General features: G+C 38.2%; 1 protein-coding gene across 2 annotated transcripts in view; it reads left to right on the top strand.

Annotated features, from left to right (window-relative positions):
* Positions 1-8387, top strand: part of LOC149142489 (OBERON-like protein) — a 25975-nt gene extending 17588 nt beyond the window's left edge. For both annotated transcript variants that reach the window (XM_089449899.1, XM_089449900.1), the window contains one exon: positions 7566-8387. In XM_089449899.1, the coding sequence (XP_089306025.1) occupies positions 7566-8179 (614 nt within the window). In that variant the 3' untranslated portion in view covers positions 8180-8387. The remainder of the gene's footprint in view (positions 1-7565) is intronic.
* Positions 8388-144179: the final 135792 nt, after the last annotated feature.

Genomic DNA, 144179 nt, shown 5'->3' on the forward strand with positions numbered 1-144179 from the left:
AAGTGGTTACAACTTGTGACAAATCTTGGGTGATTTCATGCAATAGTGTATTGACGTTTTCAAATAGAATGCCCGTCAAGATCAAGGTAGGAGATTTTGAAGGGACATTTATTGTGAAGTTCATTTCTGGGTTATTCTTGCATTTAAAAAAGCAATTGGAACTATTCTATATTACTGCCTTGAAGCATGCCTTCTAGCTTGCTTCCAAAATAGATGTTAAGTTGCCCTAAACCAATATTATCAGTCAAAAAACGTCTGTTTTCTCTTCTCAACCCTTTACCGCTTCCAAGGGTGAACTGAATGCTAGTGGACAAAACTTGGAGTCTTCTTGTGTGATCCCTTTTGTTAGGACAGAAAACAGGAGGAACTCTCACCACAAAAAGTATGGGCATTTAAATTACGAGTGCAAGGTTTTCTAGGGAAAGATCACTGAGAAGGCTCAATCATTTCTCAGTGAATAACACCAATTCTCTAGAGACATAGATGTAGTGTTGATGGCCACAAATTACAGAACAATGATGAAGAGGCTCTGTTCACTCAAAACTGCCAGATCAAAGGTTGGTCAGTGTCCATCATCATGAACACTAGTAGTGAAAACATCCTGGTATCCCAAGAGTTGATTGTAGACCTAAAGATACAAACAACACCTTGTCCTATGTCATATTTGCTAGGGTGGGTTGAGGAGTGCAGACGACCTGGTCTTATCACTTGGAAGTGTTCCATCACTTTTGTTGTTGGATTTCTTTGTGGAATAACAGAGTTTAATGTCACTTCTCTTATTGGTTCTAACTTGATCCAGGGTAGGCCATATCATTCTGCCAGACATGCACAATATTATGGCTACTTCAACACTGATCGTTAACCTCTTCTGTTTTTGGATTCAAAAGACACTAAAAATGGGTTTTGTACATCCCTGCCAAGTTTCTTTCCATTCTAGGCTATAGATGTGCCACCTATGGGGATTGAAACTCCCAATATTCTATGGGCTTTAGTCCAGTGATAGAGTCCATCTAGCAGTCTACCTTGGTTAACCAGACACTCTTCCTTGACTACACTCTTCCTTGACTATGCAGTCCACAATGGCATTCTTTAGGAGCCCAACCACAACACGTTTGCCAGGGAATGATATGTGCACTGTCCGACTACTTAAGCAATGGTGACTCAGCAACTTCGGTAAAAAACCTATTTTACACCTCTTCTGTTTTTAGATTCACAAGACAGTAAAAATGGGCTTTGTACATCCCTGCTAAGGTTCTTTCCATTTTAGGCTTTAGATTTGCCGTCTATGGGGATTGAAAATCCCAGTATTTTACGGGCTTTATTCCAGTGATAGAGTCCATCCAGAAGTCTACCGTGGTTAACTAGACACTCTTCCTAGACTACACAGTCCACAGTGGCATTCTTTACAAGCTGAATCAGATGAGTGTTCTAGATGGATCATCTTGATTATTATCTTCTTATCAAGATTGTGCCCCTCATCTTATCGAGGGATTTTTGGTGTGCACAATACTCTCTTGCATTTGCAGAGGTACTTGTGTGGGCTTTTCACGTGGAAACAAGTGGAAAATTACATCCAAAAATGTTGACATTGAGGCTTAAGAATCCTTTGCCATGGATTTCGTCAGTGGTTTACCAACTATTCAATGGAAAGTTGGAAACATGATTGCATGTTTGTGGCAATATGCAGATTTTCCAGGATGATAGTTTTAACTTTTCATAGCATTCAACAAAACTATTGTTGCATCTACAACTGCAGTACTTCTCTTCCATTGTGTTTGGAACCATTTTGGATTACCATTGACCATCATTTTTTATTATGAATCCAGATTTTCAGTCACTTTTGGAAATCTTTGGGAAGCTTTTAGGTTGTTAGCTTTTGTTTTCCACTCCATTTTAACCATAGACTGATGGTCAAATCAAGGCAGTGAACAAAACCTTGGTTCATCCTCCTTACATCTACCACTAGCAGAAGAAAGAGTGGAATTATTACTTGCATATTTTGCAGCGCAACTACAACAAAAGCAATCATGTCTTTAACAAACTTTCTCATTAGCAGAACAGATAGTGGGATCAGTAGTTGGATATTTTTGCAGCACAACAACTATGCAGCCACCTATGCCTCTACAGGATACTCTCCTTTTGATCTATGTTTTGTCTTTTTCGGTCTTGTTCTTTCTGAGATTCAAGTTGTTGTCCCATTTCCAACCACATCCCGCCATCAGAATGAGTTAGTCGCATATTTTTTTTTGGTTTTCTTTTAATTAATTTATATTAATTTTCACGTAGAACTTGGCCACGATCCATAGCGAGGTTCATGCATCCTTCATTGGACACAGGCTAAGTATAATATACTTCATAATTGGCATTGAGTTGCTCCACCTTTTCAGGTTTGTGACTGAGTTATGCTGCATTTGAATAAGCACCAATATAAAAAATGAGCAGCGTCACAAGCTCAAGTCCATTCAGTGTGGTATATATGTCGTCATACAGTAAATGGGTCCTATTGCCTTCAAGTTGTATCTCCCACCTCAGCTTGGCATCCATGGTGTAGTGAATGTTAACAGGTTGAAGTTGTATGAACCACCTCACTCGGAGGAACCCGTTCCAAATTCAAATTGCACATTGGGAGGCCACAATTCTAGATTTTCAGTGTGCTCTATATAAAGATACACCTGTTGATGCCCACACCATACTTACTGGGTATTGTCAAATCACCACCCACTTGGTGGGCTGCAAAGACAGTTTGGCCACTTAAGCAAAGTGGGTTTACTAATCAGCATTTGAGCAGTACTTTCCTCATCTTCAGCAGAATTTGAGGACAGCATCTTCTCGGTAGGAATAAATTGGTGAGACTTAGTCCAGCAAACATGTACTGTGTTTGATTTTTTATACTATGTACTTGATCCTTATCTCTTTTGGGTGACTGAATCTTAATTGATCGCTCACCCACTTTATTGTATTTTATTAGAGATTTGGTGATCTCTGATTGCTTTCCTCACAAATTTGTATCCTGCATAAACACAAAGGAGTGTACAGCATGGGCATATTTCCAGCAATCTTCTCTCATGCTTGTGTACTAGCTCTCTTGTTTTTTTTACTGTGCAGGTGTCTTTCTTCTATTTCCGATATTGTGCTCAGATCAGGGTGGGTGGAAGTAACTTGTAGGTTTTAGTATACTACACATGAAATTAGAATTTTGACCTGAGAAGATTACTCATCCCTACTTTGAACAATGTGGTATATAACAAATAGGCTATGCAACAACAAGAAGCATGAAGTCTGATGAGTTTTGTCAAAGTAATATCCATAGACAACAGTGAATGCTTATAGATGCACATATCTTAATCAAGTTACTCGAACTCCAGTATCACTTCCTCTAATGCTGTTGTGAGAGATATTGAACCCCAAAGCTAATGCCAAACACATTCCTTTTTATGGTCGTGATTTCTTCTTCTACTTTGTTTCCCCTTGTGCTTAGTCTTTGGGATCTGAGCTGGGGCTGTGGATAAGGTGTTAACTCAGCTTTACCACTTAGTAAAACCTCTAATTGAACCACTTAGTCACAGAACAATTACCCGAGGCTCAAAAGGACAGATTGATTTTTACCCCGGTGAGAAAAGATATATCCTTTGCAGGTTCACATTGGACACTTCTTTGAAATTGGGAACACATGTACTTTCTGTTCTCAATACTTATATTAGATAAAATTGAATAAACTGTACATTTATTTTGGGACTGTCCTGCAAACAAAGTGTAACTTCATCCCAGAAGGTTTGTCAGAATATGCTAATAACTGTTGGTACTAGGAATTTGCCTTGTTAGCTAGTTTCTGTTTATGATTAGAAATAGAGATTTATGCAGGACATAATTTCCTGTATGTTTATCACCTTAGGTTGATTTCTACAGGTGAATGTTTTTGGATACTTGGACAATAAGAAACATGCCACCTTCCTGCAATTTCTTGTATGTACTTTTTTTAAAGGCAGTTGAGGGGTGTATATGGTTTTGTTGATCATGTAATCATTCTTCCAGGGTGGACTTGGGAATCTTCTTTCTGATGTCTTTCACTGTTTTGGTGTGAAACTGATTAAATCTATCTAGATATTGTTCAGAGCTATGACAGACTTGAGTCATTCATGCAAGGAAAAATTACAAAATGCCCTTGGTACCATGGCTCTATAGAAAGGAAAAATATACCCTGACCAATTTCACATGAGATAACTCCCTTTCGTGTAAATACTAAATACTAGTCAATTTTGCGAATTAAATTTAAACAATTCCCTGATACCATCTATATGTACTTGTGTTGCCAAGGTTGCATACTAAATACTAGTCAATTTTGCGAATTAAATTTAAACAATTCCCTGATACCATCTATATGTACTTGTGTTGCCAAGGTTGCATTCCCGTGATGATGTGATCTTGTGTCTTGCCATTTTGGGGAGACATATCTCCATCCCTCCTATGCCCAGGTGTGGCATGATGTCCTTGGAGAATCTCGAGGGATGCCCCCCTTAAAATAATCTGAAATTTGCATGGTCTAATCCCATGCCCAGTTTTTGTTTTTTAAGATTTGATTTGTGTTCTCCATGCCAAACAACCTGATTTAAGGTCTGATTTACATGTTCTATTCCCCGTGATCTGCTATGTGAATCCATCCAGTAAGCTAACCTAAGCACCTGACCTCCATATTTCATGCCTCTCTAGCTTATATAGAGGTTAATCTGTCTATTTTATTTCCAATAGCCATATAGAGGTTGGATATGTGTTTTCTTTTGCCTGGTAAACTGTTACAGAGACCTGACCATTGTGTCTAATGCCCAAATATACTTGTGAACACAAGCTAACATTCCTGAATATTTGTACTTCCCACAACTGTGTACCCTTGCCCTGTGTTTTGGCACAACCATATAAATTGCAATGTGCTGCTATTGCTGCCCAATGGTACAGAATTTGTTGTACAGTTTGGATCACAGCAGCTCATGTTTTAGCACTAGTAAATTTTCCTTTTTTTATTGGCTTTTTTCAATATTTATATGATTTTAATATTTTATATTTTGCATACACATGTATGTTATGTTGTCCTGTGCATCCCCACTCTCCCTAATTTCAAAAATGACAATCCCTGTTCCTGCATACATGAACCCTGATTACTTAGATATATTTGGAATGGGTCATTTAGATGACATATTAAGTGATTATCAGGAAAAACAGCAGACAGCTTTTGATTACTTCTGCCCTTTTCAGTTTCATTTGTTAACAGGCAAAGTAGACCTATGCCCTGCATGAGATTGGTATATTGTGACATGTACTGAGAGGATTAAAACAACTGCGGTTACAATCTTGGATCAAACTTTGGGGCTCCAGCTACTGAACTCCAAATAACAAGAATGGATACAAGTGGTTATTCTCAAAAAAATATCATCATGCTAAAAAATATGATCAGGTAATTGCAACTCATATATAGCATCTTGCAGTGTTGCTGGTTTTCAATGAGAGGGCACCATGCCTCAATAATGCCAATTTTTCAGTTCTTTACTAGACTATAGTATGCAGAGGAAACTTAACAGTAGTTGAAAGTGAAGAATTACTATGGTGTGACAATCATTTCCTCAGGAATCTACAAGAGTAATAATAATTTTATTAGGCCAGGTCAGCGCAGACTAGCTTCCTTAAATAAGTCTATGATAATCAAATCAGTGCCAAGTTGATATCTAGTGTGCTGAGTAGCATGAAACAAAGTTAGAAATTGCTTGCACGGCTTATATGGCATTAGGATTTATTTGGTGAATCTTCTTGTACACTATTATGCAGCATTCTTTGCCATTCTATGACGACCTCAAATTGTTGGTTATATCAGTAAGATTTTAGAACTTCATTGTGAATTTTAACATAAGATTACCTTAGCTGACCAAGAAGTCAAACCTATCTATCAAGGAATTGGCCAACTTGGTCCCTAGATTAGATGAAGTCAAGTTTGTGATAAATAAATTAGATTCACATTTACTTCAGCTGACAGTTTTAGAAGTCGAGGAAGAATTTTATATGATTGAAAGGGCACTTTTCACTTTGGCTGAGATGTTCCCTTAGTGCTTACCTCAGTTCTCACCTTTCGTATCATACTATAGTAGATTACTTGTGCACATTACTTTCAGACTTCTGTCACATACTAAAAAGTGAAATTGTCCCCATCTGCTGATCAGCATGAAAATATTCCTAGTTGGAATTTTGAAAACTTAAATCAAATAGACTGTGCAAGGTATAATGGATAATGATGATTTTTGCAAAAAACTAAGATTAAATCAATTTTAAGTATGATCTGTTGCAATGAAATAGCTTTTGATAAAGTTAGTCTGAATTTTTATTAAAATAATTTGAAGTATGAACCTATGCTATTTAAGTTGTCTTTACGAGTCTCCTTTTTGCATAATATATGACTTCCATGAGCAGAATATTGGGCATCATACTCGTGCAACAAGTTCCTTATATTCTTGATGGTGCTTTGAAGTCTCAGAATGTTGTAGTAGCCTTGGTGGCCTACTGAATCCTATCATATTTATAATTTCCAAGTACTGGGTTGGAGTGAATCAGAGGTTAACTCTGTAATTTTGGTTGATATGATTTATAGTCCACTTCCTAAATCCTGTAGTATTTATGATTTTCTAGTACTGGATTGGAGTGAAGCAAAGATGAACCCTGTAATGTTGGTGGATATGATTTGAAGCCCTAACTGATGTAGCTATTTGTCTTCTTGCTATCTTGCTTCCGTAGCTTAACAGTTGCACTGCCTCAGGCATTGACGCTTATAAATTGGTGATCGGAATTGGAACAAGTGAAGTTTTCTTTTATTCATCTTGAAAAGTGCGTAAGCCTGGCTAATCTGGCAAAAAATGTGATCTGGGCTGTTAGTATTGACGTATCATTTTCAAACTTTCACTTGCATATTGTCTTTATGAATATATCGTTTTTGCATAATACATGACTTCCACGAGCACAATATTGGGCATCATACTCATTCAACGAGTTCTTTGTTGGCAGTGCTTTGAAGTGTCCATGTCATTGTAGCCTTGGTGGCTTAATTATATCGCATTTATAATTTTCCAGTACTGGGTTGGAGTGAATCAGAGGTGAACTCTGTAATGTTGATTAATGCGATTTTCAACCCTTTTTCTTAATCCTATTTTATTTATGATTTTCTATTACTTGGTCGGAGTGAAGCAAAGATGAACCCTGTAATGTTGGTGAATATTATTTGAAGCCCTAACCAACTTATCTATATGACTTCTTGCTATCTTGCTTCCCGCAGCTTAGCAGTGCACTGCCTTTAAGGCATTGATAGGGCATTTATACTTATAAGCTGGTGATTGGCATTGAAACAAGTGAAGTTTTCTTTTATAATCTTGAAATGTGTGTACTTCTGGCTAACTGGCAAAAAATGTTGTCTGGGCTGTTAGTACAGACATTATATCAACTGTGAAACTCTCTCTTGCATATTTTCCACTTGTGGGCATGGTTCATTGGAGGAACCGACAGTTCTTTAATATTGTTTTGTGTTTTGGATGCAGAGTTAGAGACAGAGGTGGCTAAAAATGTTGAGGGGGAAGAGAGAAGGGTGGTAGCACCTCAAGAAGCTTGCAATCGTATTGCAGATGTGGTGCAGGAAGTTGTAAGGAAGATGGAAGCTGTTGCAGAGGAGAAAGCTCGTGTTTTCAAAAAGGCACGTCTTACATTAGATATGTGTGATAGGGAACTTGAAGACAAAAGCAGAGAGCTTGCAGAGTTGCAATTTGAGAGGCAACGTAAGAAGCAACAGATAGAGGAACTGGAGGCTATTGTTCGATTAAAACAGGCTGAGGCAGATATGTTCCAACTCAAGGCTGATGAAGCTAGACGAGAGGCAGACAGGCTGCAGCGCATTGCGCTTGCAAAATCAGAAAAAGCAGAGGAGGAATATGCTAGCAGATACCTGAAATTACGACTAAATGAGGCTGAAGCAGAGAGAAGATATCTATTTGAAAAAATTCAACTTCAGGAGCATTCACGATCACAGCCAGACCCCTCCCAAATGCTCATGCTGTGCAAAATACAAGATTTGCTCAAAACTGTATACAATGTTCCCAAGACAGAACCACAGAGTCAAACAGATCATTCTGGATCCATTGCTTATAGCAAGGAGTGATCTCTGGTGAAATGTTTATTTGAAAGAACATTTTAGTGGGATCTTGATAAGCGGGATCTCTGTAAAGTCCCTTTTCAGAGTTGCCCAGTTTTTTGAATGGAAGTTGGAACAGTATGTATCTTACACATGTTAAAAAAACATTTATTAATGATATTATGATGTAAACCGAAATCTATAATTAGATACCTATGTGGGATCTATAACCTTACTTGTGACTGTAACTTCACTTTTGGCATCTCTAAGTTCCAAATTGTTTAGAATTATAGAATGCATATAATCTTTGGTATACAAAGAAAGTTGTTGCTATCATTTGAATACAGGAACTGAAGATTTACAATTATATACAGTCCAGACATTTTTAGGGAGCTTTTACTTGAAATAGAACGTAGAACAAACTATTGAGAGTCTAGCATGAGCTCTAAGAGCCTTTGTACAGCATGGTTGGATAAATATAACAGCTTGCCGCGATCTAAGTGGGTGAACATAATTTTAAGCAGAAATATAGTTTTCTGGCCCTTGTTCCTTTTGTTGATCGTGATTGTAAGTTGCCTGGACCTATATATTGCGTATTGTCTTTGTGCCGAGAAATCTGTTTTCCAAATTTCAGAGATGCGATGGCAATATGCTGTATATGACTCATATGTAATAGTGTATGTTATGCTGTATATGACTGATATGTAATAGTGTATGTACAATCATTGTACAATGATACCGGTGCTGTTTACGTTTGCTTTTGTTTCTTTCTGGAATAAGTGAAAATGGATATTTCATATCGTCGGTGCTTTTTATGTTTGCTTTTGTTTCTTTATGGAATAAGTGAAAATGGATATTTCATATCGTCATTTGTTATTGCTGTAGTTTAAATCTTCCACATTTTGATTTTATATATATATATTTTTAATCAATTTTGCTTGAAATTGGGTAGATTTTTTTTGGAATTATAAATTTGAATTACGAAATTTAGATTTTTTTGTCATTGAATTCTTTTATGCATTCAAAACACATTTTAAATCACAAAAACTCACTATCTCAAAAAATAATTTATTCGTTAAATTCTAACCAAAAAAAATTCCCAAAACATAAAAAAGTGAAAACGGTACCTTTATTACTTTGTCAACCTTTCAAGTTATATTACTATAATGTACAAGTATTTTTATCAGTGTCTACTCAGATTGTGTTCGTATAATTTACAAGTAGTATTGTACCTGCATTGCATGTGATGAATACAATTCACATGCAGAAATGATGAGGATGGGGAGCTAGTATGGATTCGAGTATGAATGGCCTTGCAAATGTATTTAAAAGGTACCAGTTGTGTTTAAGGTGTTTGGAAGTTCATCTTTTCAATGAAAACAGGACGGGGAACTAGTATGGATTTAAGTATGAATGGCCTTGCAAATGTATTTAAAAGACACCAGTTGTGTTTAAGGTGTTTGGAATTTTGGAATATTTTCAATGAAAACAGCACAGCATAGCTGAAACCTTTGACAAAAGTCTCGATGTATGAAAGAAAGGTTGGTTTATTTATTCCTTTAATATATATATTTTCAATGTGTTGGGAGAGTAATTGAAATGTATGCTTGAATGGTTAGTATCGAGAACATTTCTTTTTTCCCCTTTATTTCTTTTTTCCCTTTTGATTACAGCAATTAAAGATGAATTTATTTATTTATTTATATTTTTTTTAATACTATAGTGAATTGGTAATTTATTTGAGTAATTTGGGTGAGGTCCATGATTAAGCCTAGCGGTTGCCACTATAACACGAAGGGTATATCCAACAGCCAATAAGCAAGATACCCCAGTTATTTATGATTTAGCAAGAGCCAAGACTCAAATCAGGTGGAGGGGATAACATCTTGTTATGCCAACCACTGTCATTCCACGAGCATGAATTCTTATTAAAAAATGCTTCATTGTTTGGTAGTTCATTAAAAAAATGTTCGCAACGAAAAAAACATGGATTTTATAAGAAAAATATTAGAAATTAAAATTACAATTTACATATTTGAAAATTAAATTTTAGTTATCTTATAAAATTAGATGTTTTGGAAAACAATGGAACATTTATTCTTGGATAACATTTTTGAACCTATGCGCAATCTTACTTGTGATTCACATGTTGGAAAAGTTGCTGATCCTATTTCATATAATTATGTAGATAATGCACACTGAGAAACTGACCCATCTTCTGAAAAAAATGTCCCCACCACTGACTTATCACGTACTGATCATTCACAAAACAACGCTTTTAATTGAACAACCCATCGTACCCATCATTACCATTATCACATGTACCCATCATACCCATACAGATTAATTAGCTTCTTACTTAATACTTATCTCACGTCTTGATAAGAGTGAAAATATCATGCCCCAATACGAGGTTATCACTCCATTGGGGCACATAAATAGATTTTCTTATTTAGGTGCTGCAAGGCCTAAATATCATAATGAATGAATGAATGATTTTAATGACATCCATGAGGCTGAGCAGCTTAAGGGACCTAGAGAATAACAATTTTAACTTGTTTTCATATTCATTTCGATGTCAAATCTTTTGCTATGAGCGTTGACTAGAATACTAGCAATCAGATTGATTCTTACCTTTGTCAAATAGATGGTGCATGTTGTCAACCTTTAGATTGTTTTCATATTGAATGCAAAAATCCTTATATGGCACACTCCATGACAAAGTGCCATTCTGTCTCCACCACACCCTTATCGCAGAAAATGCAAGTTCTCTCTTCCCAAACTTCCTTGGGGATCTTCCACCTGCCAATCTTACATCTAAGGTGATGTGACCTTGTCCTCAACTGTACCATTAGCACCCTTGCTTTTCCTTTAATAGTCGCTCCTAAATATCTTTTCTCACCATGGTCACAGGTTGGATTGCACTCTTTGATGTAGTGTGCTTTTTTATGTCCATTGTGATTGGTCCACATGGCAGTGTTAAATATTTTCATCATATTTTTTATTTATTTATTCGTTGGTGCTAGGGCATTCATGTAGCTTGATATTCCACTTACTCAACCACTTTTTGTTTTGCTTCATCCAAGTTTGCTTCCTACAATCTAATCCTTCTTCCATAGCTATATTGTGCCAACATTGGTTATCCATGTTTTTAGTCTTATTTAAATAGCTTAGTAACCTGGTTATCGATCTAATGGAAAAGTATCTGCTTCAGTCAAAAGGATTTCATACAACACTGTGGCTTTAACTTTGAGATTGCTAGTAATTAGATGTTTCTGTATTCTTTCTAACTGTCTCTAGGTGCAAGTTGACATGCTACTTCCCCATACTTCACAACTGTAGAGAACAACCAGAGTAACAAACAAAACAAAATGGGTTTTCTTGGTTTTTCCAATCCCAAAGTTTAGTGTTTCTGCACCTATTTTCAAGTAAGTATGAGGCTCTCCATCCTCCCTAAATTCTTTTCGTCCTACAAGTCTCCCAACTGAGCTTCTAATGGAATTCAATTCCAAGATATTTGTATTCTTTCACTATCTCCAGAGGATTACATTTGAAAAGAAAAGTGTTTGGTTTGTCTTTTCTACTTAAAGAGAAAAACATGATTTTGGTCTTGTTGATGTTCAGTTGCATCCCAACCTCCCGACAAAAGTGTTCGAAGGTCTTAATTGTTCTCTTAATCTATCCGTTGTTTTTGAGATTAGGATAAAATTTGTGTATAGAAGCAACTTTACCACATAGTTTGCTAGATGAACCCCTTCTCCATCCACTCTGCTTAACCAAGCTTCCAACTTATCAATATATAAACCGAACAAAGTGGGTGATAAAGGGCATCCTTGTTTAACACCAATATAGCTACAAAACATTCAGACATTCCTTCACTTGTTTTGATTTTAGCTCTAAGCTTCTCATAAAGTCTATGAATTGCTTCTCTATACTCATCTGGGATACCCAACTCTTCCATCCTGTTCCATAGTTTGCCTCTAGGCACAATGTCAACGCATTTCTTGATGACCACAAAACAACAATACATTGTTTCACCTTGCTTGTCCCAAACTTTCTCTATCACGTGTAAGGGTGACACAATGGTCAATGGTAGAGTGTCTAGGTCTAAAACCTGCTTGTCCTTTTGCCCTTTTTCCCTTACTTTCTGCCCAAATGTTGATTCTTCACTCTATCATGCTCCCAAAAAGCTTGCCCATGAGGGGGTTGACCATAATAATGCGATAGTTAGAGGGGTTATTGATATCTCCACTCTTAAAAGAGGAGTGACCACACTATTAGTCCACTCTCCTGGAAATCCATCCTGGATGATCCCATTGAAAACACCTTTTAAATGAGGAGCAAGGAGCTCAACTCCCCATTTTAGGAATTCAACTTTAAGCCCGCCTATGTCCTCTACTTCACTGCTCGCTAAATCATTTATTCTCTGCTTGATATCATTCTCTGTGAATAGTTCCACTTAAGTGTTCACTGTGGGGGGAGTATCTTTCTCGTGCACCCACTCATAGAGGAGCATCTTATACTCCAACCATTGGCCACCTGTAATATTGTTTTCGGTCTGCCTTCTCCTTTGCTGTAGTTCTTTCCCAAATCCCTTGGGATTGTGCTTTCCAAGAGAGATTAACTCTTTTCTTCTTATATATATATATATTTATTTTATTGTACTCATTTTTCATATTTCTTCTTGTTTTCTTTGCTCCACTTTCTCTCTTTTAGAGATCTCATGGCTACCTTGCATTCTTCATCACACCATAGATTTGCCATCAACCTTGGGAAAGAGATCAATCTTGTCGACCACTCTGTAGTATAAGATTAAATTTATAATTTCATGGTGATTAAAAATTGATAATTTAGAAACTTATATAATATGACTTGTATAATAATAAGGGATTATATGTATGTTATTGGTTCTTTTTTATTTACAAATTTGGATAAGTTCTCTATTACTTGTATTCTTGTTCAATATAACTAGACTACAAGTGTGAGGATCATATGGCAACTAATTATTTTATATGACAAATATGTCAAGTCATTGAAAAATGATGAAAGTTGATGAATTTTTAGAAGAAAATGGATTTTGGGTTGTTTTTATAGAATTGTTTTCGATAATGGTACTACCTTCCTAAGAGGGGTCATCAAAGAGGTTCAACTATCAAATAAATAATATTGGACTTCCCTAGTTTTAGTCCCAAAAGGGAATGTGTCATAGAATCTATACTAGGAGATTCAAATTTCTTTGCAATACGAATATTAATTATATGATGTTGAACGTGATTGTTAGCAAGTTTGGCACTATACATCGTATATAGATCTTTGATAGCCAAATTGTGCTTATTAAAGAAAAATAGTGTAAGACCATCAATGGTAGAAGAGCCATTGTACTCTCTACATATAATCATATGTTTTTGAAAGGGAGATTAACATACAATAGAGTAGAATGTGATGTTTAGAGACACAGAGTATGAAAGGAATTTAATGACATGAAATTTCATGGTTCAAAATATGGTATTGAGAGAATGTGACATTATAAAAAAATCCCAACGAGACAACCTTTTATGTTCAAAGTAGTTATATAAGGAAAGTGCTTCCATTTTAATCAATAACATCCCTACATAACCATTTAAAACTCTGAAGGATTAAGGAAGGATTTTATTGTATCCTCCTATCTTTTCAATTTATTGCATAATATGGTATGAATTTCTTAATTTCCTAACCCCCTTGGGTTGTTGTCATGAGCAAGGACATGCAACGGTTTGGTAGAAAATACTTAATTGTTTGGGGATGCTGCTTTAATACGAATTCAAAGAGATAATTTGTTGATTTTTCATACGCCCTCGAATATACCATGTGATTACTACACAAATGTCAATTTTGAAAAGTTGAATATAATGTTTGCTAATGTCCGAACAATAATAAATTGGAAAATTTCAGTTAGGCTCCAAGTGCAAGCACTTGAAATAGATGGAACTTTGAAATAATTGGAATTTCTTCAACAACCAAACCATCTTAGGTAAACTATTAGTTTCCTTTACTCCAAAATGAATAGGAAATTAGATGGCCCATCCCTTGGATTCAACTTTAATATGAAATCTGACAAAGTTTTTTGTTTTTTTTTTTTTTTTTTTGTGAGCTATTGTGAAGGATTTTCATTAATAAAAAGACTTTACTTGGAGTTCATACAACCGAACTTGGCAGAGTCTACATCATTACAACAAACATGAACATCATAGCCATCCATAACAGATGGAGGCTGCAAAACTGAGAGACGAAAACCAAGCCACCAAGAGATCCATTCGATGTCATACAACATAAACCAACACTAAGCATGCTATAAGATTGCAATAGTAGCTACACACAAAATACCATGATTTCCAGCACCGTGATGCCAAAAATGAATAAAGATCAACATGTACACTGCGCCAATCCTGCAGAAATAGGTCCTTTGCCATCCCACAAATGAACCAAGACTAATAGTTACACTATGTTGTCCTTGCAAAACAAGAGCTTCTGTGTGACACAATATACCATCTATCTGATCGTTCCAAACAAGAACCATTGGCTACCACAAGATACCATGAACCAAGGAACTAAACTGGGGGACTGGTGGAGACCAAAAGAAACGAGCCCAAGTTGAAGAGGTTTGAACAGGGGGTTGGGTTATGCCTAGGGCCATCCAATGCAACAAAGAGTGTGTCATCGTACCCAGGTACTAGCCAGAGTCCATGAGGGAAAAACACTAGGATCCAAAACAAATGTAGACCCAAAAAAAAATCTCCTTAGTTTTTCCATGTATCACCACAAAGAAGACCGCAAAAAGCAGTATAAGTCTAAAATCTTTGAAGCTCAAGAACATCAAAACTGTAAGCTGAGACCCTTTTCAATAAGAGGAAATAATTGTGAAGTCATGAGTATTATCAAGTGGACCCAAAGGATTTGCAGGAGGATCAATGAGACCTCCAGAGTCTGAGTCCGATGACAAAATATAATTTTCCACACGGTGTAAATGTGAATCAATGTCATCCGAGAAAAAAACATATATTCCTGGGCAGGCGTTTTGCATTCTCTTGACCAACAAAAAGCTTCTAGTTATCAACTTTCTGATATCCTAATATTATACGAAGGAGGGTATCCATTAACTAATGAACAAAGAGAGAACACAAAAAGTGTAGTCTCTGTTTCTTGAAATTACCTAGGTCAGGGAACCAATGGAGACCATCACCTCCCACTTCTGGATCAGAAAAGTAGGGACGGTCTCCAAACTCTTTCGATTCCAACTCTCTAATTTTTCGATGAACTTTCAGAGGAACAAAATCAAAGTAGGAAGCAACCGATTCCCATGCAAACAATCGATAGAGATAAACCCTAGAAAAACTAGGTCCACCACGACAAAAAGCCATGCATTGGCATGGAGGCATGGTGACTTGAAAAACAAAATAGGGACAAGAAGCACAAAAAAACCACAGTCGACAGGACCCACAATAAAACTGATCCAGGGGGATATTGGTGGCCACCCGCCTATTCCACTTGGACCCCCACCATTGTTTCTTTCAATTTTTTAGTTTCCTTATTTATAGCACAATATACTATTTTTGGCAGTTTTTCGGGTCCTGAACTTCCAGAGCCATTTTGAGGCCCTAAACGACGTTTTCTTGGGAAAACTGGGTCCGACATTGGACATTGATCAATGTTGGTCATTCAAAATTTGTAGTCCTCAGATAGATCTTTCTAACAAGGTATTGTGCGTGTCAAACGAAGATCGTACGCCAAAGTTACGACCTCGGGAAGTTGATGTACCAATTTACCCAAACGAGGCCCATAGTTTGGCGCTTCATCTCTTAGGGTTAGGTTTTTGGATGTTTAGGGTTTTCCATTGTTTCTAAATAACAAATAGGCCTTTGAGCTTCATTGTAACATAGTTTAGAGGCATTTAGCCACCACATCTCTTCTTAGAGATAAGCTACCATCGCCCAAGCTAGTCTTATTTCCATTATGTTTGTAAGCATATTTCAGTATTTGATATTAATGAAATGAAGTGTTATTTCTACTGCATCTTTATATTTATGGTTATATCTGTAATTTGTTGCATTCCTATTTAAATCTGGATCAAAAACTTACCATAGACCTATGAGGACCTGAATCGAGCACAATGTAATCATCCCCCAAACACCACACCCTGGGCTCAAATAGAAATAGGGATAGAGAATTGTAACAACAAAAAGGTAGATACCTTTGAAAACTCCCCACACCAGACATTGCAGTGAGACACTTTAGACAAACACTAGTTTTTGAAGCACCCCTAGAATGTGATACCAACATAGCCTTAGATAAAACAATAGTAATAGGAAAAAGATAAGGAACAACCCCAAGTAACAATGCCTTAGTTCATCAAAGGAGTGAATGGAAAAAACTTAGAGCAAAGACGAAACAAAAATGCCCAAATTTTACATGGCATTATTAGATGGAAAGGACAAAACCACACACTAAAACCAAAATGAGAAATTCCTAGGATACCAACAGCCATTAACCAATTGATTCGGATTTAAACATGAATGCAACAAATTATAGATATAACCATAAATACAAAGATGCAGTAGAAATAACACTTCATTTCATTAATATCAAATAATGAAATATGCTTACAAACATAATGGAAATAAGACTAGCTCGGGCGATGGTCGCTTATCTCTTAGAAGAGATGTGGCGGCTACATGCCTCTGAACTGTGTTAAAATGAGGCTCCAAGGCCTATTTATTATTGAGAAACAATGAAAAACCATAAAATTAAAAAAACCTAACCCTAGGAGATGAAGCGCCAGACTATGGGCCCCGTTTGGGTAAATTGGTACATCAACTTCCCGAGGTCGTAACTTTGGCATACGATCTCATTTGATCCTCTTTTTTCAGGTGTTCTTGATCTATGTGTCCATGATCTGATCAATTGTGGCTTGTTCCATGCAATCTGGATTTAACTTTGTAGGCGTGAGCTGTTCTGCAATGTTTGTTGTGTCTAGCAATGGTGGGAAGTATGGTTGAAGGCGGTCCACATTGAACACTGGGTGCAGTCCAAGGAATGGGGGAATGCTGAGATCAAATGCATTGTCTCCCACAACCTTAGTAATTGTGTAAGGACCATATCAAAGTGCTCTGACTTTCTGATAGGCTCCGATAAGGCGTTCCTTTTGCAAATGCAACCAGACTTTGTTGCCCACCTGAAACTTGTGTGGCACCCGATGTTGATCATGTCGTTGCTTGTACTTTGCATTTGATTTCTCCAAAATGTCATGGACTTGCTAGAGGATATGTTGGATGTGCTCAATGAAGTTGTTTTCCTTATCGATTTTGGACTAGACATGAGCTAATCTGCCGGAGTAGCTGCAAATGGCATGGCCACATCAATGGGACATAGTGGCTGGAATCCCAAGCCCACCTGAAAAGGGCTATGGCCAGTTGAGCTGTGAAGAGCCCGATTATAGCTGTGTTGGACATAGGGGAGGCTCTCATCTCATGCGCGTGGATGCTTTGAGTTGTACATGCGCATAATGTGTACGATCATCCTGTTGACGACCTCTATCTGGCCATCAGTTTGAGGATGGAAAGCTGTGGACTTAGTGAGCTTGGTGTCTAGCATCGACCAGAGACTGGACCAAAATGTATTGAGGAACTTTCTATCCCGATTTGAGATGATAGACTGTGGGATATCAAAGTGTACCCACACTCGTTCAAAGAAGAGTTTAGTAGTGGCTTCTGCTGTGATATTCTTCTTGCAGGCCGCCATAATGGCAATCTTCAAGAATCTGTCGAAGATTACAAAAACACAGTTGTTGCCATCCTTAGTAGAAGGAAGGCCCAACATGTAACCATGGAGATGGATTCCCAAGGTCAACTAGGGGTAGGCAGCGGAGTATAGAAGCCTTGCTTCTTGATGGTCGGTTTGGCAATGGTGCAGGCAGTGCAGGATCTGATGTACTTCCCGACATATTGTCAAATATTCGGCCAATAGAAATACCTCTATAGTACTGCCACCATTTTCTCGACCCTGAAATGTCCAGCGACCCGATTGTAGTGTGTTTCTCAAATCATTTTGGCACATTCGCTTGAAGGAACACAAAGGTGTCCCAGGTGGCATAATAGGGCATCTTGGAGGTGAAAATCTAGAACTTGCTGACCCTCCAAGAACGTCTGGTATGTGTGGCCAAATTCTGGGTCGCTTTTGTAGAGAATGTTGAAAATAGAAACAAGAAATGCTAAAAATAGAAGTGCTAAAAATGGCATTGCTATAAATAGCATTTCGGGATACATTCCAATTTTAGTTAGTCCCTGAACTAAAATTGAGAATTAAAATTCGAATTTGATCTTAGTAGCTGTTTGAAAAATAATTAATTAATTCATCTTGAGTTAATTAGTTGAAGAAAATCAAACATGAAGTCTATGTGAAGACATGCAACATTTTCCCCTTTGATTGAGGAAGTTATCACTTGATTAAGGTTATTAGGATGAGTTGTAATTTGAGTTGTAATTAGTTAGCTCAGTTAACTGAGTTAAGTCCAGTTAGATTAGTTTCAACAGTTTGTTGAACTAATTGTGAGTTCAGTTAGTTAATGCATGCATGTATGTAACTACTGCACTTCAGATAATTGAATATTCTCTCATAAATAACACATGCATGCCAGTTCAGTCAGAGACCCAGTTGAGATCAGATGATGGGACATTGTACTATCAGTTGCAGGAATATTCCATTGAGGATATCTCTTGCATGCAGAAGGAATTCCTTGGAGATTGCATAGTTACTTCTGAGTTTGGTGAGTTTTGTGGGAGGTGAATTCACACAAGTGGCAGCCAGAGGACCCAGGAGAAACTGCACAAGGAAATAGGAGGCTTGGAGGACTGAAGGAAGGCATATGTTGTGTCTATTTAGTCTATGAGCAACATTGAGGGATTGTACTGAGAGCTGGATAGCTTGTGAGCTAAAGCTTTGTGTAATCCGGACATATTTCCACTTGTATGATAATACAAAGATCAGGGTTTTTAGCTGAGGCTTTCCCTAGATTATTCTTCTGTGTTCATGTGTGATTGATTTCTCATTCTCTGTTATATGTGTTCTATCTGATCTTGCTCAAAATCGATTAAGCTTCCACAAGTTTGTTTGTAGAAGTAGATCAAGTATTTTGCATTATCAGGTGATCTACAGTGGGAATTCTACATGGTATTGGAGCAAAGGTGATCAAAGCAAAGAACAATATACAAAGAAGGAAGAAGTTCAAAGTTTGAAGTTCCTGATTATAGAATTCGAATTCTTATCACATCTCAAATTTCACCAATGGTGTTCAACGGTTTGAGACTCGAGTATGCCCTTGATGGCAGCTCGAATTATATAGCCTGGAGGAGGATGGAAGCGTATTATGGACAATGGTTTGAAGGACTTCATTGATCGAGAAGTCCCTAAGCCAGTAGCTGCTAATGCTGAAGAATTGGCGGAATGGAAGAAATGTGTGGCTAGAGTAAGGAGAATCCTTCTGGAGGGAGTTCGAGACCACATAGTCTCGAGTCTCCATGGGAAGGAGACACCATTTTCAATGTGGAAAACAATGAAGGATCTATATTAGAACAACAATGATCAGAGGAAGTTGGCGCTGAAAGACAAGCTTCGGAAAATCAAGTGTGAAAAGGGCGACATGATCTCTACATATCTGAACAAGCTCACCCCCTACAGGGATGAGCTTGGAAGTGTAGGGATCACGAAAACCGATGATGACATGGTGAGTCTTGCTCTCCTCGATCTTCCTAAGAGCTGGCATAGCTACTAAGACTCGGTAAATGGAAGAGAGAAACTGTCAGATTAGGAACGACTTTGGTTGGATCTGATGTAGGAGGAGATAAGGAGAAGCATTAGAGATGGATCTTCATCAAAACAAGATGATGAAGAAAATCTAGCTTTAGCGAGTAAGGCGAGGAAAGGGAAAGGGAAGGCGTCCCATTCCAAATCCAGTTCTTCCCATGGTGGGAAGAAGATTGACAAATCAAAAGTGAGATGCTTTCATTGTCATGAGGTGGGCCATTATGCTATGAATTGTCCACAGAAGAAATCCAAGAAGGGATCCTCGAAGGGATCAGATGGTGAGGCACTGGCCTCACAATTCGAATTGAATTTCACCCTCATCGTATGTGTGGTTTCATTGATGGTGGGGTGTGTTTGGTACCTAGACAGTGGAGCTTCATTCCATATAATTTGCGACAAGAATATTTTCAGTACCTTGGAGGAGAAGGATCTCCAGATGCAGATCGAGATGGGTGATGATGGAAAGTACCGTGTTTCAGGTGAAGGTACGGTTGTGTTTCAGAGGGAGCATGGAGCTCCTCTCACCCTGACTGATGTAAAGTATGTGCTAAGTCTGAAGAAGAATCTTGTGTTTGTCGCTACGCTGGAAGACAAAGGCTATGGTGTAGTCTTTAGTAAAGGAAAGGCATTCTTGAAGCATATCGACAATGGACAGACCAAGAGGATTGGGATTCGAGTAAAGAATCTCTACAAGCTGGAGGTAGACCACTGTGCTACATTGAGTTACAAAGCAGATTTGGCGCAGAGCCAAGATGTTGGTGAACTATGGCATAGAAGATTGGGCCACTTGCACCATGGGGCCTTGAAGATCATGCAACAGATTCTACCGGACTTCCCAAGGGAAAACTGAAGAAAATTGATACATGCAAAGGTTGTACCTTGGGTAAGTATGCAAAATCTTCCTTTCAAGATCGAGACAATAGAGTTGGAGAAATCCTGGAGAGAGTTCATACAGATGTGTGTGGACCATTCTCTACAGCCTCCATCGCTAAACAAAGGTACTATGTTATTTTTATTGATGATTTTTCTCGCAGATGTTGGATCTACTTTATGTAGAAGAAGGATCAAACCTTCTCAACATTTTGTGAGTTTAAAGGCTTGGCAGAGAAAGAATCTGGAAAGAAAATAAGGGCCTTGCGTAGCGACAACAGTGGAGAGTATGTCTCCTAACAGTTTAAGGACTTATGCACAACAAAAGGAATTAAATGAGAGTTGACGACACCCCATAACCCACAGTAGAATGGGGTGGCTGAAAGGAAGAACAGATCAATTGTGGGAGCAGCTTGAGCGATGTTGCATGAACAAAGCTGATCAGGGGCTCATGTCCCAAGTGTCGAAAAATTCTCAAAATGAAAGTGCTCAGAACTGGTTCAAACCTAAACGATCGGATAGTTCTCGACCTCCTGATTTCGGTGCCACAAACGGTTCAAAAAATGGTCTCTGTATGCAGAAGTTATGTCAATTTGAAAATCGCCCAATAACCTTCAATTTTGAATTAAAAAAAAATAAAAATAAAATTTAGAATAGAATATTCCAAAGAATATTCCAGGGAATATTCTTCAAAATATTCCCAAAATATTCTTGGAATATTCTATTTGGACAACCAATAAGAGAGTGCCACGTGGCAAGCCCAGAGGCCGCCATGTGGCCCCAAGGTGGCAACGAATTGGCATTTAAAATTTTTAGTGGTGGATCGGTGGGTCGAACCCACGACCTACCAGTCACAACTGCAGTGGCTTACCGTTTGGTCAAATGGGCGGGATTTGAAATGAAATGAGAAAAAGTTATATTTAATGTTGGTTCTGTGTATGGGCGGGCCCAAAAGGGGGCTAGCCCCCTCTCCGCATAAGACCTCAACCCCGAAACCAGGCGTCAGACCTCTGACAGTTAAGGCTGACGGTCCAGTTCCGGTCACATGTGGCAGTGGAGGAAACGATTAACTAGCTATTAAACCAACAGTCAGCACGCACACCGATGCCGCAAACCACGCCCCCAAATCCCGGTCACATGCGGAAATTTTACTAATAGTTAGCTCTGATGGTCACGGTTTAAATGGCCGTCGGTTTTGCGGTGGCGCCAATTTTGGCAGTCCTGCCAACTTTGGCAGAGCTAACTGGGCCATAAGTAAAGTTAGCTGGAGTCAATTCAGGGCCAACTGGCAGTTGGAGTAAATGAGCCATAACTTTGGCTAGGAAAGGCCTTTTGAGACAATTTTTTTTTTTTTTTTTTTGGATTTTGACTAATCAGATGATTCCAGAGCCATTGGGACATGTTAGAGAGCAATCAGAGGTCGTTTGCAGGTGATTTTGCTCCGTGGAAGTTCTAGGAGCCACCAGGGCCTAGCATTGTGAGAGCTGTATTGGGTTGCAGGTACCCATTGGATGAGAACCAGTAGTCATTCCTGACTGATTTGAGCGTTCTGAATCCATTTTTACAGTCCATTTCACCTGTTAAGGCTTGTATTCCAATGTACAATCATTTTGAGCTTTTAATCAAATCAAGGACATGCCCATTTGGGAGCCTTAGACCTAGCAGATGTAGCCCAGGAGGGGTGAACTGCTTCATCATATGTTGTTGTATCTGTGGTTGAGTTTTCTTTCAGAACAAATTTGTTTTAGTATGTTAAACAAAAAGATGAATTAATCCTATTACACATAAAAGGGTTAAAAACTGCATCAAAACTCATTTGTTTTTAATTGAAAGACCTGTACATCATTTGCACAAGTGTATTTACTGAATTGAATACCTTGCTAAGCATTTTCAAGTAGTTTCATATTCAGATCAAGTTGGTATCAGAGACGAGTTGTTGTTTCTCTGTATAAAAAGCAGTCAAATAAACTATAGACAGAGCCTGAAACGAGCCAGGAAGCCTTCGAAATGCTTTTGTTATACAATTGCAAAGTAGATAAACGCTCTTTCAGTCAATCTCTGGTTTAGTTTATCTTTTGATTGTTTTTTTTCAAAGATATTTTGACTGTCTTGCAAGTTTTGATGCTTACCAAGCTGAAACTTTAGAGAGGGGAAGGACAGTTGACTAGAGAACGAGAGAATCCTCAGTCAAGGAGGGCCAAGGTGCCATTATCTCCACCTTCTGAATCACCCTCAAGAGCTTCAACAGAAGCTGTAAGTTTGTCTCGAAGGGAAGAAGAATTCCCTGAAGAAACAGATCCAAGAGAAGAAGAAAGAGTCTTCAGAAAAGCTTTCTTGGACTTGACTGAAATGGTGAGGACATTGTACCAGGAAAGAAATGATACACTGGCTGGAGAAGGGTCTAAACATCTGAAGGAAGGAGAGGACTCTTCAGGAGGTAAGAAGGATGATGATCATTCAAAGAAAGGACATGGAGGAAATGGTGATCCACCACCCCCATTGTCACCTTCTTCCTCTACATCCTCATCTTCTTCTTCTTTAGTTCATAGGCATAAATCCTCTGCAAAAATTCCATTTTTGAAGCTTGATGTTAAATTCAAATTACCTATGTTTAATGGTGAAGTGAATGCAAAAACTTGACAACTGGATCAGACAGTTGGAAGTTTATTTGAGGATCCAGAACATGCAAGATGATGCCACAAAGATTCAGTTGGCTTCTTTGAGAATGGATGGAGCAGCATTGGTTTGGTGGGAGGCCAAGACCAAAGAGGAAATCAAGAAATTTGGTAAGGTTACCTTAACATGGGATGAATTTCTTTTAGCCATTAAGAAGCAATTTTATCCTCTTGCTCACATGTCGAAAGCCGTCATGAACTGGAAAATTTTTAGACAACTTAAGGGTCAAAATGTACAAGACTACACCCAGGAATTCAGGAGAAGAGCACTCTTGTTAGGGGTAGATTTATAGACCCAAGAAACATTGTTGAAATACATAGGTGGCTTGCATAGCTACCTTAGACATACTATCCTGATGTTCAATCCTACTAGCCTGGACGAGGTTTGTGTTCAAGCTACCCATTTAGAGGCTAGGGGAAAAAACACATTTGAAGAGGGTAGAAACAAGCCCTTCAAAGGGAAAAACAAAGAGAAAACCTCCAAAGGAAAAGGCAAAAAGAATGCATCTATCAAACAGGAGAGTGAGAAAGTGATTTGTAAACACTGTTCTAAAGCAGGCCATGAAGAGAAAAATTGTTGGAAGCTGCATCCTGAAAAAAGAAACCAATTTAACAAACCCAAATGGAAACAGAAAACTACAACTACTACATCTACACCACAAGATTTAGGGGACGATTCAGGTGATGAAACCAAAATTGCAACCATGGGTTTGAAAAACTTGAAGGGAAAAGAAATTGAAACTCAAGCCAGCACTAGTACCTCAAACTGTCATGTACAATCTCCTAATGAGGAAGAAAGAATTGAACTGTTTCATGTGAGGGTAGTTTCGAAACATACTAAGACTGACACACTTTTTGGTAGTGGGTCACAAGCAAATCTTATATGAGAAGACTTGGTCAAGCAACTCAAACTTGATACCATACCACATCCAAAGCCTTATCCACTTGGATGGATTTGTAAGGATGCAAATTTACAAGTTTCAAGAAAGTGCATATTGCGCTTTGCAATTATTGCACACTTTATTGACACAGTCAAGCTTGATGTAGTACCGCTTGATATTTCAGGTATTGTTTTGGGAACTCCTTACTTGTTTGACAGGAAAGTGATCTTCCATCGCCATGAAAACAAATATCATCTTTTCAAAGATGGCAAGGAGTTCATTGTTAGGGCTCTTCGCAAGAAGACAAATGTAGCGATGGTGAATGCAGGATAGGTAAAAAGGATAGTCAATTCAAGTAAGAATTTTGTTCTTCTTATGATCAAGCCTAAGGTTGATGTGAATCATGAATCATTTGACAATTGTGATCCCAAACTTAAATCAAATTTATATGATGTAGTTGATGCACATCATGAGATGTTTCAGGAACCAATAGGTTTGCCTCCTAAAAGGGAGATTCAACATGAAATCCATTTGCATCCAGATTATCCTCTTCCAAACATAGGCATGTATCGCATGTCTATCATGGAGAATGCTGAAATCAAAAAGAAAATCAAGGACTTATTGGACAAGGGTTTCATAAGGCCAAGTACTTCTCCATGTGGGTCACCGATTGTATTGATTCCAAAGAAAGATGGCACTTGGTGCATGTGTGTTGATTTCAGGGCTTTGAACAAGATAACGGTAAAGAATAGTTATCCACTCCCAAGGATAGATGATTTGCTAGATCAGCTGAAAGATGCTTGATATTTCACTAGTTAGACTTGTGCAGTGGATATCATCAAGTAAGAATTGAAGAAAGTGACATTTGGAAGATAGCCTTTAAAACCAAACAAGGACTCTTTGAGTGGCTTGTGATGCCACTTGGTTTATGCAATGCACGTGCAACTTTCATGCGGGTAATGGATGATGTCTTGCATCCTTTTCTTGATGATTTCGTTATTGTCTACTTAGATGACATCTTAATTTTCAGCAAGTCTAGAGAAGATCATGTCATGCATGTTAGGAAAGTACTTGATGTTTTGAAGAAGAATCAATTATTTATTAAAATGTCAAAGTGTGAATTTGGAAAGACTTCTTTGGTTTATTTGGGACACATAGTAGGAGGAGGTGCTTTGAGAATTGATCCTGCTAAGATTGAGGCTATTGTGAATTGGCCTACTCCCAAATCCATTACAGAGGTAAGAAGTTTTTTGGGTGCAGCTCAATATTGGAGGAAGTTCATCTCTAACTTCTCTTCTATAGCAACTCCTATGCATGCAGTGACAAGTGTGAAGTGTGCTTTCCAATGCGGAGGCAAGCAGTAGAAAGCTTTTGAATCTTTGAAAGAGAAGATTAGTTTAGCTTCGGTCCTTGCATTACTGGACTTGATACAACCATTTGAGATTCAAACCGATGCTAGTGATTATGCCATGGGTGTAGTTCTTCTACAACATGGTAAGCCTATTGCATTTCATTCTGAGACTTTTAATGGTGTTGTTGTAAATTATCCTACATATGATAAGGAGTTGTATGCGTTGGTACAAAGCGTCAAAAAGTGGAAACACTATTTGATGGGCAAAGAAACAATGATACATACCGACCATCAGCCCTTACAGTACTTGCAATCACAAAGCAAGTTACAACAGTCACGACACTTCAGATGGATGGGCTTCTTGCAACAGTTTCACTTGGTAATAAGGTACAAGAAAGGTGTTTTCAATAAAGTTGCTGATATGCTTTCAAGGCCTATTATTGGTGCTGTTACTTTACTTAAGAATGATTCCATTGTACATGAGAGTTACATAGAATAGTATGCATCTGATGATGATTTTAAAGATGTGTATGCTAACTTGAGTAAAGGGAATCATGTTGAGGAGAATGATTATCACTTGCATAACAATTTGCTGTTTCATTTGGGCAAGTTGTGTATACCACAGGGGGAGAGAATAAGTGTCATAAGAGAAGCTCATTCTTCTCTTATTGTTGGACATTTCGGTGTAAGCAAAACAGTTGCACATCTATAGAGGTATTGTTATTGGCCTCACATGGTAGATTCTGTTTCAAGGTTCATTAGAGGATGTTCATTATGTGCTACAAGCAAGCCTAGTAATAGGAAGCTTGGATTATATACACCATTGCTGGTACCTTCTAGACCATGGGAGAGTGTTTCTATGGATTTTGTAGGAGGTTTACCAAAGTCTAGAAAGCAACATGATTATCTTTTTGTAGTAGTTGATCATTTCAAAAAAATGTGTATACTTATGCCATGTAAGAAAACTATAACTGCTGAACAAACTGTTGAATTATTTTTTCAACATGTATGGGTTCATTATGGCTTGCCTACTTCCATTGTTAGTGACAGGGATTCTAGATTTGTTGGAAATTTTTGGTCCAATCTATGGAAGATGATGGACACCAAGTTGAAGAAGAGTACTGCTTTCCATTCGCAAATAGATGGCCAAACAGAAGTAGTGAACAGAACCATTGTGCACCTCTTGAGAGTTTATTGGAGCAAGCATCCCAAGCTTTGGGATGAACATTTGCACTACATACAACATGCTTACAACCGTGCCAAGCACTCTTCCACAAACACCTCACCATTTGAAGCTTGTTTTGGTTACTTGCCAAAGTCACCTCTTGATTTCATTCTTGAAAAGGATGTCACCATTGAGGGACATAGTGGCATTGACAAAGCTCATCTGTTCATTGAAAGAATTCAGCTAATACATCAGCAAATTCAAGAACAGCTTGAAAATAGTCAAGGCAAGTACAAGGAGAGACATGACAAGCATAGAGTCGATCACAAGTTTCAAGAAGGGGATGAGGTATGGCTGTACATTAGTAAGGAAAGAATGCAAGGAGAAGGTAAAAAGCTGAAGCCTATTCATTTCATTCAAAATCCTAAAACAAGTTGGAAATAATGCTTTTCAACTAGATTTGCCTTCATATATGCAAATGTATTCAGTTGTCAATGTGGAGAATTTACATTTGGATGAACCTCCTTTGATTACTGATCATGAAAGTGATATTCAGTTGCCATCTATAGATGATTTCTCGCCAGAATTTTTGGATGAGCTGAAAGAAGATGCTATCCTTGACAGAAGGACATGCACTTCAAGGAGGGGAAATGTTGATTATGTTCGGGTTGGTCTCAAAGGCAGCAAACCGAACAAGGCAAAGTGGATGGAGGTGGATAGAGTGAGGGAGCTGTACCCTCACCTTTTTAACAGGTAATTGAAGGCTTTTGGGGTCCAAAAGCTTCCCAATGGGGAGGTGTGATCAGGGGCTCATGTCCCAAGTGTCGAAAAATGTTCAAAAATGAAAGTGCTCAAAATTGGTTCAAACCTAAGCGACCGAATAGTTCTCGACCTCCTGATTCTGACGCCGTGAACGATTCGAAAATTGGTCTCCGTATGCAGAAGTTATGTCAATTTGAAAATCGCCCAATAACCTTCAATTTTGAATTTAGAAAAAGAAAAATTTTAAATAGAATATTCCAGAGAATATTCTTCAAAATATTCCCAGAATATTTTGTTTGGGCATCCAATAAGAGGGTGCCACATGGCAAGCTTGGAGGCTGCCACATGGCCCCAAGGTGGCAACGAATTGGCATTTAAAATTTTTGTTGGTGGATCAATGGGTCGAACCCACGACCTACTAGTCACAACTGCAGTGGCTTACCGTTCGGCCAAACGGGCGGGATTTGAAATGAAACGAGACAAAGTTATATTTAATGTTGGTTCTATGTATGGGAGGGCCCAAAAGGGGGCCAGCCTCCTCTCCGCATAAGACCTCAGCCCCGAAACCAGGCGCCATACCTCTGACAGTTAAGGCCGACGGTCCAGTTCTGGTCACATGCGGCGGCGGAGGAAACGGTTGATTGGCCGTTAAACCAACATTCAGCACACACTCCAATGTCGCAAGCCACGCCCCCAAAATCTCTGTCACATGTGGAAGTTTTACTAACAGTTAGCTCCGGCAGTCACGGCCTAAATGGAGGTTGGTTTGGTGGTGGCGCCAATTTTGGCGGTCCCGCCAACTTTGGTGGACCTAATTGGGCCATAACTAAAGTTAACTGGAGTCAATTCAGGGCCAACTGGCAGTTGGAGTAAATGAGCCATAACTTTGGCTAGGAAAGGCCTTTTGAGATGATTTTTTTTTTTTTTTTTTGATTTTGACTAATTAGATGATTCTTGAGCCATTGGGATAGGTTAGAGAGCAATCAGAGGTTGTTTGCATGTGATTTTGCTTTGTGGAAGTTCTAGGAGCCACCAGGGCCCAACATTGTGAGAGCTGTCTTGGGTTGCAGGTACCCATTGGATGAGAACCAGTAGTCATTCCTGACTGATTTGAGCATTTTGGATCCATTTTTATAGTCCATTTCGTCTATTAAGGCTTGTATTCCACTGTACAATCATTTTGAGCTTTTAATCAAATCAAGGACATGCCCATTTGGGAGCCTTGGACCCAGCAGACGTAGCCCAGGAGGAGTGAACTACTTCATTATATGCTGTTGTATCTGTGGTTGAGTTTTCTTTCAGAACAAATTTGTTTTAGTATGTTAAATAGAAAGATGAATTAATCCTATTACACATAAAAGGGTTAAAAACTGCATCAAAACTCACTTGTTTTTAACTGCAAGACATGTACATCATTTTCACAAGTATATTTACTGAATTGAATACCTTGCTAAGCATTTTCAAGTAGTTTCATATTCAGATCAAAAGCCTACCACTTCATTTGTGGGTTGTGGCATGCAATATAGCAGTATACTTGCAGAATAGAAGGCCGCCTCGTATACTGGGAATGAAGACACCATTGGAGACTTTTTCTTGGAAGATACTAGATGTGAGTCACTTCAGGATCTTTGGATCATCGGTTTATTTCCATGTGACCAAAGATGCCCGGAAGAAGCTAGATCCAACATCTGAGTTAGGGATACTTGTGGGGTACATTGATACACCCCACAACTATCAGGTGTTCTTGCCTACCAATCAGAGGACAGTGGTATGCAGAGATTTGAAGTTCGATGAGTAGAAAGCCATGTGAGTATCACTTGAGAGGGAGCTCAAGTTGCATGCAGAGGAGGAACTTTTAGTTCCTAAAGAGGAGGAACCTCAGACTGATGCAGAGGATCCGGGAGTGGAGACATCCACTCATGCTGAGTCTTCCAGAGATGGGCAAAAACGCTCAAGGGAAGCTGACAGGTTGATGCTGTATGCGAGAGAGAATGTGGGACAACCATCTTTTGAGTGCAGACAGAGGAGGTCACCTGAGCGGTACACTGGTTACATGGCCCTAGTTGGGGAGTGTGTAGAGATCGAACCTTCTTCATTCGAGGAAGCAGTGCAACAACCACTCTGGTGACTCCATCATTCAGAACTGTGTTTGGGATGTTGTCCCAAGACAGGAGGACAATTCAGTGGTGAGTTCCCGATGGCTTTACAAGGTAAAGCAAGTAGCTGATGGCAGTGTTGAGAAACATAAGACAAGGTTTGTTGCCCACTGTTTCTCACAGGTCGAGGAGATCGACTACAATGAGACTTTTTCTCTTGTAGCAAGGTACTCATCTATCAGATCGATGTTGGCACTATTAGCTCAGATGGGTTGGAAGATCCATCAGATGGATGTGAAGACTGCGTTCCTCAATGGGAAGATTGATGAAGAGGTGTACATTGAGCAGCTGAAAGGTTTTGAGACCTTCGATCGTGAGTCGCATGTGTGTCGACTCAAGAGGGATTTATACGGGTTGAAGCAAGCACCTCGTGCTTGGTACACCAGGATCGATAGCTATTTCACTAGGTTGGGCTTCACGAAGAGTGAAGCAGATGCGAACCTTTACCACATCATGGTAGAAGGTAAGCCATTGATCATTGTTCTTTATGTTGATGATCTGATACTGATAGGTGATGATCAGTTGATCAAGTCTTGCAAGGAAGACCTTGCAAGAGAGTTCGAGATGAAAGACATGGGTCTTATGCACTACTTTCTAGGCATGGAAGTGTGGCAGAAGGATGGAGAAGTGTTTGTGTCTCAAGGCAAGTATGCCAATGAGATACTCAGACAATTACACATGGAGAAGTGCAAGCCCATGCAGAGTCCTCTAGCTGGTAACTAGAGGAAGGAGGATGCTACTTCAGGTGAGGTAGTAGCTGCTACTGTTTATCGGTAGCTTTTGGGTTCATTGATATTTCTAGTGAACACATGACCAGATTTGTGCTTTGTGGTGAACCAATTGAGTCAAGCGATGGTTCAACCTACCAAGCTGTTTTGGAAGGCATCGAAGCATGTGCTGAGATACCTCAGAGGCACATCTCAGTATGGATTGTGGTACAAACGGATAGAGGAAGTGAAGCTTCAGGGCTTCACAAATGCAGATTGGGCAGGGATTCCACCAGACTGGAAGAGCACTTCAGGAGGAATATTCAACCTTGGTTCAACTGTAGTTTCTTGGTACAACATGACACATAGGTCAGTTGCACTTATCTCAACAGACGCTGAATACATGGCTGCCAGTCAGGCAGCATGTGAGGCCATTTGGGTGCAGAAGATTCTAGTTGGATTGTTTAGTTAGAGGATGGATCCAACTGTGATCTACTGTGATAATCAAAGTTGTAGCAAACTCTCTAAGAATCCAATATTTCATGACAAGGCCAAGCACATCGATATTCGGTATCATCATCTTCGAGACTATGGGGTGAAGAGGATCATGTTGTTGCTGTATGTTTCGACCGAGGGATAAAAATGTTTCGAGGAGTTCCACAGAGACAGGATTGGGTGGCTGATAATCCCTTTCTTTTTGAGAGGGAGTGTTGAAAATAGCAACAAGAAATGCTAAAAATAGCACTGCTATAAATAGCATTTCGAGATACATTCCAATTTTAGTTAGTCCCTGAACTAAAATTGAGAATTAAAATTCGAATTTGATCTTAGCAGATATTTGAAAAATAATTAATTAATTCATCTTAAGTTAATTAGTTGAAGAAAATCATACATGAAGTCTATGTGAAGAAATGCAACAGTTTCCGCTTTGATTGAGGAAGTTATCCCTTGATTAAGGAGATAAGGATGAGTTGTACTTTGAGTTGTAATTAGTTCACTCAGTTAACTAAGTTAAGTCCAGTTAGATTAGTTCCAACAGTTTGTTGAACTGATTGTGAGTTTAGTTAGTTAATGCATGCATGCATGTAACTACCACACTTCAGATAACTAAATATTCTCTCATAAATAACTCATGCATGTCAGTTCAGTCAGAGAGCGAGTTGAGATCAGATGATGGGACAGTGTACTATCAATTGTAGGAATATTCCATTGCGGATATCTCTTGCATGCAGAAGGAATTCATTCCTTGGATATTGCATAGTTACTTCTGAGTTTGGTGAGTTGTGTGAGAGGTGAATTCACACAGGTGGCAGCCAGAGGACCCAGGAGAAACTACGCAAGGAAATAGGAGGCTTGGAGGACTGAAGGAAGGCATATGTTGCGTCTATTCAGTCTATGAGCAACATTGAGGGATTGTAATGAGATCTGGATAGCTTGTGAGCTAAAGCTTTGTGTAATCCAGACATATTTCCACTTGTATGATAATACAAAGATTGGGGTTTTTAGCTGAGGTTTTCCCCAGAGTATTCTTCTGTGTTCATGTGTGATTGATTTCTCATTCTCTGTTATATGTGTTCTATTTGATCTTGCTCAAAATCAATTAAGCTTCTGCAATTTTGTTTGTAGAAGTAGATCAAGTATTTTGCTTTAGTATATTTCATTACCAGGTGATCTACAGGGGAAAATTCTACAGAGAAGTGGCCAATCAGAAGTCTCGTGCCCACAAGAGTTGATCACAGTGGTTAACGCCATGATTGGTGGTCACCTGAGGCAATCTGTGACATTATTGGTCCTGCCCTTATTATACTTGATATTCAAATGGAACTGTTGCAGGTATGTGGACCAATTCTAATGGCGATCATTCTGGAACTTCCCTTGCGTCTGAATGAACTGCAGTGGCTGGTGGTCTGTGTGGATGACCGTTTCCTTCCCCAAAATGTAATGCTTCCATTGTCGGCAGGTCTGCACAATAGAATACATCTCTTTGTCATAAGTGGGATACTTCCGAACTGTGTTTGAAAGTGTCTCATTGTGATATGCCACTGCATGCCCCTGTTGAGTAAGGACAGCCCCAATAGCATAGTCAGAGGCATCTGTCTTGATCTCAAATGGCTGTTGCAAGTCTGGTAATGTGAGAACTGGTACAGAGCAAAGGTGATGTTCAACTTTGTGAACACCTTCTGTTGAGATTCAGACCAAAATAATTTTGCTTTCGCTCCTCCCTTGGTGATATTTTGAATCAAGGGCCAAGTGAGATGAGAGAATCCCAACACGAACCTAAGGTAGAAATTGGCAAGACCCAAAAAGATGCGGAGCTCTGTCAGAGTGGTTGTAGTTGGCCAATCTCGAATGACTTGGATCTTGGCTGGATGCACATGCACCCCCTCGTTCATCAATAATGTATCCCAGATACTAAACCTGGGTCATGCCAAAAGTGCATTTCTCCAAATTGGCACATAGCTTGTGTTTCTGTAGTGTTTGGAGAACCTGTCGGATGTGGTGGAGGTGCTCTTTCCAACTCTGGCTGAAGATCAGGATGTCATCTAAGTATACCACTAAAATGAGTTGGTGAATGGCCACAAGATGTCATCCATCAGCCTCATGAAGGTTGCAGGAGCATTCATCAACTTGAAAGGCATAACCAACCGTTTGAAAAGGCCCTCCTTGGCTTTGAAGGTAGTCTTCCACACATCGAAGGGTTCGATTGTTACCAGGTGATATATTGATTTCAAGTCGATCTTGCTGAAATATTTTGCCCCCTTCAGTTGGTCCAGAAGGTCATCAATCCGCGGGATCGGGTACCTATTTCGGACAATGATCTTGTTCAATGCCCGATCCAAGTCCCATCCTTCTTCTATACCAACACGATCGAGATCCCACAAGGAGATGAACTCGGCCGGATGTGACCTTTTTGCAGCAGCTCTTGAATCTTCCTCTTGATTTCGTCATTCTCCAGAATGGAGCGCTGATATATTGATCCATTGGGCAACAAACACACTTGAGGTTAGATTGATGGAGTGCTTGACCTGATAGTGCAAAGGCACCCTTTCGGGGGAGGTGAATAGAATTTTGTAAGATTGGATAGAATTTTATATTTTTCAGCAAGATAAGTGATGCAGGTGTAAAAATAATGTTTGAAAAGGAAACTTGCAGGATGGTTCAAGGAGAAATGGTATTTATTAGGGGATTTTGGATTGAAACTTTATATAAGCTACTAGGAAGCAAGATTACTGACAGGTGAAGCATCATCCCCTCTCCTCCTCTCAAAAATATTTTCCTGATGATGGGACCTGTTTTGGACTCAGAACTTTGACTACAAATGACTACTGTGGATCAATTTATGGACTCAATTTATTCAAATTACATTGTTCTTAATAGCAGAGTTGAAGAAGGAAAACCTCCTACAATCTTTGGACAAAAGATTATGTTGTGACATCAAAGACTTGGACATATTATATAGAAGAGCCTTCGAGTACTATACAATAAACATGTGGTAGAAGGTATGTCTAATTTCACTATAGATTTTTTTTTTTTTATGATCATTGCTGATATGAGAAGTAGAATAGGGTAAGATACTCCTCTAGTTCCATGAGGGTGGAAGGAATATTAAATTTGGTGCAAAATGATGTGCTTGGACTTGTGCAGTTCCATCATTGGGTAAACATGTGTAATATGTCTCATTTATAGATGACTTCTTGAGGAATCCATGGATTTATTTCCTCTAAATAAATGAAGTCTGACAAATTTAAATAGTTTAAGTCTCTTGTGAAGAATCAAAGAGAGAAGAATATTAAGGTAATGAGAATGGATAATGGTGGAGAATTATGTGAGAATCAATTCAAGTAATTTTATAAGAAATGGGATATAGAAGGTAGAATACCATTCCATACACCTCTTAGAGAATGGAGTTGCAAAAGGGATGAACATGATGCTGATAGACAAAACAAGTAGCATGCTTAGTGGTGTCAAGTTAGGATAGGAATTTTGGGCAGAGGCAATGGGTACTACATGTTACCTAGTAAATCAACCATCCTTATCAGTGTTGGATGATAAAAATTCACACGAGGTATAAAATGGTAAGAAACCATCTTTTAAACATCCAGGGCATTTGGCTATGATTCTTATGTAAATATTCCAAAGGAAAATATGAGTAAGTTGGATTATAAAGCTAAAATATGTATCTTTATTAGATACAAAGATGTTATGAAAAGTTATAAGCTTTGGAGCCTATAAACTAATAAGGTTGTGTATAGTCGAGATGTGGTATTTACAAAAATCAAAGATGCTTTCAAACAAGAAGTCTTGCCAAGGGAGAAATAACTAGAAAAAAATGAGTTCGAATTGGAGGAAAATGATTTATAATATATAGAAGAATACGAATAAAAAGAAGAAGAACCTCATACTTCGATATTGAAGAGATTGATTTGGGAAAAAGGGCAACCATGAAGGTATACTCCACCTAATTTATGTTCCAATTTTTCTTTGGTTATTATTGATGATGATCCTAGAACAATTAGGGAGGCAGTGGATTTAGAAGATGACAAACTCTAGAAAAAGGCCATGGTTAAATAAATGACATCCTTAAACAAGAATGAGACTTGGGATCTAGTGGAGATGTTGCTGGAAGAAGTCCCATTGGTAGTGAATGGATGTTTAAGAAGAAGTCGAATGCAAGAGGCAAAGTGGAGAAATACAAGCTCACTCGATTAATGGCAAAAAGTTATTCCTAGATAGAGGAAATTGACTTTTTCTCCTGTTACCAAGTTAACTTCTATTAGATTTCTTTTATCTATTGTTGTTGCTTTTGATATTGAATTAGAACATATAGATGTGAATAAAACATTCCTATGTGGGGATTTGGAATAAGGAATCTACATGAAATATCTAGAGGGTTTTATAATGAAAGTAAGAAAGAATTGGTTTGCAAGCTAAAAAAGTCCTTGTATGGATTAAAACAATCTCCAAGGATGTGGTATAAAAAAATGATACTTATATATTGGGACTTGGATTTACAAGGAGAAAAGCTAATCACTGTGTATATTTCAATCTAGTAGGTGATCATTTTATTTATGTGGTATGGTATGGGGATGATATGTTGCTAATTGGAAACAACATGGAAATCATCAAGGAAGTGAAAACTTAGTTGTCCTCTAAATTTGACATGAAGGATCTTGGTGCTGAAAATTTCATTTTGGGCACAATGATTAAAAAAGATAGGCCAAATAGGAAACTTGAATTAAACTATAGGACTTATGTCAATACAATATTGCATAGATTTAACATGAAAGAATGTAAATTGGGAAAGGTCCCTATTTCTATAGTTGTAAATTTATCTGCATATGAATGTCCCAATACACTTGAAGAGGAAGAGGACATGTCTTGTGTTCCTTATGCCGATGTGGTCGGTAGTTTGATGTATGTAATGGTATATACTAGACAAATCATTACACATGCATAAGGAGTTTTAAGAAGGTATGTAAAAACCAGGGAAGGAGCATTAGGTAGAGGTAAAGAGGATTTTTATGTATTTGTGTGCTACCAAGGAAGACATGATAGGATGATTTTGGACATACATGGATGTATTTATGCAGAGTGGAATATAGATTTGTATCCCATAAGATATACGTCTAGGTATGTGTTTAATATATGTGAAGGAGAAATATGTTTGATTAGCAAGAGACAACATTTAGTGGCACTCTCAACTACATAAGTTGAATACATGGAAACCACTCATGTAAGCAAGGAAATAATATGGTCAAAAATATATTATCCAGGTATTGAGTTGGTACAACAAGTTGTAATGATAAATTTTGATAGTTAGAGTGCAATGTTCTTAGCCATGTACCCAACTTATCATTCTAAAACAAAGAATATTGATATTCATTATCCATTTTTGAGAGACATGGTTGAAGACAAGAAGGTGATGCTAGTAAGTATAGAATTTCCTGTAGATTCAAAGCTCATGCAATTTACTAAAGCATAGGACAAGAATCTACTTATACTTTCAACCAGCGGAAGCCAATAGATCAATGAAAATAATATGAACAAGAAGAAGACAAATCAATGGCACATAACACAATAAGTTTTCCTAGGGAAAGCCACTGCTCAAAACCCCACCTATATGTATTGCATTAAATAAAAAATACGAGTGAAGATACAAAGCTTGTTCTCACTAGAACAATTCCGCACAAGTATGCTTAACTCTCTACCTCACAAGCCTACTATTAGCCAACACTTAGCCAATTTACACTGTCTACCAAGCCCCTAATCTCCTGCGCAATTCATAGGATGAATAGCCCCTATTTAAAGGGAATTCATGCTTCCAAAATTGCACAATCCAAACATAGGTCCTTCTCTGATTGCATGCAAGATATTTACAACTGTCCCTACACTCTAGTCTCAACTGGGTATTTCTCTGAATTGACATGCATAAGTTTATCATGAGGGAATCTTCAATTAAATGGAGTAACACTTGTGGATGCACCAGTGCACCAACTGACTGTTAGTTCTCTATTAGTTCCACAAACAATTAGAACTAATTTAATTGACCATAACTCAGTAAACTGAGTTAATCTAATTACAACTCAAATAAACTCATCCCGTACCCCTAAAATTAGGGAGAACATATACATGACTACATAAATACTTCCATCTCAAAATTCCTATTCCAATTAATTTATTAAACTTAATTAACTATTTACAAGTTGTTATGATAATATAATTCGATTTTAATTCACAGTTTAATTCAAGGACAAATTAAACTAGAATTTCTTGTTGCCATTTCTCAACACTCCCTCCCAACAAGAAAGGGATTATATGCTACCTCGATCTTGTCTCTATGAAACTCAAATTTACATCTTGACAATGCATTTTTCAAAATGTCAGCATCTTTCTTCTCCGTGGGAATGTACTCTAACAACATAATCTTCCTCAATACACAATCACTAAGATGATGATATCGAATATCAATGTGCTTGGACCTATCATGAAAAACTAGATTTTCAGAGAGTTTAATACAACTCTAATTATCACAGTAAATCACTGTTAGATCCATCTACTAACCAAACAGACCAACTAGGATCTTCCTCATCCAGATGGCCTCACATGCTGCATGACTTGCAACCATGTACTCTGCCTCTGCCGAACTGAGTGCAACCGATCTTTGTTTCTTGCTGTACCAATAAACTACCACTAACCCAATACTGAAGATCCCTCTTGATATCCTCTTCCTGTTGGATGGACCCCCTGCCCATTCTGCATTGGTGAAGCCTTGAAAATTCACTCCCTCTGTCTATCTGTACCATAACCCGTATTGAGCAGTGACCCTGAGGTATCTATATACATTCTTTTCCGCCTTCTAATACAACTTGGTAGGCCTAACCATTTCTTGACCTAGATGGTTAATTGCATAATACATATTCGATCGTGTGTTCACCAAGTACACAAGTGAACCCACAATATACTTGTAAACATTAGCTTCCACTACCTCTCCTGAAGTAGCATCCTCCTTCCTCCAATTACTAGCTAGAGGAGTCTCCATAGGCTTGGAGCTCTCCATGTGGAACCTCTTGAGTATCTTGTTGGCATACTTGTATTGAGACACAAACAAATCCCCATCACCTTGCCATAATTCCATGCCCAAAAAGTAATGCATGAACCACAAGTACTTCATCTCAAACTCTCTTGCAAGGTCCTCCATGCAAGATCTGATCAACTGATCATCACATGTTAGTATGAGATCATCAACATAAAGTACAATGATCAACAATTTACCTTCCACCACTATGTGGTATAAGTTGGCATCCACTTTACTTTTCATGAAGCCAAACCTGGTGAAGTAGCTGTCTATCCTGGTGTACCAAGCACGAGGTGCTTGCTTCAGCCCATACAATGCTCTTGAGCTGGCACACATGCGACACATGGTCGAAGGTTTCAAAACCTTCAGGATGCTCTATGTACACCTCTTCCTCAATCGTGCCATTAATGAAGGTTGTCTTTACATCCATCTGATGTATCTTCCAACCCATATATGCTAATAGTGCTAATATAGATCTGATCGATGAGTACCTTGCAATAGGAGCAAAGGTTTGATCATAGTCAATCCCCTCTACCTATGAAAAACCACGGGCCACAATTATAGCCTTATGCTTCTCCACACTACCATATGCAGCTTTCTTTACCTTGTAAAGCCAACAATAGCTCATCACGGACTTCTCCTTCGGTCTCGGGACCACATCCCAAACACTATTACGAACTTTGGAGTCATACTCCTCCACCATGGAATCAACCCAAACCGGTTGTTGCATTTCTTCCTCAAAGAAAGATGGCTCTATCACAACACATTCACTCATAAGAGCCATGTATCTAATGTACCTTTTAGGTGAACTCCTCTGTATTTGCTGTGATGTGGGTGCCCCCACATTCTCTCTAGCATATGACAACAATCTATCCATCTCTTTGGTGCACTTTCTCCCATCTATGGAAGACTCTGCATGAGTGGATGTCTCCACTCCCGGATCCTTTGCATGTGGTTAATCCACATCAATATGAGGCTCCTCAACCTTAGGAGATAAAATCTCCTCAAATGCATGTAGCTTAATCTCCCTCTCAAGGGAAACTCACATGGCCTTCTCCTCATCAAATCTAACATCCCTGCGAACAAATTTCATCCTACTGGTCAGCAAGTACACCCGATAGTTGTGAGGTGTATCAGTGTACCCCACAAATATCCCCAACTGTGCTGTCAGCTCAAGATTCTTCCGTGCATCTTTGGTCACATGGTAACATACGATGACCCAAAAATATTGAAGTGAACAACATATGGACTCTTATCAGAATAAGCCTCCTCTGGTGTCTTCATCCCAAGTATCTGATGCGGGCTATGGTTCTGAACATAAACCATTGTATTGCATGCCTCAACCCACAAGCATAGTGGCAAAACCTGATCATGCAACATCTCCCTTGCTGCACCTACTATGCTTCTATTCTTCCTCTCAGCCACCCCATTATGCTGAAGGTTATGGGGTGTCGTCAACTCCCGTTTAATCCTGTCCGCTGCACATAAGTTATTAAACTCATTTGAGACACACTTACTACCATTATCACTCTGTAGAGCTTTAACCTTCTTTCCCGACTCTTTCTCCACCAATGATTTAAACTCACAAAAAATTGTGAAGGTTTGATCCTTTTTTCTGCATTAAAAATATCCAACATTTTCGAGAAAAATCATCAACAAATATAACATAATACCTATGTTTGGTCGTGGATGCTGTCAAGAATGGTCCGCACACATCTGAATGGAATCACTCTAGAATAGCCTCTACTCAGTTGTCTCTTTCGTGAAAGGAAGACTTATTGTATTTACCCAAAGTACACCCCTAGCATGTATCAACTTGCTCTAGCGTACCTTTGGGAAAACCGATGGATAGCTGCTACATGATCTTCAAATCCCCATGATGCAAGTGGCCCAATCCCCTATGCTGCAACTCGTCAATGTCTTGGCTCTGCACCATCTCTACTTTTGTGCTCAAAGTAACACAATCCTTTACCTCTAGCTTATGGATATTCTTCACCCGAATCCCTATCTTATTTACTTGAGTCATGGCTATGTGTTGAAGGAACACATTTCCTTTTGAGAAGATCACATCATAGACTCTATCCTTAAGCATGGCAATGGATACCAAGTTCTTCTTCAACCTTGGGAAAATACATAAAATTCTTCAAGGTGAGTGGAGCCCCATGCTCCCTCTAAAAAGTAACTGTGCCTAATCCAATAGCACTATACCTCCTGTCGTCACCCATCTCGATATGCATATGGAGATCTTTCTCCTACAAGTCATTTAATAACTCCTTGTCACTAGTCATGTGAAATGAAGCTCCACTATCTAAGTACCATACACTTCCCATCATTGATGACCCCATGCATGCAATTAGGGAAAAATCCAAGTCAAATTGAGGGTCCAGAGCCTCACCTACCATTGCTCCTGAGGAATTCTTCTTGGACTTCTTGAGTGGACAATTTGTAGCAAAATGGCCCAGTTCATGACAATGAAAGCATTTCACTTTCATCATGTCTTTCTTCTTGCTTCCATGACAAGAATCTGATTTGGAATGGGAATTTTTTCCTTTCCACTTCTTCGCCTTAATCGCTAAGGCACAATTCTCTTCATCATCAATCTTGATGAAGATCCATCCTTGGTGTTCCTCCTAATCTCCTCCTGCATCAAATTCGACCACAATCTTTCCCAATTTGGCAGCTTCTCCTGACCATTGACAGAGTCCTGAAAACTATGCCAACTCTTTGGGAGTCCCAGAAGAGAAATACTCCCCATATCGTCCTCGACAATCGTGATTCCAACACTTCCAAGTTCATCACGACATTGAGTGAACTTGGTCAAGTATTTTGGAATAGTCTCACCTTTCTCCATTTTGATTTTTTGAAGTTTTTCCTTGAGTGCCAATTTCTTTTGGTCACTGCTGTTTTGATACAAGTCTGTCAATGCTTTCGACATAGCATACGGATTTTCCTTGCCATGGAGACTCGAGACAATTTGGTCTCGAACTCCCTCCAAGATTATCCACCTCACCTTCGACACACACTTCTTTCATTCGTCCAGATTCTGTGCATCTGATGTTTCTAGCTTAGGAATGTCTTGATCAATGAATTCCTTCAATCCATTATCCTCCAACATAGCCTCCATCCTGTCCCTCTAGGCTATATAATTCGAGTTACCTTCCAAGTCTATATAACTCGAGCCGCAAACCATAGAACGTCATCTGTCGATCCTGAAGTATGTATTGCAAATTCGAATTTCACCTGTAACCCAAAACTCAAAACTTCACAATCTCCTCTAGTATATTGAAGTCAGCTCCGATACCATGTAGAATTTCTTGTAGATTCACAAGCTCATGAAATTTACTAAATCACAGGATAATAATCTACTAATACTTTCAACCAATGTAAGCCAATAGATCGATGAAAAAAATATGAACAAGAAGAAGACAAAAAAAATGGCAGATAACACAATAAGTTTTCTCGGGGAAAGCCACTGCTCAAAACCCAACCTATTTGTATTGAATTAAATCAGAAATATGAGTGAAGCTACAAAGCTTTTCCTCACTAGAACAATTCCAAACAAGTATGATTAACTCTCTACCTCACAAGCCCGCTATTAGCCAACACTTAGCCAATTTCCATTTCCTGCCAAGCCCCTAATCTCTTGCACAATTCCTATGACGAATAACTCGTATTTAAAGGGAAGTCATGCTTCCAAAACTGCGCAATCCAAACATAGGTCCTTCTTTGATTGCATGCATGATATTTACAACTCAGTAAATCATACAATTAATAGTACACTGTCCCTTCACTCTAGTCTCAACTGGGTCTTTCTTTGAACTAGCATGCATGAGTTTCTAATGAGGGAATCTTTAGTTAACTGGAGTAACACTTATGGATGCACCAATGCACCAACTGATTGTTAGTCCTCGATTAGTTCCACAAATAGTTAGAACTAGTTTAACTGACCATAACTTAGTAAACTGAATTAATTTAAATACAACGCAAATAAACGCATCCTGAACCCCTAAAATTTAGAGAGAACATATACATGAGTACAAAAGACTTCCAACTTGAAATTCCTAATCTAATAAAGTTAATTAAAATTAATTAAATATTTACAAGTTGTGGATATTAGAATGCCCCCTACGATTGTAAGTGGTCTGAAAAACCTAAGCAGGCCCTTCGACTCCATCTTGGCTGTTACCCTTGGTGTGCCGCGGGCTTTGCCTGTCAGCGCCCCCCACACCTCCCTCTCCCATGGCCAAGCAGAACGTTTACCCTGACTCTATTCTTTCAAAGATATGGTAACATGTCACCTGCCAGATCAAGAATCCTTCTTCACCAAGCTGGCTTCTAGTACAACCTTCCACTCCTCCAGAGCAAACCCCGAGAACAGAGCTAAGAGGCAAGAGAAAGGAAAAAAATGCTGAGAATCACTCAGCAAAAGGCACCACCTCTGCCATTCCCTCAGAAATGGAAGCTATCACTACAGAGGGTCAGGTGCAACAAGAAAGAACAAAATCAAGGAGTAACTGTAACCCAAAAGCCAAGAAAATTCCGGAGTTGGAAATCCAAGACCCAGGAGTAGCTGTTTATAGAGAATACATGCAAGAACATGCAATAATCTGCAAATTCATGGGCATTTGGCCCACAGAGAAAGCCCTGAACTGGTGGATCCAAACCAAATGGAAACCAAGGGGGGAAATCAGACTCCAACTTGGCTCAAAGGGGTTCTTCACAGTTATTTTCAACCTCCTAGAAGATAGAGACATGATATTTGAAGGAGGTCCCTACTTCTTCAACTCAGTAGGATTGTATATGAGATTCTGGAAAGAAAACTTCACCCCTAAGAAAGAGGACTTCACAAGAGTCCCGGTCTGGGTGCACCTCTATTCTTTGCCAACAGATTATTGGGTTCCTTCGGTCCTCAAAGGCATAGGAGACCAACTAGGAGAGTACATAAAAATGTTTGAAGGCACTCGAAGCGGACACTATGTCTCCTATGCCATAATATGTGTGTATATAGATGTCTCCAGAGCCCTCCCAAAAGCCATAAAACTAATTTTCATGGATGAAGTCTGGCTCCAGAGCATAGGCTATGAAAATATCCCCTTCTTGTTCAGGAAGTTTCATGAGCACGAAAACCTCTTCAATGGTTGTCAGCAAAACAAAATCCCTCAACACGTTGAGCATGCTAGCAAGAAAAAGGATAGCGAGGGATTCACCAGAGTCAACACAAGAAATAAAAATAGCAGGAAAAATAATACAAATAAGGAACAACAATAAGTAGTCACTTAGAACCAATTCGAGGCCCTAGTCAATCTGCAAGAACAATCATCTCCGAGTAACCCGACAGAGGATGAAGCAAGAGAAGACAAGAAAATTGGGGCAAACTAGGAACAAGAGGATAGAGGTTCAGATCACAGCAATAAGGAAGATGAGAACTCATAGGAGGACATAGAAATGGAATAGATATTGACGGATGAAACCCCAGAGGAAAGTTCTATAGAAGAAGCACTGGAAGGAGTAGACCTCGTATCAATAGCAGAGGAATGGAAGACAAATGGAATAGAGGCAATCCCAGAACACCAACTCCAGAAAATAGAAGGAGCCTATCTCCTCCAAGAGGAACTCAAGCACAACTTAGATCATCCACCATCTAACGGAAATGCATCTAAAGGCATCATGGAAAATATAACAGTGGGAAGGTTTAGCCTGAAAGGACCAAGCCGCAAAAGGGGTAGGAAAACCACCAACCAACTTCTTCAAGAACTAGGCACCAAACTCATCAATGAAGGAAAGGTAAAGGCCCTAGCACTAACCCCCTCTCTTTATTAATGAATTGCATTACTTGGAATATTAGAGGACTTAATGGTCTAGGAAAGAAAAGAATCCTGAAAAATAAAATCCTTGCTGATAAACTTGATATCCTCCTCATTCAAGAAACTAAACTTGAGTCAACTCACCTTCCTCTCTTGAAAAAATTGCTTCAAACATTACAGTTACATAGCCAATTCTTCCATAGGATCGACTGGAGGAATTATGACCATATGGAAAATCGCAGTATGATCTCATCTCCTTTGTTACTACTCATCACTCCATAACCACTGTCTTGAGAATTATCGATTCTAATGAAAGTATCTGTATCACCAATATTTATGCCCCCCATAAGGTTGATTGAATCAATATGCTTCAGTGTATCTCCAATCTGTTGGATTCCACCCATCTGCCTTTTAAAATCCTCGCAGGGGACTTCAACATGATAACGAATCTCGAGGAAAGAAGGGAGGAATAAGGAAACTTGACAAGGATTCAGAAGCCTTTCTATCCACCATAGAAAGCCTCAATCTCATAGATATCCCTACAAGTAATGACACCTTCACTTGGAATAATAGAAGAGGGGGAGAAAGACAAATAGCTTCCAGGCTAGATCATTTCCTCCTCTTAGAAGAAGTCTACCTCACCTCCTGGGAAACAGAGGCAAGAATTCTCCCTCAAGCTGGTTCTGATCATTGGTCGATTTCCTTGAAGCTTCACATCTCTCCTGGCCCAAAAAACAGGCCTTTCAGATTCGAATCCTTTTGGTTGGACCACCCAGATTTCTTGGGAAAGATGAGGGAATGGTGGGAAAACTTGAAGACAAGAACTAGAAATAAGATGTATACATTTCAACAGAAATTAAAATCCATCAAAGAGGAAATCAAAAAATGGAACAGGGAAACTTTTGGCAATATAATCACCGAAAAAAGGAACTCCTCCAACAAAAAATAATCAATGACGGCATCATAGATCAAAGAAAATAAGAAGATATTAAGCTACAACAAAGTTGGGAGGAAAGGGCTCTACAAGAAGAGAAACTTTGGCATAAAAAATCCAGAATAAACTGGCTAAAATGTGGGGAGAGGAACTCTTCTTTTTTCCATCGATCGATGATCCAACACAGAAGGAATAACAAAATTCTGGCTCTAAATAATAGAGAGGGAAACCTCATTCATTCTCATGAGGAAATGGAAGAGAATCTAAATCAATACTTCAACACTCTCCTTACGGAGCCAAGGAATGATCAGGCAGGGGACATACAAAAAATTACCAACCACATTCCTAAGATCCTCACTGAGGAACATAACAAGATTCTTCTGAGAAAGGTTTCACTGCAAGAGGTGGAGGAAGTAGTCATGAGTATGCCCAATGGGAAAGCACCTGGCCCAGATGGGTTCACCATTGACTTCTACAAAGCTTGTTGGCCTATCTTAAAAAATGAGGTCCATGCCCTGGTGGAGGAATCTAGAATCCAAAAATCTGTCTTAAAAGCTCTCAATGCCACCTTTCTCACTCTAATTCCTAAAGGTGATAGTGTAGACTCCCCAGACAAATTTTGTCCCATAGCCCTCTGCAATGTTATATACAAGATCATCTCCAAAGTTTTGGCTAACAGACTAAAAATCATCTTGCCTCTTTTGATCTCCCAACACCAAACCGGCTATGTGGAAGGTAGGAAAATTATGGATAGTATCATCCTCTCCCATGAATTAATCCACTCCCTCAAAATCCAAAGGAAACCTGATATGATGATACAATTGGACATGTCAAAGGCCTTCGACAAAATCAGTTGGGCTTACATGAGAGAAGTACCGGCAACTTTTGGATTTCACAAAGATTGCATAAAATGGATAATGGCGATGGTTTCAGGTGCTTTTTTTCTCAATCCTCCTGAATGGCTCCCCCTCTCTGCCCTTCAACCCCTCCAGAGGCATCAGGCAAGGGGATCTGATTTCACCCTTTCTTTTTGTCATAATGGCAGAAGGGCTCAACCGATCCATCATTGTTGCCTTGTCTTCTAATGCCATTTTTGGCCTCAAACTCTACACCTCTACTCCTCCTTCCACACACCAACAATTTGTGGATGATACTCTGCTCATGGGCCTCCCCACTGCAAAAGAAGCCTCATCCTTCAAGGCCATTCTCTCTGATTTCTCAGCTGCCTCTGGCACCTCCATCAATCAAGAAAAATCCAAGTTGTTCTTCTTCAATACCCCTCCGGTTATTCAAGGAAACATTGCTAGAATCCTTGAATTTCCAATAAGAAACCTCCCCTCCAGATACCTTGGTGTTCCCCTCACTAACAAGCCAATGGCTCGTTCTACTTGGGAAGCTCTAATAATCAAGTTAGAAAAGAGGTTGGCCAATTGGACCTTCAGATCACTAAATCTGGTAGGTTGCCTCGTTCTAGTGAAATCTGTTTTACAGGCTATTCCTCATTATTTATATTCGGCTTTGGCTACCCCTAAAGCGATCTCCAACTCAATTAGAAATTTGAAAAGGAACTTCCTATGGAGAGGTTCGGAAAAGAAACAGAAGTGGGCATTAGTTGCCTGGGAAAAAATGTGTAAGCCCAAAAAAGATGGTGGCCTTGGACTCAGGGACCCTGAGATCCTAGGAAAAGCCTTGGGAGCTAAACTCTGTGGTGATGGATAGTAAACCCCAACTCCCCCTGGGGAACCCTTTGGAAGGAAAAATATGCTCCCACCCACTCGTAGGAACAAATTATAAGGCTCAATGGGAGCATAAAAGGTTTAGTCATATGGAATCAGGCGTGGGAAAATCGGGAAATTATCCATAAACACAGTTTCTGGGAGGTGGGAAATGGGGACAAGGCCCTCTTTTGGGAAGATTCCTGGCAACAAAGGCCAGACCTTGATAAGGATCATTTCAGATAGATCAAGAATGGAATGCAAAACAATGGCAAAAGTAGGGTATGCCATTATTGGAAACCCAACACTGGAAGTGATCGGTGGAGAGAATGGATAGATGAGAAAGAGTGGGATCCCCCAATCAACCCTCAGGTGTGGCAGGAGCTCTCGAGTGAACTCCAAAAAAGACAAATTCTCTACGACACCTCAGAGGACAAGATCAGATGGGGGGAAAACCCATCTGGGCACTTCAACATAAAGGAAGCTTATAGATACATTTCTCTCCATGACCAACTTCAACCAGAGCTTAAATGGAAATCGTTGTGGGAAAGGAAACACTAGCAAAAAATATCTATCTTCCTATGGCTTATAATGCACAGGAAAATTCTTACTTGGGATAATCTCATAAAAAAGGGATTCATTGGACCCTCTAGATGCAACCTATGTCAGCAAAAAGAAGAAACTACAAATCATTTGTTGAATGAATTCCCCTACATGAACAGGCTTTGGAACTGGGTGTATCTGGTCTTTAGAGAAATAAATCGAGACCCCTCCTCAATTCTAAACACCATCAAAAACTGGCAATCCTCTTTTTCCCACAATCCTCTTGTTAATAGGGCATGGAATCTGGTCCCAGGTATCATTTGCTAGGCGCTCTGGAAGGAAAGAAACACCTGAATCTTCTGTGGAATCTCACTTCAGGAGGAAGTCACCCTCTCTATTGTCAAGAAAACTATTCAGGAATCTGTGGCCTCCTCTATTCTTCAGGGTCCCACCGACCCTCCTAGCAGCTCGGATATGAGCATTCTTTCCTTGTTGGATCTCCATCTCGCTCTTGCACCTATGGCCTCCTCTACTTCCAAAAATAGGGGACCTACTTGCACGTGGTCTCCCCCAGAGCCAGGGACCCTTAAACTCAACTACGATGGTGTAGCCAAAGGAAACCCGGGCTCAACGGGCTTTGGGGGGGTCTTCAGGAATGCTCAGGGGGAAATCTTGTGGATTTATGAGGGAAACATTGGCACCTCTACCAATAATGCTGCCGAACTTCACACTCTGGAACACGAGATCACCATCGTAAAACGCTATAATTTTAGCCCTTTGATCATCAAAGGTGATTTGACTTTGGCAACATAGGTCAGTAGGAAAATTCAACAAGGAATGGACACTGCCAAGGTGTCTGACAATTGGCGTTTAAACAAAATCTTACAGAGAATAAAAAATATATAGAAAGCATGGAAGGGCTTCACTTCTAGGCAATCAAAAGAGAAGGGAACAAGTTGGCAAATAGGTTGGCTAATGAAGGCACGACAGGTAACCTCCGGTTGTGATCAAGGTCATGGCATGACCTGGAATACGATGATCTTCGTCAACATTGTGAAGTCATAAATGCCAAGGACAACTGGAAAAATGAACATCAACCGTTCAAAGATCCCAAGTCACATCAATGATGGATTAAAAAGTTTGGAGGATTGTGGCTTTGACAAATATCTACCTTGGGTCACCCTCCTAATGATAATCGTGTCTTATAAACCTCCTGCGGCTCTATTATCCTATGGGGATGCCGTCCTTCTATCCAATCAGTCCTGCAAGGTACCCTCTTTACCATTTAACTTTGGTTCCTCCCACGCTCCAACTTAATTTCCCTTCCCTCTTCTCCTCGCCCCTCGAGGCTCTCCCACCCCTATGAATAACCCCCTCACTCTCTCCTCCTTGTCATCCTGTCTGCTATGGTCCCTTGGTTTTACTGCCTCCCCCTTGTGATCAGCCTGCTGTCTGCCCCTTCCCCTCCCATGAATCCCAAGAGAAGTTCCAGTCCCGCTCCTAGTTAGGGGCATAGTCGAGGTTTAGAATCCTCGCGCTAGAACTCCTTAGGTTCTCGTCCCACCACTTGTGCAAAGTTCTCGAAAAGGCCCATGACTCTCAATTACTCTGTCGCTGTGAACTCGGAAACCCAAGGAATAGTTGCAAACTTAGAGGCTCAAGACAAAGCTCTAAGAAGAGAAGTTTCCTTGGATGAAGTTGTTGCTGACTTCAACTAGATCACAGAACCTACTCTCACCAGAGCAAGGAAAAATCTTTATGCGTGCTCCATTGATCTTTGGTGGAAAATGAAGACCATCCTTGGCCTAGCTATGCAGGAGAAGGCATAGATCTCTAAGGTGGTGGAGAACAAGATTGACAACCTCACCAACAAATTTGTGGTTTATGTGCAGTCTGTCCATCACTGCCATTTTGTTACAAGAGACTCTCCTCACTACACAGTCTTAAAGAAAAGGGATACTACCAAGATGCATTCGCCTGCAGACTGCTCCCCAGTGTAAAAAAAGAAGCGGCAGGAGCCTCCTCCATGGCGCCAGAGAAGCCAATCAGCCTAGATGACGACTCGGTCATCGTCAACCCCTAATGCATGTAGCAATATCCCTTTTTTTTCTTCTCCCTTTCAGATCCGAGGTAACAGAAAAGAGCGCAATGATAATCTCGACGCAAAAAATAAAGGCCCTCGGAGCTGAGAGTTTCAGTTTGTCTCTGATTTCTGGTCTCTTTTTGGAGTCAACAACAATTTTGGACTTTGTTTGTCTATTTGGTCATGATCATTATAATTCTCATAGCATACAAAGCTTATTTTTTGTTAAGCTTCATTATAATTCTGTCAATTTGGTTGCCAGAATGGCCAGGGTCGTTGGATCTTGTGCTGGCAAGACAGTCTTGCACAAACCAAACTTTTTAAATACCTCTACTATACAGTAATATAGCTCATCTTATTTACAAAATAAAATAAAATTTACAAGTTGTTATGAGAAAACAATTTGATTTTAATTCACAGTTTAATTCAAGGACAAATTAAACTGGAATTTCTTGTTTCCATTTCTCAACAGTAAAGGTGGACACTTTGAAGAATGATGCGATTTAATTAGAAAAGTTTGTGAGCATTGAGAAGTTCACTTGGTGTAGAGAAACAATGTGCATTGTTTCCCTATATTGTTGATCATGTACTATTTTGACCCTTTGTATGCAAAGAAAAAAAGAAGTGGGAGAATGTTGGGTATGTGTTATATTATTTGCATGACTATCCCCACATGTGATTCACACACACCAGATGCAATGGGTGTTGGGTGTGGAGTCTGATTATCTTCTTGATTTAGAGGTCTCAGCTGCATTAGACCCCAGTTCCTAAACAGGGCGGAAACATCGCCTGTATGATAGTTGTTAGGGGGGTCTATGGCGGGGGGAACGATGACTTTTAATGAGCTCCCTTGACAGAGGTTCGAGAGTAGTGCCCTAGAAGCTAAAAATAGATGAAAAAATGCCTTATAAAATATTTTAATTTAGTAGTCAATCTAGGTCATTCATTAGGTGGATGATATGGCGGTAGAAGTTATGTTAATTTAAGGCTTCCCCCCTAGAAGACAACCCTCGATTTATATGAGGGAATTGTATTGCAGCTGTGTATTATTTTGAGTGAGAGAGAGAGAGGAGGCTGTGTGAGAGCGAAGAGCAAATTACAACGATTTTGTTGTAGGTTGTATCTCTTCATTTTGCTGGATAATATAAAAGGAAGGAATGACTGTTTCTACGTGGACATAACCCAAATTGGGTGAACCACGTATATCTATGTCTCTCTTGTTTTATAAGTTTCTGTATTTATGTTTCCGCAATATTTTATGTATTTCATTGCTTTTTTAATTAATTTCTAACAACTAGTATTAGAGCCCAAGGTCTATTTGGTTGATAAACTCACATGAAAGAAAGGTTCCTGGTTCGAGTGGGAGTAATGGCAGAAGATGGTAGGTTTAGGGTTGAGAAATTTAATGGCAAAAATTACCAGATGTGGAAGATGTAAATGGAAGATTATATGTATCATAAAGATTTGTACCTACCATTGAGTAGAAAATAAAACAATCCGACAAGTATGACAAACAAAGAATGGGATCTTCTCGACAGAAAGGCACTAGGAACAATACGACTATGTATGGCAACGTTAGTGGCATTCAATATTTCAAAGGAAACGACAACAAAATGTTTAATGACGACATTGACCAAACTATATGAAAAACCCTCGTCATCAAATAAGGTATTTATTATGAAGCGTCTATTTAATATGAAGATGTGAGATGGTGGATTTGTTGTTGATCATTTAAATTAATTTAACACTATTACTAGTCAGTTAAGTTCTAATGGGGTAAATTTTGATGATAAAGTTAGGGCTTTGTTATTTTTGTTCTCATTTCCAGAAGTTGTAATGGATTGGTTATGGCTATTAGTAAATTTATGTTTGGATCCAGTACTTTAAAGTTTTATGATGTTGTTGGTGCCATCCTTGGCAAGGAAATGCGATGGAAAAGCTCCAGTGAGACATCAAGTAATGCTTTGACTGTAGAGACTAGGGGAAGAAAAACGAAAAGAGGAAGCAACCTAGGAAATCATAATAAGTCAAGAAAAGGCAGATCCAAATCTAGATCAGGGTTAGTGGGTTGGAAATGTGGGAAGAAGGACACCTAAAGAAAGGCTGCAAAGCTCAGAAGGGAAAACAAAGAGATGGACATCAAGAGAATAATCATGAAGCAAATGTGATAGGCGATGTGTTGCAAGATGATTTGATTCTTTCACTAGAGAATATTATCAAAAAATAGGTGGTAGATTCAGTTGCCTCATTCCATGCCACACTTGATAGGAAACATTTTCATGACTATGTTCAAGGACATTTTGGACAAGTTCGTTTGGGTGATGATAAACCCTATAAAGTCATTGGAGTGGGTAAGGTTTTTATAAAAAAGCAAAATTGAAACCGATGGATATTGAATGAGGTGAGGCATGTTCCAGATCTAAATAAAAATCTGATTTCAACGATGTAGTCAGGTGGTGAAGTTCCTATAACTACAGTTACAGACAAAACCTAGAAGGTCACTAAAAGAGCCTTGGGAACAACAAAAGAAGAAAAGGTTGGTATGTTGTATTTATGTAATGGTATTTCTAATTATGTTAATGCATTAAAATCCATAGGATCAGATCCAACATTGTGACATTATAGGCTTGGGCACATGAGTGAGAAGGTAATGCAGATTATTCACTCAAGAAATTTGTTGCCAGATTTGAAGCATGTTGATTTGGATTTCTATGAAAATTGTGTTTATGGAAAGTAAAAGAGAGTTAAATTTATCAGAGTTTGGAAAGAAAAGAAGAGTGAAAAATTTAGAGCTTGTGCATATAAATGTATGTGGACATGCTCAGGTATCATCTCTCGGTGGCTATCGCTATTATGTTACTTTTATTGATGATGCAAATAGGAAAACCTAGATTTATTGTATTCATAATAAATATGATGTATTTGATACTTTCAATAAATGGAATGCTTTGGTTGAGAATGAGACAATAAAGAAATTGAAGTGTCTCAGATCAGACAATGGAGGTGAATACTGCAACAAAGAGTTTGATAACTATTGTTCATAGCATGGAATTCACAGAGAGAAGATAGTTCTAGGAACACCACAAGAAAATGGTGTGTCATAAAGGATGAATAGGACAATCATGGAGCATGCAAGGTGCATGAGATTGCATGCAAGATTTCCCTTACAATTTTGGGCATATGTTGTAGATATTGTTGTTTATCTAATAAACAGAGGGCCTTCAAGTTCCTTAAATGGTGGTATTCGAGAGGAGGCATGGACATGTAAAGAGGTAAGCTATTCATTTTTAAAGACTTTCGGTTGTGAAGCCTTTGTCCACATTAATAAATAAAATAGAATAAATCTTGAGGCAAAATCAAAGAAACGTACCTTTATTGGATATGGTGTTAATGATTTTGGTTATCGCTTATATGGCTATGAAAATCACAAAAATAATTAGGATAAAATACGTTATATCCAATGAAAATGCAGTGTATAAATATCAAATGCAGGAAAAGAAACACGAAAAGGAAAGTAAAGAATACACAATGCTTGATGAGATCACAAAAAAAGAAAACATTCCTGAAAATTATAATGATCAGCAGCCACAACAACAACAACCACAACAACCACAACAACCACAACAACAAAATGTTGGCATTATGATACAAGTGTTGTCCTTGATGGCAGCTCACTCACAAGTCAATTCAGTTGTGGTAAAAGGCAACTCACAGTACAACAGGTATATTCAGAGGTTACAGGGAAATGGTACAACAGAACAGGAAGATGGAACTAAGGTCTACTGGTCAGAATAAAGAAGGTAAAGGAAAAGGCTGATGAAAAGCAATTTAAGAAGTATACGTAGGTCCACTTAGTCAAAACAATGTATACACATTGGTCCATAGAAGAAAAAGGGCGTATACGTATACACGCACTCCCATAGGAAGAAAAGTGCGTACATGTTGGAAAATCAAGGTTTTGGTTCGAGGTATTTCGTCCATGGTATTGACCCTAGGTATTTGGTATGAAGTATTTGGTCCGTGGTATTGACCCTAAGTATTTGGTCCAAATTATTGGTCCTAAATGGTTTTGGTCCGAGGTATTGATAAAGGATCTAAGTATATAAGGAGGAGAATATCAAAGGGCTAAATACACAAGGAATGAATATCTTATGAAGTGTTATGTGCAAGTGCATGGGTTTCTAAGGAATACTTCTATATGAAGTGTATTTTATGTTGCAGAGGCTATGTTTGTGACTTGATCTAAAATACTTTGTGCACCTTGAATTCAATGTTGGATCAAGATAATGAGACCTAAAATGAATTATTATTGGATGATCTGATATTGGTTGGGCTAGATCTGACTGTGTATGCCTGTTTTATTCTTTAAATGTTGTGATCTGGGTTTGTCTAAATTTCAGAAGTGTACGCTGGTTCGTCTCTTCAAAAGCGCGTTTGCATGCAGGTTATACTCTTCGAAATAGCGCATACAAAAGAAAAGGTTCTTTTCCATATCTGACTCATCTATTTGATCAAATTCTGTTGTTTTATTGTTGTATGTTAATGAAGTCTTCTTAGATATAAATGTAAAACTGAATGCATAAGGAGGCTGGTATTTGATTGATTGATTGTATAAGTGAGAAGAAGTTATCTCTATTGCTTCCTATGTAAAGCTCTGTAAGTTGACAGTAGATGTTCATATATTACTGGTTGGTACAAACTTGATTCAAAAGTTTATGTTTGCAGTAGTTTTGAAGGTATACACATGTTTGATTAACGGAAGTAGCATATACACACAACTTGGGTTCAGCCAAGTGGCGTATACATTCTGACGCATGGTTTTTGAGGTTACAACTGGTTCTAAATGATGATCTAGGTTTCTAGGTTCAACACAGTGTTCTGCTGCCAGTGATCTGATTTTTCAGATTAAATGAATGTTGGTTGATGCAGTTTAAGTTTAAAAGTTTTTGATGGGTCCAATATGAAAGTTGGATGAAACGTGTTCTTCAGATTGAGGTGTTGTGATCCAAGAGTATCCAGTCTGAAAATTCATGAAACGTGGTCCCTGGAGGAAGAAAGAAGGTCGTAGCCTTCTGTAGGCCGACACCTACATACTAGTAAAATGAATTGGCTAGTACAAGAGTTAGGGGGTTGAAGCTCCCTTCTAGTAGACGCTGGAAAACGAGAGAAGGTTGTAGCCTTCTGCAGGTGGGTGCCTGTGTACTGGCATGAATCTACACCAATATACAATTGCAAACATATTTTCTTATTATTAAAAGAAGACAGAGACGACAGCAGCAAGTGGTTTTCACCCACATTGGGTTTCTACCTTAAATCTTGGTGTTCATGTGTGTTGCTTATGTGTGATGATTTATTCTGTTTTTACTGCACTATATAATAAGTTATTGATGTACTAGTTTAAGATCAACACATGATAAATTGTCTAAATCACAAGTTCTCTGTATATACGTTGGTTTCTATAATCACAGTTGCGTGTACACGCTAGTTCAATTCACTAAAGTAGCGTATATAAATCTGTTTGAGAAATAAAATTATCAATTTGATAATACTGATTCATCCCCCTCTCAGTATTATTTCCAACAATTGGTATTAGAGCAGGTCCTTCAGAAGAAGCTTGATCGCTTGAAGGTAGATCTTTCAAGATGAATAATCACGAAGGCATGGGATCCATCAGACCACCAATATTCAATGGGAGCAACTTAGTATATTGGAAAATAAGAACCATATCCTATCTACATTCACTTGGAACCAATGTTTGGGAAATTGTGGAAGGAGGATATCAATTTCCAGCAACAATTCCTGCAAACACTGCAGGTAAGAAGTTATATGAAATTAATGCCAAAGCTGTCAATACATTACTGAGAAGTCTGTGAGAGTCAAACTTTGTCAAGGTCATGCAGCTCAAGACAACCAAAGAAATATGGGACAAAATCATTCAGAGCTACAAAGAAGACTCTTAGGTAAAACGCGCTAAGCTTCAAACTCTGAGAATTCAGTATGAAACTCTTAAGATGCATAATGATGAGAGTGTAGCTAGTTACTTTTTACGTATAGATGAGATTGTTAATTGTATGAAGAATCTGGGTGAAGAAATAAAGGAAGTTACTTTAGTTGAGAAAATTTTGAGATCTTTGTCTTCCAAATTTGAATCAAAAGTGTCTGTCATAGAATAAAAAGAAGATCTTCAGACTATCACTGTGACTCAACTTCATGGAATCCTAACTGCCTTTGAAATGAGAAAAGGAGGTCCATCAGATATGAGAGAAGCCACACTTAAAGCATCAAAAAAGGAAAAATAAAAGGAAGAGAACAATGAATCATGACACATTTCTGAAGAAGATGAGGTAAATTTTGTCAAGAAGCTTCAACGGGGTTCTGGAAGGTTCAGAGGTAAGTTACCTTTCAAATGCTTTGCTTGTGGTAGAGTTGGTCATTGCGCTGCCAAATGTACTCATAAAGATAAATATGAAAAAGGGAAGGAATATGAAAAAGGAAATAGGAAACGGGTTATGAATAGAAGGAGTTACTATACGCATGAACATATTGATGGTTTATCTAATAGTGATGAAGATGAAACTGAACAAGATTATAGACTTCTCATGGCTTATGACAATGATGATTTTTTGGATGCATTAGAAGAGGAATACTTTCATGAAGAAATCACTAAACTCAAAATTTGTTTAGAAGAAAAGAATATAATCATAGATACTTTGACAAACCAACTTGTTGAAAGAGAAAAACACAATGAAAATCTAGAATGTGAAATTTTGGGTCAAAGAAAAGATGTTGAGAAGACAAAATTTCTCAATCTTATATTTGCTAAAAGATCATAAACTTTAAATGAAATGATCATAGTTCAACATTCTCCTCTGATAAAGACAGGTCTTGGATATACTAAAGAACCATATCAATCACATAAGTCATCAACCTTCACCAGAAGCTATCTTGATGTAGCAAAGACCAGTGAACAGTATGTCAATCGTCAACAAAGGCCTAAAACTAATTATCAGGTAAATCCTACTCAATTTACTCCAAGGATGAATATCAATAGAAGCTGCAACCAATAGGTAAACAATATCAAAAGATTAAATGGTCGCATAAACTTCTTTAATGGGCAATGTTTTTATTGTCATAACTTTGGGCACAAGGTTGCTCAATGTGTTGCTTACAAAACCATCATGACTAGAGAAGCACAAAATCAAAGGAGTGTAACAAGAATCAAGAAAATTTCCTATAATAAATTTTCTCCTCTTGAAAATGAAATAGAATACTTGATTTGTAACAACTTTGGTCCTGAAGAATCTAAATGCAGGAGAAAATTTCTTCCAACACATCAAAAGGAGCAAATGCCATTAAATCCAAAGATATGGAGAAGGAAGGAATCTCAATTAGAAAGATGTGGTATAGCCTTGTATGCAGAAGGACAAAAAAATCAGTGGTACATCGACAGTGGATGCTCCAAACACATGATAGGTGATAAAGAGAAACTTCACTCATATAATGCTTTAGAAAAAGAAAAGAATGTCTCATTTGGAAATGACACTCCAACTGTCATTAAAGGTAAAGGTTTTGCTTTCTTGAAAGAAAATGTTAAAGATGGAAATCTTATGTAGGTAGATGGTTTCAAGCATAACCTATTGAGTGTCAGTCAAATGTGTGGTCAAGGAAATGAAGTGGTGTTTCGATCAAACAGATGTGTTGTTCATGAGTTTGATACAGGAAAGACCATGATCAAAGGTACAAGAACTCCAAACAACTTATACATACTCAAAGGAGGACAAAAAAAATGCTATCTAAGCAAAACAAATGAAAACTGGCTGTGGCATAGAAGATTGGGACATCTAAGCTTTTCTAAAATAAGAAAAGCATGCAGATGTCAACATCCCAGTTTGTGATCTTTTAGATATCAACATCCCAGAAAATACCATATGCAAACCATGTCAAATCGGTAAGTAAACTAGAGTTCACTTCATTGAAAATGAATGGTCAGCAAGTTGTTAGAAAATTATATATTACAGAGTAATGGAACACATAAAATATATTGCAGAAATACAAACACAGAAAACACATAAAACATGAGAGACACAGATATACATGGTTCACCCAATTTGGGCTACGTCCACGGAGAAACAACCAATCCTACATTTTATATTATCCATCAAACTGAAGAGATACAACCTACAACATATCCAGTGTAATCGCCTATTTTCTCTCACACAATCTCCTCTCTCTTTCTCACTCAGAATACAGATCTAAATAGACGCAGTACAATTCCCTCATATATATCGAGGGGTTTCCTTCTAGGGCAAAAAACCCTAAATTAAACATAACTTATACTGTCAGATCTCCGCCTAATGAACGACTCAGATTGACTACGAAGTTACAACATTTACAAGGCAATTTTACATCTATTTTTAGCTTCAGGGGCGCTGCCCCCGATTCCGCCCCGGGACCCCCCCTGCAACGTAAATATTACGAACGGCGTTGTCGCCACGTTATGAACTAGATTCCAATGCGGTGATACCTCTGAATAAAGAAGATAATCAGGCTCCACACCCAACACAAGTAAGACTCTTGAACTTATCCATACTGATTTATGTGGACCAACAAGGAAAAAGTCACCTCGTGGAGAAGAATACTTTATTTTGTTTATTGATGATTTTTCCAGAATGTGTTGGATAGGTCTTCTAAAGCATAAATATGAAGCATTTGAAAAGTTTAAAGCCTTCAAAGCTTTGGTTGAAAATGAATCAGATCGAAAAATCAAATGTCTCAGATCTGATCGAGGGGGAGAATTCATATCAGATGAATTCTTTGACTTTTGTGAGAAACATGGAATAAAAAGGCAATTCTCCACCGCAAGAACTCCTCAGCAAAATGGTGTGGTAGAAAGGATGAACATAACAGTTCAACAAATGGCTCGAGCTATGCTAGATGAATCTGGAACTCCTGCAACCTTCTGGGGTGAAGCTGCATTTGCTGCCGTGACTATTCTAAACAAAGCAAATGTTCGGGTAAATAGAACTCAAACTCCACATGAACTTTGGTATGGTAAGCCTCCTATTGTAAAATACTCTAAAGTTTTTGGAAGCAAATGTTTTATCAAAAGGACTGATGAACAACTTGGTAAGTTTGAACCTAGAGCAGATGAAGGTATTCTTCTTGGTTATTCTTCTAGAAGTAAACGATACAAATGTTATAATAAAATACTTAGGAAAATTGTTGAAAGCATTGATGTTGTAGTTGATGAAGCATGTAGAAATCTAGAACAGATGAAATTAATAGAGGAATATGACAATGAAGAAGATGGGGATTAATTTCCCGCATCAAATCAAAATGGTATTGAAGAAGAAACCAATGAAGCACTAGAAGAAGATACACTAGATAGGGAAAATACTCCATCTAGGTATGTTCAGAAAAATCATCCAAAATCTCAAATTCTAGGAGAAAAAGGGTCTAGAGTACAGACAAGAAGAACTCTTATAGGAACCTCAAGTTATCTAGCATTACTATCCTCCACAAAACCTTAGAATGTAATTGAAGCCTACAAAGATGAATGTTGGGTCAAGGCCATTGATGAAGAATTAGATCAAATTGAAAATAATGATACTTGGGAGTTAGTTCCTAGACCTCATGATAAAAATATTATAGGAACAAAATGGATATTTAAGAATAAGTTGAATGAAAATGGAGAAGTTATTAGAAACAAGGCAAGACTTGTTTCCAAAGGGTATGCCCAATAAGAAGGTATGGATTTCGAAGAAACTTTTGCACCTGTTGCCAGATTTGAAGCCATAAGGATGTTTCTTGCTCTTTCTAGTTTTAGAAAATTCAAAGTATATCAAATGGATGTAAAATAAACCTTTCTTAATGGAGATTTAGAAGAAGAAGTTTATATTGAACATCGAGAAGGATTCATTCTCAGAAATGATGCAAAACTTGTATGCAGGCTCAGAAAGGCTCTCTATGGTTTGAAACAAGCTCCAAGGGCTTGGTAATACCACCTTGACAAATATCTACAACAACAAGGCTTTACAAAAGGTTCTACAGATATCAATTTATACACAAAGATTGAAAATGATAAATTTCTAATTATTGTTGTTTATGTTGATGATATCATTTTTGGTAGCAATGAAAAATCCATGAGTTAGAATTTTGCTTCAGTAATGCAGCAAGAATTTGAAATGTCCTTACTTGGTGAAATTACTTACTTTCTTGGTCTACAAGTTTAGAAAACAAAAGATGGTATCTTTATTTCACAAACCAAATATCTCAAGCAGATCTTGAAAAAGTACGGAATGGAAGATTCTAAACCAGTATGTACTCCAATGGTAATAGGATGCAGTCTCAACTCTAATGATGGATCACCAGCAGTAAGCCAACCAACTTATAGATCTATGATTGGAATTCTGATTTATCTAACAGGTACCAGACCTGACATCATGCATGCAGTAGGAATTGTTGGAAGGTTTCAGGCAAATCCAAAGGAATCACATCTCCAGGCAGTCAATTTTTTTTTCAAATATCTTCAAGGAACGCAGGACTTTGGACTATGGTATCCTAAAAATACAGACCTTACTCTTCATGCATATACAAATGCCAATTGGGCAGGAAGTGTTGATGATCGAAAGAGCACTAGTGGTGGTGCATTCTATATGGGTTCCCAGTTAGTGTCTTGGCTAAGCAAGAAACAAAGTTCGATTGCCTTATCTACAGCTGAAGCTGAATATGTGGCTGCTGCATCTTGCTGCACACAAATGCTTTGGATGATGCAAACTTTTCAATACATTCAGATCACATGTACTCCACCCATCTCCATTCTATGTGATAATACAAGTGCCATCAATATTTCAAAAAATACAGTCATGCACTCCAAGAACAATCACATACCCATCAAGTACCATTTTCTACGAGAACAAGTACTTGAAAAAAAGATCAAATTGGAGTATGTTCCCTCCAAAGAACAGGTTGCTGTTGGAAATAATACTGAGAGGGGGGGTGAATCAGTATTATCAGATCAATCAAACTTTTCAATGCTCAGAAACATATACGCTACTTCAGTTAAGTGAACCAGCGTGTACACGCTACTGTGACTAAGTAAAACAGCGTATAAGAAGAAAACTCACAATTTAGTTAGCTTATTCTTCAGTTAAGTGCATCAGGACATTATTCACCACATTAACAGTAAACATGTGCAGTATAACAGAACAGATCAAAAGCCACACACATGAACACCAAGATATAAGGTGGAAACCCAATGTGGGTGAAAACCACCTGCTGCAAGTTGTCTCTATCTTTCTTTAATATGAAACTTCAGTTTACAATCTTTTGTACTGGTGCAACCTTATACCAGTACGCAGGCTACAACCTGCAGAAGGCTACAACCTTCTCTCGTTCTCCAAACTTCCTTGGAAGGGAGCTCCAACCCCCTTTGCTCTTGTACTAGCCAAGATACTAGTACGTAGGTGCTGACCTACAATCTTCTTTCTTTCAGGTATCACTTTTCATACATTTTCAGACTTGGATATTCCTGAAGCACAACATTACAATCTGAAGACCACAATTCATTCAATTTCCACAACAGATCATTGAAGCATAAAACAACCAAACTTTGAATCACTGAACCACTGAACCCTGTCAATCACCAGTTACCAGAACACAGAGCAGACTACAGAACTCTGCAATAACAGTCAGACCCCACTGTAAACCCAAAATCAAGCTTCAAAAGATATACGCTACTTCAATGAGCAAAACCCGCGTATACACGCGCTTTTACCGAAGCCAACCTGCGTACAGATCTAAAAATAAACTTTCTCAATTTGCAGCTGTACCAGACATTAGTTAGACCCAGAACATAATATTGCGACAATATGCAGATCTAGAAATACGCATAATCAACCATATCATGATAGTGCATTTCAAACCATTAGATCCCGATCTATCCTTAGATCTAGTCTTCCATCAACCGATGTGATCTCTCCTTGGCTTAGATCAAGCAACCCAGAACCTGCATATCAGATCTCTTTCTCTCTTAGATATTCAAGCCTTGTCAAAAGATGATTTTGCCTAATGATCTTCTTCTCCTTATATAGTCTTAGGCCTAGCTCAATACCAAGAGCCAAAACCATAGTAACACAATACCATCAACTTCAAAACTAGGGATCGACACGCCCGTCGAGACACAATGGTCCGAAATCATAGGCACAACTTCCAAGGACTAACCACCATGGACCAAAGATGCTTTTCCACATACACGCGCTTTTTATGAATCCAACTAGCGTGTACACGCGACTTGGGCTTAACGAACATGCGTATATGAACTTCCTTGGCATGCTGTACTGAGATCTGTCTTCTGATTAAGTTGCCATCACCTGTACCAACCTCTGAGCACCTGTACCAACCTCTGAGAGAGTTGCCATCAAGGACAACACTTGAATCATAATGCCAACAATCTCCCCCTTTGGACTTGATGGCAACCACCACACCAAGTCACTCTCCCCCTTTGACATCAAGGGCAAAGGGCTGTGCTGACTCGTGCTCCCCCTGACAGTAGGCCAGATCTGCAAAAGATGTTCTTCAACAAGAACCAAGACTTATACACCATAAGAGACCTTCCTATCACCAAAAGACTCAATACATACATCCATACTCCCTACCAAGAGGGGACATATCAGAAACAAAAATTATATTACAGCATTCATCCCAGGCATAGGGGAAACCAACATAGGCCGTTACATGACCTTGACACCATAAAAGAGATATGACAAGAGAGATACATGACATAGAGACAACAGATCTAGACCAAGACTTAGGAAAGGCACCAGCAGCATCTGAAAAACATCTTGTTAGATCAGCAACCAGGATTTCTTTCTGAGCTCCTTCTCCTGAAACCAACAACCAAAACATCTGAATGCCAACAATGCTTTATGAGACTTTTAAGCTGCTCCCCCTGAACCTGTGCCTGTTGCACCCCCTGAAACTGTGCCTGAAGAATTCTGACATTCCCATTGCTGTTCAGAACTCCAGAGTTTTCCCTTGCTGTTCAGAACTTCATATACGCGATTTCTCCTGCATAAAACAGCGTATGTACGCGGATATAATCTCTGCAACAAGCGTACACCTTACACGCGACTTTCCCAGCATAAATCCGCGTGTATACGCGTATATACCTTTCGTAACTTGCGTATACCAACTTTTCTGTAGAACAGACAAGCTTCAACAGCAGGATGAAGCATCAACTACTCCCAGCTTTTGTCTGAGATATTCAAAAGTTTCCCTGGGCAGTGGTTTTGTGAGAATATCAGCAACTTGTTCCTTAGAAGGAACATACTCCAACTTGACCTTCTGTTCAAGCACTTGTTCCCGGAGAAAATGGTACTTGATTGGTATGTGCTTGGTCTTTGAGTGCATGACTGGATTCTTTGAAATGCTGATTGCACTAGTATTATCACATAATAGACACTGGTGGAGTGCAAGTGATTTGAAAGTCCTGCAAGGTCTGCATCATCCAAAGAAGTTGTGTGCAACAAGATGCCGCAGCCACATATTCTGCTTCAGCTGTAGATAAGGCAATCGAACTCTGTTTCTTGCTGAACCAAGATACTAATCTGGAACCCATGAAGAAAGCACCACCACTTGTGCTTTTCCTATCATCCACACTTCCAGCCCAATCTGCATCTGTGTAAGCATGAAGAGTGAGATCTGTATTTCTAGGATACCATAAGCCATAGTTTTGGGTCCCTTGAAGATATTTGAAGATTCTTTTGACTGCCTGAAGATGAGTTTCCTTTGGGTTGGCTTGAAATCTTCCAACCATTCCTACTGCATGTGTAATATCTGGTCGAGTACCTGTCAAATAAAGCAAACTCCCAATCATGGATCTATAAGTGGGTTGGTGAACTGCTGCTGATTCATCATTAGCACTGAGGCTGCATCCTGTAACCATGGGTGTACAAACTGGCTTTGACTCTTCCATGCCATACTTCTTCAAGATCTGCTTGGGTATTTGGTTTGAGACAAGAAGATACCTCCTTCATTTTGTTGGATTTGCAATCCAAGAAAATATGTCAATTCTCCAAGAAGTGACATTTCGAATTCTTTCTGCATAACCAAGGCAAAGTTTTGACTCATAGTCTCTTCATTGCTGCCAAAAATAATATCATCTACATAAACAACAAGAATTAGCAATTTGTTATTTTCAACTTTTATATAGAGATTGCTATCTGCTGATCCTTTTGAAAAGCCTTGTTGGTGAAGATATTTGTCCAACCGATAGTACCAAGCCCTTGGAGCTTGTTTGAGCCCATAGAGTGCCTTTTTCAATCTGCATACAAGGTTTGGATCATTCCCAAGAATGAAACCATCTGGCTGCTCAATATATACTTCTTCTTCTAAGTCTCCATTCAGGAAGGCTGATTTCACGTCCATTTGAAATACCTTGAAGTTTTGAAAGCTTGAGAGAGCAAGGAACATTCGGATGGCCTCTAGTCTTGCCACAGGAGCAAAGGTCTCTTCAAAATCTATTCCTTCTTGCTGTGCATACCCTTTACAAACAAGTCTGGCCTTGTTTCTAATTACTTCTCCATTTTCATTTAATTTATTCTTGAAGACCCATTTTGTTCCTATTACATTCTTATCTTTTGGTCTAGGAACTAATTCCCAAGTGTTGTTCTTTTCGATTTGCTCAAGTTCTTCATCCATTGCTTTGACCCAACATTCATCTTTGCATGCTTCTTTCACATTTTGTGGTTCAATGGAGGAGAGTAGAGCCAAGTAGCTTGAAGCTTCTGCAAGTGTCCTTCTTGTTTGTACTCCTGCTTCTTTCTGCCCCACAATCTGAGTTTCTGGATGATTCTTTTGGACATATCTGGATGGAGTCTTCTCTTCTATTCTTGTCTGCTCCTCTGGTTCTTCTTGAGATTCTTCTTCTTCTTGAGGTTCTTCATTATTTCGTCTTTGAGAGTAACCTTCATCTTCTTCAATGTCTTCATGATGAACTTGCCTAGGAATATATCCCTTCTCATCAACCACTATATCAATACTGTCAACAATTCTGCCAAGTCTTTTATTGTAGCACTTGTATGCTTTGCTATGTGGAGAATAACCAAGAAGAATGCCCTCATCTGCTCTAGGTTCAAGTTTGCCAAGTTGCTCATCAGTATTCTTAATATAACATTTGCTCCCAAAGATTTTGAAATGCTTCACGGAAGGAGTTTTACCACTCCAAAGCTCATGAGGTGTTTGAGTGCTATTTACTCGGACATTTATTTTGTTAAGAATGATAACAGCAGCATGTGCAGCTTCACCCCAGAAGGTTGCAGGAGTACCTGATTCATCGAGCATAGCACGAGCCATTTGTTGGATAGTTCTGTTCATTCTTTCCACAACCCCATTTTGCTGAGGAGTTCTAGCTGTAGAGAATTCTCTTCTTATCCCATGTTCATCACAGAAATCGAAAAATTCATTTGATGTGAACTCCCCACCTCTGTCAGATCTGAGGCACTTAATTTTGTGTCCTGATTCATTTTCAGCCAATGCTTTGAAGGATTTGAATTTTTCGAATGCTTCATCTTTGTGCTTCATAAGCCCTAACCAAACAAACCTTGAGAAATCATCAATGAATAATATCAGATATTCTTCTCCTCGAGGTGTCCTTTTCCTAAATGGACCACATACATCTGTATGGACTAGCTCAAGAGGCAAGCTAGCTGATCCTTCCTTCTCTGGAAAGTTAGTTCTGGTTTGCTTTCCAAACTGACAAGATTTGCATATGGTTTTGTCTGGAATTTTGATATCTGGAAGATCGCGAACTGCCTGATATTTGCATGCTTTCCTTATTTGTGAGAAGCTTAGATGTCCCAACCTTCGATGCCATAACCAGTGCTCTTCATCCTTGCTAAGATAGCATTGTTGTTGTCCTTCTTCAAATATGTACAGATTATTTGGAGTTCTTTTGCCTTTGAGAACTGTTTTACCTGTATCAAGATCACGAACAAGACATCCATTCGATCTGAAAATAACCTCGGTTTTTTGATCACACATCTGGCTGACACTTAGATTATGCTTCAATCCATCAACATACAAAACATTTCCAGCCTTGACCTTTTCTTTCAAAGGAGCAATACCTTTTCCTTTTATAGTTGCAGGAGTATCATTTCCAAAAGAAACTTTCTTTCCCTTTTCTAAAGTAGAATAAGATTCAAGTTTTTCTTTATCACCTGTCATATGTTTCGAACATCCACTGTCAATGTACCATAGATTTTCCTGTCCTTCTGCATAAAAAGCTATCCCACATCTTTCTGTCTGAGGTTCCTTTATTCTCCATTTTTTGGTGCTCGTGGCTTGTTCCTTTTTCTCCTGAAACCTGCTCCTGCATTCAGATTCTTTATGACCAAAATTATTGCAAATAGAACATTCAACTTCATTTTCAAGAACCGAAAAGTTGTTATAGGTCCTCTTTGTAATCCCTGTCATACTTCTTTGTTTTTGAGCTTCCCTAGTCATGATTGTTTTATATGCAACACATTGAGCTGCTTTGTGACCAAAGTTATGGCAAGAAAAGCATTGTCCATTGAAGAAGCTTCTGCGGTTATCGAATCTACCAGCCAACTGATTGTAATTTCTATTTTCATCTATTCTTGTGCCAAACTGAGAAGATTTTACCTGTGGTTGGTTGTAGCTTTTGTTCACCCTTAAGAAGGATTGTCCCTGATAGTTTCTGTTTGTAATTCGTCCCTGCTTTACCTGATTATCTTCATTGTTCTTCTGCTCATTTCTTCTTGCTGCATCAAGATAACTTTTTGAGGTGGATGCTTGAGAGGTTTCTCCATTATAGCCCAAACCTGTCTTGTTTAGAGGAGACCGCTGCACATTGATAATCTCATCCAAAGTTTCAGATCCTTTGACGAACTTAAGATTAATAGCTTTTGTTTTCTCAATTTCTTTTCTGAGACCAACAATTTCACCTTCTAGTTTTTCAAGATGTTTTTTCCTTTTCATCAATTTGAAATTGCAAAGTATCAATGATCACACTCTTTTCTTCTATGCATCTCTTGAGTCTAGTAATTTCATTATAGAGATTATCCACATCTACAGCATCCTCATAATCATCATCTTCAAATGCCATTAACAGCTTATATTTATTACCTTGTTCATCTTCATCACTGTTTGATAAGCCATCACTATCTTCATGGGTGTAGTAGCTTTTCTTATTTGCACTTTGTTTCTTGTTCCATCTAGCAGGTTCTTTTCCTTTATCCTTATAAGGACATTTTGCAGCATAATGACCTACTCTTCCACAAGCAAAGCATTTGAAAGGTAGCTTACCTCTGAACCTTCCAGCACCCCTTTGAAGATTTCTGACAAAATTTGATTCTTCTTCCTCTTCTTCTGGAACATGGCTTGCTTCATAGTAATCTTCTTTTCCTGATGCCTTAAAAGCAGCTTCCCTTCTGTCTGATGGACCTCCCTTTCTCATTTCATAAGCAGTTAGAATTCCATGTAGCTGAGACATAGTGAGAACTTTGAGATTTTCCTTTTCTTCTATTGCAGATACTTTAGATTCAAACTTGGGGGATAATGATCTTAGAATCTTTTGAACTACTATAGTCTCTTTTATTTCTTCACCCAAATATTTCATACAATTAACAATCTCATCTACCCGAAGAAAATAATTAGCCACACTTTCATCATTATACATCTTGAGAGTCTCATATTGAATCCTGAGAGTTTGAAGTTTAGCTTGCTTTACCTGTTCATCTCCTTCATAGCTAGTGATCATTTTGTCCCATATCTCTTTTGCTGATTTGAAGTGCATGACCTTCATGAATTCTGTTTGGGATATACTTCCTAATAGAGTACTGACTGCTTTTGCATTTGTTTCATATGTCTTTTTCTCAGTGGATCTGTAGGAGTAGCTGAAGGAAAAGCATAGCCTGTTTCTACAATGTCCCAAACTTCTGTACCAAGAGATTGAAGATATGCAGTAACTCTTACCTTCCAATAATTGAAATTTGTTCCATCAAAAACCGGTGGCCTGATTGATGCTTCTTTCTCGTAGTTGCTCATGATGAATGATCTACCTTCAAGCGATCAAGCTTCTCTGAAGGACCTGCTCTGATACCAATTGTTGGAAATAATACTGAGAGGGGGGGTGAATCAGTATTATCAGATCAATCAAACTTTTCAATGCTCAGAAACATATACGCTACTTCAGTTAAGTGAACCAGCGTGTACACGCTACTGTGACTAAGTAAAACAGCGTATAAGAAGAAAACTCACAATTTAGTTAGCTTATTCTTCAGTTAAGTGCATCAGGACATTATTCACCACATTAACAGTAAACATGTGCAGTATAACAGAACAGATCAAAAGCCACACACATGAACACCAAGATATAAGGTGGAAACCCAATGTGGGTGAAAACCACCTGCTGCAAGTTGTCTCTATCTTTCTTTAATATGAAACTTCAGTTTACAATCTTTTGTACTGGTGCAGCCTTATACCAGTACGCAGGCTACAACCTGCAGAAGGCTACAACCTTCTCTCGTTCTCCAAACTTCCTTGGAAGGGAGCTCCAACCCCCTTTGCTCTTGTACTAGCCAAGATACTAGTACGTAGGTGCTGACCTACAATCTTCTTTCTTCAGGTATCACTTTTCATACATTTTCAGACTTGGATATTCCTGAAGCACAACATTACAATCTGAAGACCACAATTCATTCAATTTCCACAACAGATCATTGAAGCATAAAACAACCAAACTTTGAATCACTGAACCACTGAACCCTGTCAATCACCAGTTACCAGAACACAGAGCAGACTACAGAACTCTGCAATAACAGTCAGACCCCACTGTAAACCCAAAATCAAGCTTCAAAAGATATACGCTACTTCAATGAGCAAAACCCGCGTATACACGCGCTTTTACCGAAGCCAACCTGCGTACAGATCTAAAAATAAACTTTCTCAATTTGCAGCTGTACCAGACATTAGTTAGACCCAGAACATAATATTGCGACAATATGCAGATCTAGAAATACGCATAATCAACCATATCATGATAGTGCATTTCAAACCATTAGATCCCGATCTATCCTTAGATCTAGTCTTCCATCAACCGATGATCTCTCCTTGGCTTAGATCAAGCAACCCAGAACCTGCATATCAGATCTCTTTCTCTCTTAGATATTCAAGCCTTGTCAAAAGATGATTTTGCCTAATGATCTTCTTCTCCTTATATAGTCTTAGGCCTAGCTCAATACCAAGAGCCAAAACCATAGTAAACACAATACCATCAACTTCAAAACTAGGGATCGACACGCCCGTCGAGACACAATGGTCCGAAATCATAGGCACAACTTCCAAGGACTAACCACCATGGACCAAATGCTTTTCCACATACACGCGCTTTTTATGAATCCAAGCGTGTACACGCGACTTGGGCTTAACGAACATGCGTATATGAACTTCCTTGGCATGCTGTACTGAGATCTGTCTTCTGATTAAGTTGCCATCACCTGTACCAACCTCTGAGCACCTGTACCAACCTCTGAGAGAGTTGCCATCAAGGACAACACTTGAATCATAATGCCAACAGTTGCTGATGTATTCACTAAACCACTGCCAGAGAAACATTTGAATATCTCAGACAAAAGCTGGGAGTAGTTGCTACATCATCCTACTGTTAAATCCAGTTTTTCAGAGGAAGGTTATTATATGCGGGTTTCATGAAGTATAGTCACGTGTACATCGGGTTTCTGTGGCTGAAGGAGTGTATATGTTTTTCTGACAAGAAAAACAGTGGGTTCAAACTCTGATGTGTGCGCTCTGTCTGATGTTGATGATTACAGTTTTACGATTTGCTTTGTTCATTAATTTTTATCTGACTGACAAAGATGCCTTGATGAATGAATTGTTAACAATGCTCATGTAGCACAGGTTCAGGGGGAGCATTAGCCTTCACACGCATTCTGCATTGTTGGCCTTATGGTTGCTGAGTCCAGCTATGGCTTCAAATATTTATACCATTTGTTGCTTAAGTCATGTAAAAGTCTAGGGTGTGATATGAATTCTCATACATTTGAATGACAAATGGACAATGATGAATTTGTATCCCTACTTTGCATGGGATGGATGATGTAATATTTATTGTATTTCTGTCATGTATAAACAATTGGTATATCCCCACTTGGTTGGGTGGATGAGTCAAATTTGATATATCCCCACTTGATTGGATTTGTATGTATGAGTCATTGGTGATAGGAAGGTCAAACTCACAAGTTGAGTTATAGAGTAGAGTCATGTTATTCTTTTGGAAAATATTTTTGCAGACTCTGCATGTGCTCAGGGAGAACATGGACGGTTAGTGCATCACAACATGTACAAAGATATCAGAACATGTACAAAGACATAGTTTAATCAGAGAATTCAACATGTGCCTAGGGGGAGCATGATCATATTCAACTGTTCAGATAGAATAGTAAGGTTTTCCCTTTGCCCTTTGTCCCAAAATTTGGGTGTTGCTGTTGTTATCTCTAATAGTTTCTACAACATGCAGTAATCACAAACAACATGGTTGCCATCAGTCCAAAGGGGAGAATGTTGGCATTATGATACATTGTTGTCCTGATGGAAACTCAGTCACAGGTCAATCACAGTTGGTCAAAGGTAACTCAATATACAATAGGTATACAATGGTTACAGGGCAATGGTACAAACAATGAACAGGTACATGGAAATCAAGGTCTACTGATCAGAATAAAGAAGAAAGAAGGCTGATGAAAAATCAATAATTAAGAAGTATACGTAGGTCCACAACATCGTATACATGCTGGTCCACAGAACAAAAAAAAAGCGATACATACACACACACCCATAGGAAGAAAAGCGTGTACATGTTGTAACCAAGGTTCTGGTTCGAGGTATTTGGTCCATGGTATTGACCCTAGGTATTTGGTCCAAGGTATTGGTCCTAAGTGGTTTTGGTCTGAGGTATTGATAAAGGATATAAGGAGGAGAAGATCAAAGGGCTAAATACACAAGGAATGAATATCTTATGAAGTGTTATGTGCAAGTGCAGGTTTCTGGGAAGGAATACTTCTATCTGAAGTATATTTTATGTTGCAGGGGCTATGTTTGTGATTTGATCTGAAATACTTTATGCACCTTGAATTCAATGTTGGATCAGGATCATGAGACCTTAAATGACTTATTATTAGATGATCTGATATTGGTTGGGCTAGATCTGACTCTGTATTTATTATGTTAAATTGTGATTTGGTTTGTCTGAAGTTCAGCAAAGTATGCAAAGTTATGACTTATATTTGTAATCTGTACGTTCGCTTCGTAAAGCGCGTTCGTAGCGCAGTGTTACACTCAGGTTTTCTTTGAAATAGCGTATACAAAAGAAAAGCTTCTTTTTCAGATCTGACTGATCTATCTAATCAAATTCTTTTGTTTTACTTTTGTCTCTCAATGAAGTCTTCTTAGATCTAAATGTAAAATTGAATGCATAAGGAGGTTGGTATTTGATTGATTGATTGTATAAGTGAGAAGAAGTTATCTCTGTTGTTTCCTATGTAAAGCTCTGTAAGTTGACAATAAATGTTCAGTATATTGCTGGTTGGTACATACTTGATTCAAAAGTTTATGTTTGTAGTAGTTTTGAAGGTATACGCATGTTTGATTAACGAAAGTAGCGTATACACACAGTTTGGGTTCAACCAAGTAGCGTATACATTATGATGCATGGATTTTGAGGTTACAGCTGGTTCTGAATGATGATGCAGGTTTCTGGGTTCAACAAAGTGTTCTGGTGTCAGTGATTTGATTTTTTAGATTAACTGAATGTTGGTTGATCCGGTTTAAGTTTAAAAGTTTTTGATGGGTGATCCAGGGGTATCCATTCTGAAAATTCATGAAACGTGGTCCCTAGAGGAAGAAATAAGGTCGTAGCCTTTTGTAGGTCGGCACCTACGTACTAGTAAAACGAATTGGCTAGTACAAGAGCTAGGAGGTTGTAGCTCCCTTCCAGTAGAAGCTGGAAAATGAGAGAAGGTTGTAGCCTTCTGCAGGTGGGTGCCTACGTATTGGTATGAGTCTGTACCAGTACAAGATTGTAAATAGATTTTCTTATTATTAAAAGAAGACATAGATGACAACAACAGGTGGTTTTCACCCACATTGGGTTTCCACCTTAAATCTTGGTGTTCATGTGTGTTGCTTATGTGTGATGCTTTATTCTATTTTTACTGCACTATCTCATAAATTAATGATGTACTAGTTTAAGATCAACACATGATAAATGATCTGGAATTGGTCTAAGACAATTAATAAGGTATTACAGACTCATGTGCATGGATGTTCCTATGTTATTTTGTGCAACGGATCGACAAGATTGCGCAATACACAGGCAATGAAGCAGTTAAAGAAAACATAACAGGAAAACATATAAACACATCAAGTTTAATAAGGAGTTCACCCAATACTCCTGGGTTACGTCTCCCGGTCCAACCTTCAGTGGTGGCCTCTCTATTATGTTTTCAAGCAGATTTTTTATAATAGTGAGCTCAATTCGAGTCTCACTCAATAGATACAAATCAACAAGACTATACTTGGATCCCCCAAGTCTCTGGAGTACACAGACTCTCCTTACTGACTCTAGACCTCTATTGGTCATAGCGGTATGAGCCCAATCTGAGGCTTATACATGACAGGCATTACAGAGGAGTGCACTTGAATCTCTCAAGCCTTCTCTTGAGTGCAAAGACTCTCTGACTCTCTCTGTCTCTGTCTTAACTCTAGCTTGCCTTTGCCTCTGCAGTTCAGCTTGGTTTCTTCTCTCTACTTTCAGCTTCTTAGCTTTCTCTGCTTCTGCTTTGCTTACTCCTTTCTTTGTCAGTTGGTGGATTTTAAGCCAATCTGCTTCCAAGCTGTTCATTTATGCTTCCTTGCCTCTGTCCGTTTGAATCCCTCTATCCTGCGTAACCATTCACTGTATAATGCCTCACAGGGAGGTGACCACCTATTTCATAATGGATGAGTGTCGGTTTTGTTGGACATGTTTGAAACTACCGTTTTTTTCGTTAACTCCAGAAAACCCGCAAAACATGACCTTTCACCAATGCATCGTCCATATCGGACCTCAAATCATATACAACTCTTCCTGTTGACCTCGTCAAATTCGGTCATCCATAGGACCGCATCTCTGTCGATGATCTGGGGGCTCCAGATCCTACGGTCATCGTTCATATCAGGTGGCTAAGTAGCATGATGGTTACCCGTTCAATGTGAATGATTTTCTCTCTCTTCCGCTAGATGCATGGCACTCGCTGTATGGCATCGGGCAGAACTCGGTTGAAACCGCTTACTGCTTGAAGCCCCTCCGATATTCTGCCGGTTTTTTGGAATCCCGCTTTTGACAGAATCAGAACGATATCCACTGCATTTTATGATTTTTCGGGTCCGAGTGCTTGCGGCTTTTCCTTCTTTGAGAGGTTTGCCCTGCGATATGCGATTAGCGACTTGTCACTAATCGCATATCAGAAACTACCCCCGGTTCTCGAAATGGCCTCCAGATTTGCTAATTTGAGATAGCGCGTTACCATGGGCTGACAGTCTGCGCGCTTGACCGATGGTCCTTGTTGCTTCGCGCTCATCACAAATTGCAACTTTTACGAGGATATCTCTGATAAGCTTGATCTTTATAAGAATTTTAATCCTTGGCATGATTTTTAAAGAGTTCATGAAAACTTAGAGAGTGTTATAGGATCCAATTTGGATCACGGCCTTCCCACTGAAAAAGCTTTTGGACCACCAAAAGTTGGTTTTTAAGCATCAATCAAGTGAGGTATAGATTCCTCGCTTGCCCAATTTCTATCCATCTTGCATTGCTTGGTTTTGAACCTTTGAGTCCAATCCTAAGGTACTCAACGTCCCCTCTGCGCGTTGTTCTCACCTTCTTGTCTAGAACTGTATCTTCCTGTAATTCATTGAGATATTTAGGCAACAGGATATCAATAGAAGGCAATTAACTCTGCTCTTCGAGATCTTCGATCAATGAAGGTTCAAATAGTCTTAAGCTTTCTGCATTAACTACTGAATAGATGTGCATGTAAGCTGGAAAATCAAGGTGAAAAGCATTTTCACCAATTTTCTCAAGTATCTTGAAAGGTCCATACCTTATTGGCTTCAACTTCTTACCTTCACCTTGCATTCCTTCTTTGCTGATATACAACCAGACTTGATCACCAACTTGGAAACTATGCTCAATCCGATGCTTATCATGCCCGGCCTTGTACTTGGCTTGGCTCTTTTCCAGCTGTTCCTGTACTGCCTGGTGAATCTCTTGGATTTGTTCAATAAACTTGGTTTCCTTGTCCACATCACTGTGTCCATCAACCGCTGTGTCTTTACCAAAGACAAAATCCAAGGGAGACCTTGGTGTGAAACCAAAACAGGTCTCAAAAGGAGATCTTTGTGTAGAAGAATGTTTAGCCCGGTTGTAAGCATGCTGCACATAACATAAATGTTCATCCCAAAGTTTGGATGCTTGCTGCAATATCCTCTGAGTAATTGGATCACTATCTGGTTAACCACCTCTGTTTGGCCATCTGTTTGTGGATGAAAGGATGTGATCTTCTTTAGTCTAGTGTCCATCAATTCCCACAAACTAAAAATTTCCCAACAAAGCGGGAATCTCGATCAGATATAATGGAAGTGGGTAATCCAAAATGAACCCATACATACTGAAAGAACAACTTTGCTATTTTTTCAGTTGTAATATATTTGTTACAAGGTATTAAAATACACATTTTGCTGAACCTATCCACAATAACATATAAATAGTCATGGCCTTTTCTAGATTTAGGCAGTCCCCCAACAAAGTCCATGGAAATAATTTCCCAAGGATGAGAAGGAACTGGTAGTGGAGTGTACAAGCCTAATTTTCTATTGCTGGGCTTGCTTGTAGCACACATGGTACACCCTCTTACATATCTAGAAACTGTTTCACTCATTTTTGGCCAATAACAAAATCTTTGCAGCAATGCAACTGTTTTGCTTACACCAAAATGATCTGATATCAGGGAAGTATGTGCCTCCCTAATTATGTTAATTCTCTCTGTTTGTGGGAAGCATAGCTTTCCCAGATGATACAAGAGTTGGTCCTTAACATGATAATCCAATTCTTCTACTTGTTTGCCATGAATTAAAGTTGCATATACATCTTTAAAATCTATGTCTTGAGCATACTGTTCAATGTAGCTTTCATGCAATACTGAGTTATGCTTAAGTATAGTAGATGCATTCATGATTGGTCTGGACAACATATCTGCAACTTTATTGTGTATGCCTTTTTTACATTTCATGACAAGATGAAACTATTGTAGAAAACCTATCCACCTATAGTGTCTTGATTGCTGCAACTTAGTTTGTGAATGTAAATATTGAAGTGGTTGATGATCAGTATGTATCACTGTCTCTTTGCCCATTATATAATGTTTCCACTTTTTCACACTCTGTACTAATGCATACAATTCTTTATCATATGTGGGATAGTTAACTACTACAGAATTAAATGTCTCAGAATGATAACATATGGGTTTACTGTGCTACATCAACACTACTTGCATGGCATAGTCACTGGCATCCGTTTCGATCTCAAAGGGTCTTTGAAGATCGGGCAGTGCTAGTACTGGTGCTGTACTAATCTTTTCTTTTAAGGTGTCGAAGGCTTTTTGCTGTTTGCATCCCCACTGAAAAACCTTATTCAATCTTGTCAAATCATGTAAGGGAGCTGCAATCAAGGAAAAGTTAGCAATAAACTTTCTCCAATACTATGCTGCTCCTAGGAAGCTTCTAACTTCTGTAGCAGATTTGGGTTTAGGCTAGTTTACAATGACAACAACCTTAGAGGGATCTATCTTCAATTCACCACCCCCTACAATATGACCCAAATAATTCAAAGTTGTTTTGCCAAATTCACATTTTGATAACTTAACATAAAGATTTTCCTTTTTCAAAACATCTAGAGTCTGCTTTACATGCTTCAAATGTTCTTCCCATCTTTTACTAAATACAAGAATGTCATCTAGATATACAATGACAAAATCATCAATAAAAGGCCTGAGTACATCATTCATTACTCTCATGAAAGTAGCAGGAGCATTGGTTAATCCAAAAGGCATAACTAACCACTCATACAATCCTTGCTTTGTTTTGAAAGCAATGTTCCATGCATCTTGCTCTGCAACTCTGACCTGATGGTAGCCACTATGCAAGTCCAACTTGGAAAAGTAAACAACTTCTTTCAACTGATCTAACAGATCATCTATGTGAGGAATGGGATAACTATTTTTGATCGTTATCTTATTCAGTGCTCGGTAATCAATGCACATTCTCCATGAGCCATATTTCTTTCTCACCAAAACAATTGGAGACCCACATGGTGATGTGCTAGCTCTTATGAACCCTTTCTTGAGCAGCTCCTGTACCTGCTTCTTGATTTCTGCATTCTCTAAAGCGGACAACCTGTACATTCCGATGTTAGGTAATGGAGAATCTTGTTGCAAATTAATATCATGTACTATTTCCTTTTTGGGTGGCGGACCTTTAGGTTCTTGAAATAGTATATCATATTTTGATACAACTTTTTCTAAATCAGCTTGCTGTTTAGCATTACATCCCTCAAATACATTGGTTTTATCAGGTTTTTTCCTTTACAACCATCAATAAAAATTGTTTGCATGAATTTACAATTCTTTTTATCTGCCCTGAGTTTATGAGAGTATAATTATTCTTGAGTTGATGAGCTCTTACAATATATTCAATTCCATCTTTAACGAGTTGATACTTGTTTTCATCTCTATAGAAAATGGCCTCTCTATCGTACAAGTAAGGACTCCCTAAAACAATTCCACATATATCCAAGAGAACTATATCTAACTCAACCTCATCTACAAATGCTGACCCAAAAGAAAACCTAAGTTTACATTGTCTAGTCACTTGTAGCTTTGCTTTATCACATACCCAACCCAATGGATATGGCTTCTTGTGAGGTGTGGTTTGTAACCCCAACTTCTTTACAATTGCTTCAGAAATTAAGTTTACTTGTGAGCCACTATCAAACAAAGCATCAATCTTTTGATGCTTGGAAATAATTCTAATATGAAAAAGCTCATGCCTTTTCCTCTCATTTTCTTCATTATCAGTAGATTGTGCATAATTACTAGTAGATGCTTTAGAATTTTTACCTTTTATACCTGTGGCTGTGATTGTTGTTTCATCCCCTGAGTCTGACCCCAAATCATTCTGAATAGCTGCAGCAGTCTTCTTCTTTTTTCCATCGTACTTCTTGGGCCTCAGCTCCAGATGCAAAATCCAGCAGTTTTCATCATCATGCCCATCCTTCTTTGCAGTGAGTGCATGAAGGTTTGGTCTTTTGTACAATATTTGTTTTCCTCTCTTTCCATTTCTGCTTTCTCTTTTCCTTGTTCTTGTTTGCGGTGGTTTTGATGATCCCCCAACTTCTGGGTTCACATTCTTGCCTCTAGCCTCTAGATGTGTAGCCTAAACAAATACCTCATCTATACTAGTAGGATTAAACATGAGAATGGTGTACTTTAAATAGCTATGTAGACCACCTATATACTTCAACAAAGTTTCAGGTGAGTCTAAAGAAATTCCTAGAATCAAAGCTCTTTTTCTAAATTCTTGGGTGTAACTTTGTACACTTTGCTCTTTCAATTGGCGAAGAGTTTGCCAACTCATCATTGCTTGCTGCATGTAAGCTAGTGGATAGAATTGTTTTTTAATTGCAGAAACAAATTCACTCCAGACAGAAAGAATTTTACCATGCTTCTTCATGTTAGCTTGTGTTCTGACTTCCCATCATACCAAGGCAGTTCCTCTAAGGCGTAGGTTGGCTAGTTGAATCTTACTTTTATCTGAATCAATGCTCTACACCCTGCAATATACATCAATCTGTCTAATCCAATTATCCAGCTTCTCTGCATTCAACTCTCCATCATATATTGGAAAATCAAATTTAACATCTAATTTAATTAAAGATGCTTTCTTATTTTTATTTTCAGGACTATCAGGAGGTGTGGGAAGTTTTTCTTCTTTCCCTTTGCCTTTAGAATGGTCATTTAGGAGATATTCTTCTACTCCTTTGTCATGCTGGGAAGTTGAAGAATCTTCACTCTGACCTTTCTTAAATTCTCTATACATTTCCTCTACCATGGCCCTCATGGTCATGAAACTGTCCATGAATTGGGAGTCTGATTCCAAGGGACTTTCTTCTGCCATTTTCCTCTTAGGATAGACTCTTCCAATTTCTGGGTTAGCTTCAATCAACTCTCCTTCTCCTAATTTGAGCTTTGTCCTAGTTAGCATTCAACAAAAAAACTCCAGCACAAGCTTGTCTAACCTTAGCAACCTAGAGCTCTGATACCACTTGATCTAGAATTGATCTAAGACAATTAATAAGGTATTACAGACTCATGTGCATGGATGTGCCTATGTTATTTTGTGCAACAGATTGATAAGATTGAGAAATACACATGCAATGAAGCAGTTAAAGAAAACATAACAGGCAAACATATAAACACATCAAGTTTAATAAGGAGTTCATCCAATACTCCTGGGTTACGTCTCCCGGACCAACCTTCAGTGGTGGCCTCTCTATTATGTTTTCAAGTAGAGTTTTTACAACAGTGAGCTCAATTCGAGTCTCACTCAACATATACAAATCAACAAGACTGTACTTGGATCCCCCAAGTCTTTGGAGTACACAGACTCTCCTTACTAACTTTGGATCTGAGACTCTATCAGGCTTACAGAGGAGTGTGCTTGAATATCTCAAGCCTTCTCTGGAGTGCACAGACTCTCTGACTCTCTCTGTCTCTGTCTTAACTCTGGCTCGATGCTGCCTTTGCCTCTGCAGGTCATCTCGACTTCTTCTCTCTGCTTTCAGCTTCTTAGCTTTCTCTGCTTCTGCTTTGCTTACTCCTTTCTCTATCAGTTGGTGGCTTTTAATCCAATCTGCTTCCTGGCTGTTCGTTTCCACTTCCCTGCCTCTGTCCGTTTGAATCCCTCTGTCCTACGCAATCAATCATTGTATAACGCCTCACGGGGAGGTGGCCACCTATTTCATAATGGATGAGTGTCAGTTTTCTTGGACATGTTTGAAACGACCGTTTTTGTTTTTTTTTGTTGTTGTTTTGTTTTTTTGTTTTTGTTTTTTTGTTTTGTTTTTTTGTTTTTGTTTTTTTTGTTTTTTTTGTTTTTTGTTTTTGTTTTTGTTTTTGTTTTTTGTTTTGTTTTTTTTTTTGTTTTGTTTTTTGTTTTTTTGTTTTGTTGTTTTTTTGTTTTTTTTTGTTTTTTGTTTTTTGTTTTTTTGTTTTTTGTTTTTTGTTTTTTTTTTTTTTTTTGTTTTTGTTTTTTGTTTTGTTTTGTTTGTTTGTTTGTTTTTTTTTTTCGTTAACTCCAAGAATACCTGCGAAACACAACCTTCCGCCAACGCATCATCCATATCAGACCTCAAATCCTATACAACTTTTCCTTTTGACCTCGTCAAATTCAGTCATCCATCAGAACGCATCTCCGTCGTTGATCTGGGGGCCCCAGATCCTATAGTCATCGTTCATATCGGGTGGCTAGGTAGCATGATGGTTACCCGTCCGATGTGAACAATTTTCTCTCTCTTCCGTCGGACGCATGGCACTCACTGTATGGCATCGGGCGGAACTCGGTTGAAACCTCTTACCGCTCGAAGCCCCTCCGATATTCTGCTGGTTTTGTGGAATCCCATTTTCGACAGAATCGAAACGATATCCACTGCATTTTATGATTTTTCAGGTCCGGGTGCTTGCAGCCTTTCCTTTTTTGAGAGGTTTGCCCTGTGATATGCGATTAGTGACTTGTCGCTAATCGCATATCATAAACTACCCCCATTTCTCGAAATGGCCTCTGGATTTGCTAATTTGTTATAGCGCACGTTACCATGGGATGACGGTCTGCACGCTTGAATGACGATCCTCGTTGCTGCACACTGATCACAAATTGCAACTGTTACGAGGATATCTCTGATAAGCTTGATCTTTATAAGACTTTTAATCCTTGGTATGATTTTTAAAGAGTTCATGAAAACTTAGAGAGTGTTCTAGGATCTAATTTGGATCAATAAATTGTCTAAATCACAAGTTCTCTGGATCTACGCTAGTTTCTCTAATCACAGTTGCGTATACACACTAGTTTACTTCACTGAAGTAGTGTATATAAATCTGTTTGGGAAATAAAATTATTCATCTGATAATATTGATTCACCCCCCTCTCAGTATTATTTCCGACACAAAATACACCTCAAACACTTGAAAGTGGTGTTAAAAGATATACTAGGATAAGTTGACCCCCTGAAGGATACTCTCCTTCATTACATTATGTATTTTTGACTAATTCTGGTGAACTAAAAATATATGAAGAAGTAATGTAGGTAGGAACCAGGAATAAGTGGGAGAAAGCTATGGAAGAAGAGATGGACTTCTTGATGCATAACCAGACTTGAGACTTAGTCAAGTTACCTGCAGGTAAAACAACATTGCAAAATAAATGGGTTTACAGGTTGAAGGAAGAAGATGGAGGAAAACAAAGGTATAAGGCTAGACTTGTGGTGAAGGGTTTTGCACAAAAGAAAGGTATATAATTTGATGAATTTTTTTCTCCATTTTTTAAAATGACTTCAATTAGAACTATTTTAAGTCTAGCGGCAACAAATTTTTGCATCTTGAGCAATTAGATGTAAAGAAATATATATGTAGCAACCACAAGGGTATGAGGTCAAAGGGAAGGAGAAATTAGTGTCAAATTGAAGAAGAGCTTGTATGGCTTAAAATAGGCTCCAAGGTAGTGGTATCTAAAATTTGACAAGTTTATGTCTGAACAAGGTTATACTAGATGTCACTTTGACCATTGTGTTTATCTTCAAAAGAAAAATGATGGAAACTATATTATATTGCTATTATATGTAGATGACATGCTTGTTGCAGGGTATAACATGCAAGAAATAAATGTGCTCAAAAGAAAATTGGAAAATTCATTTGCAATGAAGGATTTGTTAGACATTGGATAAACCAATGCTCCCCATGTGTTTCGTTACATGTGCTTAATTGACTCTCATGGATTTGTTAACTTTGGCGATGTGTCTATTTACTAACACCTACAGGTTTTAGTGTATGACAATTGTGATTCCAACAAATGGTATCAGAGCCAAAGGTATCGAGTTCGAATCACACCTGACTCACGTTGGGGGGAGATTGTTGGACATTGGATAAACCAACGCTCCCCATGTGTTCTGTGACATGTGCTTAACCGCTCTCATGGATCCGTTAACTCTGGCGATGCGTACGTTTACTAACACCTATAGGTTTTGGTGTAATGGAAATCGTGATTCCAACGGGATTCGGGTGCTACAAAACAAATCCTTGGTATGAGAATAACTAGAGAAGGGGAAAATCACAAATTGGCATTGTCTTAGAGTGAGTATATAGAAAAGGTGTTGGAAATATTTAATACTCGGAATTCAAAATTAGTTAGTACACCTTTGGCTAGCCATTTCAAACTAAGGAAAGATATATGTCTCAAGATACAAGAAGAGATGGATTATATGTGTAAATTTCCATATGCATCAACAATTGGAAGCTTAATGTATGCAATGGTCTATAAAAGGCCTGATATTTCACATGCAATGGGAGTTGTAAGTAGGTATATGAAAAATCCTTTAAAATAGCATTGAATGGTAGTGAAGTGGATTCTGTTGGGTGTGGAGCCTAATTATCTTCTTTATTCAGAGGTATCACCGTATTGGACCCCAATTTGTAATGTGGCGGCAACTCCACCCGTAATATTTGCGCTACAACGGGGGTCCAGGGGGGGTGACAATGATCTTTAGGAGCCCCCCCCCGGCGGGGGATCGAGGGTAGTGCCCCCGAAGCTAAAAATAGATGTAAAATTGCCTTGTAAAATGTTGTAATTTCATAGTCAATCTGGGTTGGTCATTAGGCAGAGATCTGATAGTAGAAGTTATGTTTTATTTAGGGTTTTTCCCTAGAAGGCAACCCCTCGTTATATATGACGGAATTGTATCGCGTCTATGTAGATCTGTATTCTGAGTGAGAAAGAGAGAGGGGATTGTGTGAGAGCGAAGAGGGAATTACAAGGATATACTGTAGGTTGTATCTCTTCAGTTCGCTGGATAATATAAAAGGAAGGACTGGTTGTTTCTCCGTGGACGTAGCCTAAATTGGGTGAACCACGTATATCTGTGTCTCTCTTGTTTTATGTGTTTATATTTCTGCAATATTTTTTATGTGTTCCATTGCTTTGTAATATATAATTTTCTAACAGATTCTCAGCTATTTGAGAGGTACCACACATCAAGCATTATGCTTTGGTGGTTAAAACATTGCTCTATAGGGATACGTTGATGCGTATATGGCAGGTGATATAGATAACAAGAGGAGCACCACAAGGTATGTGTTTATTGTAGGTGGAACAATTGCCAATTGGGTTTCAAAATTGTAAAAAATTGTTGCACTTTCAACAATGGAAGCAAAGTATGTTGCTGCTACATAGGTTAGTAAAGAAATGATTTGGTTACAAAAGTTTATGGATGAAATGGGCAAGAAGTGGGAGATGGGAAGGTTATACAGTGACAACTAGAGTGCCATTCATCTTACAAAGAACTCAACTTTTCATTCCAAGACTAAACATATATAACTCAAGTACCATTTCATACAGTTAGTGTTGGAAGACGGACAATTGAAGCTGGAAAAGATACACACTAGCTAGAATCCTACAGATACGTTAACAAAAGTTGTAACTAGGGAGAAACTGAGATTCTTCTAAGTTTCAATTGGCCTTCAAGTATGACAGTGAAAATGAGAAACAACCAAGTCCAAGTGGATTCATTGTCCAATGAGAGAAGCAACGATGGATTTTATATAATCAGTCTCCAAGTCGGAGATTATTGGGTGTGGAGCCTGATTATCTTCTTGATTTAGAGGTCTTAGCGGCTTTGGACCCCAATTCCTAAACGATGTGGTAACACCAGCCATATGATAGCCATTAAGGGGGTCCAGGGGGGGCTAAAACTAATTTTAATGATCCCCCCCCAGCAGGGGTTCAGGGGCAGTGCTCCCGAAGCTAAAAATAGATGAAAAATTTCCTTGTAAAATATTGTAATTTCGTAGTCAATCTATGCCATTCATTATGTAGATGATAGGAAAATAGAAGTTATGTTAATTTATGGCTTTTTTCCTTGGTATTCAACCCTTGGTTTATACGAGGGAATTGTATTGCGACTATGTATTATTATTCTGAGCGAGAGAGAGAGAGGAATTGTATTGCGGCTGTGTATTATTATACTGAGCGAGAGAGAGAGGAATTGTGTTGCGGTTGTGTATTATTATTCTGTGCAAGAGAGAGAGAGGAGGTTGTGTGAGAGTGAAGAATAAATTACAACAGATCTATTATAGGTTGTATCTCTTCATTTTAGTGGATAATATAAAAGGAAGGACTGATTGTTTCTTCGTGGACGTAGCCCAAATTGGGTGAACCATGTATATTTGTGTATCTCTTATTTTATGTATTTGTGTTTCCGCAATATTTTATGTATTTCATTTCTGTGTTAGTTAATTTCTAATAGTGTGGGGTCATGAGGGGTCAGTATCCACTCTTGTTGGGGGCGTGGGTTCAGGGGTCGATCCCTCAAATTTTTTTTTTTGGGTAGTTGTTTTTTAGTTTTCGACACAAAATTTCCACCTTTAGTGGTTTTGTGGCACAAGGTGGTTCAGCCCATGGTTTTATAATTCTAGTTAAATTATTATGGTACTAATCTAATCCACTTTAATGGATTATAGGTTTTGGAAGTTGCGAGATCATATATATTGCATTGTAAACAATGAAATTGATATATGTTAAATATTAGAGGTGTAGATTTAAACAATTTGTTGGTTTCATGGTTTGGGTTTCTCGGGTAAATCTCTATGTAATACGCTATTGTAATTATTTTATGTTTCTATTTGTTAAGAATATGTTCATATATTGCATTGTTATATAAGTTTTAAAACTTATGCCCTTGAGGATCATTTTAATTCCATATGTGTTAATACAATGGGCGGGAGGTGGTTGAAGTTGACTGAAGGTGAAGTTGAAAGATTATTAATCATAATAAATTGGGACAACCAACTTGAGCCATGAGTGATATCGATAGTAATGGTGTAAAATGTTAACTATTTTGAAATATTGGAAACCTACATCATCTTAACTATAATACTTTCAAATGCTTCTAAAAATGAAGTTATAGAATGAATGAAATTTAGGAATGCATCCCTCAAGGGTTTTGATTTGCTATACTTGATTTCCACCAATACTTGATTCTAGAATACACTACAAAATGAATGACATCTTAATTAGGTTTTATTATCACTTAATCTGCCTGTTAAGATATTGATTGTGTAGATTTTCAATTCTAGTCACAATTTTAAAATAAAACAACAATATCTTTGTCATTCAATTTAATTAACTTAAAACTCAAACATTAAATCATCAATCTGGGGATGTAGGCTTGCAAGATACTAACATTGTATGTGTAGAGTTTAGAGCATCAATGGCATTTATACCTTATGGAAGAGAACCTAAACTTCTAATTGAATGCTAAATAATGAAATAAATACTTACAAAAACCAAATAACTAAAAAATAATGCTATAAAGGTTTTGTTCAGTAGCTAACAAACTCAGAGAAGGTTTTTTCTGGGCATAGGTGATGGTTTTTTCTAGGCATAGGTGATAGTATTTCACTCGAGAAATTATCCTAAGTGCTTTCGTCTCATTTATGGAACAAGTCTCATTTCCAACTTTAGTTGGTCTAGCTCTTCCACATTTGTTGTAAAAGAAGGGACATACATGTAAATATGAAAAGAAAACAAAATCAATGTATACAATTCATGAGAAATATCTTATCATTGGGTTGTAAACATATAGTCTCTTAACACACACATACTACAATTATTTTACTGTGTTTAAATTAGAGTGTTCATGTAACAAATAGGGAGTTACAAAGTGTCTCTCATCCATTCAGTGAGAGATCTTGTCTTTGAAAACACATAACACAAAATAAGCAATGAAATCAGATAATAAACTAAATCTTGAAACACACCAACCACAAAATCAAGGAAATGAACTACAATCTCATTATCGTTGCTATGTTATGCTACTAAGTAAGGAAAAACAAAGCAACATGGACCAAATTGAGGGGCTTTCCTAACCGGTGTCACACTTCTTGAAAATTACAATATCATGAGAAAATCACACATAAGTGGTTTTAGAACACCAACATCAACACTTTGTATTAATAAAAAATGAGGTCCAAAATACATAGTCACAACTCTATGTTGTCCCAGTGATCTAATGTTCTAACAATATTCAAAAAATTTGTAAAGACTATTTTTCAATTGAAAAATGCTAAAATTGTTGTTCACATTCAGTTATATTTTTTTACATAGCGCAACATGATGCACATGTGCACTTTGTTGCATCCCCTATTATGTGTGTTGGAAACACTGGATACAAATATCGATGGACCAAGGAGGGTATTATAGTGGATTATTTGATAATTTTATACCACAATTAAGCCAAATGGTGTGATAATAGTGGATGTCATTGTTGCAGCTCAATTTGTTATGAACATTATGCCTTGAAAATGATAGGAAACCAATAATTACAATCGTCTTCGAGGGGGAAACTTCTTTTTACAATGAACACAATGTACATGACAATAATTTGATGATACTAAGACTAGGTCTCCTTAGTATATATATAAGAGACAAACAATAAAATTTCAATAAAATGGGACCACACTAGGTGTTGAAAAATCAATCCTAGTAGAGTTAGGGTTAGATTTCTCTTTCTTGATAATTACTTGTGAATTATGTTGGCTTCTTTTAATTGTTTGTTATATTATCTTTCATCAATAAATTACCAAATTATGTGTGTATGAAGATCACAAAAACACAAGACATAAGATGTAGGCACTCTGCAAGGGAAAAACCCCTATCTAGGGGAAAACCAAATCAAAATCTCTTCCTTCAATATTTTTCTTGAGACTCTTCAACCTAGACACAAACCTTCTCCAACCACCAAGTCAACCTCCTCTTCAAGCAACTTCGACCTTGCAGCATCAGTAGCAACAATTTCGAGTTTTCAAGAAAGACTTTGATCTCCTAGAGGAATCCAAAGGAGAAAGAGATAGATAGCCCAAACTTTTGATTTTCTCTTTTTCTCCTTCTTTCCCCAACTTCGAACTCCTTTTAGCCTCTTTTCCTACTTCACACTTTTCCATCTCTTTCTTCTGGATATCAAACTTGTGTGTGAGAGAGTGAATGCTCCAAAGGAATTCAAGATGCTCTGTGTATATAGCCTTCCAGTGAGGTCGAATTTCCCTTCTTGAAGCCGACTTGATCTCCTTGAGGCCAAATTGGTGTGGAGGGGATAAATATCATATTTGACTCAATATTAATTCTTTTTACATGATTCAAAAGCCCAAGAAGGGTCTCTTTAAATGGAAAATGATTCTAATGAATCAAAATAAATCCTTGAAGTCCTCAATGGGGACTTTGACCTAAAACATGATGACCCAAGCATGAAATCCATGCTTTAATAATTCATAATAATAATTTTTTTTTCATAAGTACATTTTATTGTGACTCAAATACAATTATGAAGACCAGACCTAGTTACATTCTTCAACACTCCCTCTTAACTAGGGAGGTACTCATACTTACATATACAAATACATGGAAGATATCAAAACATATGAACTATGAAGAGTTTAGGCATTGCAATTCCATGGAGTAGATTCTTGACCAGGGAAATCTATCGAAGGTCCTTAAAAAATTTAGGCACTCACGGTGTCACAAACTAGATTCCTGATCAGGGAAATCTATATGGGTGGGACTAAGATGGACTAAAGCTTTCAGCTAGTCTAGGTACCATCACACTTACTTTCTAACCATCAAACCAGGGATCCAAGTGTGTATCCGAGGTCAGATCTCTATGACCAATGCCACATTCACTACTTAGGGATCTTGACATCAACACATAGTGCTGACTAGATGTCCTCCTAGGAAATGTGTCTCACACACAAAGCCTCAACACTCTCGATTATTCCAATTGGTAGCAAATCCTCCCTGATCAAACAAATCAGTAACAAATATCTCTCATGTAACCAACATGCTATCAAATATATGAGAGATTTACATGTACAAACACAATCCCAATCAGTAAAAAAATTTCAAATGTACATAAGTAAACACAAACCTCTGGGGTCTTTCATACTACTTGATGTTTCTTATCAATTTATCACAATAGGACTTTCAAACGAATCTTGACAGAATATTCCTCAATCATACATATTCCTTTCCTACTTCACATGCAACAACATATTCTATAATCAGATCCTGCTTTCCTCATCTCATCAACCCCTCAAAATGCATTCTTCAATTTATTCTTTCAAGGTTTCTATCATGACTACGATATGCCCTCCCTCTTAACTAGGGAGATTTGTTTTATCCAGGTTCCCTCTTAACTTATGGAGATCAATTTCTTCTTATGACATTGGTGATTTTTTCATGGCTTCCATCCTTCTTATCATAGTCGTTATGACTGTCATCATTCATATAGATTTCTTCATCATGCTGATATATCAACTTTACTAACAAATGTCTTCATCATCTTGAAGATTATATACTTTCACAACTTAGATAGTGAGTACAACCAAATTCATAGAAGCATGAAGCTAACCATATCAGAATCATATAATAATGGAAGCATTAGAAATTAGACATCAAATAACTAAACTTAGTTAGGTTCACAAGAAACAAGAAACACATACTTTTATACTTCAAATTCTTGCTAGGGTTTAGTCGTAAGCCCTAGACTTCATCATCAAGATTTTTGAGCAACTTAAACAGGCTAACAATCTTAATTAAATCCATTGCTTCAATATTTCTTCCAGAGATATGACATACCCTAAAATATTGCAAAACCTAGAAGAAATTCAAAAAAATAATAATTCTTCAACAAATTTAGAGCTCATAGAGTTCTACTAGGATTTAATGCAAACCCTAGATTTCATACATGAGACACTAAGCTTCAATAATAAACTCAATTTCAATTTCAACAATCTTTCCTAAATATCATATTATCACATTGTCATCATATATTAGATAATTGAACTTCTACAAATGTTTAGTTACAAAACCCTATAATTCACAAACACTATCATCCTAGAGTATCAAACTTTGACTAGGGCTTAATTTCAAACCTTATGACTTATGGCCATCAACAATTAGATCAACACATATATCTAGGATTCCATCATTGAGCATAGCATAACAACATATGTTAGTCAAACCTAATGACACAAACACATTCAGACATCTAACATATTTGATTAGATAGACAAACATATGCCTAGTGTTTCATTCCTAGGACATTATTTAAAATTACGGTCTTGCTCATAAACCCTACCAAACCCTAAATATATAGGGTTTCAATACATAACATGTCAAACCCTAATTTATCAATGCTTCAAAGGTTTTGGATTCCATAAATCACCATTCAACCCTAACAAGTTAGGGTTTTCATAATCATACCAAAACCCAAACATGACATCATCAGAGCATCGAACATTTTCTTTAGACTTCAGCAATAACCCTTAGGGTTTCACACATTATCATTGACATACCCTTAATTTAGGGTTTTACAAATAATCCTTTTAGGCTTCCACAAGAATAATCAAATATATGAGGAGGGTAGATTAATCTAATGATGAATCGCGCAATCAAGAATATTTATGATTTAAGAGAGATCGACACAATAATGTTAGTAATGTAGAATAAATTTCCAAAACTAATGAATATACCTTTATCATGAAGAGAATAATTTTTGTGGTTTAAGGCATACCTTTGTTTCTTAACAAAACTTGTAATTCCAATGCATTGTTTTGTGAGATCCTCTTCACAATTCTTGAGCAGATCAGTAGGCTTTGTAGGACATCAATTCCAATGCTTTGCCTAGTGAGGTCTTCTTTATAACCCTTTGTAGGTTTTAACCCCGTACAGAAATTACCTGCATACGAATTCTAAATCATAGAAAAATAAACAATGCGAGAGCATAACACATAAAACACATATACACAGAGATTTTCCCCTGGATCCCAAAACCGGGACTACCAGCATGATTTTTCATTATATTCTCTTCAATGTTACAATACATATTTATACATGCCGAAGCATCCACTACCATGGACCGAAAACCATTGCGTCCAAAACCAAGGACCGAAAACCATAGGTAGGTTCGCCCAACCTAATATAGGGTCCAATTTTTTTTTTTTTTTTTTTCCAGGGGGGCTACCCGCCCCCCCTGTGACCTCCCCACTGTGCAATCAGCGCAACGAAGGGGGGGCTCCGCCCCCCCTCTAACCCCCCGGTTCACTACGTCGGTTAGTCGTGGAAAGAATATAACACAACCCAACAATCTCCCACTTGTTGTTTTCTTTCCACACGGGGCCACAGGAGAGCTTAGTCATTTTTCCAGCCCTGAAATGCCCATTGTTTCTCTACACCAAAAGAACTTCTCAGAGCTCACAGATTTTGTCAATGCATCTGCAGTATTCTTCAAAGTGTCCACCTTTACCAGCAACAGCTTTTTGTCTTCTATCATATCCCTCACAAAGTGATACTGAACATCAATGTGCTTTGTCTTTGAATGATAAGCAGGGTTCTTTGCCAAGAAAATTGCACTTTGGCTGTCACAGTCTATTCTTATAGCTCCCTGTACTAATCCCATACTTGAACACAATCTCTACAACCAAACTGCTTCCCTGCTTGCATGAGTGGCTGCCATGTATTCTGCCTCTGTAGTTGATAGTGCCACTACATATTGTTTCTTACTCATCCAACTGACTGCACCTCCAAATAGGTTAAACACATACCCACTTGTAGATCTTCTCTGATCCAAATGTCCAGCCCAGTCTGCATCAACAAAGCCACGGATATCCAACACTCTGTCCAATCCTGGTCTTCCTTGGTAGCACAAACTATAATTACTAGTGCCACACAAATACCTGAAAACCCGCTTCACTGCTGTCCAGTGCTCCTTCCCTAGTTTTGACATAAACCTGCTCAATACTCCCACTGCATGTGCAATGTCTGGTCTAGTACAGACCATTGCATACATCAGGCTACTGACTGCACTCGCATATGGAACACGGGACATGTCCTCTTCCTCTTCTTGTGTCTTGGGACACTGTTCAGCAGATAACCTCACACCTACAAGAATAGGAACCTTCACCGGTTTACTATCCTGCATATTAAACCTCTGCAGTATTGTCTCGACATACTTCCTCTGGTTTAACTAGAGCTTCCTCTTTGCCTGATCTCTTTTAATTTCCATGGCCAAAATATAGTTTGCAGCACCAAGATCTTTCATGTCGAATTTGGAGGACAATTGTGTCTTCAAATCCTGGATAATTTCTTTTTCATTTCCAACCAGCAACATATCATCCACATACAAGACCAGATAAATAACACGGTCACCAATCAATTTAAAATATACACAGTGATCTGCTTTGCTTCTGGTGAAGCCAAGTCCCCGTATAAATGTATCAAATTTCTGATACCACATCCTTGGTGACTGTTTTAACCCATACAGAGACTTCTTTAACTTGCATACCAGTTCTTTCTTACCCTTCACCGCAAATCCTTCAGGTTGCTTCATGTAGATTTCCTCTTCCAAATCTCCGTGAAGAAATGTTGTCTTCACATCCATCTGTTCTACCTCAAAATCAAAAGCAGCAGCAACAGATAAAAGTAACCTAATAGAAGTTACCTTAGCAACAGGAGAAAAAATATCACCAAAATCAATTCCCGACACCTGGGAATAACCTTTTGCTACCAACCGAGCTTTGTATTTCTCCACCTTCCCTTCTGCATTTGTCTTCTTTTTGAACACCCATTTGCTGCCAATGGGTTTCCTTCCAACGGGCAACTCCACCAGATCCCAAGCCTCATTTTTGTGCAAAGATGCCATTTCATCAACCATGGCCTCTTTCCAGAGTTTTCCATCCTCTGAATCTACTGCTTCCTTCACAGTTCTAGGATATTCATCAGTAATAGACAAAGAAAAATTTGAACAGAAAGCAGATGGACTATACTTTTCTGGCTACCTTCTTTCTCGAATTGATCTTCTCAGAGCCAGAGTTTGTGGCTCTTCATCTTCTGATTCCTCCTCTACTGCAGAGTCTGATTCTTCCTCCTTTAGCTCAAACTCTATCTTCTCAGGTTCCTTTGGTTGGAATTCATGTTTAATAACATCTTTTACCTCTCTGAACACCACATCTCGGCTGTACACAACTTTCTGTGTGACTGGGTTCCAAAGCTTATAACCCTTTAAACCATCCTTACACCCAATAAAGATGCACTTTTCAGATTTACTATCCAACTTGGTTTGTTTCTCCTTTGGAACATGTACATATGCATCACATCCAAATACCCTCAGATGTGAAAGAGAGGGTTTCTTACCAGTCCATACTTCTTGTGGAGTCTTATCCTCCAACGCTGATGAAGGTGACCTGTTGACCAAGTAACATGCAGTATCCACCGCCTCTGCCCAGAATTCCTGTCCTAACCCGGCACCACTGAGCATGCTTCTTTCCCTTTCCATCAACGTCTTGTTCATTCTTTCTGCGACTCCATTTTGCTGAGGTGTATATGGAGTAGTCTTTTGCCGTGCTATACCACACTTCTTATAGAATTCTTCAAATTCCTTGCTGCAAAACTCTCCACCATTATCTGTCCTCAGCACCTTTATCTTCTTCTCTGTCTGATTTTCCACCAGAGCCTTAAATTCCTTAAACCTGTCAAAGACTTCAGATTTCTTCTTAAGGAAATATATCCATGTATTCCTTGAGAAGTCATCTATAAATGATACATAGTACATAGACTTACCCAATGATGGAACCTTCACAGGTCCAAACACATCACTGTGCACAAGCTCTAATATCTGTTTCGCCCTCTTAGCACCAGAGGGGAAACTCACCTGATTCTGCTTCCCATATACACAATTTTCACAGAAATAAAAATCCAGAGAGCTATTACTCATACCTTCTACCATACCTTTACCATGAAGTATTCGAAGGCCCTTATCTCCAATATGTCCAAGCCTTTGATGCCACAGCATGGTCTTCTCTCCAGAGACCATTAGATTTTCAGCTCCACTTTCAGGAACCACAGAACTGTTGCACCCATCAACAACAGTGCTACCTTGCAGCTTGTACAGAGTTCCAGTCCAAACTCCCCGCATCAATACCAGTGCTCCCCGAACCATCTTGCAGGTATCCTTCTCGAACACTGTTTTTACACCTGCATCATCCAACTTGCTTACAGAAATCAGATTTCTGGCCAATGCAGGAATATGCGGAACACCCGGAAGTGTTCTAACCCTTCCACCTTGCAACTTCAACTTTACTTTTCCACAACCAATGATTCTAGCCTTCCTATCATCTCCTAAGAATACATCACCGCCATCGTATTTCTCATACTCGCAGAACCACTCTCTATGGGGAGTGAAGTGAAAGGATGCACCTGAGTCAATCAACCATGCCTCATGATCTACATGTGTACTTGAAGAAGCCAAGTACACATCCCCACCTTCATCTGAGGTGGTTTTCGCCTCTGCAGAAGGAACATCATCCGATCCCTTTCCTTTATCAAGAGCTTTAGATTTACAGTCCCTTTTGAAGTGCCCTTCCTTTCCGCATTTCCAGCACACCACCTTTACAGGTTTTCCTGGAGATTTAGATCTCCCACTCGATGACTTATTTTTGTTTCTATTCTAGGACCGTCCTCATACAGACAAGGCATCACCATTCTGGCTCTCCATATTTTTCCGTCTCATCTCCTCCATCAGCAAGGCTGAGACTATTTCATCAAACTGCAAAGCAGTTGCATTGCTACCTATTGCAATAACCAGACTATCCCACGAATCTGGTAGAGAACACAACAAACTGATGCACTTATCTTCATTTGAAATTTTAATATCAACAGACGCTAACTGACTTACCACAGTATTAAATGCGTTTAGATGGTCTGTCACCGAGTCTCTATCTTTCATCCTCAGGTCATACAACTTTTTCCGCAGGAACTGTTTATTCACCAGAGACTTAGATTGGTACAAAGTCCCTAACTTGTCCCACAAATCCTTTGCCGTAGCTTCCCCTGATACATTCAACAATACTGAATCTGAGACACACAATCGTATTGTGCTCTTTGCCTTCCGATCCAACTTCTTCCATTCTTCATCGGTCACTCCCATTGGTTTAGTACCTGGATCTACCGCGATCCACTAATCTTTATCCACCAACAGATCCTCCATCTTGAGTTTCCACAACTCAAAACTCTGACCATTGAACTTCCCGATCTCTATCTTTCCGCTGCTCGCCATCTTCTTTCACCACCAGAATCGATCTCACAGATCTCCTACTGAACAGTGTGTACCACAAGCCCGAGCGAAACCCCTCAGCAACAAAGGCGTCCCCTTGAAGCCAAAAAAGCTTTGATACCAAATGTAGGTTTTAACCCCGTACAGAAATTACCTGCATACGAATTCTAAATCATAGAAAAATAAACAATGCGAGAGCATAACACATAAAACACATATACACAGAGATTTTCCCCTGGATCCAAAAACCGGGACTACCAGCATGATTTTTCATTATATTCCTTTCAATGTTACAATACATATTTATACATGTTGAAGCATCCAATAACATGGACCGAAAACCATTGTGTCCAAAACCAAGGACCGAAAACCATAGGTAGGTTCGCCCAACCTAATATAGGGTCCAATTTTTTTTTTTTTTTCCCGGGGCGCTGCCCCGGACCTCGTAGAGGGGGGCTACCTGCCCCCCCTGTGACCTCCCCACTGCGCAATCGGCGCAACGAAGGGGGGGCTCCACTCCCCCTCTAACCCCCCGGTTCACTACGTTGGTTAGTCGTGGAAAGAATATAACACAACCCAACACCCTTGAGCATTTAGCAAGCCTTTATTAAACAAGGAAAAACATAGAAGAAATGTTGATTAACATCATAATACAAATACATCTTAGATAATAAAATGCAACCAAATATTAAAAAAGACAACACAAGGACTGAGATACTTATCTTTGGAAATGGTGAGGGCTCCCTTTCAATCCAATATTGAGGGATTCCTATAGCTTTATCAAAACAATTAAAAAATGTTTTTCCAAAGCATGTTAAACCTAGAAATCACAACATAAAGGAAAGCAATTCAAAAATTAGAGTAGAATGATATGCAAGGGATAGAGTCCCTAAGAGTTCCTAGCAAATAGGTCTTTGACTTCGGGTCCTTCCATCTTGTTCTTCTTTGGTGAAACTTATTTGGAAAAGTTTGCTTGATCCCTGTCCCTCTTTTATTCCTAGGACTATTAGGACAATCACTTCTATAGTGACCCACCTTAAGACAATTGTAGAATTCTATATTGAATAGGTCTACTGTCCTTCTTGTCCCTTTAGACTTCTTGATTTCTCTGTAGACTTCTTCACTTTTCCTTTTACTAGATCCAAGAATTTATTCTTTTCGAGGATGAGATTTATCCTCTTCTTCCAAGCATTGTAATTGGATGCTCCTTCTAATTTTTTCTCTCCCTTTATTGTGTTAGACATTGTCCTTGAAGATAGTAAACTTCTTTCCTTATAAGGTCTCCTTATATGATCATTTGATCAACTTTTTGAGGTTCCTTAGATTCCTTTCAATAGATCCTTAAACTTCCTTTTTCCTCCTTCTTCACCTTAGCTCCATTCTCCAGCTTCAATGATGTTGATCCCATGCCTCTAACATCATAACTTTTGTTGTCTCCCAATTCCACCGCATGAGAAGATGGTTCCTTTGATAGAGTGTGTGGTTGTTTACTCTTCCCTGTCATATGGCTTGATCCTCCACAATCAATATTCCATGCATTTTCATCAGTAAGTGAACCTATAAGTGCACCCAAAAACCCTTTACTTTCGACCTTATTGAATAAGTAGTAGAATATTTTCTTGATCCAACTTCTCCCAATATTGAATCTTATTCTCATATAACTTATCATAGAGGGAGCACCCATTTACTTCAATATTCCTTGACCTTAGATTTGAAACCATGTTGAGAAATTAACGCTAGTAAAGTTAGGGTTAGATTTCTCTTTCTTGATAATTACTTGTGAATGATGTTGGCTTCATTTAATTTTTTTTTAATATTATCTTTCATTAAGAAATTATCAAATTATGTGTGTATGGAGATCACAAAAACACAAGACACAAGATGTAGGCACTTTGCCAGGGAAAAACCCCTATCTAGGGGAAAACATAGTCAAAATATCTTCCTTCAATAGTTTTCTTGAGACTATTCAACCTCGATGTAGACCTCCTCCAGCCACCAAGTCATCCTCCTCTTCCAGCAACTTCGACCTTGCAGTAGCAGTGCTTTGAATGAACAAATGGCAGCATCAACAATTTCGATTTGATAAGAAATACTTCGATCTCCTAGAGGAATCCACATGAGAGAGAGATATAGATAGCCCAAAATTTCGATTTTCTCTTTTTCTTCTTATTTCCCCAGCTTCACACTCCTTTTAACCTCCTTTCCAACTTTCTTCTGGATATCGAACTTGTGTGTGATAGAGTGAATGTTCCAAATGAATTCGAACTACTTTGTATATATAGCCTTCTAGTATCAAATTTCCCTTCTTGAAGTCGACTTGATCTCCTTGAGGCTGACTTGGTGTGGAGGGGACAAATAACATATTTAACTCAATATTAATTCTTTTTACATGATTCAAAATCCCAAGAAGTGTCTCTTTAAATGAACAATGACTCTAATAACCTAGAATAAATCCTAGAAGTCCTCAATGGAGACTTTGACCTAAAACATGATGACATAAGCATGAAACCCATGCTTTAATAAGTCATAATAATAATAAATTCTTTTTCATAAGTACATTTTATTGTGACTCAAATACAATTATGAAGACCGGACCTAGTTACATTCTTCAACACTAGGATCTAGCCTACATAACAATATAACACTAGAATGTAATTACACAATATCTAGGGCTTAATAAGGGGTTTTAGGGTTGCATGGGGCTTATATAGGGCTTAACATGCCCCTCCCTTTCAAATAAGTGTTGTCCTCAACACTTGACCGTTTGCGGGTGTTTTTGCATGAAAAAATCATCTTCTTGTGATGCTTCTTCCACTAGTGGGTTCTTCCATTTGATGAGGTACTTAGTAACTGCTTTATTTCTCAGTTGCTCAGTCATTGTTTCCAAGATCGTTTCTAGTTATAGTATTGTTTCCATTCATCATTAATTTCTAGTAGAATAATTTGAACTGAGATATTGTCACCAATTACCTTCTTTCAACAATAAACATGGAAGTCTGGATGTACACATGAATACGGAAGCAACTACAATTTGTAAGCCATACTACCAATCCTCTACAACACCTTATAGGGGCCATAATACCTTGGTGATAGTTTATTGTCCTTATTTTTTTGCTTAAGGGACATATTTTTATATGGCTATAGTCTAAAAAATACCTAATCCCCCACTTCAAATTCCTGTTCACTCTGATGTTGATTTTCTTGTTGTTTCATCCTATTTTGTGGCATAAACAAATTTTCCTTCAATAGCTTGAGAACCTCTTGTTGGTGTTGTATGTGGTTTTCTATTACTTGAGTCTTTATATTTTCTTTCAAGGGCGATGTTATGGATGGAGGATGATATCCATGAAGTTCCATAAATTGTGAATTTTTTGATGAAGTATGTAAATATGTGTTGTACCACCAATCTGCCAAGAGTAACCATTTAACCCATTGTTTTTGTTTATCAAATGCAAAGCAACACAAACATGCTTCTAAACATTTATTCACAATCTTAGTTTTCCAATTAGATTGATGATGGTAAGATGAGCTCTGAGCCAATTGGTTACCCAAACAAGAAAATAATTTATGCAAGAGCATTAGAGCTTCCAAGTCATCAAGATTTTTTTGAGACAAAGCTCCAAACTGGGTTTCAACATGGAAAAGGAATTTTATTTCCTTATTGTAAATAATTTTAATTTATTTATTTCTAAAACAACTATGGATAGAGATAAGACATAATAGATAATATTTTAGCATGAGAATCTATCTTGAAAAACATGAGAGATTTTAGGGATATATTGAGTGATTTTAGAATTTAGAAAAATATGATTTATGGATGATTTACGGAGTGATTTATGGGTGATTTGCGGAGTGATTTTAGGATTTAGAAAAGCTATTGCATTTCTTAATTCTAATTATTGTAAGCCTACATGGAATGAGAACGAATGGCGAAATGCATGTGCAATCAGGCTCATAGAGAGAAACAAATGGTTTTGAGTATTTCTGTATTACATTAATGAAATAAAGTTTTCATATATTTTTTGTATGAAGCGTCTATGTGCACGATCATTGAAGAATTCTTAAAATTTGGAATTGGTAGAATTAAGTGCCTATGTGTGTGAATTGGGTAGAGAATTTTATTGAATATTTAGTGAAATTAAATTTATAGCATGTGTTAAATGGTGTAGAGTGGTGTTATTTTATGAAGAATAATTATTCAATGTGCTCAATGGAAAGAAATATAATGGGTGCTCATGAACTATATTTTTATATTGAGTGCAAATGGTGAATTCTTCAAGAAATGTTGTGAATGAATGTAAATGCACAAATGTGTATGGAGTGGATTCATGAAATTGGTGCCAGGGTAGATTTGGTGCCATCAAAGTGGTATCATAGCATGGAATATTTTTTGTGCGTAGTATGAAGGGAAAAGCAGGAGATATGGAGATAGCAGAATAATTTTTCGCGACAGTATGGAGGAAAAATTAGAACGAGATTAAGATAATGATAGGTAAATTTATTTTGGTTTTTTTCTTTTAATTTGTGGATATTGATGACAAGTAGCAAGAACTGAGAAGGAGGATGTGGTGATAATTCTGAAAGCTAGCATAGCTGTGATGGAGGAAAATTAGTGATTGTAAAAACCTGAAGAGAAAGGAGTGCTTGAAAGGGGTTCCAGAGGAGGGTACCAAGAATGCCAACATTTTGAGCTCATAGGAGAGGCTTGGTGAGGCGTGTGTAGCAGGAAAAAGGTATGCTATTGCAGAGGTGATTTGTAGGTCATAGTGGGAAATAGGAAGCTCAGAAAAGGGGAAGATGAAGATGACTATGGGAATTCATTTGAAGAATTCAAAGGGAAGCCAAGAGATGCCAAAGTAGTTGGCATAAGGAAAATGACTGATGAAGAATACAAGAGGTAGTTCGTTGAGATAAAAACATGGTTGAATGTGCTTATAGAGATGCTACAACAAAATGATGAGAACCAGAGGTATGGGTGGAACTTGAGGAAAAGGGTTAAGTGGCCTATTGAAATATTGCAGGCCAAGAAGTAGAGGCAAAAGCTGAGATGTAGGTTGAAGGAAGAACTCAAAGCTACTGAGTGTGAGGAAGTAGTTTAGAGAGGTGAACCTGAACAAGGAGAAATATATATTGGAGAACATATAAATGTTGGTGGAGACTTGATGTTTGAGACATCAAATGAGGTTGAAAATCGTAATGTTTTTCCTGATAGTTTTTTTATGGTTGTAGGTGTTATTGATGATGAACATCCCTTTGAAGTTGTCATGAAGAAAGAGGAAGATAGAGTAGAAAAATGTTCAGATTTGGTTCTCATCAGAGAGGAGGAGAAATACTTGAATGGGATGCTCGTAAGGAATGATGAGCCAAAGGCAGAGAAAACTTTCAGTCTTCACACTGATTGTGTGCATGCAGGTGCAGAATAAGTGATTATCAGTTTTCAAACTGATGCAAGTGGAACAAAAACTGAGGGTGAAAAACTTGCAAAATTTGTTGTGAATGAGGATGGAACAAAGTCAAAGGAGGAAGAGTTTGCTGGCAGCATGGATATATAGCTCATCAACAAATTAAAATGAGACAGAGAGCTTGAAGAGAAAATTTACAAGCATGGAATGAGGCTGAAAGTGTGCTTGGATGGTTGTATATTTTGTTTGTTTTTGTGGCTAGAAAATTTTCACTTGAAATAGTGAGCAACAACATGGTGAAAACAATTGTTTTACAATAAGGAAGGCAAATGGAGAATTATAGTGAAATTCAAGATGTTGTAGTAGCAAAAGTACAACAATATGATAAAGCCGATGATCAACAACAAAAATATGTATGGAATCCAGGAGGATGTCAATAAAAAAAACTCATGGTAATGAGACCATGATTTTTTTTTCTACCTTGGGAGTCTGATCCAGGAGCATTAGTTGGAGACAAAGCTCCAAACCAGGTTTCAACATGGAAAAGGAATTTAATTTCCTTATTGTAAATAATTTTAATTTCTTTATTTCTAAAACAAAAATGGATAGAGATAAGATATAATAGATAATATTTTAGCATGAGAATCTACCTTGAAAAGCATGAGAGATTCTAGGGATAGATTGAGTGATTTTAAAATTTAGAAAAATATGATTTATGGAGTGATTTTAAGATTTAGGAAAATATGATTTATGGAGTGATTTATGGGTAATTTATGGAGTGCTTAAAATATTTACAAAAGCTATTGCATTTATTAATTCTACTTATTGTAAGCCTGCGAGCAATGAGAACGAATGGCCAAATGCATGTGTAATCAGGCTCATAGAGAGAAACAAATTGTTTTGAGTATTTTTGTATGTACAAGTTTTGTTAATGAAATGAAGTTTTCATATCTTTTGTGTATGAAGTGTCTATGTGCATGATCATTGAAGAATTCTTAAAAATTGGAATTGGTAGAATTAAGTGCCTATGTGTGTGAATTGGGTAGAGAAATTTTATTGAAGTTTTAGTGAAATTAAATTTACTACATGTGTTAAATGTGGAGAGTGGTATTATTTTATGAATAATAATTATTCAATGTGCTTAATGGAAAGAAAGATAATGGTTGCTTTTATATTTTTATATTGAGTATGCATGCTGAATGCTTCAAGAAATGTTGTGAAATGAATGTAAATGCAAAGATGTGTATAGAGTGGATTCATGAAATTGGTGTCCGGGTAGATTTGGTGCCATCAATAATTTTTCCAAAAATTTCCAATAAAAATTAGATATCTATTACTTACAATAATCCTTGGTATTCCATGCAGTTTTTGGATTGTTTCCACAAATGATTTTTCCACTGTACTTGTTTTAAAAGGATGAGGAAGAGAGTAAAAATGGACATACTTTGTCATTTGATCTACCATTACCATAATGAAACTCTTTTCTTTAGATTTGAGTAAACCTGTATTAAAATCCATTGAAACTTATTCCTAACATTGTCTTGGTATGGTTAATGGTTGAAGGAGCCCTAGCGTCTTGATTATCTCTCCCTTATTTTGTTGGTGTACCATAGTTTCAACGACAAACTTTTGCACATATTCTTTAATACCTTAAAAAAAAAAGTTTTTTGATCTATGATATGCCTTCAAGAACTGTAAATGTCCTTCTACTATAGAAGTGTGTAATTGCAAATAGACCTTCTATTTGATTGAGAATTCTTACATAAGTAATGCTAATACCACAACAAATTATTTTTCCAGATATTTTTTTCTTCTGCATCAGGGTCCTCTAGCAGTTGTTGAATGATCTTACGTACCTTCTCATCTTACTTCCATTATATCCTTTCTTCTTCCACCCAATCAGATTGTGGAATTAAAAAAGTTCATAGCAAATCCTTTGTGTCTTCCTCTTTCCTTAAAAGTGCTTCTACCACAATATTTTGTTTTTCCTTTTTGTATATAATTTCAAAGTCACAACCTAACAATTTTGTGACCCATTTTTGTTTCTCTTCTAGAGATAGTATTTACTCCAAGAAAATTTTCAAACTATCATGATCTATTTTTACTTTGAAGTGTCTTCCTATCAGGTATGGATGCCATTTCTTAACGACATGTAGTATGATCAACATTCTTTTTCATAGATGGGTCTAAGTAAGTTATTTCCTTTAATTTCACTACTATCAAAAGAAAGTGGCCTTCCTTCTTGCATCAAAGCTACACCAATGCCATAGCCCAAGGCATCACCCTCCACAATGAAGTTTTTTGGGAAGTCAGGTGTTGCCAAGATGGAAATTGTACACATAGCCTCTTTAAGTTCTTTTAAAATTTTTGTTGCTTCTCTATTGCAAGTGTGATTCATTTTTTAAATAATTTGGTTAGAGGTATTTCTATTTGACCATAATTCTTGAAAAACTTGCAGTAATATCCTCCCAATCCTAAGAAACATCTGAGCTTTTTCAAGGTATTGGGGGATGGCTATTCCCTTATAACTTTGATTTTGTTAGGATCCACCTTGACATACTCATGTCATACAATATGACCCAAATATTCCACTCCTTGAACCTTAAAGGCACAATTGGAAGGCTTTGAATATACTTGTTTCTCTTCCAATAATGTTCAAGACCCTGCCAACATGTTGTACATGCTCTTTCTAATATTTCTTTTATATTAGTATGGCATAAAAGAATACTAACAAAAATTTTCTAAGGAAGGGTTTAAAAATAGAATTCATCAAGCTTTGAAATGTTGAAGGTGCATTTGTAAATCCAAATCGCATAACCAAAAACTCATAATGACCTTTATGTGTTATAAGTGTTGTTTTGGGACTATCTACTTGCCTCATTTTGATTTGATGATATCCAAAATGGAGATCCAACTTAGTAAAGAAAATTGCTCCACGAAAATTTTCTAATAATTCATCCATGATAGGAATATAACACGTATCTTTGATTGTCATTTTGTTGAGTTTTTCGTAATCTAGATGCATATGCCATGAACCACCCTTTTTGGTAATCAACACCATTGGTGAAGATAAAGCACTTTGCCTAGGTTGAATGATGCCAACCTTTAGAATTTCTTGGACCATATGCTCAATCTCACTCTTTTGTGCCTATAAATACCTATAAAGCCTAATGTTAGGTGGTACACTTCCATGTTGCAAACAAATAACATGGTCATGATCCCAAGAAGGTGGAGGACTTTTAGGCATATCTATAAATACCTTAGAATGATTGTTGATAAATTTTTGGAGATCTGTTGATGCAAAGGATATAGATGTTTGAAAATTTAATGCACACAATGTTAGGTAAAATTTACTTAGGGAAAGAGTCAAAGTTGATCTGGTCATCAATAATGGTTTTGGGCTCATTTTTTTTGGTTGCCCATGGTTTTGTGCCTATGGAATTCATGTAATGGAACCTTTAAAAGGTTGGGAGGAACTCTATTGTAATGGGTTAGGAAGGTGAGTAGGGGAAGCTATTTTTTTTCGGCTTGGTAAATTTTTGGCCAAGGGAACTAATGGAATTTCGTTAGCTTGGTTTTTCCCTAGAGTTGAATTTTTCCCAGGGCAAACAATATGTGCAATATGTTTATGTTTTTTGTATTTTTATGTTGGTTAACTTATAATGTTTTCGCTATCATTAGATATTTTGTATCTCTCAAGTTAATTTTAACATGGTATCAAATCCAAAGAGACAAATGAGCATCAGATGTATGAAGATGAGGGGATGGCCATATAAGGGAGAGTAACAACAAAAACCATATATATTATTTTAATGGAGTCAAATTTAAAATTTCATGTAAATGGGCATACTTGGTAAGACATGCTTACCCTTGGGAAATTGTCAATAAATTTTGGTGTTAGACCTAGGTGATTAGGGTCATGTTGAGTTAACACATAACTTGGGTATAAACATTGAGCGGGACAAGGGCTAGAGTGAGTGGGGATGACTCACTTGGATGGTTTGGCCAGATTTGGTCAAGGGAACCCCAAGTCAAGGTTTAAGGGTGGGATTGTTAGGTTAACTTAACTTGGGGAAAGAGTCAAAGTTTATCGAGTCAACAATAGTGGTTTTGGGCCTATCTATTTTTGGTTGCCCATGGTTTTGTGTCCATGAAACCTTTAAAAGGATAGGAGGAACTCTATTGTAATGGGCCAGGGAGCTGAGCAGGGGAGGCTCACTTGGCCAACTTGGCTGGGTTTTGGTCAAGGAAACTAATGGAATTTCATTAGTTGGGGTTTTCCCAAGGTAAACACTGTGTGCATTATGTTTATGTTTTCCGTATTTTGTTGTTGGTTATTTTTTATTTTTTTCACTCTCATTATATATTTCATATCTCTCTAATTAATTTTAACGCACAATTATGAAATTACACCTTAGTGTCCCCTTTTTGGCAATTTTTTCATGCTGTTAAAACCTATCACTTTATTGGGTTTCCCTTGTATACCTCTAATTTCAATTTCCTTTCATTCTAATGGAAATCTTATGAAAATATCTTGAAAATTAAGGGACACTATTCTCAATGAGTATAACCATTGGACCCCTAATACAATTTCAATGCCACCCATTTGGATTGCTATCATAGAACTATCTCATAAAGAATCCACAATATTTAGCTTTATCTATGGAACTTCTCTAAAACATTTATGGTACCTCCATCTACAATCATTACTTGGAATTTTGGTGTTGGATATACAAAACAATTAAGAAGTTTTTCCAATTTCTAATTGATGAAGTTATGGGTACTTCTCGAATCAATCAATATTGTTATATTTTTATTTTTTATCTTGAGTGTTTGTAAAGTATTGATGCCATGTAATGCATGAGAAGATATTGTTGGAGTAGTCTCTTCAATTTCTAGATCTTGTGACAGTTCCACTTCTTGATGTTCTTCATCTTCACAGTTTATGTAGACAAAATTATTCTCACTACTTTTATGCCCCTTACTATACTTGCTATCAAAATTGAAACATAGTACCTATGATTTTCTTTCATCTATTTGCCAAGGATTCAACCTTGTCAATTTAGGACACGGAGAATGATTTTCTCTATAGTTATTAGTGACCAATTTTCTAGTGGCCATATTTTTACTTTCAAATTTCCTTTCCAAATTGAAATCATGCTCTAGAGATTTAGGTTCAAAGAGACACTCCCGATTTTGGACGCTTTCATTTAAAAGTTTCCATAAATAAGTCTAACAAATTATCCTCTAAAATATTCTTTACCCTGAGACTCAACTTTTCAAATTTTTGAATGCGCTTTGTAGTGATATTTTGTTATTGAAGATTTACCAATTGAATAAAGAATGTATTGATCTTAATATTCCCATATTTTGCTAACAATTCCTCTATTAAAATAGAATAAGATATAACTGAATCATTTCTCCTTTCACAAAGCCATTGATACCATACATGTCGGTCTTGTTATAAAAACATGGGTCAACTATTTACCTTTTGTAAGGTTGCCACTTGGTGTGGATGAAAGTATTTCTCCATCTAAAATATCCATGTTAGAGAATCATTACCATTAAATTTACTCAAATATCAATATTTGGAATGCAGTAGTTCTGGTATGCTAACTTGAAGCCATGATGATGTGGATCTTAGATTTAAAATTCATGATTATGGTTCTATGATTCAATATTTGTGCTCTCCAATTGTGATAAAATATTTCCCATATGTGATTAAATTTAAATACAATGGTTCTTCTTGTTTTCATGATTTCCTTGGATCAATATCCCATTTAGGAAGCCTCTCTAAGAGAATATTTTCCATGGTATTCATGAATTTTTTATTTCTTCTTTATTTTCATTCATCTTCTTTTCTATTGAATCTTCCTTATTTTCATTCATATTATTTTATATTTATTCTTTATTTTCATTTATATTCATTCCATTTCATCCATAATTTCTCTTTTAAGCTTTTCTTGAAAATATTATAATCCACCTTTTTTATCATACTACCATCCATTTAATTAAATTTATTCTTTGATTGGGATAACCTAAATTCTAAGTCTTCACTTTCTTCATCAGTTCATGATGAGACTTCAGAAGATTTAATTGGTGTATTAGCTTTCTTTGGAATCATGTTGGAATATAATAATAATTCTCCTCTTTATCACAACTTTTAGTCACTCTAAAAAAATTGTATATTCTAATAAAATGTTAGGGAACTTGTAAGTTACATACCTTTAAAACCTTAATTTGGAGAATATCTGAATGACTGAAATTTTCTTGATATACCTCTAAGATTTAAACCATTTTGAATCCAAAAATTTAGTTCTTAATAATATTGTATATATTTTATGTAATTCCACAAGTGTGATCAAAATTTAATGTGCCATGTGAAAGTTATGGCAACTTTCCCAAAACTTGTTAATTTTGGCCTTTTCCCACGAACATACTTGTATAGTTGGCCTCATGTCCAATTTTATTAGGCCCCTATAATATTAGTGTAGTCCCTACATTTTTATTATTGTTCCTCATAGAATTACACTATTTTTATTTTTGTGCCCTTACATTATTGTTGTTATGTATGCTGTAATTATATCTTGACCTTTTAGACTAATATATATGTAACCAAGGAGGTCTTGTCATTTGAATCATCCAAGAATCGTTCATTTATGTGATGTAAAGGGATGTTTCCTCCTCTAAGTGGCTCATTCTCAAGTAGTTGACCTATCTTTTCTTATGTTTCTGTGTTATTTTGATATGGATACATAACATTTGGTATCATAGCTCTTGATCTCAGGGTTTTACTGCTACAAACGGGTCGTCGTGGAATTTTCACTATAACGTTTTTGTGTGTGAAGATTCAGATAGTGAAATTATTAGCACATGGAGGAATGTTTTCTATGAACATATGCTTACAATTTGAGACCCTGGTTCGCTATGTTTTTGGATATATGGTCCAAGGAAGTTAGGGTTGTTGTATGCTCCATAATTCATCCTCAAACAAGTGTCATGGGGAAAATCGTCATAATTTTCTCTTCAAGGGTAATATTTGAATTTCATAAAAAGTGACTAATAGTCCACAATCTATAATTTTTTGGTTACAAGTTTAAGGGCCAAAGGTTGAAACAGTGACATGTGGCATCCTGCACAAATTCAATATGCTGAGCTAGTCTATAATCAAGTCATTGTGGGAGATTTGGCATGAATTTACCTTGAGGATTCCAATCTTGGTCTAACTCATGGGGTTAGAAAGAAGACATAGAGGGATACTAAAATATGCAATTTCATACCTTAGGAGGCCAAAATCATAGATATAAAATAGTTTCAAGGTAAACCTTGTCAATAAGCTAAAAATCAAGCTCTTAAAACTTGTGTAATTTTAAATTTACGTAACTTTTGTTTGAAAAATAAGTTTGAAGTGATTCAAAGGGCATACTGAAGCATATATATCATTAATTGGTTCCAAATTGTCTCTCAAACTGAAACATTCTACTCCCATTAATCTCTCAAAAATCTCTACAAATGATGCATGAAGAAGAGGAAGAAACGCAACATGATATACCAAAATGAATTAGAAATGATGATGCATGTTAATACAGATGGTTTAAAATGGGACATGAATATTTTAAGAGCATACGTGGAAGGTTTGAAAATTTTTCTATAAGAAAGGCTTCCTGATGGTAATAAGGTATTTCATGAAACTCATGATGAGAACAAAAGGAATGTGAATTGTGATTTTAGAGACTTTAACGTTGGGTTGAAGACCAACCACATTCCAAATATCAATATGAGGATGTTTTATGGAAAGGATCCAATAACATGGATATTACGGATGGATCAGTGTTTGATCTACATGATGTGCAAAACACACAAAAGGTATGCATTTCATCTTTATATTTAGAACCCAATTAGTTTGTGTGGTATTGATGGCTTTGTTCTCATAAATAACTTGTCACTTGGAAATTTTTTATGGAGGAATTGATAACACATTATGAGGATACAAAGAGAAATACCTTCTTTAGCCAATTGATCATTATCAAACAAAAGGGTACAGTTTCAGAGCACATTGAGAACTTCCAAAGAGTGAATATAGGGGTATCTGATATTCTAGAGGAGAATCTAATTGATGTCTTCATAGGGAATTTCAAGGATAAAATCGAATATGAGTTTCTCCTTTAGGAACCTAAGTCATTGGAGAATGCATTAAGGGTGGAAAGAAATGTTGAAAGCAAAATTATGGCAAAAAGGAGGTCTACCACTCACAACTATAAAGATGGAAGTATTGTGTCTCCTAGCCTCCCACAACCTACAAGGTTGACACCACAACAACTGGAGGAAAAAAGAGAAATGGATTTATTATAGTTGTGATAACAAATACACAAAAGATGATAAGTTTACCGATAATAAATTATTTTACATAGATTGTGAAGAGGAGGGAGAAAAGGAACAAGAAACATCAAAAGAAGAAGATATATGCTAGGAACCAACCCTAGGGGTTGAAAAAGAAGAAACAAATCCAACCATATTTTATAATGCATTGGTAGGAATTACCACTCATCAAACTCTCAAGATAGAAGGATATATCAAGAAGAAAAAGGTAATATTGCTAATCGATTCAGGTAGTACCCATAATTTTATTCATTAAAACATAGCCTAGGATTTGAATTATTTTCTATATCTGAAATTAGAGTGTCAAGTGATGGTTGAAAATGGATGAACTATAAATTTCTCAAGGAATTGCCATAATATCAATCTAACCATGGGGGAATATGTATTGAATAGTCTAATGCTTTCCTTTCCAATGGGTGGTGTTGATGTTGTATTGGGAGTCCAATGGTTAAAATCTTTGGGAATGATAGCCTTTAATTTTCAAGAACTTTTCTTGAAAATTTTCTAGGAAGGAAAGGAATTGAATTAAGGGGCACCACATGGAAACTTGGGAAGATAATAAGCTCTATTGGAATGACAAATATTTTGAAGAAGGAACGTGTATTACGCTCGCTAGATGTTCAAACATCAAAGTCATCCATTTATGAAAATCTCCAAAGAGTCCATGACAATCATTCCAAGGTCTTTGAGACTCCCAAAGGTCTCTATTCATGATCACGATCATGCTATTCATTTGATTCTAGGAAGTTTTCCTCCAAACATCATACCTTATAGATATCCTTATGCCCAAAAGAGTGAAAATGAACATCTAGTTGTAGAAATGCTAGAGAGTGGTATAATTCAACCTAGCCAAAGTTCTTCCTCTTCTCTAGTAGTATTGGTGCACAAGAAGGATGGATCATGGTGTATGTGTCCGAATTATAGAAAAATCAATAAGATCATTATTAAAGATAAATTTCCCATTCCTATCATTGATGAATTGTAGGGATGGATTACATGGAGCAATTTACTTCACCAATCTAGATCTTGTTGAGGATATCATCAAAATATGATGGAGACAAAAGACATTATGAAAACAACATTAAGAACTCATGAAGGTCATTATGAATTTTTTATCATGACTTTTGGCCTTACTAATGCATCTTCCACATTTCAAGGTTTGATGAATTCCACTTTCAAACCCTTCCTTAGAAAATTTGTGTTAGTATTTTTTGATGATGTACTAATCTACAACAAGTCTTGGAAAGACCATGTTCAACATGTTGAAAGATGCTTAATCTATTGGAGGATAAACAATTGCATGCAAAACCATCCAAATGTTTCTTTGGGGTATGAGAAGTTGAATATTTGGGTCATATTATATCTCATTAGGATATTAAGGTAGACCATAAAAAATTAAAACCATGAAGGAATGGAAAATCCTCACAACCTTAAAGCATCTTCGAGGACTTCTCAGGTTGATAATGTATTATCGCAAGTTTGTTAAGAATTATGTGAAAATAGTTGCACCTCTAACAACATTACTGAAGAAAGATGCATTTTATTGAACTCTAGAAGCAAGTAAGGCCTTTGAACATCTTAAAGAGGCAATCTGCCAAGCTCTAGTCTTAGCTACACTAGACATCACAAAAACCTTTATTGTGGAATGTGATTCCTTAAGAAATGGAATTGGTGATGTGTTAATGAAAGAAGGAAGAGCCATTGCTTTTGAAAGTCATCTAGTCATGGGAAATAATTTACATAAACCTACTTATGAGAAGGAAATGTTGGAAATACTACATGTCCTGAAGAAATGGCACCCTTACCTAATGGGAATACACTTCAAAGTAAAAATAGATCATTATAGTCTTAAATACTTCTTGGAACAGTGATTATCTTTAGAAGAGAAACAAAAATGGGTCATAGAGTTGTTGGATTATGACCTAAAAATAATCTGCCAAAAAGGGAAGCAAAATGTTGTTGTAGATGCACTCTCAACGAAAGATGAGGATGTGGAGGCATTACACTGTGCGATTTCTATTATGCAACTTGAGTGGATAACTGAAGCAAGGGATGAATGGAATAATGATAAATAAGTGTGGGCTCTCATTCAAAAGTTGTAGCAAGATTACGCAGCATTTTGTCACTGTCCCTGTACTCCCAGTTCCTTGATCCTGGAGGACCTCTACAGTGAACCCCGCATGCTTTGCCTTCATTGATCCGAATTGGATCCATGGAAAGTTATCTGAATTCTATGATTTTTTCGAATTATTATAGACTTAAAAGAGAAACTTGTGAATAAGAGCTATCAGGAAGGACCTCTGGACAATGGCAGTTTGTAGCTAGCACGGAACAACGAGGACCTTAGTCAAAGCGCGCTGACCAAGGCCCATGGAGACTTCGCAGTGGTGCAAACTAGAAATTGGGAAATCTATATCTGGAAAACGGAGGCCATTTTTGATGCACTATTAGCAAAACCCCTCGAGAAGGAAATATCCCCGAGCGCTCGGTCACAAGGAAACTCGAAAACCATGGGAAAAGCACTAAACTGAAAGGCGGGTCCCGTGCTCCAAAACTAGTAGAATATCGGAAGCGTTTCGGGCAGTAAGTGGGTTTGTCAGGAGATCCAGCGATTCCATACGTTGAACGACGCGTGTTCGGCGGATGAGAGAGAAAACCACCTCTCATCGCGGGCTAACGTCCGAGCAAGTCAACCACGTGATAAGAGCGAACACTGTAGGATCTGGGGGCTCCAGATCTAACGACGGAGATTGCTCCCAATGTATGACTCGATCTGGAGGGAGAATTAAGCTACGACATATAAAAGGTTTGAAGTCCGATTTGACCGCTGAGTTGGCAGATGAATCATTTCACAACGTAACCGAAATAATGAACCATCGAGGAAGTGCTGGCGCTTAGTTTGTGAAGGGACAAGTGGCCACCTCCCTGTGAGACGTTACACAGTGGCGATGATGCAGAGGCAGGGGATTCCAAGCGAACAACAGCAGGTGATCCGAAGAGGCGGAAGAGGAACAAAAAAGAAGAAGAAAAAAGTGAAGACAGTGGAAAAAGAGAAGACAGTCGACAAAGAGACAAAAGCAGAGAACAGAGAGCCGAGCTGACCTGCAGAGTCAAGGTAGCATCGCGTAGAGAGAATCAGGCTTGAGAGGCTCAAGCAATCCCAGAGAGGATATTTGTTGGGAACTGAGTACCCAAATTGGGCTCATCCTATTAAGACCAGTTGAGGTCGAGACTTAGTAAAGGGGAGTCTGTGCGCTCTAGTGGCTTGGGGAATCCAAGAACCACCCTACTAAGCATCCTCTGTTCTAGGAGACTCAATTCGAGCTCCTCATTGTAAAAACTCTATTCAAAGACACAATAAAAGAAGGCCACCACTTAAAGCTGGACCAGAGACGTAGCTCAGGAGGATTGGGTGAACTCCTTATTAAATTTTGTTGTGTTCTATTTTGCTTGATGTGTTTCTCTTATTGTTTTCGAGTGTCTGTGTATTTTGCAATCTTATCAATCCGTTGCCTAAGATAACATAGACACACACCAGCACATGAGTCTGTAATACCTTCATTCATTAATTTAATTAACTAAGATCACTCACGAGTGATTTTCAGATCAAGTGGTATCAGAGCTCTAGGCTGTTAAGGTTAGACAAGCTTGTGTTGGATTTAGCTGTTGAATGCTAACTAGGTCAAAGCTCAAATTAGGAGAAGGAGAGTTGGTCGAAACGAACCCTAAAATTGGGAGAGTCTATCCTTAGAAGACCATGTCAGAAGAAGGTTTTGTGGGGCCAAACCCTCAATTCATAGATAGTTTCCTAGCCATAAGGTCCATGGTAGAGGAAATGTATAAGTATTTTAGAAAACAAAAGGATGAAGACTCATCAGGCTCTAAACAAGACAAAAGAGAAGAAGAGTCTTTCCTCCATGACCACTCAAAAGGCAAAGGGAAAGAAGAAAGCTTTCTCACACCTCCTAATAGCCCTGAACATAAAAAGAAGGCATCTTTGATTAAGCTAGATGTTAAATTTGATTTACCTATATATGATAGAGAGTTGAATGCAGAAAAGCTAGAAAATTGGATCAGACAAATTGATGTTTATTGCAGAGTGCACAGTATCGATTCAGACAAGAGCAAGATTCAGCTCGCAAGCCTACGCCTTGGAGGCACTACCTTGGTTTGGTGGGAAGGCAAGACCTAAGTTGACATGAAGAGACATGGTAAGACTATTTCTGTCTGGAGTGAATTTGTTTCCGCAATTAAAAAGAAGTTCTATCCATTGGCCTACATACAACAAGCCATGATGAGCTGGCAAACTCTTCGACAGTTAAAAGGGAAAAGTGTACAAGGATACACCCAAGAATTTAGGAAAAGAGCATTGATTCTAGGAATCTCATTAAACTCACCTAAGACTCTGTTGAAGTACATCGGTGGTCTACACAGCTACATGAGGCACACTATCCTCATGTGTAATCCCACTAGTATAGATGAGGTATCTGTACAAGCTACTCATCTAGAAGCTAGAGGAAAGAATGGAAATCCAGAAGTTGGGGGATCGTCCCAACCCACTGCAAACAAGAATAAGGAGAAAAGAAAACAGAAATGGAAAGCAAGGAAGGTTAACACTACACATAAGAGCAAGTCTTCATGCACTCACTGTAAGAAGGATGGGCATGATGATGAGCACTATTGGATTCTGCATCAGGAGCTGAGGCCTAAGAAGTTCAAGGGAAAGAAGAATAAGACTGCTGCATTTATTCAGAAATATTCGGGGTCAGACTCAGGAGATGAAACAACTATTGCAGCCATAGGTATAAAAGGCAAGAATTCTGAAGCATCTACTAGTAATTCTGCACAATCTACTATTGATGAAGAAAATGAGAGAAAAAGACATGAGCTTTTCCATATTCGAGTTATGTCCAAATATCAAAAGATTGATACTTTGTTTGATAGTGGCTCACAAGTAAATTTAATTTCTTAAGAAATTATAAAGAAGTTGGGATTACTGACCACACCTCACAAGAAACCATACCCATTAGGATGGTTAAATGATAAAGCACAACTACAAGTGACTAGATAATGCAAACTCAAGTTTTCTTTTGGGTTAGCATTTGTAGATGAGGTTGAGTTAGACATAATTCCTTTGGATATATGTGGAATTGTTTTAGGAAGTCCTTACTTGTATGATAGAAAAGCTATCTTCTATAGAGCTAAGAACAAGTATCTACTCGTTAAATATGGAATCAAATACTTTGTAAGAGCTCATAAGCTCAAGAATAATTATACTCTCATAAACTCAGGGCAGATGAAACGAATGATAAATTCATGCAAACAATTCTTACTGATGGTTGTAAAGGAAAAGAAACTTGATAAAACCAATGTATTTGAAGGCTGTGATGCTAAACAACAAGCTGATTTAGAAAAAGTTGTTTCAGAGTATGATATGTTGTTTCAAGAACCTAAAGTTCTGCCACCCAAAAAGGAAATAGTGCATGAAATTAATTTGCAGCAAGACGCTCCATTGCCTAACATTGGAATGTACAGGTTGTCCGCTTTAGAGAATGCTAAAATCAAGAAGCAGGTGCAGGAGTTGCTCGAGAAGGGGTTCATCAGACCTAGCACATCACCATGTGGATCTCCAATCGTTTTGGTGAGAGAGAAAGATGGCTCGTGGTGAATGTGCATTGATTACCGAGCACTGAATAAGATAACGATAAAAAATCATTATCCCCTTCCTCGCATAGATGATCTCTTAGATCAATTGAAAGAAGCTGTTTATTTTTCCAAGTTAGACTTGCATAGTGGATACCATCAGGTCAGAGTTACATAACAAGATGCATGGAAGACTGCTTTCAAGACAAAGCAGGGATTGTATGAGTGGCTGGTTATGCCTTTTGGCTTAACTAATGCTCTTGCTACTTTCATGAGATTAATGAATGATGTACTCAGACCTTTTCTTGATGATTTGTTATTGTGTATCTGGATGACATTCTGATATTTAGAAAAACATGGGAAGAACATTTAAAGCATGTTAAGCAGACACTAGATGTTTTGAAAAGAGAAAAACTTTATGTTAAACTCTCATAATGTGAATTTGGAAAAACATCTTTGAATTATTTGTGACATATAGTATCGGTGGTGAATTGAAGATAGATCCCTCTAAGGTGGCAGTCACTGTAAACTGGCCTAAACCCAAATCTGCTATAGAAGTTAGGAGCTTCTTAGGAGTAGTACAATATTGGAGAAAGTTCATTTCCAACGTTTCCTTAATTGCAGCTCCCTTACATGCTTTGACAGGATTGAACAAGGTGTTTCAGTGGGGAGGCAAACAATAGAAAGCCTTCCACACCTTGAAAGAAAATATTAGTACAACACCAGTACTAGCACTGCTTGATCTTGAGATCCAAATAGATGCCAGTGACTATGCCATGGGAGCAGTGTTGACACAGCACGATAAACCCATATGTTATCATTCTGAGACTTTTAATTCTGCAGTAGTTAACTATCCTACATATGATAAAGAATTGTATGCATTAGTACAGAGTGTGAAAAAGTGGAAACATTACTTAATGGGCAAAGAGACAGTAATACATACTGATCATCAACCACTTCAATATCTACACTCCCAAACTAAGTTGAAGCAATCAAGACACTATAGATGGATGGGTTTTCTACAACAGTTTCATTAGTCATCAGATATAAAAAGGGAATACACAATAAAGTTGCAGACATGTTATCTAGACCCATTATAAATGCATCTACTATACTTAAGCATAATTCTGTGTTACATGAGAGCTACATTGAACAATATGCTCAAGATATAGATTTCAAAGATGTATATGCAACTTTAAGTCAAGGCAAGCGAATAGAAGAATTGGACTATCATGTAAAGGACCGACTCCTATATCATTGTGGGAAGCTATGCATTCCACAAACGGAAAGAGTAAAGATAATTCAAGAATCACACACTTCTCTAATATCAGGTCACTTTGGGGTAAGTAAAACGGTTGCACAGCTGCAAAGATTTTGTTATTGGCCGAAAATGAATGAGACAGTTTCTAGATATGTAAGAGGGTGTACTATGCGTGCTAAAAGCAAGCCCAACAATAGAAAACTAGGCTTGTACACTCCATTGCCAGTTCCTTCTCATCCTTGGGAAAGTATTTCTATGGATTTTGTTGGAGGACTGTGTAAATCTAGGAAAGGTCATGATTATCTGTACGTTGTTGTATATGTTCAAAAAAATGTGTATTTTGATACCTTGTAGTAAACAGATTACAGCTGAACAAACTGCAAAACTATTCTTTCAACATGTATGGGTTCATTTTGGATTACCCACTTCCATTATATCTGATCAAGACACCCGATTTGTGGGAAAGTTTTGGTCGAGTCTATGGGAACTAATGGACACCAAATTGAAGAAAAGCACAACTTTCCATCCACAAACTGATGGCCAGACAAAAGTAGTCAACAAGACAACGATCCAGTTGCTTAGAGGATATTGCAGTAAGCATCCTAAGCTTTGGGATGAACATTTGTGTTATGTGCAACATGCTTACAACCAAGCAAAACATTCTTCTATGCAAAGATCTCCTTTTGAGACCTGTTTTGGTTTCACCAAGGTCTCTTTTGGATTTTGTCTTTGGTAAGGACACAACAGTTGATGGACACAGTGATGTGGACAAGGAAACTAGGTTCATTGAACAAATCCAAGAGATTCACCAAGCAGTATAGGAACAGCTGGAAAAGAGCCAAGCCAAATACAAAGCAAGGCATGACAAGCATCGGATGGAGCATAGTTTCCAAGTTGGTGACCAAGTCTGGCTATATATCAGCAAGGACAGAATGCAAGGTGAAGGTAAAAAGCTAAAACCTATCAAGTATGGACCTCTCAAGGTACTTGAGAAAATTGGTGAGAATGCTTTTTGCATTGATTTACCAGCTTACATGCACATCTACTCAGTCGTAAATGCAGAAAAATTGAGAATATTTGAACCTTCATTAATTGAGGATCCTGAAGAGCAGAGTCAATTGCCTTCTATTGATGACCTGTTACCTGAATATCTTAATGAATTGCGGTAAGACACAGTTCTGGACAGGAAGGTGAGAACGACGCGCAAGGGAGATGTTGAGTACCTTAGAGTTGGGCTCAAGGGTTCAAAGCCAAGCAGTGCAAAATGGATAAAGATTGGACAAGTGAGACAAATGTATCCTCACTTAGTCGATGCTTGAAAACCAACTTTTGGTGGTCCAAAAGCTTTTTTAGTGGGAAGGCTCTGATTTGAATTGGATCCATGGAAAATTATCTGAGTTCTATGACTGTTTCGAATTATGATAGACTTAAAAGAGAGACTTGTGAACAAGAGCTATCAGGAAGGACCTCTAAACAATGGCAGTTTGTAGCCAGCACAGAACAACGAGGACCTCAGTCAAAGCACGCTGACCAAGGCCCATGGAGACCGCGCAGTGGCGCAAACTTGCAATTGGGAAATCCAGATCTGGAAAACGGAGGCCATTTCTGATGCGTGATTAGCACAAAATCGCACATCACTGGGAAAAACCCCTCGATAAGGAAATAGCCCTGAGCGCTCGATCACAAGGAAACCTGAAAAGCATGGGAAAAGTGCTAAACTGAAAGGCGGGTCCTGCGCTCCAAAATCAACAAAATATCAGAAGTGTTTTGGGCGGTAAGCGGGTTTGTCAGGAGACCCAGCGATTCCATATGTTGAATGGCATGTTTCCAACGGATGAGAGAGAAAACCACCTCTCATCGTGGGCTAACATCCAAGCAAGTCAACCGCGCGATAAGAGCGAACACCGTAGGATCTGGGGGCTCCAGATCTAACGGCGGAGATTGCACTCGATGTATGGCCAGATCTGGAGGGAGAATTAAGCTGCGGCATATAAAAGGTTTGAAGTCCGATTTGACCGCTGAGTTGGCAGATGAATCATTTCACAACATAATCGAAATAACGAACCGTCGAGGAAGAGCTGGCGCTCAGTTTGTGAAGGGACAAGTGGCCACCTCCCTATGAGACATTACACAGTGGCGATGACATAGAGACGGGGGATTCCAAGCGAACAGCAACAGGTGATCCGAAGAGGCAGAAGAGGAAGCGAACAATTATGATATAGATTGGCTTTAAGCCATGAACGGACAAAGAACAAAAAAAAAGTGAAAAGCAAAGACAATGGAAAAAGAGAAGATAGTCGATAGAGAGACAGAAGCAAAGAATAGAGAGCCGAGCTGACCTGTAGAGTTAAGGCATCATAGAGCAGACAAAATTAGGCTTGAGAGGTTCAAGCAATCCTAGAGAGGATATCTGTCGGGAACTGAGTACCCAAATTGGGCTCATCCCACTAAGACTAGTTGAGGTCGAGACTTAGTAAAGGGGAGTCTATGCACTCTAGTGGCTTGGGGAATCCAAGAACCACCCTACTAAAAAACATCTGTTCCAGGAGACTCAATTCAAGCTCCTTATTGTAAAAAATTTATTCAAAGAGACAATAAAAGAAGGCCACCATTGAAAGCTGGACCAGAGATGTAGCCCAGGAGGATTGGGTGAACTCCTTATTAAATTTTGTTGTGTTTTGTTTTGCTTGTTGTGTTTCTATTATTGTTTTCCAGTGTCTGTGTATTTTGCAATCTTATCGATCCGTTGCCTAAGATAACATAGACACACACCAGCACATGAGTTTGTAATACCTTCATTCATTAATTTAATTAACTGAGATCACTCACGAGTGATTTTCAGATTATTCAAGGAGAAACTCCCATTATGTCCCTATTCATGAGCAGATCATTTCCCTTTTGCACCATTTCCCCTGAAACTTTTGTTTTGCCCAATTTACAAGACTGACGCTAATGACCTTTGTCTCCCCCGCGCCGAGGTGTAGAGATTAACACTATTCCCCATGTTGATCATTGTGTCTGAGCTGTGTTCCAGTCGCGTCAGTCATGTTATGGAAATTTTTTTAAATTAGAATTGAAGCATCCATCTCTAGAAGCTCCGTAATGGAAGTCTGGAAAATGGTTTGGCCGGATGTGGTTGAGGATGATAATTTGGAATTCTTTCCCATATAATGATGGAACTACCTCAAGGGATAAGTCTTTCTCCCATGAGAAGAGGATCCATCTCCCATCCATATTTCCTATATAAACCTCCCTTCTTCCCAAGCACAAACTAGTGATGAGTGTGAAAATCAAAGTTAGAGTTTTGGCCAAGTGTAAATATACTAGTTGTAGCCATCTAGTTGTGTGAGGGAGAAGTGTGTTGGTTTGGAGTGAAGCCTAAATGGAAGAGTCTTTAAACTATTTTTGTTTGAAGCCATCATGAAGTGATAGCAGAAGTGTGTGGGAACCTGGTCTTGTCAGAGGAAGACTGCGACGTCAAGACAAATGTTTGTAATCTTTCTTTGATATCAATATATGCAACTATCGATTAACTTCCTACATGTTTTGTAATATTACATATTCATGTCTTAATGCTTCCTGACTCATTAAGTAGGTTGAATTTCGAATTTTCTATTATTATGTTTGTGTGTTGTTGTTGTTTACTTGTTTCAGGAGCTTGAAGAAGGAAGCGAGAGATTGCTGGAGCGAGCAAGCGAGGACATCATCAAGCAGGATAAGCGACCAAGAGGTAGGCCCTCTTGATTGATTCTAATCTAAGGAAATATTCCATAGAATGTATCTATTGTGGCTAGACCCATTATCGGGCTAGAGGAATTCATTCGTGTCCGCACTTATAATTTTACTTCACCACAAATTGGCGATAATACTGGGGATCTCCCATCCTTTTGTTTGTTTTGGATTTCATGATTTCGTGAGAACTTTGCTAGTTTCACGTTTTCCCTTTTGTTTTGTTGGTTTTCTCCTGCTTATTGGCCTAAGTCTAAAATCCATAGTAGCAGATCTAGTCCCTGTTTTGATTTTTTTTCTTAGTTTCATTGGACATCGCATTTAATTGGCTAACAGTTGCGTCGATCTGTGTGAATTGCAGAGGAACAATCGCGCCGACTTACCTCTAGCGCTTGTTGTTAGTTAGGCAGTCGTGTCGATCCCTGTAAGTGAAGATTAGGGCTAGACCCTAATCTTGGCCAGTGTGTTCTGCTCTTGTTTTTTTGACCCTGTGAGCCTTTTTGACTGTTTTCTCCCTGATTAGAAAGCTACTTTTCGTTTGGTTTTTCTTGCTTGTAGGTTTTTCATCTTGCTGTTTGATTGATCGAGTCATTGAATGGCAACCAACACTAAAACATCTAGCTTGTCATCCATTCAGCAGCTTGTGGACTCATTGAGTCCGGTTGTGGGCGTGTTTTCTCCTTGCATTTGTTTTTGGTCCCTCTTATGACTTTGACCTCTTTTTGCACAAGTTTGAAAAATTTTGTTTACTAGTTTGAACGTCTTTTTCCGGCATAGATTACATTAAACAAAGTCTTTCGGTAGAAATCACATGAGAGAATTTTTTGGCCGACGCATTTCGAACCAACTAGTGTGGTTCATCATCATGACCAGATCACAGAAGCCTGAATACAAAAATAGATTGCATTGTCGGTCTCGTGTTTGGCAAAGTTGGTGTTTCGTCAATGTGAATGAATTTCTCTTTTCATGTTTTCATCTACTTGAAGAGCTCATAGTCTCGAAATTTTTTTCATTGAAAGATTGTATGCGAAAAGTTTGTTTCATTGTTTCATGAGAAAGTGTGAAATTCTACCTTGTTGCATCATTATGATTCACATCTCTTAAAAACTAGAATTGCATCAGTATTTGAAAAGGAAGAGAATTTTTTTCATTTAGAAAGGACTAATAGATAAGTGCTTGTTAGGAAATTAGGAATTGGAATGCATTTTTCATTAGTTTATTTTTCAAAAAAGTGAAGTAGTGAAAGATCATTTCGTTTTCAGTTTATTGATTGTTTGCATGTGATTGAGTAGTTTCCACCCTCTCTAATGTAGTCATTTCATTGAATTGAAAGAGTCTAGTCCCATTTAGTTGCATTTTAGGTTTTTCGAGTAGCATCACTAAGACCTAAAAAATGAAATTTAACTCAAGATCAACTCTAAAATGAATTCAATTTACCTAAGGCGCATTTGACATTGATGATCACATCTAGAAGGTCTAGGCTAGAGACGTGTTCTGATGTCTGTAAACTAGCAGTTGTCATTAGCTTCGGCATTAGACAACGCTAGCATGGGTTTGTTCTCCTTGTACCGTCGCGTATATAACGGGAGACCCCACTAGGATGCAATCATTTTATCCTTAGGAAGCCGAGTCGGTCACCTTACGAACATGATACACTGAACACAACATTTGGGGATATTTCTTTCTCATACTTCTTGGTTCACCAAGAGGTATTCTGTAGTTCACGATTGCCTGGTAATCCTGTTTACTTAGATCATCCAGAGTAGTCATTTGATCTTTTTGACTCATTAAACTTAAAAGATCATCCGAGCAATTGTCCTTTTGAGCTCATTTCCAATCGAAAGTGATAGAGTCATATTTGTTTCTTTCTCGACTCTTAATAGATGAAAGAACATCAGTCTTTTATGCATCTTAAATAATTGATTGCCCATGATCCAAAACATCCTGTTAGATTTCTGACCAAGTTGTGAGTTCCCTTAAAAGGACATTTTAAAGCCTTGAAGTTATTTGTTCTATCGACTAAGACAAGGTCATCGTGGTTGAACCATTTGGTTCACCCATTTCCTCTTCCTCTCCTCCGTCTGAGAGATTGTCCGAGGAGCCACTTCCTGAGTTATCAAAGCCATTTCAGGACCAAAATGTTGAACTCGCAATTGTTTTGAGTGTTCAACCATTATCATCTCGTCCTCCGCCTACTTTTGATTCAGGGTCATCTACTGGTCTTGACCTGGAATCTCCGGATAATCCCGTTCGAACTCTAGAGAACTTGCTGACCACTGACGGTCAGCTTGGAATGGTTATCTATCCTCTGAACCCTCTGTTTGACACTGTTGAGATATCACCACAATGCCCTTACAGTCCGTACGATCAACTGGGTGTTCCTTTGGAACTATCCCCTCAACTGGGTGTTCCTTTGGAACTATCCCCTAGTACACATTCGACTGTTTTTCGTCGTTTGTTTCCAGACATGGAACCCAAAGGTGATGCTCCAGTCACTTCTGCGGATGAGTTCGAAGTCTCAACTCCACACACTGTTGAGGGGCAAGAATTGCAGTTGTAGTTCCCTCCCAAGGGTTTCCCTTATTCAGAAGGTATCCCTAACAGCTTGCCACCCGGCTATACGTCCAAGGGCACTTAGTTTTAGGCACACCTAGTGCCTCATCACTCTACCATAATTTTGTTTGGGTGTCAGGCATCAGGCCTACGTCAGGTCTGTTCGTCACGAACATGACCTCCCAACCAGTTGTTACTTCAGTCCCGGTGCATCCCACCACCTCGAACACTCTTGTACCATCGATCCCAGTTACACATCAGTCGTAACTGATGGTTTCAAAGATTGTCTTTATCAGTTCCTTTGTCCCGTTATTCAGTGGCCAGATTATTCCACTGCCTAAGGGGTAGAACCTGAAAGTCTCTATGGTGTCAGGTGCCCCTAATGTGTGCGACTCACAAGCTCACATGCTTGGTATAAACCATCCCTCTTCTGGTATTATTTACAACCCTGCTAACCATACTGGATCAAGCAATGTCCAATACCAACAGGTTCAGAATCCTGGTGGTCTGTCTGGATCAAACAATGTTAAGTATCAATAGCCCTATGGGGCTTAGGTTCAATACCAAAATCCTTATGTTCCATACGGTTCTCAAGGATTGGTTAATCAACCTTACACCATCCTGTCTGGGCAGTACATCCAGCTTGGCTACGGCCAAATTTAGTTCGTTAATTTCCCGAGCACTATTCAAGTACCCTTGCAACAACAAGCACAACTTTTGCAACAACCAGGGCAACCTTTGTTACCGCAAAGGAAACCTTTGTTGCAGCAAGGACTTTCCACGCAACAACAAGGGTAGATTATCCCACAGCAAGGTCACCTGCAACAACCACAAGGTTAGTCCTTTTAACCATTGCAGCAGGCAGCGCAGCAGAAAATGTAATATGTTTGACATACCTCTCAACCCATACCCTTGCAAGGCCAACCTCTGCAGCCCAGTGACAGAATTTTGCAACCGCAAGGTCATCCCTTGCAACAGAAAAACCAACCAGGGCAGCAACAACCCTTATATACCTATCAACAATGGCAACCCTTGTAGGGATAGGTTCAAGGTCAATTCCTGCAGCAGCAGGTGAAAAATCCTCTTGTCTAGGGTCAACAGGTTCAGAATCCTGCCGGCCAGGGGAACTAGGTACAAAATTCCTACGTCCAAGGGAAACAAGCATATAAATCTTATTCCCAAGGACTGCAAGTCTAGAATCCTCTTGTTTAGGGACAAGAGGACCAACAAACCTATGTTCTTAGGCAATAGGTCCCATACCCATATGTCCAAGGTCAACAGGCTCAACAACCTTTTAACTCATATGTTGCTTATCAGCAACCTGTGCATGGACAGTTTCAAGGCATTTAAGGTCCGAATCCTCCCTTTGGTCAAGGTAATCTGCAATGGGGGCAACCTCAGATGCCATATGGCCAAAATCCCCCATTGTGGGGTCAAAACGCTTACTAGTAGGGATGGGATCCTCCTTATGGACTCGCCTATCGACCTTCCATGCCTTTTAACACTCAATTACCTTTCTTGGCTACACTTGAGTTTCTTGATGTAATGATCTAATTCTTCATTCACTGCATTGGCCTCCAGTGCTGTCTAAGATATGAAGTGATTGCCAAAGTTCGATGGAAAAGCTAAAGAAGATCCTCAAGCCCATGTGATGACATATCACCTCTGGTGCTCGTTGAAATCATACGTGGACGATTCCATTCGTCTTCGTCTTTTCCAACAAACCCTCATGAGTACTGCAGCAAAATGGTACATTGAGCTACCTCGAAGTACTTTTCATGACTTCAATTCATTAGCCATGGCCTTTCTCACGCATTTTCAGCTGCTAGTTCATTATGAAACAGGCACCTATATGCTCTCATCGCTTAAGAAAGACACTGCGATGCACATCTATGATCATATCCATGAATGGAGACGTAGACGTCGACTGATGAAGTTTGAGATAGTTGATCAGTTGCTCACCGAATGGTTCACCAAATCATTCGTAGCCCCAATTTCTCGCAATATAGCCATGGGTGGATGCGTCACTAAAGAGCAAGCCATAACTTGTGCCTAGTACTTGGACCTGGTCTACTCTCAGTCTGGCACCTTATACGAATTGTTACCCAATGCTCTGTGGCCATCATCCGATCCCGTGACATCAAATTCACCCACTGTTCCTCTCGTTGATGGAGTTATTAGTTCAGTATCCCAGGCCCCTTCCAAAACTTCTTCCAAACAGAAGTTGGTCCCGAATACTGCTCCCAATAGTTGATTTCAAAACCCTCCAGGCCCTAGTAAAACCTCAGAGGTCCACGTTGTTCAATCTATCACAGAGGACAAATCCTCGAAAGGAAAAAAGAAAGGCAACGGAAAAGCTAAAGCCGATGCCCCAAAACAGGGTCCTCCCAAATTGTCTGCTGGCAATTCTTCGCAATAGAAACCTAAGTATCCCTGCCTCATTTGCGAGAAAGATCACTATACTAAGGATTGTCCACGACGATTCGAAGTTAGTCATTTGCTCAAAGAGACCCCTGTTTTCCTCAAAGAGCCTTTTCCGTCTCAACAGACTCAGATGGTAGACCAACCCCCATCTGCTTCCTTTGGATCTCAAGTGTTCATGACGAGCACGCCCATTAATGTGGCTACTCGATCGAAATATTATCAAACTCCAGCTCCCACAGCAGGGAAAGAAAAAGAGGCTCCACCTTCTTCTTCTACCCTGAGTTCTGGCCCTCTACAAATTGAGCGCCCTAACCCTAATTCCTCTCCACGGCCACCCTCTCGTGGTGTGCTATGGAAATACTTGTACAATCCCAACGCCCAAGCCACTCAGCACTACAATATTGTTGAATATTTGGCTCAAGCACTGTCAGCCATTCGGCTCTCGAGGTACTCCAAAGCTGCCCATCACAGGGGATATCTTTGCTGTCAGCTATTGGGGGCATTGATCCCACCGATTCTAATTTGATCTGTTTCGATCTAGAGAACCATGTTTTGAGACTCCCTCATTATATTGCCTTTCTTATTTAGGTAATCATTAATGAAAAGACCATCCACCGCACTATCATTGATGAAGGTGCTTCTACCTGCATCATGTCAACTGCATGCTAGAAGGCTATTGGCTCCCCTAGATTGAACTAGTCTCCGAACACATTGGAAGCTTTCGATGGGCATGATTCGTGACCCTTTGGTGTCTTACCCAACCTTGCCAACACCCCGGAAGGCAAGATAATGTAAGTCAAGGTAGAGATTGTTGACGCCAATCTCAATTATAATCTTCTACTCGGCCGAAGTTGGACCCATGCCATGCATGCCATGGCCTCCTCTTTGTTTTGTGTGATCTGTTTTCCCCATCAAGGGAGGATTTTCACCGTTGATCAGCTGTCTTTCTTTGCCTCTTCCTCGTCTGATGGTAACGTTTTGTATGTCAAGCACTCTGGTACTCCCTTTGAGAGTGTGGGGGTAGGTCTCTTCAAAGATTTCCCTTAATGGGGATTTTTCCACTCCCACCTCCTCATGTTGCCTCCATTAACATGATCTCGGTCAAATACCTGTGCCAGATCTGGTTGATGCTTGGGGTAAAATCATGCCGCTTAGTCCCGCCAAAATAAATTACGTGGAAATTGTTTCAGCTGCGAACTCTGCATCCTTTGATTCTCATATCTCAAATACCTCTGTCGATATGTATTCCCAATCCCCCTGGCTTGGCACTTTGGAATCATCCGATCCCTTAGCCGAGACCATCCTGACCGATGAAGGTATCATGGAAATCATGTCTCTCAGGAACCACCATGGATCGACACCCATCACCGCTCCTCGTTCCTGCCTCACCCGACGGTCATGTCTACCTCTTTTGAAGAGTCCTCTTCTCCATTTCCACCACCGAATGTCACTCATGAAGTATGGTCGAAAGAAAATTTGGGTAATATTACCCAAATGATGCCGATTGACATTTCTATCAAACTCGTTGTCATTGAACACGTTCATATCAGGGTATCTTGTTCTCCAGATGAGATCAAGACATATACTTGTCTTTTTCAGGAATTTCGTGGTGTGTTTGCGTGGTCTTACGAAGAAATGCCTAGAATTAATCCCAGCATCGTGGTGCATGAAATACCAACGTATCCGGATGTGAAACCTGTTTGCTAATGGCTTCGTCCAGTGCACCCTAGAAAGGCCGCTTCTATTAAGGGCGAAGTCGAAAATCTTCTCAAAGATGGATTTATTTATCCCATTCCCCTTAGAGACTGGGTGTCCAATATCGTCCCGGTGAATAAAAAACAAGGCACGATTTGCGTTGGTGTGGATTATCGAGATCTTAATCATGCCTGTCCTAAAGACAACTATCCTACTCCCTTCATTGATCAAATCATTGATGAATGTGCTAGGAGCAAGAGATTTTCCTTTATGGATATTTTTTTTGGTTACAACAAGATCAATATCGCACCGATCGACCAAGAGAAGACAACCTTCATCTGCCCATGGGGTACGTTCGCATACAAGAAGCTCCCTTTCGACCTAAAAAATGTTGGGGCCACATTGCAACGGGCAATGTCTTATGAGTTTCATGATGTTCGCAAGATTGTCCAACCTTAATTGGATGAACTTCTTGCCCATTCTTGTAAGTGACAAGATCACCCAAACCATCTTCGGTAGATTTTTCTGTGCTACATGCACTATAACATCTGGTTAAATCCACACAAATGTGTTTTCTGTGTGGAATCAAGACGACTCCTCGGCTTCATCGTTTCCAAGGATGGGATTCAGTTGGATCCACTAAAAGTCGAGGCCATTGTAAACTTACCCCCTCCATCTTCACTGCACCAACTCCAGAGCCTCAAGGGAAAAGCCAGTTTTCTTCATCGTTTTATACCCAACAACGCCGGGCTACCTACAAGATTTACCTGGTTGTTCAAACAAGGAACACCCTTTGCATGGGACAAGATAGCCCAAAAATATTTCGATGATCTTAATGTTGTCCTCATAAATGCTCCTCTGTTGCATCCACCAGATTATTATTAAGATTACTTCCTTTACCTAGCCGCAGCCCCTAGCACCATAGCTATGGTGTTGGTTCAAGACGATGAAGAAGGCGTTAAGCACGTGATCTACTACTTGAGTTGGAATCTCCTTGACACTGAAATGTGTTAAGCACATGTCAAGAAGTTGGCTTTGGCTGCCATCTAGGCTGTTCAGTGTTTTTGGCATTATATTCTCTTACGAATGACTATAGTGATTTCTGAATGCAACCCTATGACCTACATCTTGACTCGTCAGTTGCTGGGGGCCAAGTATTCTAAATGGATCGTTATCCTGCAAGAATTCGATTTGGTCTTCACTACGGCCAGATCTAAGAAGTCACTTGTTTTCGTGGAATTGATTTGTTCCCTTCCCTCCAAAGCTCTCCCTGCTAGTACAAATGAACAACTCCTAGATGAGACCCTTTTCTTGATTAACACCCTTGATCCATGGTATGGTGATATCATCGTGTATCTCCAAACCTCCACATTTTAGTCCACGTTGACCAAATATGATGGTCGAAGGATTCAACATCATTCTCAACCCTACCGTATTATTGGTGATACTTTATACCATGTCGGTGCCGATTCTATTCTTTGTCGATGCCTCACGATTGAGGAAGCTGAAAGAGTTCTTAATGATTGCGACTCCGGGGCATGTGGTGGTCATATGTATGGTTATGCTACAACTCTGAAAATCCTTCGTGCTGGTTATTTCTGGCCATCCATCTTCAAAGACTGCATTCTTGTTGTTCGCAAATGTTATGAATGCCAAATCTACCAACACAAGATGCGTTCCCCACTCGCTCACCTACACCCCGTCACTACCATTGGTCCCTTTGCCAAATGGGGCATCGATTATATGACATGTAACCTTTGTTCGACTGGGGGGCATGGCTACATTATCATTGCTGTGGATAACTTCACCAAATGGGCTGAAGCGATGCCTACATATTTGGCAGATGGTAAGACGGTGACTCAATTCCTTTTTAACCATGTTATTTCTAGGTTCGGCATACCCCAAGCCATTGTCACAGATAATAGCTCCCATTTAAGAGATTACATGATGGCAGAACTAACATTTGCATTGTGCTTGCACCATAATGGCTCGACGCCATATTACCCTCAGGCCAACGACCAAGTTGAAGCCGTGAACAAAGTTTTTGTCACCATGTTTTAGCGTACTATTGGGATGCACAAGTCAAATTGGCATCCCATTATTTTTTCAGCTCTGTGGGCCTACCGAACTTCAACCAAAGACGCCACTGGTTTCACCCCATTCCCATTAGTATATGGTCTGAAGAAACATTGTCGATCGAATATGAGATTCCTTCACTTAAGTTAGCTGTTGAACTCCTCCCTAAAACATCACCTCAAGAGGAACGCCTCTTATATTTAGAATGATTGGATGAGACTTGTCGTCTTGTCGCCTTGGTCATCGAAGCACAAAAGAAATGGGTTAAGTCCCATTTCGACCAATCGGTCTCCCCTCGCGCTTTCTCTGAGGGTGATTTGGTCCTTCTATATGACCAAGCTAATGATAAGCTAGGGGCAAGCAAGTTTGAACCTATGTGGCACGGGACCTATATTGTAAAATGTGTTTTGCAGAAAGGAGCCTATGAACTTATTGATTATGAAGGAAATCCTCTCGATAAGCCCTGAAACGGGCTTTACCTCAAAAAGTACTATGCTTAGGTCATCTTGCATGGTTTTTATGTACATTAGTGTGTGATTCATTTTTGTACAATGTGGTTTTGTGTGAAATTTTTCAAACAACCCTCCTGTTTACTATGCTTTTATTGCTTTGCAGATGTCTACAGTTCCTGACGTTGGTTTCACTGACACTGCTTGTCGAAGTACTTGAAACCTATCATCCGTGGTGTGGGCTATCTACCACCCTAACGGTGCGTTGATTGACCTTCAAGGTATCTGCCTAGGTCATACAACCAACAACATTGTTGAATACAGTGTGGTTATCGAACTGTTGTCAGAATCCATCACTTTGGGCATCAAAGAATTGGTTGTCAACCTAGATTCACAGCTTGTCGTCCTTCAACTCAATGGGATATACTCCATCAGGAACCCTCAAATATTACGAATATATCTCCGTATCCATCTATTGGAAAGATATTTTGATTATATTACCTATCATCATATTCCTAGACGCATGAATACATTGACAGATACATTAGCTAATTACGTGTTGGATAGACATTTGCGAAACATGTAAAAGATAAGACAAACCATTTGTACCATAATAGACAGGAAAATATAACATATATACATATGTGAGAATGTTTGATACATCAAAATCCCCAAAAAAATATGTATGTCCATAATAACATTGGCAGCCTGCAGGCCTCACACATTTGTGGCACGTAGTCCTCAAAAATATGTGAATACTGGACCTAGGAACTACTTAGCATAGTGGTCATGATAGCATGAGACAACTCGTACTACGTGACTCAGTAATCGGCGGATCTGATATGAGTCTCCCACTGTGTGCCTCTGGTACCGCCGAGGCATGTCTCCTATCTGAGCATACTCAACGATACCATGAGTCAACCCCTCTAGGTTTCTCGCAATCTCCTCCTCGTTATCGCTCCCTTCCTGATAAGGGGCAACAACATCAATAGGACGGGGATAACGTCTGGCTATCGGGGACATCTCGGTTGGCCGCTCTGGTCCAACATCTACATACACAAGAGAAATGTTATAAGCATGCATATACTAAAAACAATTAAAAAACATCAAAATAAAAAATTTGGTTTGGTTTTTACCTTCGTCATCAAAGTCCTCCCCATCTGGCAAGGGCATATCCAGGTCTCCACGGAAATCAGTGTCGCTGTACGGCCAGTCCTCCATGATGATTTTCTGTCATCATAGCCACGAAAAGAATGCTGGTCGGTAGGGCATTTGCTGACTCTCAGTGATCCTGGGCATCAAACAACTCCAGCGGGCCATCCGCGGATCGTGTGGCGTAGGAGGATCAACCTTAGTCAACTGATACTGGAACAATGGCACTTGTTCTAGGAAAAAGGTCACAAGTATTGATCTGAAGCCAAATTGCTTCAGATTTCCCACCTTGGCTTGGACAACTAGCGCTTAATATTCATCTTCATCGCCTCTGCCCGGTTGAAGATCATAGGAGCTGTGCAGTCAATAACGTAAAGGAACTTCAGCTTATTAGTCTCATGTTCTGCTTGGACCCCGCCACTCTATTGATGGTCAACAGAAGCACCCTCAGTGTCAAATCCCGCACACTGGAAATATCGATCTTCCCACTTTTTGATTTTAGGGCCTCAGGACAATGTGCGAAAAGCAGGGAAGATATGCTTGCCCCGACTGGATGTGACCCATACAAATTCACTGGCTCACCTCTGCGATACAGCTCAGTAATGAAGTAAATGTCTGAAGTTGTCAACTCTAGCTCCCGATCCCCAATGACAAAATTCTGACGATTGATGTCCCAAAGGATTTTCAAATATCGAAGCAATTCGGGCTAGGCCCGCATCCCTGGTGTAAGGAAAAATTTGAGGAGCCCGCAAGCCCTAAAAACCTCCGGGCAATTTGGATCATTCGTTTCCTGGGTGTCCACATATTCGTGTTCTCTTTCCTTCCAATCCACCATTTTCGACAATTTCTCTCCTGCAAAAGCCATTTATTTGAGTCAATTATTGATTTTGGCACATAAAAATCAAATTTTAACGGTCAGTTCTTGAGAAAACTTGTTTTTTCCCTATCCAAAACGCTGTTGTGCCTGTTTTAGAAATAGTTGCATTAGTCGGTGTGGATGGTCATGCAAATAACCCTCGGCTGATGCGATCCTGTGCCCGGAAATCGCGCTGACCGAGGGAATTTTTTTTTCTCAAAAACCTCCCTAAAAATACTAAAAAATGGCTTAAAGCATACATAAATGGTATGAAAATGGAGCTCAGGACTTTGGCTGTTACCTGGAACTGACGGCTCGTCGATTGACCTCCCAGATCTCCCACAATCTGCTCTTGAAAAACTAGAGCAAAAGTGGGTAAAAAGTCTTCACTAAAAAGGTAAAATGGTAAATGGTAAAAATATATTTACTTTTCCCCTTTTATTCATTTTTTCATGAAAATATCATGTTTTGTAAATATTTTTGACCTATTTTGCCTCAAGGACTCGATAATACACTTTGCCTTACATGTGCAGCGACAGGTGATGGATGTTCGACGATAGCGATGAGTCATATTTCAACTCTTTTCTCGACTCGTTAAACCCATATGAAAAGATCACCGAGTATTTTTCCTTTTTTGACTCGTTAAAGAAAATAAAAATGGGGGGTCCACTTTTAGCTCTTTTCCGACCCTTTAAAAATGAAAATATGGCTAAGCCCTTGTCGTTTTGAACTCGTTAACGGATGCGAAACGTCGTGTGACCAATATAAGTTTACCCCTTTTTCAGGCTGGGAGGAACTATTTATGAAAAGGTACTCCTTCACTGAAATGGTAAGCGGTTCTCTCAAGTATTGTTTTCTACCTTTTCGGGCTCGAGAGACACAAATGTACGAAAATGGACCATGTGGAGTTTTCTTTTACATGTCTTTTTGAAACTCTATAAACAATAAAAAGATACAGAGTTACACCTTTGTCGGACTCGTTAAACTATTAAATGACATCGGATTCGTCACCATGACGAACATGAGCTTCTCCTTCTTAGGGCTCGTTAAAATCACTAGGTCGGATTCATCTGAAGGATGAACTTATAATGCAAGCATATGTTATCCCATTCAAGCTTGCGATTAAAAAATAATTGGGGTACTCACCAGAAATGGTGGGGGAAAAATTTTGAAATCTATCAAGTCGCGTTGGCAGATTACTTTTGAACATGACACTTTTTGCTTTGTGTCGGGTTGGGACATCCTCCTTTACATCGTTGACATTCCTGGGTTTGGGCCATTCATTTTTTCCTTCCATCCGATCTCTGCTATGTCACCATGACCACCGATCCTATGGATCCAAAAGCTACCAAACTTCTAGTTTGTCACTGATATGTTCAAGAGTTGTCCTTCTGCAGGTACACTTACCTCTGTTCCTCTGTATCATCCAAAATAATTTTGCATCCTCTCATCTCGCATTGATTATTTGGGATTCATTATGGCCCTCCTTCGACACGGTCACTTTCCGTCAACATCAACTCATTATCTGGGAAGTTGATCGAGAGACTCCCTTCTAGTACCTTAGAGCTTGCATGCCTTAATGGCAATTGCTTCGCACCTTAGAGCTTGCATGCCTTAATGGCAATTGATTTCACGAGTGTTCGACTTTAGTTCATGTATTCACATTCCATGAATTGTGTTGATAGTACCTTGAGATCCATTGTCATTATTGGTGGTTTCTCTCGTGCTTGTTAACAATTGACATTATTGACTGGTAATCAAGCGACTTTCTAGCATGTTCGACATCAATGCATCTATTTGCATGCTAGGATTTGTACTTTGATCAGGTTGTGTTGGAGCCCAAGACCCTGGGCTCAGATCACGAAAGTCCATGTTGCAAAGTGGTGTGACATGGTTATGATGATATGCATGTCTCGTTCAGATGGCTAGCTGTGACCAGACCATGAGTTATCATATGTGATCCTTCTCATTATTGGACGTCTGTGACCATACCTCGGTTTCATTATGATCCTCTTTGACGGATGGCTATGCCCATACTTGGATCCATTTATGATCATTCTCTAGATGGTTTCGTCCATGCCACGATTCATGTATCATTTGACAAAGATCTCAATTTATATGTATGTATCTGTACTTTATCATAGGTTTTCTGACGACAGACTAGTTCCCTGCACTGATTTATAAAGCATTTCATCCCTCACTCCGGTTTGGCCTTCATGCTTTAGGGGCCATCTGTTACGCATCATTTTGTCATTGTCTCTGTACTCCCCATTCCTTGATCCTGGAGGACCTCTACAATGAACCCCACATGCTTTGCCTTCATGGAGAAACTCCCATTATGTCCCTCTTGATGAGCAGATCATTTCCCTTTTGCACCATTTCTCCTGAAACTTCTGTTTTTCCCAATTTACAAGACCGGTGCTAATGACCTTTGTCTCCCCTACATCAATGTGCAGAGATTAGCACTATTCCACGCGTCGATCAGTGCGACTGAGCTATGTTCTAGTCGCACCACTCCTGTTATGGAAAGTTTTTTAAATTAGAGCTGAAGCTTCCATCTCTAGCAGCTCCGTAATGGAAGTCTGGTAAATGGTTTGGCCTGATGGGGTTGAGGATGATAGTTTGGGCTCCTTTCCCCTATAATGATGGAACTACCTCAAGGGATAAGTCTTTCTCCCATGAGAAGAGGATCCATCTCCCATCCATATTTCCTATATAAACCTCCCTTCTTCCAAAGCACAAACTAGTGAATAGTGTGAAAATCAGAGTTAGAGTTTTGGCTAAGTATAAATATACTAAACAAGCAAGCTATTATTAGTTGTAGCCATCTAGTTGTGTGAGGGAGAAGTGTGTTGGTTTGGAGTGAAGCCTAAAGAGAAGAGTCTTTAAACTATTGTTGTTTGAAGCCATCATGAAGTGCTAGCAGAAGTGTGTGGGAACCTGGTCTTGTCAGAGGAAGACTACGAAGTCAAGATGAATGGTTGTAATCTCTCTTTAATATTAATATATGAAACTATCAATTGATTTCCTACATGTTTTGTAATATTACATATTCGTGTCTTAATGCTTCTTGACTTATTATGTAGGTTGAATTTCAATTTGCCTATTATTATGTTTGTGTGTTGTTGTTGTTTACTTATTTCAGGAGCTTGAAGAAGGAAGCGAGAGATCGCTGGAGCGAGCAAGCGAGGACATCATCAAGCAGGATAAGGGACCAAGAGGGATGGCCTCTTGATTGATTCTAATCTAAGGAAATCTTCCATAAAATGTATCTGTTGTGGCTAGACCCATTATCGGGCTAGAGGAATTTGTTCGTGACCGCACTTATAATTTTATTTCACCACAGGTCCCAACATCAGATACTTTTATCTAGAAAAATAATTCACTGTGGTACAACTATCACTTATATCTATGTAAGAAATCCAAACTCAAACAAAAGGTTCTTTTGGAATTGCACACCTCTCCTATAGGAGGGCACTCGTGATTTTTAAAAACCTACCACAAGGTTAAGAAAGATTTTTTTTGGGATGGCATTAAATTTGATATTCAAAATTTTGTGGTAGAATGTTTGGTTTTCCAACAAAATAAAGTCAAGTAAATTAAGACCCTATAAGGTCACTTACAACCATGATCCATTCCAAGTTAGTGTTGGGAGGAGGCACCAATGGATTTTATTGCATATCTACCTAAGTCTGAAGGAAAGAGTGTCCTTATGGTGGTAGTCGATAGACTTACCAAGTATGTACACTTTTGTGCACTATATCATCCTTTAAAAGCTAATACAATCACCACTGCATTTGTGGAAATTGTTCAAAAGCTACATGGAAACCCAAAGATTATTGTAAGTGACATAGGTTCCATTTTCATTAGAATTGTTTTGATAGAATATTTTCTTGTCTTGGTACTCAATTGGCTCATAGCTCATCTTATCATCCTCAATCTAATGGAAAAACTAAGATAAGTAACAAATGTTTTGAATGATATCTCTGTTGCTTTGTATATGATAAACAAACACAATGGGTTAAGTGGTTACCTCTGTAAGAATAGCGGTATAACACCTCCTTCCTTAACTCAACAAAAATGACCCCATTTGTGGCACTTTATGGATATCATCCACTGTCAATATCATCATCGCTAAGAGACAATTCTAAGGTTCAAGTAGTGGAAGATCACATCGAGCATCAACGACAAGTTCTCCAACTTTTAAAGGATAACTTGACTCTGGCATACAACTGAATGAAACAACTAGCATATCAACATCGTAGTGAAAGAAGTTTTGATGTGGGTGATTGGTTATTTTTATGGATACAACCATACAAGAAAATTCCCCTCAAGCAACCTAATAAGGATAATAAATTATCACCCAAGTACTATGGTCCTTACAAGGTGTTGCAAAATATTGGTACTATGGCATAAAAATTGGAGCCGCTTGCATCTTCATGATTACACCCAATTTTTCATGTTTCATTCTTAAAGAAGGTTATAGATGACAAGTTCCTAGTGCAAACTATATTTATATAACTTGAAGAGGACAGATAAATCATATCGGAGACTAAAGAAATCGTGGAAACAAGAATCTGACAACTATAAAATAGATCAACTTAAGTGTATCTCACTAAGTGGAAAAAATTACCTACTGAAGGTTCCAGATGGGAGGATGAGTATTTTAAACATAAGTATCCAAAACTACTCAAGCATTGAGGACACTACTCTTTTGAGGGAGTGGGGCATGCTAGATCCCTATAATATTGGTGTACCCTTTATATTGTTATTATTGTGCCCCATAGAAGCTCACTATTGTTATTGTTGTTCCCTTACATTTTTTTTATGTAGGCCCTAATTATATTTTGACCCTTTAGACTCATATATATACCAATGAGGTTTTTTCATTTGAATCATCCAAGAATTGTTCATTTATGTGATGTAAAGGGAGGTTTCCCCCTCGAGCTGGCTTATTGTCAAGTCATTGATCTATATTTTATTATTGTTTTGTGTTATTTTGATCTGGATACAAAACAAATTATTCAAGTATAATTATGAAATTTGCACTTAAGGTATTTTGTATGGCTTTGAGATCCCTGAAGATTTCACAGTCTAATATTTTTTAGAAAAGAAGTTGTATAAAAAATACCAAGCTGACCTATTAAAATTTATTTGAGGATCATTCACAAACCTTAAATTCCATAGGGTAAAAATTTGAAATTATAGATAATGAAACTCTAAAATGTGAAATCAATGTTTCTCGATATTTATACTTGATATGATCCAGGTTTCATTGTCTAAAACCAACCATAAAGAAAGTTATTATGTAAATTCCAAACTGACTTATTTGAAATTGATTTCAAGAGAACTCAAGAATCCTAACTTCCTTAGAGAATATATCCAAAATTATATCAAACCAAGATTTGAAATTTGAATCGATGTTTAGCATTATTTTTTCTCAATATTATCTAAGCTTCACTCTCTGAAACCTCACAATTTTTTATATATATAAAACAATGAATTTAGCTATTTGAAACTTATTTTAGAAGCATTCTGGAAACCTAACTTCCTTAAAGAATATATTTGAAAATATAACGAAACAAGATCAGAAATTTGAACCAGATATTACCCAAGAATTATAATCAATATTATTTGAGTTGTACTAAATAAAATTTCCAAGAAAAAAAAGTATAACAAAAAGGCCACAATGACTTGTTTTAAGAAACAAAACCCTAGGATCACGAGCTCTGGTACCAAATGTTATGAACCTCACACTTTGAATACGTAATAAACTAATAATTATAGTACTATTTCAGGGGAAACATCCTTTTACACTAAATACAATGTACAAGACAATAATTTGATGATCCTAAGACTAGGTCTCCTTAGAGCATATATAAGAGAGAGAAAGGGTACAATTATAATAAAATGGGAGCATGTTATGTTCTAGCCTACATAATATAACAATAGAAATGTAATCACTCAATATTTAGGGTTTAATAAATGGTTTTAGGGTTACATGGGGTTAATATAGGTCTTAGCACGATTTGATCTACTAGACACACCATCGTTGGAACACATTGACCATATATTTGATTGGCGAATAACATATTCTTTGTCCAACTTGGAACCACTTTGATGGACATGAAAGCATCTCGGGGCATATAGGTGCCAATCATCGAGGTGGGTTACCATATATTTACTTAGGTTAGAATATCTAGACTCATTAAACCATCATTAGTAACAAATAAATTTTTAATCCCTCTGATTCATCAAAACCAAATGGAAAAGTAATTAATTAAACACAAAAATTACCTTGTAGCCTTTGAGGTGAATTTTCCACTAAAAGTATGAAAAAAATGGACAGTAACGAGGGAAAAGGAAAGGTTTATATGATTATGTTGAAGGCTCGAAAAATCAGGTCTACAACAAGGGGGATAACCACCCAGTCCGGACCTTGAAAGCAGCTCGTTTTCCGTTTGGAATAGTGGCTCCAACTGGGATGATGGGACCAGTTTCCCAATTTGTTTAGGATGGGTATACTAACGGGATGGTGGCTTTCTTTTTCGGGTTTATGGGGTGAACGCTTATTCTAAATCTAATCTATCTTTTACTTATTATACACAATTTATTATAATGAAAGAAAACATCTAACTTTAATCTATACCGGGAGCACTGTTTCACTTATGCGATCTACAATAATTTCTAACAACAATTGGTAATATAAATCATTCAATCACTACGAGAAAGGAATCCGTCGAAAATGATTGTTTCATATAAAAAGTTAGCCGAAAAAATTATGAAAAACATATCACATAAGAATTACTCATATACTTAGCGTAAAAGTAAGTTATCACCATATAGAAGTGCAATAATGACAACTGAACATTCAAACTTTCATATATTAATAACTGAAAAATAATTTATCACTTAGCACATTAGTAAAAAGTATTAGGAGATAGAAATACCATTGGTAATAAGTTCTACTCATGGGCCACAACGATATAGATTTATCTTCAAATTACTCGGCATCCACTAAGAATACAGAAATGCATTTTAGTAGTAGACACCAAACTCATATAAACATAAATCTCGTTCCATTCATTTGATTAAAACCTCCTCAGTGGGGAGCAAACTGCACGTTCTGAAAAATTGTTTTTGATAAAATTTTGGACCCTTCTCCAATACAATGAGAAGGGTTAAAATACTACTATCTAAAATCTAAAAATAAATATTACAAAATTTAGATGAGGAGGTTTAAACGACCTACCTCATTTCAAGCAAAAATGTGCTAAAAATAAAACTAAAACTGTATCTATGATAAATCATGCATCTATTCTTTTAAGTTGAAAATATCTAGCATTGGCTTCAAGAGCGTCGGTTGGCCGACTTTAGGCTTTAATTGTCCTGCAAATACAGAATTGGAAAGTGCTGGCGCTATCTTCTTAGCGGAGGTTATGAGGCATTTCAGAGTCATCCATTGGCTATGTGGCTTTACCAGGTACTGCCAGTATGTGTCCCAGTTTAACCTGCTTATCTGTTTAATTGAGTTTTCCTTTTCTGTTGCCGTTTGCTTCCACTTTGTTTGGAGTTGTTGTGCCTTTGGGAGGAATCCTGGGGTGGTCTCTGATATCAAATTTTCCTTGTACAAATTTTCGTTGATGCACTCGACGACATTGTCTGTTGCTGTCACTACCTCCTCCATCACCTGTTCTGCTTCCTTGAGCTGTGAATCCCATTTTGCAAATAACGTTTCTTTATGAGATTCATTAATCTTGGGAAATTTCGCTCTTTTTCCTTCCTCTGATTTCTGCCAGCTTAAAAAGTCAGAAACTTTCTTAAAAATTGAATCATAATTAAGTCGTAAATCTACGACTTGATTTGTAATGTTATCGCTCTTTTCGCAATGGGAATTCCATTGCGAGATCTTTTGGCAGAGTGTTTCTTCCTATTGCAAGAGTTGGTCATTAAGGGCGAGTGCTTCTGTGATGAATTCCTCAACCTTAGGATCATCCTTGTGAAGTCCTATTATGGTCTGTAATTGTTCTTCTTTATTGGCCATACTGCTTTGATAATCTAGCTGCATTTGTTGGAAGTCCTGCTGGAGCTTTGCCAATTGCATTTTTGCTTCTCAGCTGACACTAGCCTACTGTAGTTGTTGTTCCAAAAACATAATCTTATCCTCCTTTTCTTTTAATAGCATTTGAACTTCTGTTGTTTTATCAATTGTTACAGAAGCATATGCCCCTGCGATCTGAGAGAGCCTAGTTAGGTTTTCCGATGGGTCTGTAGTTGGGTCTTTCCAAAGAACGTCCAGAGTTTCATCCTCTGGAGCGAGCATGACATATATTTTTATTTTCTTCCTTTGCCTCCTAACGACAGCCTTATGTTGCGGGCTGTAAAATACATCTAGAGGAGGAATCTCCTCTATTTTCAGTACAATTTCGGATGGCAGAGCAACAAGAATATGCTTTGTCTCTTGAGTATTAATAACCCCTTCTACTATCATTTCTATGGTTATCTCCCTTGGGTTTGTCAGTGGCTCTGCACTCTGTTCCTCATTGTTGCTTAGCTCATTGAAATTCTCCCATTTCTTTTCTAGATCTACTACAATTGGCTTTGTTGGCCTCGTGAGGGGAGCAGGAGTCTCAGCCTGTTTCAGGGATAAAACCTACTGGTTGGGCTTTTCTTTAGACTGCGCTGTGTCTTTAATTGACCCTTCACTTCTGCTGTGTTCACTATTCGACTTCTCATCGGATTTTTTAGCTAATTCCTTTTTGGAATTTGATTTAGACTTCTCTTCTTCTGAACTTCCACTTATGCTAATACTGGGAGTGGGCTCCCTTATTGGTTCAATGCGCAATTTGTCCAACGAGACATTTTCCAACCTCTGTTCTCTGTAATGGTTAAACTCTTAAAGTCTTTCTTGGTCAAACTGAATTTGTGCCATATGTAGAACCTCCCTAAAAGTGTTCTTCTATAGAGAGACATTGTCAAAGAGATCTTCTTCTTTAGTAAACACTTTTATTTTGACCATTGTTGTAAAATTACTTATAACACCGAAGGGATCGTACTGCCTCCATGGGAACTTCGGTAATTGCAAGAATAACATATTATCAACCTCTTTAAAAGCATGACCTAAATCAAATAATGCAAAAGCTCTGCAGACTACAGGGAATTGAGGCCAGATGGCCTTCTTAGAATCCTTGAGTACTTTGCTCATTCCCCGAACACCACAAGTTTGATATGCTATTTCCCTGACCATTAGTTTGTCAGGAACATACAGAGGAAGTACATGGGGTGAAGCAATGCTATCAAATACCTTGATGTATGTGAGCAACTCCTCCCCAAACCATCTTCCCACCGAGAGAATGTCAACTTCGGCTTCTGGTGAAAATCTTGTGGCATCTCTATTATATAGCATTTTATGAATAGGGAGCATCACTCCATGAAAAATCTTGTAGAAATGTGGGATGAAATTGGATTCCCACAATTCTTTGTGATAGACTTGAATAGGAAAAGGATTCTATACTGTCCATTTCCACCCCATAATAGGAAAATAAAAAACAAAGCAAATGGCATCCATGACATAGGCACTTAAAAAGAATGGAGGGTAAACCCTCTGAGAAAAACTTCTTTTAGTTCGATAACCTAAAATTGCTGTAACTAAATTATCTGAGAGAATTTGGGCCAAATCCATTATCGTGGCATTTGTAGCTGCATCCAATAGAGGCAACCATTCTGATGAAAACTTGTTGATGTCTGGCTTCCCAAATAATCTACATAACATTGCAGCGGCAAAAAAATAAGGAGAACAGAGGGAGCAAGTGGCGTACATACCATTTTTATCCTTCTTTAGTCATTCCTCATTGGTAGACTAGCTTTTGTGCATTCCGCCAAGTCTTCGTTCTCTTTGGCAATTTTTTCTACAAATTGCTTGTTATAGCTGGCTTGAGGTTCTGGTAAGTGGTACAAATGCCTCAAATTGTTTGGGGTAAATGACCCCATGACCTCCATGTTTTGAACTCCTTGTCAGATATTTCAGCGTGGTCTATAATCCATTTCACCATATCTGTGTAGGGGAGTATTTTCGACCTCGCAGCAATACGGTGTAAAAACGAGCATGCAAGTTCTGTTAGTGACGCTTCAAAAGAGCTGCGCCCATTTGCTGTAACCATAACTTGCATAATCCTTGTTTTTTCATCCTCTAACAATTTATACATGGCTTCCCAGGTAGATATCCCCGCTTCCCTAGTACAAGTGGTGTCTGTGAATAAGGATTCATCTCTGATTTTTCAGATGTGGGAGCCTTGCCTTTCTTTCCCATTACGCTCTGTGTGTTTCTCCTAAAATTTGCAAGCAGAGAACAAAGATACAATAAGGATGATAGTGAATAATGAACAAAAATAAGGTGACGGGAAAGCTTTTAATTCTAAGTCATATCAAAAGATATCACCTTGCATCAAATAGTCCTTTTCTTTGATCCGAATTATTTTTCAATAAATGACCACTAATGCACCGTTAAGATAAAATTTAATGTTCATAACTTTTGCATTGAACAATGGAAAGTACAGTCCTAGAACTCTGAGCCCTTTGATCTGCGATATAAGCGATTTTGCGATTTGCTTCACAATATCGCAGATCGCAATATCACAAAACTTGACATTGTTAAAACATTGTTTCGTTGGGGGGCTGCAATATGCGATTTTACGAAAGGCTATTGCACTTCACGATATTGGAGTGTACTACGTAATGTGGCGCCGTGAACTTTAGAATTTACGATGCGATAAGGTTGTAGGACTTACAATCTCGCAGATTGCGTTTTCGAGGAGTTCCTTATATAAGGGATGCCCGCCATGACCCTTTTGCGATGTGATGCTATCATTTAAAAGCAGGTTTATTAAAGTTTTGCTTAGTACTTGAGACTTTCCACTTACAAAGGTTTTCCTATTTTTTGTGGTCTTATGGTGCTTTTTGTAAGGAAACTCAAAATTTGTAATGTTTTATGCGCCTAAAGCATGAAAAAGTAGGAATTCATATTTTTGGAAGTTTTACTTTGATATCTTGTTTTATTGAAAACAAAAAGGCAATCTTAAATGCTAAGATTTGATTTTTTAGAAGGGTCCCCATTTATTAGTCTTATTGCTAATACTAATAAAAAGGGGGATTGTTGATGGTCACAACAATTGGCGATTCACTTGAAAGAACCAGTTATCTCTACTAATTTTCCAAATTTTCTAAAACTTCTAAAGTAGAAATGATTTTGAAAATGAAATTTTGTTGTAGAGATATAAGGAAAACAATGCTATTTGCTAATAAAAACCTCTTGTTCCAACTATCTTTATCCTGATTATCCTCTTTCCCAATTTAGTTATTGTACTTATATCAGTCATTACTTGGTGTGTAAAGATAAAAACAAAGATATCTCTTTAGATCAATTTAGGTGTACTCATTTGTCGTAGGTAGAGCCTCTACTGCCAGCAGGCATCCGTAGCCTCGACAAGGTTACCCATTACCTAGCAATGATCTAGTATCCCACACAAGAAATATGCAATTTTCAAAGATAAATCCTTATATACACTTATTTCTTTTTCTTTTTCTATTTTTTTTCTAATTCTTAAAGAACAATGTCTTGGTTTGGTGGCCAAAATTGATAGTGCCATTCACTTGATTTATAACCTAACTAAACAAGCTGGCTCGTGATGAGACCCCTTGTCTTTTGATTGAAACAATCTCTAGCCATTACCCTGTTTTGGTATGCAGTTTGGCAATGTCAGTTAGTTATAATCTTTATGAGCATGATAAGCTGGCTCTTGATGAGACCTCTTATTCTTTAAGTTTAAAGTGCATAATTGGATTACTCTTTGAACCTTGCAATTTCCTAAAGTGAGGAGGAAGTCATTGGTTCCTTTGAGGATTTTTCTAGATGACAATTGTAGAGTTTAAAAATAGCTTTTCTGTAGTTTGTTTTGTTATTGATAGCTTTTGTGACTGATATGATGACAACTTCTTCCTAAGGTTGATTTTAACCAAAACTTGCATAATTTAAGCAAAGAACTAATAAAAATTATCAGAATAATAGCACTTGATCCTATGTTTCAAAAATAAAGATTAATTTTCCTAATCATTTCCACTTATACAAGCGAAAAGAAAAATTGACATGAGACACTTTTTCCTTTTCGTGGAAACCAGAAGTAAACATTTTCCACCCGTGTTATTATCAAACAAGAAAAAAAAAACTCAAAACAATAATTTACAAAAATAGAAGAGATCATCTTCTATGGGAAGTATTTTATAAGGATCTGCCCATTAACAGGTAAAGACTCTCTCTTCCCTGCTAAATCTTGTAACATGAAAGTTGATGGACTGATGATTTCAACAATTTGGAATGGCCCAAGCCACATCTGTTGGAATTTAGTATGCTTACCTTTCTCTTCATGGGCCTTATCCCATTTCAATACTAAGTCTCCAAGCTCAAAATCTTTTCTAGATACCAAGTTTGCATCAAAAGAAGCTTTTACTAATTGTTGATGATACGCATGGGTTATTCTGGCTTTTTCTCGTTCCTCTTCAAGCTTAAGGATATGCAATTGTCTTAGTTGTAAAGATGAGGAAGGAGTTTCTTCAATATATTGAACTAAGGATAAAGAAGGAATAGCTAGATTTTTTGGGAGAATGACTTCTTTCCCATAAACTAAATTAAAAGGAGAAGTGCCAATAGAAGTTTTTTGAGTTATTCGATCTACCCACGGAGCATATATTAAAGACTTATTCCAGTTTCTATGATTCTGATAAATAGTTCGTTTAATGATTCTAATAAGGTTTTTGTTTGTTGATTCAGCCAACCCATTTTCTTGTGGATAATAATTAGCAGGATATTTAAGCTTAAAACCCCCTTTGAGTGCAAATTAAATCATGGCATTACCTGAAAAATATGATGCATTATCAAACATTAAAGTAGAAGGTAAGCCAAACCTGGTGATTATGAATTGATCTATGAATTCGATGATACTCTCAAAGTTGGCTAACTTGAGTGGAACTACTTCCACCCATTTAGTAAAGTAATCGGTAGTAGTAAGGATGTATTTATGTTGTTTAGAAGAGTGAGGAACGATCTCGCCTATTATATCTAAACCCCATTGTTCGAATGGTTGATCGATGTTGACCGGTTGTAATGGTAATGATGGTTTCCTCTGTCTTCCAGCAGCAATTTGACAAACTTGACATCTTCTTACATAGTTGTGTGCATCCTTAAATAACGTTGGCCAGTAATAGCCTGCGCGCAAGATTTTGTGTGCTGTCGCATCTCCTGCATAGTGTTCGCCTGCCGGTCCGTCATGAATTTTCTGCAATACTTTTTCAGCTTCAGATTTCTCTAGGCATCTAAGGAGAACAAAATCATAATTCATCCTAAAGAGCACATCATTTATAATTTGATATTGTTTAGCTTTTAGCCTTAGGGCTCTTTCTTTGTATGATTCAAATGTGGAGGAGCATATCCATTCTTTAAATGGAATATGATATCAACATACATTGATTCAGCATCGTTTAGGCTTACCTCATACACTTTTGCTTCACTGTTTGAAGATTGTGTTTCAGGTATTTGTGATGCTCCTGCCAACATCCTGCAAAAACCTTGACCTTTTACAATATTTGTTGGTTTGATTTCAGCATCGTACTCTTGTAAGGCTATGACCCAATTTGCTCTCTTTTCACCCACATCTTTCTGTACCAAAAGATTTCTTACTGCTGGAAACGGTACTATTATTTTCGTATGGGTCTTGAGAAGCAAGGTTCGAAAGTATTTGATGGCTTTGAATACCGCATAAGCCTGTTTCTCAACATCAGAGTAATTTAATTTAGCTCCTTGCAAGTTTGAATTGAAGAAGGAAATTGGGGCCTCGATTTTATCTTGATTAGCTTGTGTGAGTATTTCAACGTATGATTTCTCAGAGGCAAAAGTATACAAAATAAAAGGATTAGTAAAGTTTGGAGTCACCAAAGATGGGGCGTTTATAATTTCTTGTTTTATCAGGTTGAATGCTTCATGTTCAGCCTAACCCCATTTGAAGAGAGAGTTTTTCTTTGTCATGGCTTGGAGAGGTGATACGATTCTTGAGAAATCAGGGATAAATATTTTAATGAAATTAATTTGACCAAGGAAAGACTGCATTGCTTTTTTATTATGGGGTAAGGATATCTTAGAAATTTCCTTAATTCTATCTGGATCAATATGGATTCCAGTTTTAGATACTATAAATCCGAGAAGCTTTCCTTCACTTAATGCAAAAAGGGAATTTTTTGGATTAAGTGAGATCCCATATTTTTGACATCGTTGGAAGATCAATTTTAAATCTCTAAGGTGATTACTGCGTTTTTTAGAATATACTGTTATGTCATCTAAGTAAATCACCACTGACTTATTCACTAAACCTTTGAATGCAATGTCCATTTCCCTCTGAAATGTGGCACTGACATTAATTAGCCCAAAAGGTATCTTTTGATATGCATAAGTGCCCCATTTTGTTCTAAACGTAGTTTTCAATTGATCATCTGGGTGGAGCAAGATTTGGTTATACCCTGACAAACCATCTAAAAAGGACATTAATTCAAACCCTGCAACTATTTGTAATACCTGCTCCATAGGGGGTAGTGGAAAGTTATCCTCTTGACAAGCTTTATTAAGATTTTGAAAGTCAATACAAATCTGGATATCTCCATTTTTCTTTCTGGCTAGTACCAGGTTGGAAACCCATTTAGAATGCCTAACAGGAAAAATAATTTTGGCTTTCAGTAATTTGTTCAACTCAGACTTAATCTGGTTTTCCAAATTAGGATGGATTTTCCTCAATTTCTGCTGGACGGGCTTCTCATCAACGATCATCGAAATTGTATGTTGTATAATTGAAGTGTTATAAGTTTTGAGATCATTGTAATTCCAGGCAAATACATTTTTGTATTTTTTCAACAGACGAATGAAGGCTGATTTTTCTTCAGGTGTCAAACCAAGACCTAAGTTGATATTTAGTGGTTTTTCATCATTCCCTAGATTCACTAATTCATATCTCAGAGTAAAACTCTGAAGTTTTGAATTGGTGGACTTTCTAAATCTGTCTTTTAAATCATATAGGTCTTCCAACTTAACTACGGATTTAGATATAGCATTATTGTTGTTTCCTTGTTTTAGCTGTTTGTCATGTTGGTATTCATCAATTATCTGATTATTGTAAGAGCCTTTTGTAGTTAGAAAACTTAAAATATCAAGGTCATCATTGAAAACTCTCTAGTTGGTAATGTTATCAGGAATGGATGGTCTAAAGATTAACTCAATTGAGAATCTGTTTGGACTATAGTCTTCTGATGGGATGAGTTTGGAAGCTACATTAGCAAGGAAATCAGCACTAGCATTTTGGAGTGTGGGAATAGATGAAATATTAAATGCTATAAAGTGTGACGTCAAGTCTTGGACTAATGATTGATAATGCTTCAAGTGTCCTGACAAAAAAAGTATAGTATTTCTTATCTGTTTGATAACAATCTCAGAATCTCCAAAGACTTGTAGATACTTGATATCAAGCCTGATTGCCTTGTATAATCCTTGAACTAATGCTTCACATTCAACAGTATTATTCGTGCAATCGAACTTGAGTCTACATGTTAGCATGGTTTTTTCTCCATTCGGACTTACCAATACACAAACTGCTCCTGCCCCATCATTAGACTTAGAACCATCAAAAAATAATTTCCAAAACAAATATTTATTTACAGATTTATCTACAAAATTAATGCACCTAGAAGTATCTGTCTGAGA

The sequence above is a fragment of the Pinus tabuliformis genome, chromosome X, assembly GCF_031772625.1.
Source record: "Pinus tabuliformis cultivar Carrire ecotype Pingquan chromosome X, CPIR1, whole genome shotgun sequence".
Lineage (NCBI taxonomy): Eukaryota > Viridiplantae > Streptophyta > Pinopsida > Pinales > Pinaceae > Pinus > Pinus tabuliformis.